The 144,179-nt window shown below is 41.1% G+C and overlaps 4 protein-coding genes across 5 annotated transcripts in view; 3 read left to right on the plus strand and 1 right to left on the minus strand.

The window, feature by feature from the left end:
* The first annotated feature begins 14,441 nt into the window (after positions 1-14,441).
* LOC124144503 (solute carrier organic anion transporter family member 2A1-like) lies at positions 14,442-24,341 on the plus strand. Its single transcript, XM_046513937.2, has 10 exons — positions 14,442-14,507; positions 16,536-17,270; positions 17,796-17,882; positions 18,511-18,687; positions 19,456-19,620; positions 20,517-20,703; positions 21,074-21,200; positions 22,295-22,449; positions 23,424-23,488; positions 23,881-24,341. The coding sequence occupies exons 2-10, from the start codon at positions 16,544-16,546 to the stop codon at positions 24,213-24,215; spliced, it is 2,025 nt and encodes a 674-aa protein (XP_046369893.2). The 5' UTR covers positions 14,442-14,507; positions 16,536-16,543; the 3' UTR covers positions 24,216-24,341.
* Positions 24,342-33,159: 8,818 nt separating this feature from the next.
* LOC124144509 (solute carrier organic anion transporter family member 2A1-like) lies at positions 33,160-45,266 on the plus strand. Its single transcript, XM_046513952.2, has 10 exons — positions 33,160-33,238; positions 35,435-36,166; positions 36,689-36,775; positions 37,401-37,577; positions 38,340-38,504; positions 39,177-39,363; positions 39,738-39,864; positions 41,492-41,646; positions 44,335-44,399; positions 44,808-45,266. Exons 2-10 carry the CDS (start codon positions 35,443-35,445, stop codon positions 45,140-45,142), a joined length of 2,022 nt encoding a protein of 673 aa, XP_046369908.2. The 5' UTR covers positions 33,160-33,238; positions 35,435-35,442; the 3' UTR covers positions 45,143-45,266.
* A 6,990-nt stretch (positions 45,267-52,256) lies between these two features.
* LOC124144514 lies at positions 52,257-100,985 on the minus strand. 2 transcript variants are annotated; one of them, XR_007223288.1, is made up of 5 exons: positions 100,474-100,985; positions 64,353-64,993; positions 56,781-56,823; positions 54,816-56,353; positions 52,257-54,717 (listed from the first exon to the last, which is right to left on the minus strand). XR_007223288.1 is itself a non-coding variant. In XM_046513964.2 (4 exons), the coding sequence occupies exons 1-4, from the start codon at positions 100,585-100,587 to the stop codon at positions 56,141-56,143; spliced, it is 1,011 nt and encodes a 336-aa protein (XP_046369920.1). In that variant the 5' UTR covers positions 100,588-100,985; the 3' UTR covers positions 52,257-56,140. The 2 variants fall into 2 exon arrangements, 1 of the variants encoding a protein (XP_046369920.1); XM_046513964.2 differs by having other exon boundaries at positions 52,257-56,353.
* A 32,594-nt stretch (positions 100,986-133,579) lies between these two features.
* LOC124144527 (elastase-like) overlaps positions 133,580-144,179 on the plus strand; it is a 15,593-nt gene continuing 4,993 nt past the window's right edge. The window contains exon 1 of the mRNA XM_046513972.2: positions 133,580-133,639. Coding sequence (XP_046369928.2) covers positions 133,609-133,639 — 31 coding nt within the window. The 5' untranslated portion in view covers positions 133,580-133,608. The remainder of the gene's footprint in view (positions 133,640-144,179) is intronic.

Below are 144,179 nucleotides of genomic sequence, written 5' to 3' on the forward strand. Positions count from 1 at the left end.
GTCTGGTCTAGACTTGATTATTGCCAGACCTGGCATGTTGCTGAGTGCGGCGTTAAAAACAAACAAACAAACAAACAAACAGAGGCGTGGGGACCCATTCATCCAGGGGGCCGTGATTTACATTCCTTTATGGCTGTCAGAATTCGGTGATAGTAGGTCGATTCATTGGTCAGCACGATACCCATGCTCAAGCGTTTCACCAAAGCTGTACATGTCTAAGATCTGTACCCTAAGCTGAACAGCCGTGGTGTAACTAAAATATTGTACGAAGCGGCGTTAAATCCCAATCACTCAATCGCCCACCATGAGTCATCATCATCATGGACGCCGCAATGCACATGTATTTATTGCTGACATCATGAAAATATCATCATAGTCCTATTCTTGAACATTTTCTTCCAAACCACGCGAGACGAAATACAGAGAAACGACTCTACGAGTATATTAATAGGTATCATGATATTTTTAGCGCAACGTTTAAATATCTTTATGCATGGACATCCTCATATATGTTATTTTATCATAACCACAACTTATCACAAATAGTAGGGTACCAACTAGTTTCGTGTTATCGAAAAATGGCATGTCTTGGTTCACAACTATTCAACAACGATGCAAAACTATTCATAAGTTCGTCATTTTGGAAAAGGTCGAGCTGCCCAATTGAACTTTAAAACCACAATCTTTTTTTCCAGGAACATGTCTGTGTGATCCCAACAAGAGCCATTTCTTTACAATTGGGACCCAAGGAGATCGGGGATGAAGACCTTGAATGTCAATGACGTCACAGATCGTGACAGTTTAACCCTTGGTGCCACACTGCAGGAAATTTGTTTCTGACCTAGGATGGAAATCCGCCTGAAAGCTTCATTTCCAGCAGGCAATTTCCGTTGTCTCACCATTGAAGAAGGGACAAGCAAATTTGCAATTAAAGAATATTCCCATCATGAAATGGCCTTCTGTTTGACTTGGAACTCGCCAGGGCTTTAGACGGTCTGTGATGTTGTGTGCATTTGATCTCTTTGTGGTTAATGAATGTACAGTGAGATGTAAAGTGTCTATATGCCTGTGTGGGGCATGGAGACATGTGGTTATCTTGATCGCTGAGATGACCAAGCCTTTTAATTGGTTTGCATTGCTTGATCGTTGGCTGGAATAATCACGCGAATGAGACCGACTGGTCGTGAGGAATGCGTCATGCATGCCTTATAGCGTTTGAAACATCATTTGATAATATTATCAATCAAGCCAAGCGACGTAAACACCACGACCCTGCTTATTCTGGATCCAATTTGTTATTTTACGTTAAAAGATAAGCATCTTCCACGGTGAAAGGGGAATCATTGGATTCGGCTGATGAGGACCCACAAAAAACTGTTCAAATCATCTCTGAAAAGAGAATATATGACTTATCGATGTTGGCTTATACCGTAGTTTATGGGCCTATTTTGTTGGCGTTGTTAAGCGTAAATAAATCCCGTCTGGAAAAGCCATAAATCGAATATTTGTACTGTAGGAGGTACTTAAGGAAAATGGATTTGCATGTTTTAGACACGTTATTATAACGGTCTGTTTAAGAATATCCTTAAAATGAGACTTCACAGACACATTTCATAGACTCCAACAACGCGAGATCTCGCTGGCACAAAGAGTGGCAGGATGTAACTGTATCACTGACGCTGTGTTCTCAAGGATAAGAATCAATAGAATACGTGTTCGCATGTATGTTTGCATGACATCTCATATTCAGAGTGAGTGTTTGTTTTGTTTGTTTGTTGTTTAATGCCGCACTCAGCAATATTCCAGCTATATGACGGCGGTCTGTAAATAGTCGAGTCTGGACCAGACAATCCAGTGATTGACATCATGAGCATCTTTCCACGCAATTGGGATACGATGACATGCATCAACCAAGTCAGCGAGCCTGACCACCCGATCCCGTTAGTCGCCTCTTACGACAAGCATAGTCGCCTTTAACGGCAAGCTTTGGTTGCTGAAGACCTATTCTATCCCGGATATACATGGGTCAAGAGTGAGTGAGTTGGGTAAAACGGCACTTTAAACAAAACAGTATTTCAAATTACCGATGGAGGACAACTGTGTGAATTGGACACTAGAATTTTACATATAATTATATAGAATAGATAATATACTTAAATTCGTTTTGACCAATCACAAAAGTCCGGTCGCTTAAGACTGTCAGTTCAGGCCTTTCTTTTGAACAATGTTAAAACGCAACACTTATCCATATAGAATCGTTTGTTCATAAGGATATTTCAATCGTTCGCAAATTGGCTAATACTTATTTAACTGGTGCACTTGGGTTCTTCACATAGTGACTTATTACTAGGTCCATTTTACTATCTGTTAGGGAAATTCTAATTGGCAAAAAGGTCTCTGGTTAAAACAGCGTTTAGTATGTTACGTCAATAAAACCATACTTCAGTGGATACCGAATTGGTGAACTAGTGGCTCTTTATCGTGATCGTGATAGTTTCAAAGAAACGGTTGGTGTGCCAAATGTGACATGTGCAGATCAATCTCTATTTATTATGACGCCATAAACTGTGAAGTCATAAGTTTGATGTCAGAGATCTTGCAAAGTCAAGATATTTTAAGACAAGAAGCGCCAAGCTGTCGCGACGGACATGTTTGTCTCCATGTACGGCTGTGCAAAACCCTATTATGAGAACTCATATATGGGATATACAAATCATTACATAGCCTGGAGTATTGATTTGAAGAAACCGGTGTCAAAAATGGCTGCATGAGCGATGGAATAAACTTGAATTATGACACGAATTGTGTACAATCCATGTGATATACGCTCCGACGTTAAAATCTACATACTTTATATAACCATGCATACAACTCAACCAGACACCCTCTCTGTCATGATCTATTAAGAGGCGTCAAATATGCATAAATAATCATAACGGTGTAATAATAAGCAGTGCCCGTGTCACGAAATATGTTTGACCATGTATCAAAATCTTCCCCCTGTGAATATATACCGTTACAAATCATAAATAAAATAGATGTGGTGGAGACTAGGATTGTTTGTTTGTTTGTTGTTTAACGCCGCACTCAGCAATATTCCAACTGTTTGACTGCGGTCTGGTAATAATCGAGTCTGGACCAGACAACCAGTGACTGACATCATGAGCATCGATCCACGCAGTTGAGATACGATGACATGCATGAACCAAGCTAGCGATCCTGACCACCCGATCCCATTAGTCGCCTCTTACGACAAATATAGTCACCTTTTGCGGTAGGTATGGTTTGCTGAAGACCTATTCTACCCCGGATCTTCACGGGTACATTAGGATAGAGAAATAGGTGAACTGATTCTGGTCTGCACCCTCCGAGGTACTGCTTCACAAGGGCTATAGTTTGTCCGGGACAGATATATACAGCGACATCGTCACAGGCGGTCGAGATGACCATAGGCAGCATAGGGATGGTAAGCTACCATCGAAGAGGATCTGTGCCAAAATGCCATAATGCTACATGCTGATTTCATAATTCAATATTCTGCACCAGGTATAACCTATTTGTAAAGAAGAAGGTTGTAGTTTTAAACGTCGGTAAACCCAATATGTAAAATACAATTTTGCATTACGGCATTTTGAATTAGAAACACTTTCCATACATACTTAAACAATCAAATATTTAAAAAATGACTGTATTCCATCTAACCTCAAATACAAAATATTGGTTAAATACTTTCAAACAAATTTCGTATGACTATACAACATAAAAGCGACAGAAGGATTTCCATAATCATCTTACTGACGTATATTTGCAACTATGTAACAGACATGTGTTTATGAATTACTATTAAACAGTAATGATACCAGGTGTTCGCGAAAAGATGAACGTAGTCCTACCCACCGGTGGCGCCCGTCGCCAACATATGCACACGCAAGTCAAATGTCCACCTGAACGAACACGGAAATATATTATATGGTGCAAGTCAAAAGACGGGATTGCATCGGACATTATTTTGGTCACTGATTTGGAATTTTGGAAATGTCTTCCACATGTTTGGAAAAGTTTAATTCTTTTACCTTGTCATACAGTCTTGTCACTCTGAATCTTTATGCATAGATCTAAATATCAAACTGATGAAGCGGTTTCTCTGGTCTCTTCTGTAGTAAATCAGTGAAAAGGAATTGGTTATTCAAACATCATTAAACGTATCAGACCATCGATATACCTGAATTTTAAAGTTAAATGTCTTAGACAAACTCATGAGTTTTGATTTTGCCAATCCGAGCATAAATTCATATGCATAAAAAAACCGTTTTAGTGATCAATAAGGAGGGAAGTTCAATTGCTGCCCATGGATATGACTTCTTTTCGCCCGAATGTCCTAACCTCAAGTTTCACATAGATATTTACCTGTGAGAAAGTTCAGCATTTCTCATATTGTTTTCTCGCTAAACTTCAAGGTGATATTTGCTTTCATTGCAGACAGATGTTCCCGAACGTTTGAAGATGGGCATGTTTCACGTTTTTGTGACAAGTACCCCATGGATCAAGAAAAGAAGTTCCCGAAGTTAGAGATGTGGGATAGTGGTGTACATATATGAAACATCAGATGTTTTGACAGGACTGAATTTGTCTATTTTCTCAGATTGTAGAACACAAGCAAGTTTCTGAGAATCCCCTGATATTAATTCCGCTTATCTCAAATACTCTCTGTGTATATAGGCCTTCCTTGGTTGCATTACTCGAGCGGTACATTTGCTAAACCCTGAACTATATCTCTCGTTGTATGGATTTTTAAGGAGCTTTGGAAATCAGTACAAAAGAGGAATGGGCATGACTTGTCTTCAGATTTTAGAGTCAAGTCAAAAGTTGATAACACTGACTCATGGTTTCAACAGATTTATCCCCAGTTAACATACTGGCTTCATATGTGGCGTTATGTGATATACCAAGTTCTTTGATCAAAAAGACAATGTAGTGATGCTTGTAAATTATGTTGTTGTGTTTTTGTATTTGAGACCTGTTCAGGGGAAACAACTACAGACTTTTCGTGTAATACGGCCAGACATTGGATGACAGCTAGTTTGTACAAAATGTGTTTCTTGCAAATGAATTCTGTTTCCTCTTTTTGCAAAATAAAAGCGACAAAACCCAAGCAGAAGAAATCTTCGCTAGAAGCAACAAGTTCATCTCATTATCTACTGGCCCATTTTTGCCACGCTTGGATAGCGTCCACAATGATTTTAAAGTTTTTATCCCAGTTGAAGCAGGGTGTTGACGATATGTTTGGGCTTCACGCTTTGGTCCCCGGGCATTAATGTGGGTTGCGGCAACTTTTGACATGCTAAATGGAGCTACAAACATAAAGTGTCAAAACCGCCCGCCGCATGCTTACTGAAATAAGACCTTGACTTCAGGAGTAGCGTTACTTCACCACCGTTCTAAAATTCGTGTATATAATTCGCAATAATATGGGATATGTATATGGGAACGTAAACATTTGAAATTAATATGTAATGCACAGCAAGGATAACGCTTTAAATTTCAGATGCAAAACGTCAACAAATCGATCTGGATGGAGCTGATGCCAACGGTGGCCGTTAAGTGGTAGTGGTCAACTCTGATATAGGACTCCATCACATAACATACATATCAACATATATGACAGCTGAAATGTAATTGTTTGGTTGTTTACACCAGCGCGGACGTCACCGTCACTGATATGCTTTACGAGTGACAGCTCGTATTGCGCACACCACATGCATATTCGTGATGCACTGTGGCTTCATCAGCGTACAATGCGATTAATGAAGGGAAAATTTAAAGAGATGGCCTGCTGAACACTTTGGTGATGCCACTTCTAAAATAAAGGGGTGGTGGGGTAGCCTTGTGGTTAAAGCGTGCTTTTGATACCCCATTTCTTTATTGTTTGAATATTGCTAAAAGCGGGGTAAAATCCAACTCACTCACTCTAAAATAAGGACGGTTTTGATAGATGTGTATATTCGTGTTATACACGGGAGTGACGAGTCGGTATTTTGTCGTAGGATTTATTTAATTCCCCACACGGGTAGAATGCGCGATGTGTTAATGCTGAGATATTGCTAAAAGTGGAGCAAAGGCTCATTCACTCACTCACTCTACTACTCACTTACTCAATCAACTACATACTCACTCAAATACTCACTCATGGTATACGTCAAATTTTACTTTGTGCTTAAGAACGTGACGTGACTGCAATCCTTCCAAAGGCGTCGTCTAGGTGGTTAAAGTGTTCGCTCATCACGCCGAAGACCCGGGTTCGATTCCCGACATTAGTACAATGTGTGAAGCCCCTTTTTGGTGTCCCCCGTAGTGATATTGCTGGAATATTGCTAAAAGTGGCTAAAACCATATTCACTCACTCACTCACTCCAAAGGCGTTGACTACTTCAACCCTCGCACTCATTGCAGTGATTCTCTAGCCTTCATATGCTTAGGGACATGTTCCAATTGGTAAAGATAATTTTGGACTGTCGGGGTTGGTTGACATGAGGCGAGAAACGAGTTTGGCGAACCTTGATGACAGATTACTTTATTGACGTTTCTGAACACCAGAGAATCGATGTTCTCAACAGGAAAAGCCTAACCAGACAAACAATATTCACAAGAGTATAGTAGCCTTCGACTGTCAAAACAAATTAAGCCACAATAAAAGTTTGGCAATGCGATATTGGTTTCTTTATTCCTCTTTAGTACCCGTCCTTACCTGTCTCATTTGTGAACACTTATGTAATTCCATCAAGCCGACCACGGAAAGAGGCGAGTAATGACGAACGTATCTATGTAATATAAAACTAAAAGCAAAAACAATAGTATATAAGGCCGTGTGATTACTGCAAAATTGCCTCATTTTTACATTGCGGTGCATCTAAATATAATAGGTTCGGCTACCTTAAGTTATAAACAAATACAAATTTTACCTTTTCAAATATATTTCAGTATTGCATTTAACCTTTCTGGTGAAAATGGCCAATATCATTGTAATCCTGGCGCATCTGTTTTGGTCCGACATTGATGTTCTTCATGCTCTACAGCTGCTTCCAAACTGCATTGTTCAAATACAAATATGCTGTAACTATGACAAACAAAAGGACAAACTATGTACAAAGCTCATATTCTGCCCTAAACGGAGTAAACACGCTACTTCCTGAAACATAATTATATACCAGACTGTTACATGAAGAGCTCCATAATGTGTATTAAACCTAATGTGTACTCGCAAAGGGCTTCCGAATGTGCACTCAAGAAGGACTTCCTAATGTGTACTCAAGAAGGGCTTCCTAATGTGTACTCAAGAAGGGCTTCCTAATGTGTACTCAAGAAGGACTTCCTAATGTGTACTCAAGAAGGACTTCCTAATGTGTACTCAAGAAGGGCTTCCTATGTGTACTAAAAAGGGCTTCCTATGTGTACTCAAGAATGGCTTTTTAATGTATACTCAAAAAGGGCTTCCTAATGTATACTCAAGAAGGACTTTCTAATGTATGCTCAAAAAGGGCTTCCTAATGTATACTCAAGAAGGGCTTCCTATTGTGTATTCAAGAAGGGCTTCCTCGTGTGTACTCAAAAAGGGCTTCCTAACGTGTACTCAAAAAGGGCTTCCTAATCTGTACTCGAGAAGGGCTTCCTAATGTGTACTCAAAAAGGCTTCCTAATCTGTAATCAAGAAGGGCTTCCTAATGTGTACTCCAAAAAGGCTTCCTAATGTGTACTCAAGAAGGGCTTCCTATTGTGTATTCGAGAACGGCTTCTTAATGTGTACTCAAAAAGGGCTTCCTAATGTGTACTCAAGAAGAGCTTCCTATTGTGTACTCCAGAAGGGCTTCCTAATGTGTACTAAAGAAGGGCTTCCTAATGTGCACTCAAGAAGGACTTCCTAATGTGTACTCAAGAAGGGCTTCCTATGTGTACTCAAGAATGGCTTTTTAATGTATACTCAAAAAGGGCCTCCTAATGTATACTTAAGAAGGACTTTCTAATGTATGCTCAAAAAGGGCTTCCTAATGTATACTCAAGAAGGGTTTCCTTTTGTGTATTCAAGAAGGGCTTCCTAATGTGTACTCAAAAAGGGCTTCCTAATCTGTACTGAATAAGGGCTTCCTAATGTGTACTCAAAAAGGGTTTCCTATGTATACTCATGAAGGGCTTCATATTGTGTATTCGAGAAGGGCTTCCTAATATGTACTAAATAAGGGCTTCCTAATGTGTACTCAATAAGGGCTTCCTAATGTGTACTCAATAAGGGCTTCCTAATGTGTACTCAAAAAGGGCTTCCTAATCTGTACTCAAGAAGGGCTTCCTAATGTGTACTCAAAAAGGGCTTCCTAATCTGTACTCAAGAAGGGCTTCCTAATGTGTACTCAAAAAAGGCTTCCTTATGTGTACTCAAGAAGGGCTTTCTAATGTGAACTCAAAAAGGGCTTCCTAATGTGTACTCAAAAAGGGCTTCCTAATGTGTACTCAAGAAGGGCTTCCTATTGTGTATTCGAGAACGGCTTCCTAATGTGTACTCAAGAAGGGCTTCCTAATGTGTACTCAAGAAGGGCTTCCTAAAATAAAGTCAAGAAGGACTCCATAACGTGCACTCCAGAATGGCTCCATAATGTGTACGCAAGAATGGCTGTATAATGTGCACTCATGAAGGGCTTTATAGAGGGGAGGGGCTTCCTAATGTGTACAGGTGATGGGCACCATAATGTGTTATCACGGAAAGATCCAGTGTTTTTTTTATTGTGTGTGCTCATAAAGGGGTTCGAAGGTTCTAAACCGTGTCAGAATCGTTAACGATACAACAATATACCCAACGTGTGTCAGTAAAATGTCAAGCTTACCAAGTAATCGGTGTGTATAAGTGTTTTTTCCCCATCATGAAAATATGTGTGAATAAAGGGACACAAATGAAAATGGATGGTAGAAATAACATAACACCGACACCTCTATAAAGCAATGTAAACGTTTTGATACGCCGACAGGGACAAAGTTCTTACACCTACAATGAAGTAACAAGCTTTCTGAATGACAGAGTTCTACTGAAACATTGATTGCTGGCGACAAGGAATAAGGTCTCATTAGAGTACGTATACATTACTTCCTTGGTGTGTGTAGTCCTAGGACATAGCTAGCTTGGTCTCATTGACCGGAGCTAATTGTTCGACAGAATGTGCAGCTGACTGTCGCCTCGCGGACATCCAAGACTGACCCCGTGAGAGGTGACTTGATTGACTGAGTGTCATCGTAACCGATTATTATTTGGTATATCAATTACTGGTTTGCCTTGCCCATGCGTGATTGTTTACAGGAGGAATGCTGGAAACAACTAGGATAGTTCCGAGAAAAATTCGGAGTGCACATTCGTGTGTTTGAAGCAAACGTATAAGGATTAATAAGTGCAGCAGATATTGAAGTTGGATTCATCATCATGAGTACTGAGTGAGGTATTATATATGTATCTTTTCTCCGCGATACTTCATCACTCAATATATATACACCTTACCGTACTTCGCATCAGCTAAGGAGCAAATTTCAAGTGTGTGAAAATTCCACGAACATTAACTCTACCGATAAGTTGGATGAGGTCTGGCGATTTGACAATGATTGACAAGAGTTGTGTCCCTTTCTTGCCAAATTCCATCTCACTTTTTAGTGGGCTGTTTTAAACTAGAATATACACGCCGGGGTCTCGATTTAGCCAGAATCATGCATATATAAGGTAGAGAATGAGCGAAATATGTCGTACGCCACTTTCAACATTAATCCCGTCAATACTTGGTGTCACAAATTGTGTTCATGTTGAGAATCGAACCTGGGTCTTCGACCGAACAAGCGACCGATTAAGCTGTTATGCCACCACACCTCTTGCGGGTATAACAGGAAACAATTTTTATTGTTCAATAGAAATATACGTTTTACGTATACTTATGAGGTTTTGAAATGGGGTTTGACGTCACATACAAGATCATTGCCCTTGTAAAGCGACGTGACCTCTTGACTTCAAATATTAATAGACTCAAGTCAATATTTGGCATCTGAGATATTTGCTGGACTTGACAAGACACACATTCCTTCGTACAACACCATTGATAATTTAACCTTACAAAAGCATCGTTCGGCCGTAAATGTCAGTACCCTCTTACATGACGGCTTTCTTTCGTCGTTCGTGGGGGGAGTAAGGCGGTTTCGTCTGAAGCAGAATTTCAGTTATATTTCAACGTGTTGGCTCTATAACAGCGGTCTTTAATAATTTCGTATGGACCAGACGAACCCGTGATCTTTATTATGAGCAACGTCCCACGCCGGAAATCAACAGAGTCACAGTCAAGGCCGATCCCCACGGGCGCCTTTTTACGACAAATATAGTTGACATAGATGTAGGTGTTATGGGCTGAAACTTAAAACATGAAGGTGAGTTGAGGTGAAAAGGGATTTATTGCAATTCTTTTTAGCCGTACGTTTGCATGCGTGCGTGCGTGCGTGTGTCTGCTTCTACTAATCCGGAGTTCTTATGGTACACGCCCACTAGAACGCCATGCCGCAGCTTTACATGGACACCCCACTCAGACACAGTTTCGACTAGTTTCACATGACGTGGGCAGGGGGTCGAACCATGGACCTTCCCCATTCCGGGTGCACACTCTACCACTAGGCCGGGGCAGTAGGGTAGCCTAGTGGTTAAAGCGTTCCCACGTCACGCCGAAGACCCAGGTTCGATTCGCCACCCGGGTACAATGTGTGAAGCCCATTTCTGGTGTCCCCCGCCGTCATATTGCTGGAATATTGCTAAAAGCGGCGTAAAACCAAACTCACTCACTCACCACTAGGCCATGGAGGCGGTCTTTAGAATTATGAGAAGTATTGGTGACCAAGTGGCTTAAAAGGTTGCGATTCGCCCAAACCACACTCATGCATAAAATGCCAAACACCTACATGTCCATCACTCCCTCGCACCTTATTTGAATACAAAACAAGGCATCATCTTCAAGCATCAGAATCGTTATACCTGTGGAAACATCTTCTGACTATCGTTAGTTCGGACGGTACCATTCCCAGTATATGCCAGCCATGCGTCCTCAAATAGAATAAATTTAAATCAGTGATAGTTACAGACCGATAATAAGCAATCCCCTTCTGAACATATTACCTCTAATAAAGACCCGTGAAGATCCGGGGTAGAAAAAAATCTTCAACAACCCTTGCTTGCGGTGAGAGACGACTATGCTTGTCATAAGAGGCGACTAACGGGATCGGGTGGTCAGGCTCGCTGACTTGGTTGATGCATCTCATCGTATCCTAAATGCGTGGATCGATGCTCATTATATTAATCACTGTAAACACTATTTTCAATTGTCGATGACCCGCTAAGCGTCAGTATGTTTATTTTCTTACAGAAAGAGTTTATTGGACGATCGCTTTTTAATTGCTGTATCGGTATATGCTGTTCCCCGAGACCAAGACATTCCGCGAAGCGATCTTAGCACTGTGACTATCTTACAGACTTAACGCTAAGTTTGTTTTGTGCATGTGGGCCCTGAAGATAGGCGGTTTGCATTGACATTTACAAACAGTATATACATTATGATTTACTTTTGATTTTTTTAATGACCGTCTACGTGGTGTAGTGGAAGGGCGTCTGCCCAAACAGCGGAAAGTCGTAAGCCAGACTTAGATTAAATGAGATCAGGCTTTCTTTACATGAGGATGACAGTGTGCATGGCTATCACGACCTCTAACGGTACAAGGGGGCACGGGTGGCCCAGTCGTCTAAGGCGCCGCGATTCGCTTTGCAGAGTTGCGTCCCTTGGGCACGCCAGAAACCTATGATTGTGGGTTCGAATCCCGGTTCGCCCCGATTATGTTTCTAGGTTTATCAGCACCAGACCCGTGCTCGTGGGTTTCACCAAAGTAGTAAACGTCTGAGACCTGCATCACTTGGGCTTTCCTCCCACATTAAGCTGACACGCGGGGATATAACTGGAATACTTTTAAAAGCGGCGTTAAACCCAACTCACTCACTCACTCACTAACGGTACATATGTACTTACGAAATAAACGACGCGTGTTAGTTGGCAGCCCCTCATGGTTTATTCTCCATGCAGTCTTTTACCTCACGATAAACAACGACTTCGACTCGTTTCAAGCATCAGAATCGTTATACCTGTGGAAACATCTTCTGACTATCGTTAGTTCTGACGGTACCATTCCCAGTATATGCCAGCCATGCGTCCTCAAATAGAATAAATTAAAATCAGTGATAGTTATAGATCGATAATAAGCAATCCTGTTCTGACAGATTGCCTAATAAAGACCCGGGAAGATCCGGAAAATCTTCAACAACCCTTGCTTGCCGTGAGAGGCGACTATGCTTGTCATAAGAGGCGACTGACGGGATCGGGTGGTCAGGCTCGCTGACTTGGTTGATGCATATCATCGTATCCTAAATGCGTGGCTCGATGCTCATGCTATCAATCAGACCGCCGTCATATAGCTGGAATATTGCTGAGTGCGGCGTTAAACAAGAAAGCAAACAAGCAAACCTCTAAACCTCTAAACAGTTAGTTCGGACGGTACCATTCCAAGTATATGCCAGCCATGCGTCCTCGGATAGAATAAATTTAAAGCAGTGATAATTATAGATCGATAATAAGCAATCCTGTTCTGAACATATTACCTCTTAAAAAGACCCGTGAAGATCCGGGGTAGAAAAAATCTTCAACAACCCCTGCTTGCGGTGAGAGACGACTATGCTTGTCATAAGAGGCGACTAACGGGATCGGGTGGTCAGGCTTGGTTGATGCATGTCATCGTATCCTAAATGCGTGGATCGATGCTCATGATATCAATCACTGTAAACACTATTTTCAATTGTCGATGACCTGCGAAGCGTCAGTATGTTTATTTTCTTACAGAAAGAGTTTATTGGACGATCGCTTTTTAATTGCTGTATCGGTATATGCTGTTGCCCGAGACCAAGACATTCCGCGAAGCGATCTTAGCACTGTGACTATCTTACAGACTTAACGCTAAGTTTGTTTTGTGCATGTGGGCCCTGAAGATAGGTGGCTTTACATTGACATTTACAAACAGTATATACATTATGATTTACTTTTGATTTTTTAATGACCGTCTACGTGGCATAGTGGAAGGGCGTCTGCCCAAACAGCGGAAAGTCGTAAGCCAAAGATTTAGATTAAATGAGATCAGGCATACTTTACATGAGGATGACAGTGTGCATGGCTATCACGACCTCTAACGGTACATATGTACTTACGAAACAAACGACGAGTGTGAGTTGGCAGCCCCCCATGGTCTATTCTCCCTGCAGTCGATAAACAACGACCACGAGTCGTTTATTTCTTGTAAGAAATATCAACATTTTGTACAGCCTCTTTAAGGATGATGATGAAATGTACATACCGTATTTGACGTAATAAGCGCCCCGTTCTAATAAGCGCCCACAGCGAGATTTGAGGATATATTGGCTAGTTAACAATCCCAATTAGTACCCCTTCCGACCCCTATTCGCATATAATACGCACTCGTGTGTTATATGCACCCTTATTATTGGCAATTAAATTCTGGCAACATATATCTGTCGTACATAAACATTTCAGGCTCTCAGCATAAACCACGAAATTTATCTTTCAACTCTGTTTTTTTCACCAAAATATTATTCTAATAACATACCCCCATTTCTAATTTTGAGAGCGCGCTGGGCGCTTATTACGTCGAATACGGTACTTAAAAAATATATGTACCCGTATTCTAATAAAGTTTTTTCACGATCATTTGTTTTCTAACTTTGAACTGAAGTATATATCCGATCCGATTTTTACAGTAGTTACGGTATACGGTTATATAACTATCTAACCGACTTCTCGGACTCCTCTGTGGCCAGGTCTGCACATCAGTAATCATCATTGTTCCTGCTGTGTTGGGGGGCAGTTCAAACTTTCCATGAAGGATAAAAAACCTAATGAAATGAGATATACTTTACATACCCCAAATACGTACGATTTAGAATTATGAACATTTACATTTTCAAGAAATTCTTTTGTCAAGCGAATCCTACTTAGCAATGATTTTTAAAGCTGGTGGGACGGTTATGCTTTCGATTATGACAAGTTGAAAACTTTTGCAATCAACTCGTTTATCCACCTACAATGGAAATGACGTCATTTTCGACGTAAAATTAGAGATGTTATTGATAGCTTGAACTGTAAACCCCTGAAATCTTAACTCAAGTGTTAAGTCCAAACAAATCTAAGTAAGATGTCTAAGGACATTGAACTTTTGAACGGCTCCCTTATCAAGAATAGTCTGTTTGATCAGACTGGTTTCATACCACCGGTGCTATGACACAGCTATAGATAGCTAGAGGTTCCCAGTGCCACCGATCTGCTTGTATAAGAAAGACAAGACTCAGTCTGTACACTGGGCACATCATCTCTGTGGCGAGGAACTGACTGATTAAGGTAACTTCTTGCATTGCAATAATTACAAATACTGAAATATGCATAAATTGAAAGTATAAATTGTAGCATGTTAAGTTTTTCAACAGGAGTTCTTGAAAAGAATTTTAGAATTTATGTGAGACATGTATCCTGAAAGGAAATGACAACTGCATAATAATTTACCTGCAGATACTATTTTACTGTTTTATGAATTTATTCTTGTACCAATGTTTTGCGATGTTTTCGAGGTAGAGAATTCAAGTCGAATGTTTGCACTACAGTTGATAAATCGTCAACTAGAAACCTATCAGCGAACAGTAACCTGAATGAGTGAGTGAGTATGGTTTTACGCCGCTTTTAGCAATATGCCAGCAATATCACGGCGGGGGACACCAGAATGGGCTTCACACATTGTACCCATGTCGGGAATCAAACCCGGGTCTTCGGCGTGACGAGCGAACATTTAAACCACTAGGCTACCCGACCGCCCCAGTAACCTGAATGAAAGTGAATACGAGAGAAATATTTTTATCCATTTTGCAATATTCCATCATTATCACGCTGGAGGCATCAGAACTAGGCTTTTTTTGCATTGTGGCCATATGAGATCGTACCTAGGGCTTTTCTTAACCGACACACCTCAATAAAAATATAAGCTCACTACTGCGGATATGCAGTTAATGTCTGAGACCTTCATATAAGCGACGTTAAACCAAACTCTCTCACTCACTGAATACAAACACATCATCATTAGAGTACTTCATATTCTGGAATAAACTGAAAATTGGATTTGACCTCAAAATTACAAAGGATATCAAAACGTTACTCGGCTGAAAACATTCGCCGAAACGACCCGTGAAGACCTGGCGTAGAATAAGAGGCGACTAACGGGAACGGGTGGTCAGGCTCGCTGACTTGGTTGGTGCATGTCATCGTATCCCACGTGTACTTTCGTTTGCCAGGCAGTTTATACAGCCTGATACTTTTCAACCAAACTCGCTCACTTTATCCCTGAATACAAACTTTTTTCAGCATACACACCATACACCGCGTTAATACGGACGGTACCGTCCCCAGTGCGCCGTCCCGATTAACGGCTTTATGGATAAACGAATCATTGTTAGGGAGAACTGCACCTTTGGATATTTCTAGACGTCCTCTGACACTAAACCCAGAGTACGGCGTCTCTGGACTAACGAGGTTTCAGTGTAATAGTTATCAATGATGGTTGTTTTGTTTATGTGTAATTCGTATAAACGCCACATGCTTTGCGGAAACTGGATTTCAAATGCAGTGTAGGTTTTTCGTTCGTTGGAGCAAGACACACTTCACCTTTCGTTGTCGTAGAACACTATTTGTGGACTTTATAAATGTAAACTAGGTACTTTCCATTTTCGTGGTCGTTATGTAACGCGCATAGTTAAATGATTATCATAAAGAGAATCCCCATCTATTTCACAAGAGAGGCGGGTTGGTGGGGTAGCCTAGTGGTTAAAGCGTTCGCTCGTCACGCCGAAGACCCGGGTTCGATCCTACACATTGGTACAATGTGTGAAGCCCATACCTGGTGTCCCCCGTCGTGATATTGCTGGAACATTGCTAAAACGGCGTAAAACCATATTCACTCGCCCACAAGAGTCACGTTTAGTTCCCCATTATTTATATATGTGGAGTTAGTACAGAGGGTAGACACTTTATCGTCGTCTCCCACTGTGTAACAGATGGATATACATGTAGGCTACATATGTTGATGGTTTGTGTAGAGCCGCACTCAGCAATATTCCAGCTGTATCAAGGCGGTTTGACATTACAAACCAGTAATTGCTATTGTGAGCAACGATGCTCGCCGTCGGGATACGATGACCAAAATCGCCATTTAGTTGCCTCTTAGGCCAGCATAGGTTACTGAAGACTAATTCTGACCAGACATCCACACAGGGTATATGCATTCATAAAATAACTGATTTCACATGGATGCTTCAACCTTACAACTCCAACAAAATTAATTTTCTGAGGGTATCGCCTGTACTAAAAATACCTCTTTTACAGACAGAAAGATGAACAGCGCACAGGATCCGGTCGTCGGCATCCCGAAGACAAACATTTACAAGTTCTTCATGCGCTCTCGTTCAGTTTTCGAAGACAAGGCAGGAGACGAGAAGAACAGCCCAGAGGATGAGGATGAAGAAGAAACTCAGTGTGGCATCGGTTCCTGTAAACCCCAGGCTTGTCGGCCTTGTGGAAACCTCATAGCATTCACGTGTACCTACAGTGTCGTAGGCATCCTTCTGCAGACGCTCACAACATTTCTGTCGTCACAGATCACGACTCTGGAGAAACAATTCAACTTCAGCAGCACCATCAGCGGGATGCTCCTCAGCAGTAACGACATCGGTTACCTCACCGCAGTCCTATTTTTCAGTCATTTTGGCAAACATGGCCACATACCAAGGATCCTTGGCGCAACTGGAATGCTGTTTGGCTTTGCCGGAATGTTTACATGCTTGGCAAATTTCATCCATCCCGCCCATCTTCCGGAAGAGATACTGAATGCGACCAATGATTATGAGATCCAGTTTGTGTGTAGGGAGAGTAATACGACAATTAGCAGTTCAGCTGCTCATGAACAGGCTACGTACGACTCGGGCCGATCGACCTTGGCGTTGTGGGTTATTGGAATTGGTATGGCATTGCAAGGTGTTGCCAAAACCACTCGCACCCCACTAGCTAGTTTCTACCTTGATAACAACGTGGTGAACAGGGCACATACCTCTATTTATATAGGTAAGCGTAGCAACATTTTGAAGGTAATGATCCTGATTATTAAGAGACAATATTTGTTTCATACAGTCTACTAACTACAGTGTCTTTACTTTATAGAATCGAGTGATTTAGTGTTACTGTAAAACCCCGTTAATCCGGACGATTGTTTGGCTCTAAAGTCGTCCAGATGAACACGTGACCTCATGAATCGGGGTTATGGAGTAATGTCACCAGTTAGGGTTCCAGTATTAATCAAGGCAGAGTTTCTGAATAAGTGGGGTCCTGACTAACTAGGTTTCACTTAATACAACTATACTCACCTAAGTAATATCGGAGGTTATAGTTAATGTAAAATTAATATCCAAGCTTCCTCTAAGTAAAATGTGTAGTGACGTGATTACAGAAGTGTCAGTTGATATCATGATAATCAAATGGAACTTTAAGAAATAAATACATTATTATAAAAACGATGATATCTTAATGGATTATCACAATAACCTGTTTGGGTAATAAGCAAATTAATGATAATCCCCTTAACGATTTCAGGAGCGCTGATGACATCCATGTTGTTCGGACCTTCTGTTGCCCTCGTGGTTGGAAGTGCCCTGGCCAAGATTCCAGTTGATCTTCAAGGTATTTACCAACGTCATCTAGATAAATATATGCATCATTGTCGAAATTTATACACAAACAAACATCACATGAAATCATGTTTATTAACATCGGAATAAAAAAAAAGTGAGTTGCTCTGTCCTAAAAATTATATAACTACTTTATATGCCAAATTCGCTTCCGGTTCCGCATACTCGGAAATATTTTCCATTGTACGTTTAAAGGTTTCATATTGTACGCTTGTGAATTTAAATTGGAGTGGTTGGAAAATCGAAATCGAAAATAAGGTTTTAAAATGTATCGAAAACAAGAACTTCGTTTTCTGTCCTTTTTCTGTTCTTTTTCAGTACTACCTATATTTCTCAGACCAATGAAGATCCGGGTTTGAATAGGTCTTCAGCAACCCATGCTTGCCGTAAAAGGTGACTATGCTTGTCGCAAGAGGCAACTAACGGGATCGGTTGGTCAGGCTCGCTGACTTGGTTGATGCATGTCATCGTATCCCAATTGCGTAGATCGATGCTCATTATGTCTATCACTGGATTGTCTGGTCCAGCCTCGATTATTTATAGACCGCCGTCATATAGCTGGAATATTGCTGAGTGTGGCGTTAAACAACAAACAAACAAACCTATATTTCTCATTACAGACACATACCTGACGCCAAGTGACCCTCGCTGGATTGGTGCGTGGTGGCTGGGCTTCATTATCTTCGGGGGAATGGGCCTGCTTGTGTCTATTCCTGTTTTCTTTTTCCCACGGAGAATTGCAGGGGCCCCTAAATACGAGATTCCAGATACGGAAACAGCTCTTGGAAAGATCAAAGGTATATTTAGAAAAGGGATTAGGCTCAACAAATTGGCAATCACAGCAAAGTTAATTCAAGTCCCGCAAACACCATTTTGTTAGCCTGCTACCCCACAATGCATAATGTATATCAATCTATCAGGTAATAGCCCTAATTACACAGAGACAGTGCTCAGTTTCAAACGGTGTACTAACTACTATGTCTAGACTGAAAATAGAATAATTAATCGGTAATTTCGTTGTGAGATGTCTTTCTGTAAAGGATAATATTTTCCTTCCCTTTTTCGTAATTCACGTTTAGTAGTGTTCTGTATTGATACTGACAACAAGGGACTATCTCCTAGCTATGACATAAAAGCGTTTCACTTTGGGTGATGTTAGTGAGAGTCGTTTACGCCACTTTTACCCATATTGCGATTATATCACGGCATATCAGCTTGGTATGGAGGGAAAGCCAGAAGTGATGCAGGTGGTGGGGACCCGTTCCACAAAGCGTTGGTAGATCCACGACTGTCGTAAGTCTGTTAAAGTATGGGACGATCACCATTGCACTACGATCGCTTTGTGAAACGGGGCCCTAGCCTGAGGGTGGTCAGACTCGCTGACTTGCTTGATGCATGTCATCGTATCCCAATTGCGTAGATCGATGCTTATGATGTCAATCACTGTATTGTCTGGTTCAGATTTGATTATTTACAGACCGCCGTCATAGAGCTGGAATATTGCTGAGTGCGGCGTTAAACAACAAACAAACACATATTTCTTAGCGTATGTTTCCGTGTTCTAGATATGCCTCTGTCTGTGCTGCGGGCTCTTTCCAGGCCAGTGTACACAATCTCCATCATCAACAGCTGTCTGTACGGCTTCGCCATCAGCGGCCTCATCTCGTTTGGACCGAAGTACATAGAGTACCAGTTCAATATACCGGCATGGAAGACCAGTCTTATTCTAGGTTGGTATTTAGGTTGGGCCGAAGTACATAGAGTACCAGTTCAACATACCGGCATGGAAGACCAGTCTTATTCTAGGTTGGTATTTAGGTTGGACCGAAGTACATAGAGTACCAGTTCAATATACCGGCATGGAAGACCAGTCTTATTCTAGGTTGGTATTTAAGTAAAGGTGCTTAATATGAAGTTCAATAGAAATAAAATTATTCTGAAATTATGCATCTTTCAAAACATATTCATGAAACATCTCCTCGACTTTAAGGCCGTGATTCACAGTAAATGTGATTTACATTGTAATGCACGGCACACAATTTGAATGTTTGTGTGTTTGTTGGGAGCATGATACTCTAAGACGTGGTTTTATAATGTGAACATCAAACAATGATTGTTTAGTTATTAGGTACTCATAAAAACACTTTGTTTACATAACTTGTTAGTCCTGCACCATGACTGGAATTTATATTTTTTAGGTACTTTTTTTCACTAAAAGCCTAGGCAACTCTGATTAAACTAACCAAGTCTAGTTTGCTTGATTGAAAACGGGGCGGTCGGGTAGCCTAGTGGTTAAAGCGTTCGCTCGTCACGCTGAAGACCCGGGTTCGATTCCCGACATGGGTACAATGTGTGAAGCCTATTTCTGGTGTCCCCCGCCGTGATATTGCTGGAATATTGCTAAAAGCGGCGTAAAACCATACTCACTCACTCACTCACTCACTCATTGATTGAAAACAGAAGAAGAGGAAAGGTTCTTTCGAAGAAAAAAATATTTTAAAGTCATGTTTTCATTTTCTTAGTGTTCGTCTCTGTGTGTGTATGCACTGTGTGTGTATGCACTGTGTGTATACGTTCAAGAATATGTAAATCGTCGCTTATATCAAGAAGGGAATTATGATTGCAGGTATATCTAACCTGGTAACGTCAGCGGCGGGGACGTTCATGGGCGGTGTCCTCACCGGCAGACTCAACCTCTCTCGGCAGGGATGTCTAAAACTGATGATGGTGGTGCATGCAGTATCGTTTGGCCTCAACTGTTGTGGCTTCATACTTGGCTGTGACAATACGCCCATAGAAGGAGTCGACTTCTTGTGAGTTTAATATCCACTGAAAAAAATGTTATTACAAAAAGAGAATCGAAACCCAGTCACGTGTCATTTCACTTTGCACAAGTTTTAGTGGTGTGCTGGATTCCTCTAACCGTGAGTTCGAATCCCAGATTGGCCTGATTTTTTTTTTAGAAATATTATTTTTATATCATAACTCTGCAAGTGGATTCCATCAAAGTGGTAGGAATCTGAGACATTCCTCACTTTCCCCCAACGTCAAGCTGACACGCAGTGATGTAACAGAAACAGTGTTCAAACGGCGTTAAAAAGCATGGGCTCAGTTGGGTTTTACGACATTTTGACACTTTCATGTAAATTATAGACGAGTGACAAAGTTACTTTCTCACAACAGCCGCAATGACAACGAAACTGGCCGGGCATGCTTCTGTAGCGAGACGCCATTTCTGCCCGTATGTGGAGCTGATCACGTGACCTACTCCAACCCCTGCCAAGCAGGATGCTGGAACCATACGGGAGACGTAGGTCAATGACTTCATCTTGTTCTCATTTTGTCTCTCTATATATAACAGGTTAATATTCATTTCCGTACTTTTTGTAACGACTTTTATCGATATATTTATTTCAAATTTCGTACCCGATTTTAAGCAAAATATTATTTTCAAAACTGCGACTGGAAATCGGGTCGAAATAACTGCTCATATATCATAACTGCTCAATAGTGGCCTACACATGTGAACTTGGTGGCGATACGCATGTTAGTTGGGTGGCAATAAACATGAACCTTTGGTGCAATACACTTTGTAGGTCAAATCACGTAGGTTGTCCTCATCAGTTTCCCAGCATCCCAGGCATGTCACGATAGACGAGTGAATGGGAATTTGGTGACACTACTGTGACCGACGACGTGGATACTTTCTCATGTTTTCGACATCTCCATATGATAAAACTGGAATATTACTGACTGCGGCATAAACATCATTCAGGCATTCACTGGAAAGACAAAATCATTCCCCAGTTTCTAAACTGTCACGACAGTGAAAGCATGTTTGCTTGTGTCAACGCTACCGTGAATAGCTGAATAACGTACATGATGCGACCTTATAAGATGTAAATACTCAAACATTCGGGCACGCCGCAATTTGCAATACAGAGTTGCGTCCCTTAGACGTGTAAAACGTCTGACCTGCTGATCGCGTACCTTCCTCATTGTGCCATAACTGAAATAATATTCAAAGCGGCGTTAAACCCATCTCACTCACACATTGCCCCTGCCCCGGGGACGATCCGGGTTTGAATTGGTTTTCAGCAACCTATGTTTGTCGTAAGAGGCGACAAACGGGATTCGTTGAGAAGGCACACTGACTTGGTTGATGCAAGTCACCGTATCTCAGCTCCGTAGATCGATGCTGATGATGTCAATCCCTGTATTGTCTGGTCCAGATCGATTATTAACCTATAGCTGAGTTTGCCATTAAACAACAAACAAACAAAACATGTCCTTGCAACGTTGTGTTTGATAGATTGCTTACTCACCGCAGACCATAGGTGAGAGCCGCCAGGTTGCCGGTCAAGACGCAAAACTGTCCCACTCATTCACTTACAACATTGGCAGGTATACGGTAGCTGCAGTCGTGTCGAAGGGATGACTGCGACACCAGGTATTTGCGACAACGGCTGTAACAACCTCATCCCCTACATTGTGACGTCGGTGTTGATGACCATGGTCGCGACAGTGGCAATAATGCCACACTACATGGTGTACTTGAGGTAACCCGTTTAAAAGTTTCGAAATAAAACTATTTAAGTTTAAGAGAGTTTAAATCTGCACTAAACACTGGACAGAACCTATTTTTGAATTCATTCTAAGAATAAGAATCTCTTAAAACTTAAATTAAAAATATTAGATTATTGTCTAAGGATTCTTCAATTTTCTTCGTTTTCGTAACATAATAACGCCACTTACAGTGATTTACTATGACTTCGACTTCTTTCCTGTCGATTGTGATGAAGATGGAATATTGTTGCCTTCAGCGTTAAGCATCATTTACTATATCATATATTCAAGTTCTTTCAAAACTACTCACAAGCGGTCCAGAATTATAAAATAGGCATCCCCAGCGAGGTTACCTAGCTTTGGTTACGGGTGGCCTATAGCCCGTTTTTTAAAACTGTATACATGATAGTGTTATGCTGAATAGTATGCTGACATATGTTTCATAAATTGTTTTTAAATATAACTCTGTATAAATAAACAAACTGGGTACGTATCAATTTGGTCTCGTCGTTATATGGCTGAAATAATGCCGGTACGACGTTAACTTTTAACTCACCAAGGCGTGGATCGATGCTCATGATATTAATCACTGGATTGTCTGGTCCAGACTCGATTATTTACAGACCGCCGTCATATACCTGGAATATTGCTGAGTGCGGCGTTAAACAACATAAAAACCGATAGTTTTGTTCACAAGAATGGCTCGAGCGAATATATTAGATCACGGACATGCATTCCAAAAGCAGTGTAATGCTTAAGATTAATATAGTCTTCGTGATTAGTTATTTTGTATATATTCAGCAAAGGAATCTCCATTGTTTTCCAAGAAATGTGAAGGCAGTTTGTCAGTGTGAACGACATGAACAAGCTTTTGTAGTCATGTGATCGTCCTCTCGTCCAATAGTAAAACCGCAAATAGTGTGAAACTCACATTAAACTTTTATGTACTCTGCTTTCTTTCTTCCAGGAGCGTTGAAGAACGAGACAAGGCTATGGCGATGGGTATTACCAACTTTCTCGCAACATTACTTGGTATGTGTAATAAATACTTATCTGAAAATATATTGTATTTATTAGAAAATGTAAAAGTGCTAAAATTATTTTTGTCTTCAATAAAAAAAAATTAAATTCTTGAAGATTCGCCCTGATTGATTCATTTTTAGCAGCATAAACATCAAAGAAAGAAACTTGATTCTTGGATTGTCAGCACCATACCCTAGCTTGTGGGTAGTCAGTCATAAACGTATAACACGCCATGACTTAACTGAAATACTATTAACAGCGGCGTTAAATCCAACTCGCCCACTAAGAAGAATATACAAAAAATAAATTCTTTAATCTTATCAGAAACAAAAGCAACTTAATCATTTGAACCTGCATTTCTGGTGAATTTAGAAAAATGAAAAAATAATCTTATCTTCAAGGTTGGTTACCAGCTCCCATTGTGTACGGCAAGGTCATTGACAGCGCCTGTAAAATCCTGCGTGGCGGTTCATCTCATGGCAACGGCGCCTGCTCGCTGTATGACATTGTCGATCTCAGGTACAAGGTGTTTGGTCTAGAAGTGTCAATCAAAGTCGTAGCCTTCATTCTGCTGGTCATATCCTTCATTGTGTGTCGCTGGGAGGACAGGAAGAACGAGAGCAAGGGTCAAGCACACAATAATGTCGTCCTCACAAAAAAGATATCTCAACATGACGGAGAAAAGTCCAGTGGAAACAGCACCAGTGGAACATCAGGAAAATATGACACACATTAGAAATACCTTTGTTGCCAATGTTGTTAAGCAATGTGGTGGGCACTTACTATGAACATGGGGACATGTGTAATGCCTCAGTCGAATCTGGTACTAATAAATTGAAAAATTAAAAAAAAGAAAAATTAATATTACGATATTGAACTCATTGTTTCCTGGTGGGGTAGCCAATAGTGATTAATGCGTTATCTCGTCACGCCAAGGCCCGTGCTCGATCCATACACTCTTACGGGTTATTTTTATGGTAATGTAAAAACTACGTTTTCATTCAACATTGTCATCTCACTACGCCTCCATGGTCTAATGGTAGAGCGTCCGCCCGGAGAGCGGAAGGTCCGGGGTTCGATCCCCAGCCGCGTCACCAAAAGACGTTAAAAGATGGTACTTGTTGTTACCCTGTCTGGCGCTCGGAATTAAGGGGCTAAAACAAGGACTGGTCGGCTCGGAGTCAGTATACTGTATCTGAGTAACTGTGGCATGGTATATCAGTGTGCTAGCACTATAAATCGGCATCAGCCCGGACTAGTACAAGCAGTCACACACACACACACACATACACATGCATGCACGTCGCTATATAAGTGCAATAATCTTGGACGCGACGTTAAACCCCATTTCACCTCACCTATTGTTTACATGTGAGGATAGACACGTGGTCATCCCTGGCCCTCACAATCTGCACGTCATGACTTCGTGTTTCATGTTGCTTCAGACGCTCGATGAACAAATGTTTATCTATTGGTTATACTTGAATTATATTTCACCATGTATGTCGACAGAATAACCTCGTTATTTCATCTACGTACACCAGAAGTACGTTTGCTCCTTCGAAAGGTAATGTGTAAAAGCTTTATTCACTGTTATCACTGCCCATTATAGGTTCGTATATTATATCATCAGTGCTGTTGTTTACTGAAATACAGCCCACAACTAAACTCACTCACTCACTCTCATCGCGAAGGTATATATTTCAGAGCTTGTCAGGGGAGATAATCAGATTGTACTGTTACCCTCAGTTTGAACGGCACATTCGTCGTAGCTATAGGCAACACGAGTTGAAACACAAGCAAGATCGGGTCAGTACATTAGAACCTTCCTAGGTGTGTTGATGTTGGAACACAAATTGACATGTTATACGCTCAATAAATTAATGATAGTCGTTTTTTTATATTTTAAGGGTCGGTGTATGCTTCAAAATTTAAGGAATCAATTTTTTTTAAAACAATTGAGATCATGTTAAAATAGGTTTGAAAAGGCGGGTAAAGTTAGTCATAGTTATGTATAGGATAAAACACGTCCGAGGGTTGTTATGATATTTAAAACCCGCATCCCGAGGGATTTTCCGAGGGAAAGGGTTTTAAATATCACTAACAACCCGAGGGGAAGTGTTTTATCTAATTTATGAACTGAAAAAAGGTACTTAAAACAACATTTATCAACATTTTTATGTTTCGAACATACTTTCAATGAACATTAGGAAACGGGCGTAAAATATCTGTTGCTGGCATACGGATCTTGAAAAGGACATCCTAAGAACACTGTTTTTATCAGCGCCTCTGTAGCCTTGTGGTACACTCCCTGGGCTACAGATACGAAGTTTGCGTGTTCTATCCTCGGGAATATAAAAAAAACTTCAGTCATTTCATTTTACATTTTATTACATGTTACAATCTAAATAAAATACCCAGGACATTATATAAATTCCATCGGATATTATAACACATTATATAGCAAATATGACTTTACAGAGGATATTTGACATTAAATGTTCATTTACGTGTACCACCATATGATTATGGAAAGGTGTTTCATTTCGATTTCTTTCCATTTTATTTGGGATTTGTCACAGTGAAGATACACACAACGTGTTTTCTGTCTGATCCATTAATATACAAATACACCCCGAACTCTCAGGACACATGTATGCATGGAATAAGCCTCCAGGATGCCGTTGTATAAAGCGTTCTTAGCGCTTAGGTGATCGTAACTCCCATACCTTAGCACAGACTTACGACAGTCGTAGCGCTAAGGTTGTTTTGTACAACGTCACCCAGCGCCCCATGTCTGTCGTGCAAGCTGAGGACGAGGATCGGATGGATCGATCTGTGACGTGGTCGATAGTGTTTCTTAGTACACAATTTTCGTGGTCGTGGATCGCAGCTCTTGCACTGGTTTCAAAAACTTATATAAAATTTATTCACAAATCGCCGTGATTTATTATGCTACAAACAAAATAAAACATTCAATTATTTTTTCACAAAATAGTTGCGATACATGTAATACTGTAGGGGGCGGTCGGGTAGCCTAGTGGATAAAGCGTTCGCTCATCACGCCTCAGAACCGGGTTCGATTCCCGACACGAGTACAATGTGTGAAGCACATTTCTGGTGTCCCCCCGCCGTGATATTGCTGGAATATTGCTAAATTCGGCGTAAAATCAAACTCACTCACTCACTCAATGTAATACTGTATTGAGTGAGTGAGAAGGTTTGGTTTTAACGCCGTTTTGAACGGTGTTCCAGTCATATCACGACGTGTCAGCCAAATGAGGGAGGAAAGCCCGAAATGGTTTAGGTCTCAGACGTTTATCACTCCGGCGAAAGCCACGAGCACAGGTATGGTGCTGACAAACCCTAGAAACATAATCAGGGGGAACAGCGTGGCCCCAGGTATTACTGTAGGTCATGAGAGCACACATGTATGTATAGTGTAGAAAACATGTACACAACTGCAGAGGTGGTGTGCATAAGACACGCAAGCTACAGTGCGGTAGGTCGGGTCTTACACACCACGTCAATGCTATAGTCATTCAAATTCTTATCGGGGGCACGGGTGGCCCAGTCGTCTAAGGCGCCGCGATTCGCTGTGCAGAGTTGCGTCCCTTGGGCTCGCCAGAAACCTATGATTGTTAGTTCGAATCCCGGTTCGCCCCGATCATGTTTCTAGGTTTGTCAGCACCATACCCGTGCTCGTGGGTTTCACCGAAGTGGTAAACGTCCAAGACCTGCATCACTTCGGGCTTTCCTCCCACATAAAGCTGACACCCAGTGATATAACTTGAATACTGTTAAAAGCAGCGTTAAACCCAACTCACTCACTCACTCACTCAAATTCTTATCAAGGCCGCATGAAATATGCAAATTCTCATTTGGGTACTAACATGTATTGGGAAATATACGTTTAATACCTCTATACCTCTCATGCAGTAAGTGTTTATCTGCTACAGTAGCTGTTTGTTTAATTGAACGCCGCACTTGGCAATAGTCCTGCTCTGTGACTGCTGTCTGTAAAAATCGATTCTGAGACAGAAATAACAGTGACTGATATAATGAGCATCGCGAGAACACAGGTCCCAAACAGTGTTCTGTTATTAACCACTTTCCATCATGTTAGACTCCATTGATTCAGCAACTGTCGCCACATTAGGTCACACATCAGGAGTTTAGTATCAATGGCGGCGGATAGTACATGGATGGATGACCGTTGTGATTTGAATTCATACTGATCGACACTGCTCATACGCTTTCATCGTGTCCCTCTGTGGACTGAACCCTTCATGTATTGCCTTGTGTTGAAAGTAGTAGTAGGAGTAGGAGGAGTAGTACCAGTAGTCCCCGAAGGGAGACCGGGTTAGATCGAGTGAGTATGATTTTACGTCGCTTTTAGCAGTATTCCAGCGGAACACCGGAAAATGGGCTTCACACATCGTACCCATGTGGGGAATCGAACCCGGGTCTTAGGCTGCCCCATCGTCCTCGGGGTTAGAATAGGTCCCCAGTAACCTTTGCTTGCCGTAAGAGGCGGCTTGATTATTTACTTTTAATATAATTGTTCATACATGTTGGTTTTACCAAAATGTTGAGCGTTTAAAAAATCCTTCACTGAGGGGACCGCCTCCGTACGCGTGGTCTAGTGGAAAAGCGTCCGCCCGGAGAGCGGAAGGTCCGGGGTTCGATACCAAAGACGTTAACAGATGGCACTTGTTGTCACCCTGTCAGGCGCTCTACATTAAACATTAAGGGACTAAAGCAAGGATTGGTCAGCTCAGTTTACTATGTCTGAATGGGGTATTCATGTTAAACTTGCTCCATGGCACTATAAATCGGCATCAGTCCGGATTAGTACAAGCAGCCACACACTCACATACACACACACGTACATGTGCGATAAATCTTGGACGCGACGTTAAACCCAATTTCACCTTCCATGAGGCCCCGTGATAACACTGAAATAAACCGAACTCTCACACGTGACATCAGTTTGCAAAAAAAAAGGGGGGGGGGGGCTGGGGCGGAATTCTTGGCGGTTTGCTTTCACAAGCTGAAGGGGCGGAAATGGGTATTCCACTGGCAACGTCACCCTCAAACAATACCATGACGTAACACCACATTTCACCAGCTGAAGTAACGAAAATGTTTTCCATTTATATTTGTGTACTTAACAATATTCTCTTGCATTACATTCTGTTTGTCTGTTTGTTGTTTAACGCCGCACTCAGCAATATTCCAGCTATATGACGGCGGTCTGTAAATAATCAAGTTTGGACCAGACAATCCAGTGATTGATATCATGAACATCGATCCACGCAATTGGGATACGATGACTGCATTAACCAAGTCGGTCAATCTGGCCACCTGATCCCGTCAGTCGCCTCTTATGATTATGGGTGCGAATCCCGGTTCGCCCTGATTATGTTTCTGGGTTTGTCAGCACCATACCCGTGCTCGTGGGTTTCACCGTTGTGGTAAACGTCTGAGACCTGCAACACTTCGGGCTTTCCTCCCACATTAAGCTGACACGCCGTGATATAACTTGAATAATGTTAAAAGCGGCCTTAAACCAAACTCACTAATTCACTCACTCGAACAAGACGGGCGAATGGTTCTGGCAGAGACCGAGTAACGGAAGCACAACACACATTACAGCTAAGGGACGCAACTCTGTACAACAGATTCGTGTGTCACGTTTTCAGCAGTATTTTGTGGAAAACTCTCGTTATGCTAACATTTGGCAGGAGCAATTAAAAGATTATCCCTTACTGGAGTCCCATGCTTTATGGTTCAATCCAACGAGCTCTATTAGAATATGTGACTGCTTCGGGCAACGATGAGACAATTTGATAAAAAAAAATATCTCTGATAGAACATTGAATAATCAACATTAAAAGTATTGCTTTCAAATAACAATTCTTTTGTTTGATCTGGTTTTTTTATTAAATGGGCATAACGGGTTTTTTTCCGAAACGAACTGGTGTTTGCTTGATGTTTTAATCCATATCGTTAAGCAAATGATATGAGATACACACACGCATCATATATTTATCGCAAAGGTTGCGTGCACATAACGTCTCAAGGATCATGGACGTCGCAATTTCACAGTACAGAGTTTATGTATTGCTCAGCGCAAAAAACAGGAAACAAAAAACACCCCAAAAGGTTTTCATTCTGGTTTTAAATTTGTTTTTTACCAAACACAATTTTTGCAAGGCGTACAGAGTTACGGTGTCGGTCTATTACTTTGTTCAGACAATTTGTTATGGTTGTAATCAATAACAAAATAGAATTTTCCTCAACACTCTTTACAGGGTTAAAAGTGTGGCTGGGCTTTGGGCCCTCAGACACATTTGCGCTCCTTTTGTTCAATAAAAAACGACGAATGTGTTTCATGAGTGATATATTCAATAAACATAGTCTTTCTCTGATAGTTGTTTAGATAAATGATGAATTCGTTTTTGCAATAGGTTAAATGTCTTGATCAGCTATGACCAGCAAATCCGGATTTAATCAGCAGACATCCGCTGCCGGTAAGCCTAGGGTAAGGGATCATCGACCCCCATCTCTCTCCCCCATCTCTGCTTATTCCTTCATCAGTCACCCAGACAACGTTCGATTCTCATGATGTATACTTGGAAACCTCCAAATAGTATCATGCTTTATGCAATAATTAAAAATCCCTCCCTCAACCCCAACCCCCTAAGGGAAATGGGAATGTCAGGATGGAATAGATTTCCAAGAACCTATGCTTGTTGTAAGATGCGACGCAATACATAGGGTGGTCGGGCTCGGTGATTTGGTTGATAGCGTGTCGCCCATAGCCCGGCTGCCTCGATCGTTGTTCGCAACATCAATCACTGAATTGTTTGGTCCAAACTCGATTATTTACAAGCCGTTTGGAATATTGCTTGGTGCGGCATTATACAACAAACAAATAATGAGTGACTTACCAAGTACAACCAATTGAGTAATAACATGTCAACCCATAAAGATCTTGGTTAGAATAGGTCTTCAGCAACCAATGTTTGTCGTTAAAGGCGACTATGCTTGTCGTAAGAGGCGACTAACGGGATCGGGTGGTCAGGCTCGCTGACATTGTTGATGTATGTCATCGTATCCCAATTACGTGGATCGATGCTCATGATGTCAATCAATGGATTGTCTGGTCCAGACTCGATTATTTACAGACCGCCGTCATATAGCTGGAATATTGCTGAGTGTGTCGTTAAACAAGAAAGCAAACAAGCAAACCTCTAAACAGCAAATGCATCGAAATTATCTTACAATTCCAACGAAATGTAAAAAAAACATGTTATAGATCTAAAATAAAACGTAATGTTATTTTCAAGGTTTGTTACCAACTTCCACTGTGTGCTGCAAAGTCTGTAAAATCCCGCGTCACTGTTTATTTCATGTAATATTTTAAGTTTTATCTATGAACCCCCGTAGAGACCATAATATTGTATTCAACGACATATCTTTCAAACCCTATAAGTAACTTTGTGAAGTAAATTTACCTGACGCCAAAGGGACGGGTTCATCCCTGATATTTAAAGCCCGCTATTGGTGTCTCCCGCAGTGAGTGAGTGAGTGATGTTTAATGCTTATTTGAATGGTATTCCAGTATTATCACGGCGTGTCATCTTAATATGGGAGGACAGCCCAAAGTGAGACAGGTCTCAGACGTTTACCACTACGTACATCACGATGCCACGTGTACGACAAAGTATATAACAACTATACTTATGACATTTCAAAATGAAGTGCCCAACTTCTGCTATAGGTATAAGATAAATAATATCATAACTATACTTGACACCTGGGGTACTAGAGGCCTAACCGACCTTCACTTGATATGAACACCACGCGATCGTACGATGTAAATGTTAATCTGCATTGTCATTTCACATACTTACCCTGCCATCCGAGATTGTTGATGCTCTTGACTCGCAAGAATTAATGACCCTGAGTAAACACTATTTTCAATTGTAGGTGACCTGCCAAGCGCCAGTATGTTTATTTTCTTAGAGAAAGTAGTTTATTGGACGATCGCTTTTTAATGGCTGTATCATCTTCAAGCATCAGAATCGTTATACCTGTGATGAAGTGTTGTCATCTGGATCTCTATCGAAACATCTTCTGACTATCGTTAGTTCGGACGGTACTATTCCCAGTATATGCCAGCCCTGCGTCCTCAAATAGAATAAATTTAAATCAGTGATAGTTATAGATCGATAATAAACAATCCTGTTCTGAACATATTACCTCTAAAAAAAGACCCGTGAAGATCCGGGGTATAAGACATCTTCAAAAACCCTTGCTTGCGGTGAGAGACGACTATGCTTGTCATAAGAGGCGACTAACGGGATCGGGTGGTCAGGCTCGCTGACTTGGTTGATGCATGTCATCGTATCCTAAATGCGTGGCTCGATGCTCATGATATCAATCACTGTAAACACTATTTTCAATTGTCGATGACCCGCGAAGCGTCAGTATGTTTATTTTCTTACAGAAAGAGTTTATTGGACGATCGCTTTTGAATTGCTGTATCGGTATATGCTGTTCCCCGAGACCAAGACATTCCGCGAAGCGATCTTAGCACTGTGACTGTCTTACAGACTTAACGCTAATTTTGTTTTGTGCATGTGGGCCCTGAAGATAGACGGCTTTACATTGACATTTACAAACAGTATATACATTATGATTTACTTTTGATTTTTTAATGACCGTCTACGTGGTGTAGTGGAAGGGCGTCTGCCCAAAGAGCGGAAGATCGTAAGCCAAAGACTTATATGAGGCATACTTTACATGAGGATGACAGTGTGCATGGCTATCACGGCCTCTAACGGTACATATGTACTTACGAAATAAACGACGAGTGTGAGTTGGCAGCCCCCCATGGTTTATTCTCCATGCATTCTTTTATCGTACGATAAACAACGACCACGACAAATGGTTTCTTGTATGAGATATCAACATTATGTACAGCCTCTTTAAGGATGATGATGAAATGTACAAACTTTACAAATGTATTTACCCCTATTCTAATATAGTTTTTTCACGATCATTTGTTTTCTAACTTTGAACTGAAGTATATATACACCGATCCGATTTTTTACAGTAGTTACGGTATACGGTTATATAACTATCTAACCGACTTCTCAGACTCCTCTGTGACCAGGTCTGCACATCAGTAATCATCACTGTTCCTGCTGTGTTGGGGGGCAGTTCAAACTTTCCATGAAGGATAAAAAAAACCTAATGAAATGAGATATACTTTACATACCCCAAATACGTACGATTTAGAATTATGAACATTTACATTTTCAAGAAATTCTTTTGTCAAGCGAATCCTACTTAGCAATGATTTATATAGCTGGTGGGACGGTTATGCTTTCGATTATGTCAAGTTGAAAACTTTTGCAATCAACTCGTTTATCCACCTACAATGGAAATGACGTCATTTTCAACGTAAAATTAGAGATGTTATTGATAGCTTGAACTGTAAACCCCTGAAATCTTAACTCAAGTGTTAAGTCCACACAAACCCAAGTAAGATGTCTTTGAACTTTTGAACGGCTCCCTTATCAAGAATAGTCTGTTTTATCAGACTGGTTTCATACCACCGGTGCTATGACCCAGCTATAAGTAGCTAGAGGTTACCAGTGCCACCGATCTGCTTGTATAAGAAAGACAAAACTCAGTCTGTACACTGGGCACATCATCTCTGTGGCGAGGAACTGACTGATTAAGGTAACTTCTTGCATTGCAATAATTACAAATACTGAAATATGCATAAATTGAAAGTATAAATTGTAGTATGTTAAGTTCTTCAACAGGAGTTCTTGAAAAGAATTTTAGAATTTATGTGAGACATGTATCCTGAAAGGAAATGCCAACTGCATCATAATTTACGTGCAGATACTATTTTACTGTTTTATGAATTCAATATCTGGTACCAATGTTTTGCGATGTTTTCGAGGTAGAGAATTCAAGTCGAATGTTTGCACTACAGTTGATAAATCGTCAACTAGAAACCTATCAGCGAACAGTAACCTGAATGAGTGAGTGAGTATGGTTTTACGCCGCTTTTAGCAATATTCCAGCAATATCACACCAGAAATGTCCATGTCGGGAATCAAACCCGGGTCTTCCGCGTGACGAGCGAACGCTTTAACCACTAGGCTACCCGACCGCCCCAGTAACCTGAATGAAAGTGAATACGAGAGAAATATTTTTATCCATTTGGCAATATTCCATCATTATCACGCTGGAGGCATCAGAAGTAGGCTTTTTTTTCATTGTGTCCATGTGAGATCGTTCCTAGGGCTTTTCTTAACCTACACACCTCTATACAAATATAAGCTCGCTCCTGCGGATATGCAGTTAATGTCTGAGACCTTCCTATAAGCGACGTTAAACCAAACTCACTCACTCACTGAATACAAACACATTATCATTAGAGTACTTCATATACTGGAATAAACTGAAAATTGGATTTGACCTCAAAATTACAAAGGATATCAAAACGTTACTCGGCTGAAAACATTCGCCGAAACGACCCGTGAAGACCTGGCGTAGAATAAGAGGCGACTAACGGGAACGGGTGGTCAGGCTCGCTGACTTGGTTGGTGCATGTCATCGCATCCTACGTGTATCTTCGTTTGCCAGGCAGTTTATACAGCGTTATACTTTTCAACCAAACTCGCTCACTTTATCCCTGAATACAAACTTTATTCAGCATACACAGCATACACCGCGTAAATACGGACGGTACCGTCTCCAGTGCGCCGTCCCGATTAACGGCTTTATGGGTAAACGAATCATTGTTAGGGAGAACTGCACCTTTGGATATTTCTAGACGTCCTCTGACACTAACACCCAGAGTACGGGGTCTCCGGACTAACGAGGTTTCAGTGTATTAGTTATCAATGATGGTGTTGCGGGTAGGTAATAAAAACACATTGTTTCTGTTTATGTGTAATTCGGATTAACGCCACATGCTTTGCGGAAACTGGATTTCAAATACAGTGCAGGTTTTTCTTTCGTTGGAACAAGACACACTTTACCTTTCGTTGTAGAACACTATTTGTGGACCGCATAAATGTAAACTGGATACTTTCCTATTTTCGTGGTCATTATGTATGGCGCATAGTTAATTGATTATCTGGAGTGAGTGAGTATGGTTTTACGCCGTTTTTAGCAATATTCCAGAAATGGACTTCAAACATTGTACCCATGTCGGGGATCGAACTCGGCTCTTCGGCGGGACGAGCGAACGCTTTAACCACTAGGCTACACGACCGCCCCTAATTGATTATCATAAAGAGAATCCCGTTTAGTTCCCCATCTATTTCACAAGAGAGGCGGGGTGGTGGGGCAGTCTAGTGGTTAAAGCGTTCGCTCGTCACGCCGAAGACCCGGGTTCGATCCCACTCATTGGTACAATGTGTGAAGCCCATACCTGGTGTCCCCCGTTGTGATATTGCTGGAATAATGCAAAAACGGCGTAAAACCATATTCACTCGCCCACAAGAGTCACGTTTAGTTCCCTATTATTTATATATGTGGAGTTAGTACAGAGGGTAGACACTTTATCGTCGTCTCCCACTGTGTAACAGATGGATATGCATGTATGCTACATATGTTGGTGGTTTGTGTAGAGCCGCACTCAACAATTTTCCAGATGTATCAAGGCGGTTTGACTTTACAAACCATTAATTGCTGTTGTGAGCAACGATGCTCGCCATCGGGATACGATTACCTAAATCGCCATTTAGTTGCCTCTGAGGCCAGCATAGGTTACTGGGGACTAATTCTGACTAGGCATCAACACTGGGTATATGCATTCATAATATAACTGATTTCACATAAAAGCTTCAACCTTACAACTCCAACAAAAATAATTTTCTGAGGGCATCGCCTGTACTAAAAATACCTCTTTTACAGACAGAAAGATGAACAGCGCACAGGATCCGGTCGTCGGCATCCCGAAGACAAACATTTACAAGTTCTTCATGCGCTCCCGTTCAGTTTTCGAAGACAAGGCAAGCGACGAGAAGAACAGCCCAGAGGATGAGGATGAAGAAACTCAGTGTGGCATCGGCTCCTGTAAACCCCAGGCTTGTCGGCCTTGTGGGAACCTCATAGCATTCACGTGTACCTACAGTTTCGTAGGCATCCTTCTGCAGACGCTCACGACATTTCTGTCGTCACAGATAACGACTCTGGAGAAACAATTCAACTTCAGCAGCACCATCAGCGGGATGCTCCTCAGCAGTAACGACATCGGTTACCTCACTGCAGTCCTATTTTTCAGCCATTTTGGCAAACATGGCCACATACCAAGGGTCCTTGGCGCAACGGGGATGTTGTTTGGCTTTGCCGGAATGTTTACAAGCTTGGCAAATTTCATCCATCCCGTCCATCTTCCGGAAGAGGTACTGAATGCGACCAATGATTACGAGACCCAGTTTGTGTGTAGGGAGAGTAATATGACAATTATCAGTTCAGCTGCTCATGAACAGGCTACGTACGACTCGGGCCGATCGACCATAGCGTTGTGGGTTATTGGGATTGGTATGGCATTGCAAGGTGTTGCCAAAACCACTCGCATCCCTCTAGCTAGTTTCTACCTTGATAACAACGTGGTGAACAGGGCACATACCTCTATTTATATAGGTAAACGTAGCAACATTTTGAAGCTAATGATCATGATTATTAAGAGACAATATTTATTTATTTCATACAATATGTCGTTTCTTTCTGGAATCGGGTGTTTTATAAAGTGAGACGCCGTTAATCCGGACGATTATTTGGCTCTTAAGTCGTCCAGATATAAATGTGACCTCATGAATCGTGGTTACGGAGGAATGTCACCTGTTAGGGTTCCAGTATTAAACAAGGTGGAGTTTCTGAATTAATGGGGTCCTGACTAACGAGGTTTCATTTTATACAACTATACTCACCCACGTAATATCGGAGGTTATAGTTAATGTAAAATTAATATCCAAGCTTCCTCTAAGTAAGTCAAAATGTGTAGTGACGTGATGAATATTACAGAAGTGGCAATATTGATATTATGATATTCACATGGAACTGTAAGAAATAAATACACTATTATAAAAACGACGATAGCTTAATGGATTATCACAATACCCTGTTTGGGTAATAAGCAAATGATAATCCTCTTTACGGTTTCAGGAGCGCTGATGACATCCATTTTGTTCGGGCCTTCTATTGCCCTCGTGGTTGGGAGTGCCCTGGCCAAGATTCCAGTTGATCTTCAAGGTATTTACCAACGTCTTCTAGATAAATATATGCATCATTGTTGAAATTGCTACACGTCAAACAAACGTCACATGAAATCATGTTTATCAGCATCGGGGTAGAAAAAGTGAGCTGCTCTATTATATAATTACTTTAAATGCCAAATTCGCTTCCGGTTCCGCATGCTCAGAAATATTTTCCATTGTACGTTCTTAGGTTTCATATTGTACACTTGTGAATTTAAATTGGAGTGGTTGAAAAATCGAAATCGAAAATAAGGTTTTAAAAAGTATCGAAAACACGAATTCGTTTTCTGTCCTTTTTCGGTTCTTTTTTCAGGATTACCTATATTTCTCATACCAATGAAGGTCCGGGTTGAAATAGGTCTTCAGCAACCCATGCTTGCCGTAAAAGGTGACTATGCTTGTCGCAAGAGGCAACTAACGGGATCGGTTGGTCAGGCTCGCTGACTTGGTTGATGCATGTCATCGTTGCGCAGATCCCAAATTGCGTAGACCGATGCTCATTATGTCTATCACTGGATTGTCTGGTCCAGACATTATTTACAGACCGCCGTCTTATAGCAGGAATATTGCTGAGTGTGACGTTAAACAACAAACAAACAAACCTATATTTCTCATTACAGACACATACCTGACGCCAAGTGACCCTCGCTGGATGGGTGCGTGGTGGCTGGGCTTCATTATCTTCGGGGGAATTGGGCTGCTTGTGTCTATTCCTGTTTTCTTTTTCCCACGGAGAATCGCAGGGGCCCCTAAATACGAGATTCCAGATACGGAAACAGCTCTTGGAAAGATCAAAGGTATATTTAGAAAAGGGATTAGGCTCAACAAATTGGCAATCACAGCAAAGTTAATTCAAGTCCCGCAAACACCATTTTGTTAGCCTGCTACCCTACAATGTATAATGTATATCAGTCTATCAGATGATAGCCCTAATTACACAGAGACAGTGCCCCAGTTTAATACGGTGTAACTACTATGTCTAGACTGAAAATAGAATAATTAATGAGTAATTACGTTGAGAGAAGTCTTTCTGTAAAGGATAATATTTTCCTTCCCTTTTTCGTAATTCACGTTAAGTAGTGTTCTGTATTGATACTGACAACAAGGGATCTCTTAGTTATGACATAAAAGCGTTTCATTTTGGGTGATATTAGTGAGGTTCGTTTACGCCACTTTTACCCATATTGCGATTATATCACGGCATATCAGCTTGGGATGGAGAGAAAGCCAGAAGTGATGCAGGTGTTGGGGACCCGTTCCACAAAGCGTTCGTAGATCCACGACTGTCGTAAGTCTGTTAAAGTATGGGACGATCACCATTGCACTACGATCGCTTTGTGAAACGGGACCCTGGCCTGAGGGTGGTCAGACTCGCTGACTTGCTTGATGCATGTCATCGTATCCCAATTGCGTAGATCGATGCTTATGATGTCAATCACTGTATTGTCTGGTTCAGATTTGATTATTTAAAGACCACCGTCATAGAGCTGGAATATTGCTGAGTGCGGCAATATACAAAAAAAGAAAGAAATATTTTTTAGCGTGTTTCCGTGTTCTAGATATGCCTCTGTCTGTGCTGCGAGCTCTGTCCAGGCCAGTGTACACAATCTTCATCGTCAACAGCTGTCTGTACGGCTTCGCCGTCAGCGGCCTCATCTCGTTTGGACCGAAGTACATAGAGTACCAGTTCAATATACCGGCATGGAAGACCAGTCTTATTCTAGGTTGGTATTTAGGTTGGACCGAAGTACATAGCGTACCAGTTCAATATACCGGCATGGAAGACCAGTCTTATTCTAGGTTGGTATTTAGGTTGGACCGAAGTACATAGAGTACCAGTTCAATATACCGGCATGGAAGACCAGTCTTCTAGGTTGGTATTTAAGTAAAGGTGCTTAATATGAAGTTCAATAGAAATAAAATTATTCTGAAATTATGCATCTTTCAAAACATATTCATGAAACATTTCCTCGACTTTAAGGACGTGATTCACAGTTAATGTCGTTTACATGATAATGCACGGCACACAATTTGAATGTTTGTGTGTTTGTTGGTAGCATGATACTCACATACGTGATTTTATAATGTCAACAGCAAACAGTGATTGTTTAGTTATTAGCTGCTCATACAACACTTTGTTTACATAACTTGTTAGTCCTGCACCATGACTTTAATTTATATTTTTAGGTACATTGTTTCACTAAAAGCCTAGATAACGCTAGATTAAACTAACCAAGTCTAGTTTGCTTGATTGAAAACAGAAAAAGAGGAAATATTTTAAAAGGCATGTTTTCATTTACTAAGTGTTCGTCTCTGTGTGTATGCACTGTGTGTATACGTTCAAGAACATGTAAATCGTCGCTTATATCAAGAAGCTAAGGGAATTATGATTGCAGGTATATCTCACCTGGTAACGTCAGCGGCGGGGACGTTCATAGGCGGTGTCCTCACCGGCCGACTCAACCTCTCTCGGCAGGGATGTCTAAAACTGATGATGGTGGTGCATGCAGTATCGTTTGGTCTCAACTGTTGTGGCTTCATACTTGGCTGTGACAATACGCCCATAGAAGGAGTCGATTTCTTGTGAGTTTAATATCCACTGCAAAAAAATGTTATTACTAAAAAAGAATCGAAACCCAGTCACGTGTCATTTCACTTTGCGCAAAGTTTAGTGGTGTGCTGTATTCCTGTAGCCGAGTGTTCGAATCCCAGATTCGCCTGGTATTTTTTTTTTATATCATAACTCTGCTAGTGGATTCCATCAACTGACAATCTGAGACACTCCTCACTTTTCCCCAACGTCAAGCTGACACGCAGTGATGTAACAGAAACAGTGTTCAAACGGCGTTAAAAAGCATTTGCTCACTGAATCACTAATAAGTGAGTTGGGTTTTACGCTAATTTGACATTGTTCATGTAAATTATAGACGAGTGACAAAGTTACTTTCTCACAACAGCCGCAATGACAACGAAACTGGCCGGGCATGCTTCTGTAGTGGGACGCCATTTCTGCCCGTATGTGGAGCTGATCACGTGACCTACTCTAACCCCTGTCAAGCAGGATGCTGGAATCATACGGGTGACGTAGGTCAAGGACTTTATGTTGTTCTCACTTTGCTTCCCTATATGTAACAGGTTATATTCATTTCAGTACTTTTTGTAACACCTTTTATCGATATATTTATTTCAAATTTCGTACCCGATTTTAAGTAAAATATTATTTTAAAAACTGCGACTGGAAATAATGTCGAAATAACTGCTCATATATCATAACTGCTCAGTAGTTCATATTTGATGACCTACACATGTGAACTTGGTGGCCGTACGCTTGTTAGTTGGGTGGCAATAAACATGAGGTGGTGAGGTGAAATGGGGTTTAACGTCGCGTCCAAGATTATTGCACTTATATAGCAACGTGCATGCACGTGTGTGTGTGGCTGCTTGTACTAATCCGGACTGAAGCCGATTTATAGTGCTAGCACACTGAGATACCATGCCGCAGTTTAACATGAATACCCCACTCAGACACAGTATACTGACTCCGAGTCGACCAGTCCTTGTTTTAGCCCTTTAATGCCGAGCGCCACGGGGTAACAACAAGTACCATCTTTTAACGTATTTTGGTATAACGCGGCCGGGGATCGAACCCCGGACCTTCCGCTCTCCGGGCGGACGCTCTACCACTAGGCCGCGGAGGCGGTCGCAATAAACATGTAACTTTGGTGGCAATACACTTTGTAGGTCAAATCCCGTAGGTTGTCCTCATCAGTTTCCCAGCATCCCAGGCATGTCACGATAGACGAGTGAATGGGAATTTGGTGACACTACTGTGAACGACGACTAGGATACTTTTTCATGTTTTCGACATCTACTTCCCATATGATAAAACTGGAATATTACTGACTGCGGCATAAACATCATTCAGGCATTCACTGGAAAGACAAAATCATTCATCATCTCTCCCAGTTTCCCAGTCACAACAGTGAAAGCATGTTTGCTTGTGTCAACGCTACCGCGAATAGCCGTAACGCTAACGTATATACCTGATGCAGCCTTATAAGATGTATTTACTCAAACATTCGGGCACGCCGCAATTTGCAATACAGAGTTGCGTCACTTTGACGTGTAAAACGTCTGACCTGCTGATCGCGTACCTTCCTCATTGTGACAAAACTGAAATAATATTCAAAGTGGCGTTAAACCCACCTCACTCACACATTGCCCCTGCCCCGGGGACGATCCGGGTTAGAATTGGTTTTCAGCAACCTATGTTTGTCGTAAGAGGCGACAAACGGGATTCGTTGAGAAGGCACACTGACTTGGTTGATGCAAGTCACCGTATCTCAGCTCCGTAGATCGATGCTGATGATGTCAATCGGGTTAGAATTAGTTTTCAGCAACCGATGTTTGTAGAGGCGACAAACGAGATTCGATGGTCAGGCACACTGACTTGGTTGATGCAAGTCACCGTATCTCATTTGCGTAGATCGATGCCCATGACGTCAATCCCTGTATTGTCTGATCCAGATCGATTATTAACCTATAGCTGAGTTTGGCATTAAACAACAAATAAACAAAACATGTCCTTGCAACGTTGTGGTCCCAATGTGTTTGATAGATTGCTCACTCACCGCAGACCATGGGTGAGAGCCGCCATGTTGCCGGTCACTCTGTCTCAAGTGTCTCACTCACTCACTTACAACATTGGCAGGTATACGGTAGCTGCAGTCGTGTCGAAGGGATGACTGCGACACCAGGTATTTGCGACAACGGCTGTAACAACCTCATCCCCTACATTGTGACGTCGGTGTTGATGACCATGGTCGCGACAGTGGCAATAATACCACACTACATGGTGTACTTGAGGTAACCCGTTTAAAAGTTTCGAAATAAAACTATTTAAGTTTAAGAGAGTTTTAATCTGCGCCAAACACTGGACAGAACCTATTGAATTCATTCTAAAAATAAGAATCTCTTAAAACTGAAATTAAAAATATTAGATTATTGTCTGAGGATTCTTCAATTTTCTTCGTTTTCGTAACATAATAACGCCACTATCAGTGATTTACTATGACTTCGACTTCTTTCCTGTCGATTGTGATGAAGATGGAATATTGTTGCCTTCAGCGTTAAGCATCATTTACTATATCATATATGTATTCAAGTTCTTTCAAAACTACTCACAAGCGGTCCAGAATTCTAAAAAAGGCATCCCCAGCGAGGTTACCTAGCTTTGGTTACTGGTAGCCTATAGCCCGTGTTTTAAACTGTATACATGATATTGTTATGCACAATATGTTTCATAAATTGTTTTTAAATATAGTATGCTCAAAAATGTCTCGTAAATTGTTTTTAAATATAACTCTGTATAAATGAACAAACTGGGTACGTATCAATTTGGTCTCGTCGTTATATGGCTAAAATGATGCCGATGCCACGTTAACCTTTAACTCACTCACTCACTCACTCACTCACTCACTCACTCACTCACTCACTCACTCACTCACTCACTCACTCACTCACTCACTCACTCACTCACTCACTCACTCACTCACTCACTCACTCACTCACTCACTCACTCACTCACTCACTCACTCACTCACTCACTCACTCACTCACTCACTCACTCACTCACTCACTCACTCACTCACTCACTCACTCACTCACTCACTCACTCACTCACTCACTCACTCACTCACTCACTCACTCACTCACTCACTCACTCACTCACTCACTCACTCACTCACTCACTCACTCACTCACTCACTCACTCACTCACTCACTCACTCACTCACTCACTCACTCACTCACTCACTCACTCACTCACTCACTCACTCACTCACTCACTCACTCCAATAGGCCCTTGGTTTGCCTGTCCTGGACTCGATTAACAGCAGGCTGACTTACTGTAGCTGAAATACGTACTGTATTTACTGTGGCATACTTTTACAGTAACTTGTTTCTCCCCGCGCTGTAGTGATGTAATAATTCTGACGGAAGTGTGTCACCCCTGCCCAACATACAGGCTTAACGCCACCGCAATCCCTCTCATATCTGTATACTATATTGTTGAAGTATGATCTACACTATCACGTTGTTTTGCCATCACTTGTGACATACATTATTCAAGAATTCAAACACCTTAGCCTTGTTACTGTTGTCCTGTGACTATGTACTTACCAGTGTATAAGACATAGCTGCCTGAAACTGACCGTTAATTCAGTGTGGATGGGTGATTTTGGTTTGCTCTCGTTAATGTCTGTTTACCTGGATTACATTTAACAAATGAGTACCTTTATCAGTTTCCTCAACGAGTCTCAGTACAACACACCCATGATAATCACACACAAGAGCAGTGTATTACAAAACTAACAACTAGTATCCGAAATGATTCAAATGAACATATTTTACAGAAAAAACAGATGTTAGATTATAGTTATAAAATATAATAAAAAGGAGCCCAGAGACTTTCTTCATTTTCCTGACACAGCAGTGATCTGGATTTGTCAAGCATTATAGACTTGCATGGGCTGTATTGGATATATTTGTTTCAGGATCTGCATGACAGACTATGTATAACACAAACTCTACAATAATTAGAACTGATTTTCACATAGCGAGAATGGAAGGCTCTCTGACGTGGTTGATGCATGTCATTGATCCCAATTGCTGGGTCGATGCTTATGATATCACTGGATTGTCTGGTCCAGACTCGATTATTTACAGACCACCGTCATATGGCTGAGTGGAATATTGCTGAGTGCGGCGTTAAACAACAAACCAACCAACCATAGGAATTGCTTTCATTCTGAATATGTGTACGCGGAGAGGCATTTAACAGCCAACTGTAATATCGTTATATGCCTCTCCCTGTACACATATGCAGCATGAAAGCAAAAATTAGCGACATACCAGGCTGCAGTATGAACCTTCATGTAGTATGTAAAACTGCTTGAACATCGGAGCTTACCACTCTCGCCATGTGTCAGTTCTTATGTTACCCGTGAAGATACGGGTTAGAATAGGTCTTAAGGTGACTATGCTTGTCGTAAAAGGCGACTAACAAGATCGGGTGGTCAGGCTCGCTGACTTGGTAGATGCATGTCATCAATCCCAATTGCGTGGATCGATGCTCATGATATTAATCACTGGCTTTTCTGTCCAGACTCGATTATTTACAGACCGCCGTCATATAGCAGGAATATTGCTGAGTGCGGCGTTTAACAACAAACCAACCAATCGTTTTGTCCTCCTAATGGCTCGAGCGAATATATCAGATCACGGACATGCATTCCAAAAGCAGTGTATGCCAAAAGTTAGTTCAAGATTAATATTGTCTTCGTGATCAATTATTTTGCATATATTCAGCAAAGGAAGCTCTATTGTGTTCCAAGAAATGTGAAGGCAGTTTGTCAGTGTGAACACCAGTTCGAGAATAGTCTCGTCATGAAAAAGCTTTTGTGGTCATGTGATCGTCCTCTCGTCCAATAGCAAAACCGCATAAGGTGTGAACGTCACATTAAACTTTTATGTACTCTGCTTTCTTTCTTCCAGGAGCGTTGAAGAACGAGACAAGGCTCTGGCGATTGGTATTACCAACTTTCTCTCAACATTACTTGGTATGTGTAATAATGAGTTATCTGAAAATAAAAATGTATTTATCAGGAAATGTAAAAGTGCTAAAATTATTTTTGTCTTCAATTTTTTTTTAAATTCTTTAGAGATTCGACCTGATTCCGTTTTAGCACCATAAACATCAAACAAAGAAACTTGATTCTTGGATTGCCAGCACCATACCCTTGCTTGTGGGTAGTCAGTCATAAACGTATGACACGCCATGATTTAACTGAAATACTATTCACAGCGACGTTAAATCCAACTCGAATACTAAGAAGAATATACACGAAATCAATTCTTTAATCTTATCAGAAACAAAAGTAATCTTATCAGAAACAAAAGCAACTTAATCACTTGAACCTGCATTCCTGGTGAATTTAGAAAAATGAAAACATAATCTTATCTTCAAGGTTGGTTACCAGCCCCAATTGTGTACGGCAAGGTCATTGACAGCGCCTGTAAAATCCTGCGTGGCGGTTCATCTCATGGCAACGGCGCCTGCTCGCTGTATGACATTGTCGATCTCAGGTACAAGGTGTTTGGTCTAGAAGTGTCAATCAAAGTCGTAGCCTTCATTCTGCTGGTCATATCCCTCATTGTGTGTCGCTGGGAGGACAGGAAGAACGAGAGCAAGGGTCAAGCACACAATAATGTCGTCCTCACAAAAAAGATATCTCAACATGACGGAGAAAAGTCCATTGGAAACAGCACCAGTGGAACATCAGGGAAAAACGATAAACATTAGAAAAACCTTTGTTGCTAATGTTGTTAAGCAATGGGGTGGACACTTACGATGAACATGTACGATGATGTGTAATGCTTTAGTTGAATTTGATATGGATAAATTGAAAAATTAAAAAAAGAAATGTTACGACATTGAACTCCTTGTTTCCTGGTTAGGTAGCTTACAGTGGTTAATGCGTTATCTCGTCACACCAAGGCCCGTGTTCGATCCATACACTCTTACAGATTATGTTTATGGTAATGTAAAACTACGTTTTCATTCAACATTGTCATCTCACTACGTAGTGTCGATGTTCTTTATGCAATAATATTAGTGTTATTGTTTACAGACCGCCTTCGTGGTCTAATGGTAGAGCGTCCGCCCGGAGAGCGGAAGGGTTCGATCCCCAGCCGCGTCATTCTGGCGCTCGGCATTAAGTGGCTAAAACAAGGACTGGTCGGCTTTTAATTTTAACATTAAAATTTTAAAAAACTAATGAGATCATGTTAAAATAGGGTTGAAAAGGCAGGTAACGTTAGTCATAGTTATGTATGCACAATCTACCCTTGAACGTGTGAGACAGAGGGTATTTGGCATTACATGTTCATTTACGAGTGCCACCATAAGATAATGTAAAGGTGTTTCATTTCTTTCTATTTTATTTGGGATTTGTCACAGTGAAGACACACACAACGTGTTTTCTGTCTGATCCATGAATATACAAATACACACCGAACACTTAGGACACATGTATGCACGGAATAAGCCTCCAGGATGCCGTTGTATAAAGCGTTGTTTGCGCTTAGGTGATCGTAACTCCCATACCTTAACACAGACTTACGACAGTCGTAGCGCTAAAGTGGTTTTGTACAACGGCACCCAGCGCCCCATGTCTGTCGTTCAAGCTGAGGACGAGGATCGGATGATTGATCTGTGATAGTGTGTCTTAGTACACCATCTTCGTGGTCGTGGATCGCAGCTCTTGTACTGGTTTCAAAAAACTTATATAAAATTAATTCACAAGTCGCCGTGATTTATTATGCAGCAAATAAAATAAAACATTCAATTATTTTTTCACAAAATAGTAGCGATACATGTTATACTTGAGTGAGTGAGTCAGTTTGGTTTTAACGCCGTTTTGAACGGTGTTCCAGTTATATCACGGCGTGTCAGCCAAATGTGGGAGGAAAGCCCGAAGTGGTTTAGGTCTCAGACGTTGACCAGTTCGGCGAAAGCCACGAGCACGGGTATGGTGCTGACAAACCCAAGAAAAATAATCAGGGGGAACAGCGTGCCCCTAGGTATGACTGTAGGTCATGAGAGCACACATGTATGTATAGTGTAGAACAAGCTACAGCGCGGTAGGTCGGGTCTTACACACCAGGTCAATGCTATAGTCATTCAAATACGTATCGGGGGCACGGGTGGCCCAGTCGTCTAGGGCGCCGCGTTTCGCTGTGCAGATTTGCGTCCCTTGGGCTCGCCAGAAACCTATGATTGTGGGTTCGAATCCCGGTTCGCCCCGATTATGTTTCTAGGTTTGTCAGCACCATACCCGTGCTCGTGGGTTTCACCTGAGACCTTCGGGCTTTCCTCCAACATTAAGCTGACACGCCGTGATATAACTGGAATAGTGTGAAAAGCGGCGTTAAACCAAACTCACTCACTCACTCACTCACTCAAATTCTTATTAAGGCCGCATGAAATATGCAAATTCTTATTTGCTTACTAACATGTATTCGGAAATATACGTTTAATACCTCTATACCTCTCATGCAGTAAGTGTTTATCTGCTACAGTAGCTGTTTGTTTAACGCCGCACTTGGCAATAGTCCTGCTGCGTGACTGCGGTCTGTAAAAATCGATTCTGAGACAGAAATAACAGTGACTGATATAATGAGCATCGCGAGAACACAGGTCCCAAACAGTGTTCTATTATTAACCGCTTTCCATCATGTTAGACTCCATTAGTCTTAATTCAGCAACTGTCGCAACGTTAGGTCACACTTCAGGAGTTTAGTATCAATGGCGACGGATAGTACATGGATGGATGACCGAGATGGTCTTACTCCCCAGGAAGCTGAGAATGTGTTTTGAATTCATACTGATGGACACAGTTCATACGCTTTCATCGTGTCCCTCTGTGGACTGAGCCCTTCATGTATTGCCTTGTGTTGAAAGTAGTAGTAGGAGTAGGAGGAGTAGTACCAGTAGTCCCCGAAGGGAGTCCGGGTTAGATCGAGTGAGTATGATTTTACGTCGCTTTTAGCAGTATTCCAGCGGAACACCGGAAAATGGGCTTCACACATCGTACCCATGTGGGGAATCGAACCCGGGTCTTAGGCGTAACGAGCCAACGCTTTAACCACTAGGCTGCCCCTTCGTCCTCGGGGTTAGAATAGGTCCCCGGTAACCTTTGTTAGCCGTAAGAGTTGGCTTGATTATTTACTTTTAATATAATTGTTCATACAGGTTGGTTTTACCAAAGTGTTGAGCGTTTAAAAAATCCTTCACTGAGGGGACCGCCTCCGTAAGCGTGGTCTAGTGGAAGAGCGTCACCCTGTCTGGCGCTCGACATTAAAGGACTAAAGCAAGGATTGGTCGGCTCAGTTTACTGTGTCTGAATAGGGTATTCATTTTAAACTGCGGCATGGCACTATAAATCGGCATCAGTCCGGACTAGTACAAGCACACACACACACACACACACACACACACACACACACACACACACACACACAAGCACACACATACACGCACACACACAAGCGCACACACACACACACGCACACACACACACAGGCCCCGTGATAACACTAAAATAAACTAAACTCTCAAACGTGACATCTGTTAGCAAAAAAAAAAAGGGGGGGGGGGGTTCTTGGCGGTTTGCTTTCACAAGCTGAAGGGGCGGAAATCGGTATTCCACTGGCAACGCCACCCTCAAACAATACCATGACATAACACCACATTTCACCAGCTGAAGTAACGAAAATGTTTTCCATTTATATTTGTGCACTTAACAATATTCTCTTGCATTACATTCTGTTTGTCTGTTTGTTGTTTAACGCCGCACTCAGCAATATTCCAGCTATATGACGGCAGTCTGTAAATAATCAAGTCTGGACCAGACAATCCAGTGATTGATATCATGAACATCGATCCACGCAATTGGGATACGATGACATCATTAACCAAGTCGGTAAATCTGGCCACCCGATCCCGTCACATTCGTGACCAACTCGTGTTATTCCGGGACAAGCCGAACAGCGACTCGTGCCCCTCTCGTGGCCATTTTTGCGACCGGGTTCCGTCTTAGCGCAAACGGGCATAACTAAAACAATTGTCAGTTCGTTGCGTAATGGTTCACATATATTTCCCCATATATTATATATATTTCAGATGCCTTTTAAAGCACATCGGGACGTGCGGAATTATACAATATGATTGAACACATTTAACTGTGTCTTTGGTATATTTTTAGATGCAAGACATATGTAAAATCAAAAATTATTTCTGAGGGATTCTTTGACGAAGTACTTGAAATCATTCGCGCACTCTGATTGGTTTGTCGTATTTTCGCACATAACATTCATCGAGAGGGGGACGAGTCTTCTTGCAGGTTACGGAAAGGGGCGAGTGCTGACGAATGGATCCCGTCAGTCGCCTCTTACAAGCACAGTCGCCTTTTGCGGTAATGGGTTGCTGAAGACCGATCTGAGAACATTCATAGGAAGCGCCAGTAAAATAACAATGTCTGCATATCGCCTGAAACGCTCCATCCAAGGAGAGGGCATGGTTTTCATGTATTTCCGTTTTAAACTCAAGAAATTACTCTGATAGGAACAGAGAGCACTGAATCTGAGAGAGAGTGGATGCTTTATTTGGGGTAATAAACAACACTTCAGCTAAATAATAAGCAATTTGTCAACAGTTTCAGCTTTAGAAAAAACACCAAAGTTGTGTTCATTTTCCAATTTCGTTATGCAAATTTCTCAAATCTGAGGAATGTTTGTAATGGGTGCATCGTAACGGAATTATTGTGGTGCTATGTAATTCCGACTAAAAACGGCATCTTAGCTCAGCCGTAAATTGCTTTATCATCCTGGCGCCTGCTCACTCCCTCGATATAACACGTCATTGTTATAAGGAAGCGTTGGAGGCCAAATGAGCTTGAGTTAAGCCTAACTGTGAATATTCTTTTATATCAATGTGTGTTAACGTGATGAGAGGAAGGACTGTCAAAATGGCGCAGGTTGTTGGCGTTCGAACCAGACGGAGGGGGCACGGGTGGCCCAGTCGTCCAAGGCGCTGCGATTCGCTGTGCAGAGTTGCGTCCCTTGGGCACACCAGAAACCTATGATTGTGGGTGCGAATCCCGGTTCGCCCTGATTATGTTTCTGGGTTTGTCAGCACCATACCCGTGCTCGTGGGTTTCACCGTTGTGGTAAACGTCTGAGACCTGCAACACTTCGGGCTTTCCTCCCACATTAAGCTGAAACGCCGTGATTTAACTGGAATACTGTTAACAGCGGCGTTAAACCCAACTCACTCATTCACTCACTCCAACCAGACGGGCGAATGGTTCTGGCAGAGACCGAGTAACGGAAGCACATCGCACATTACAGCTAAGGGACGCAACTCTGTACAACAGATTCGTGTGTCACATTATCAGTAGTATCTTTGTGGAAAACCCTCGTTATGCTAACATTTGGCAGGAGCTATTAAAAGATTCTCCTTTACTGGAGTACTAGGTCCCATGCTTTATGGGTCAATCCAACGAGCTCTATTAGAATATGTGACTGCTTCGGGCAACGATGAGACAATTTGATTAAAAAATATCTCTGATAGAACATTGAATAATCAACATTAAAAGTATTGCTTTCAAATAACAATTCTTTTGTTTGATCTTCTGCTTTTTTTATTAAATGGGCATAACGTTTTTTTCCGAAACGAACTGGTGTTTGCTTGATGTTTTAATCCATATCGTTAAGCAAAAGATATAAGATATACACATGCTTGATGTTTTAATCCATATCGTTAAGCAAAAGATATGAGATACACACACGCATCATATATATATCGCAAAGGTTGCGTGCACATAACGTCTCAAGGGTCATGGACGTCGCAATTTCACAGTACAGAGTTTATGTATTGCTCAGCGCCAAAAACAGGAAACAAAAAACACCCCAAAGGGTTTTCATTCCGGTTTTTAATTTGTTGTTTACTGAACACAATTTTTGCAAGGCGTACGGACTCTCGGTGTCGGTCTATTACTTTGTTCAGACAGTTTGTTATGGTTGTAATCAATAACAAAATAGAATTTTCCTCAACACTCTTTACAGGGTTAAAAGTGTGGCTGGGCTTTCGGCCCTCAGACACAATTGCGCTCCTTTTGTTCTATAAAAAACGACGAATGTGTTCATGAGTGATATATTCAATAAACATAGTCTTTCTCTGATAGTTGTTTAGATAAATGATGAATTCGTTTTTGCAATAGGTTAAATGTCTTGATCAGCTATGACCAGCAAATCCGGATTTAATCAGCAGACATCCGCTGCCGGTAAGCCTAGGGTAAGGGATCATCGACCCCCATCTCTCTCCCCCATCTCTGCTTATTCCTTCATCAGTCACCCAGACAACGTTCGATTCTCATGATGTATACTTGGAAACCTCCAAATAGTATCATGCTTTATGCAATAATTAAAGATACCTCCCCCCAACCTCCCATGGGAAATGGGAATGTCAGGATGGAATGGATTTCCAAGAACCTATGCTTGTTGTAAGATGCGACGCAATACATAGGGTAGTCGGGCTTGGTGATTTGGTTGATAGCGTGTCGCCCATAGCCCGGCTGCCTGGATCGTTGTTCGCAACATCAATCACTGAATTGTTTGGTCCAGACTCGATTATTTACAAGCCGTTTGGAATATTGCTTGGAGCGGCATTATACAACAAACAAATAATGAGTGACTTACCAAGTACAACCAATTGAGTAATAACATGTCAACCCATAAAGATCTTGGTTAGAATAGGTCTTCAGCAACCAATGTTTGTCGTTAAAGGCGACTATGCTTGTCGTAAGAGGCGACTAACGGGATCGGGTAGTCAGGCTCGCTGACATGGTTGATGTATGTCATCGTATCCCAATTACGTGGATCGATTCTCATGATGTCAATCAATGGATTGTCTGGTCCAGACTCGATTATTTACAGACCGACGTCATATAACGCCGCACTCAGTGATATCGCTATATGACGACCACCGCCTGGATATAATCAGACAAGACAGTGATATTATGGGCAACGACACACGCCGTCACCGAGCTTGACCACCCGACTCCTGGAAGTTACCTCTTACGACCAGCATAGCTAGCTAGGGAGCTTGACCTCCCGGAATGCCCATTAGGCTGTCCTCCCTGTGCGTCTTCATACCCTGGAGTAACCTACTGGGTTGCGGTCAACCGCTGGTTTACCATTCCTAGATTTTGATTATTTGCAGGCTTCCGTGATTGCGAAGCTGTAACATTGCTAACCACGGCATAAAACAACATTCATTCACTCACATTTGTCAAGAAATATTACATTTTTTATATGCAGCTTCTCTGCTGATAACGTTTCGTTCTTCATGTGGTCGACAAATACCACATTCCAAAACAAGAACATGTATCAAAACAATATTAAAAAAACATGGAATGTCTAAGGAGGCAACAATTTGACTTTTGTGGGAGGCGGGAGATTTTGGTCAGAATGTCCTTTCAATGTTGATGAGTTCAATAGTTACTTTCTGCCATTAACAGGTACTCAAACATATCTTTGTAAATGAACTTCTTAAACAAATCAATACAACGGAGACTTGTTTATGTTTTAAGAAACATCTCCCTCCCTCTCAAAATCAAATGGTTGCTTCCTAACCATAGTGCAGTTGCTGCCCAAGGATAATGGAATTGCTTCCTAAGGATAGTGAAGCTGTGCTTTTGAGCAGAAATCTTTCAAATCCATCAGCAAGAACCCGTATTCCTTATGTCTTAACGAGAAATCCTGATCATCGTATATTTGACGCCGGCCAGCATCAATCACGCCAACAATGCTATAAATGTATTTAATTACCTCGAGTGACGACACCAGATACGCAGTTAGTAAAAATATCAATATATTTATTATACTAGACATTCATGTCAATAACAAATTATTACAAAAATGTGGCACTCCTCTCCACATGCCAGTGGTGACAAGTAAATGTCATTTCATTTACTTAACAGATAAAGATAAACAAACATAAATACATAATGAGCGGTGAGAGACAGGTGACACTAATGTGATGCATAATAAGCATTTAAAGCCCAAATTAAGGATGATAATTATTCATCTTGTAGACGTGTTAAAACACATTCAATAACCAACAACACAATTATGGGTTCTACTTTACCAAAACTATGAAAGCAATGTTATCTCTGAATAATAAATTATTGAAAAGCTATTTTTATCGCAAATGCGGAATATCGGTTTTCCGGGTCCATTTTCAATATCAAATTAAAAGTCCAACCCCAGTCCGAGTTTGTATTCCAATTCCAAATGAATAATTTCCATTTCTCCATCCTTAACCCGCTCCTCGATCCTCTACCACATCCTCATTCCCACCCAACACCCAACTCATTCCTCATTTCCCAGTTTCTTAATCTTTAAATAAAATCTCCATAAATCGCTGCCAAATCCAACGTTTCCATTCACATTACGTGATATTCAATTCCAAACATAGAATTTACAGATCGGTGTCATGTCTTTATTCTCACTTCCTCATTTGCAAATCTCAATCCTGAAATAGCGATAGCCACACGACCAAAATACTCGTCCATAAACCACATAACGAACTGCACAAAGTCTACATCAGTCCCGCGGCGTACAGTTAATACGCCCCCATTTGGGAACTCAACACCCAAATCGTTCAATAAACCGTGACATGATATCTCGCAAGAATATCTAGTTTGAAAGAGCTGACATGTAAGAGACGTGTCCCAATTGGTTGTGAGTAACTTCCTCATTATTCCAATCATACAGGTTCCCTATTGCTTCGTTAGCGACAATCGTAAATTGTGGCCATTGTAGCGACAACTTGAAATGGATGGAAGTTGGATTGAGGTTGATAACCAAGCAAATTGTTTAGATTGAACTCTCGTTTCCGCCGGGGCTTCGTGCAAATCTGAACACATTTTCAGAAAGTGAACTCATCACCTATTAATACCAGTAGGTTGTATTCCAAGGTCAAGTCGTACATACAGTCTTTGGGCAAGTAGCAACGACTTTCATATAATTAATTTTTATATATTATTAACATACAACATTATACGTAATGATATTGTACAAAAATACAAAAATCTTGAAAAACTTAATATGCTTGATGATGTCGACCTTTGAGTGCGTACTGATATAGTTTCCGCTTACAAACAATGGGGCAAATAGGCTTGTGTGACATGATGTCAAACGGCAATGTTTGTCTGTTTGTTTGTTGTTTAACGCCAGTCTCTAGTCCAGTTATAAGCCTAAGCTTTTGATGTTTATAAACCGAATGGGTGATATTTCGCAATGATGTTAAATGATAGTGCTGAATGAGAGTATGCATGGTTTTGTTCATTAGTGAAACAAGATTTACATTTAAGCACAACTGATGTCGTTTAGCGTCTTATGTTTAATGTTTCATGGACGTAAATATCAGAATAATGTGAATAATAATGATGATGACAATGATTTGATTTCTTATGTCTAAGAAAAAAAATCCAAAAGCAAATAAAAGTAAATTAACTCGAGAGCTATCGTTTCTATTTGGGTATCAATTTCAGGATGTGGACAAGAAAAAGTGGTTCGGTTGTCTTCGGAAACTCGAGTTCTCACAACAGATAAATCTGTTGTGGGATCAGTTGCTGGCGGGTCGTATTTCCTGGTAAAATCTCTCTTTCGTCGTTTTGTCACATGTGATGTTCTTTGAAAACACATCAGTGTAGATTTACTACTGAAACAAGTGTATTTTACAGTGAGATTGTGTTGAGTGATGCGACTGCAGTTTTGCGCCAGACATCGTTGCACTTTGATTATCTTTGCAGATATGGTATGCACAGAGGAACTGTCTCTGCTCCCCTTAAGTTCTCTGCATCCTTTCTGTCACTGCCGAAATTTGTATTATTAAACACCCCTGTATATATAAACACACCTTTGAAGGTACAGTCGCTGCTCTCCTTAAGTTCTCTGCATTCGTTCTGTCACTGCCGAAATTAGTATTATTAAACACCCCTCTATATATAAACACACCTTTGAAGGTACAGTCGCTGCTCTCCTTAAGTTCTCTGCATTCGTTCTGTCACTGCCGAAATTAGTATTATTAAACACCCCTCTATATATAAACACACCTTTGAAGGTACAGTCGCTGCTCTCCTTAAGTTCTCTGCATCCGTTCTGTCACTGCTGAAATTTGTATTATTAAAAACCCCTGTATATATAAACACACCTTTGAAGGTACTGTCGCTGCTCTCCTTAAGTTCTCTGCATCCTTTCTGTCACTGCCGAAATTTGTATTATTAAACACCCCTCTATATATAAACACACCTTTGAAGGTACAGTCGCTGCTCTCCTTAAGTTCTCTGCATCCTTTCTGTCACTGCCGAAATTTGTATTATTAAACACCCCTCTATATATAAACACACCTCTGAAGGTATTCGTGTAATAGTTATGTGACGTTATCATTTCATGGACATTGACAAGGATATTTGTATATAGGAGGTATGGAGTATGTGTGAAGTGACAGTTGCAAAGTCAAAGTCATACGAGATTAATAATTATTGTTTTCATTGAAATACCGAACGATACATACGTATGCTAGTGCTGCCCGTGCATGTGTGTGTGCGAGCGTGGGAGAGTGTTTCATCGTGTAAGGTGTACCATTTTATTAATTGCAGTCGTATATCGGATATTTTGTTTAAGGCTTGCAATGATTAGCTTTGCTTATTTCTTAGCTTATGAATGTGTTTTCAAAACCGTAGGGTGGTCGGTCGATCGCGAAATGAAAAAAGAATGCCTCACAAATATATTTTAAAAACTGATCTCTTATATATGTGGTCGACAATAATGTGAATTTATGGGAAAAAAATCTTATATTGGAAACACTTGGAGTGTTGCAGTTTCGATAGTCATTTCTCCCTAGAATTCTACCTTGAAATGTCTTTTTACAGATACTGTTGTGAAAGAAGGATTACTCTTAAAATAATAACTTTCTTCCACATTTGGGTCATTTCGGACGGAAGGTCCTCCAAGCAAGTAATAAAACACCCGCTTTCGTAAAAAAAACATGGTACTGATGCTATGATATGGTATGTTACAAATAAAAACACATTATTACTAAACAATACCCAAGAATGGATCATTCTGTTTTGATCATAAATGCTTCGTTGTGTCCACTTCCTTTTACATGACGTCCATTTCGACCTCCCAGTCTTTCTTTGAGTCTAGTGATACATCGTGAGCCACATTGGCTGGGTCAGCATCTCATTCACTCAGACATCACTGTTCTTTAGCACACTTTGGTTAAAAGACGAGCCCGTCTCGTACACAGTCGGAAGAAATCGAGGTAGAACGAATGTGATTTCTATTGAGTTGTTTTCTGCTGGTTGCTCTTCATAGTTCTATAAAATAGTGAATTTCCGTTACAGTGATTAGTTTACGCCACCTGGCCTCAATGAATTAAGAATTATACATATTTAACCCCTATGATTTCTTTTTACAATAAAATTGACATTTGGATATGACTACTCAAAATGCCGAAATTTGGGTAGTGACTACTGACATTGTGCAACGCCATGATCATTACTGACGGTGTAATATTATTTTTATCATCATTTTCCCCGCCCACCATCTGAAGCCATATGGAATAAAATATATGATAATATGCCCCATCATTATCTCCTCAGTCACACATGCGCAATGATACACCCTTCAACTGGTGCATCCAGACACACCCAGTGAATCCCCACCCTCAAAGCTGGGTATTCTCCATCTCCTCCACAGGTAATATTTCTCCTAACAGTCTGGAAGATCCATTCGGAAAATGTACTTGGGTAAACGACGTGTCTCGCACCGCTTGGTGTCTGTATCTTCCATGAATGTGATGCTGCTTCGCTTTCAACCCCATTGTGGGCAACAACGCGCTGTCTGACATTGCACCACATTCGTCAGGCCCGACACATTTCTGAAATAAAAACATGAAATTTGAATGCACCGATTCGCACAATCTGAACTCGAGAATGAATGATGTAAAAACTAGCCCAATTCTAATATTGCCATTTCCCATTTCCAAATCCTGTTTCCTCGTGCTAAAATGTATTTCCGCGATCAAGTGCATCTTGTTAATGTTTCTAAGAAAAGCGCGCTCGGTGACCTGGCAAACCCTTAGCTCTTAAAGTGATTGTTGATTATTCTAGTGAAAAATCTTTACTCTTGTAATTAACATTAATGGTTTCTATTCATCCATCTTACGCAAGACAGGTTCATGTTCCCGCCTGGACACTTGTTTTACTTGAGATGGTATTGCGAGAGTTTGACTTTTTAATGTGTCGGTACATGGTCTCTGGGGTGGCTTTCGGATTGGCTGGAATTCAAAAAGGCAAAAATCTTACGTCTTGGCTGTGGATTTTGTATGAGTTTTCCTCTTGGCGATATCTGGAAAGATAAAATGTGGCATGTTTCAGTTCCTCTGGAAAGATAAAATGTGGCATGTTTCAGTTCCTCGTATCATTATTCTATCCATCATTGAAAGCGGGGAAGGAATGTGGTTTGCTTAATGCTGAACGCCCTTATGGTTCATCTCTTAAAAATGAGAACTAAGTATAACGAAACGAATTATATACGATGGGTTTTTTCAAAACACCCATAGTAAAATCTGTTGATTTAAACATACTTCAGAAATATACTAAAGTAACTGAAAATTGATAAAATAAAGACTGTGCCTCAGTAATCGCTTGTGTATGACGTTAGGTGGAACTGAATATATACTGCCTTCTTTTACTATTACCCACACATGCTGATTTAACTGTCCCTTGCACGCTCGCTTGTTTGTAACTGTAACGAGGGCACCGAACTACTCTATGCACATTGCCATGTCACTGCAGTCCCCATTGGACCCTGGTCACTTTGATGTCACTGAGTGAACTGCTCCACAATATCATTGAAATCAGATCTTTTATTCCAGTACGAATCCACTCTGCGTTACGGTCTGAGGACATCGCCGTTGGAGGTCGCGTCACGTGAACATTCCAATCAACCAATCATCGCCGAGGCTTCTAAATTCTCGGTAGGAGTGAACGGAGCATGCATACAACAATTCTGTATGTTTAAAACGAACTAAAACGACAAGTTTCGAAAGAAGAAAGTAGAGCGACGCCATTATTTTTTTGTGGGTGCTTCATGCCAGCTGTGCGCCGTTGCATCTACACCCAACAGGGAGTCCAATAGAAAGAATACTTGTGTTCTGTCTACGTTTTCATTTTTGTGAAAATCGAAACTTCCAAATTAAAGTTGTAAAAACGATTTTAGCTGAATCGTAAGTTTAGAAAGCTGGCAGCTGATTGGCTCAAGAACCCTTCCAAACATATTTTTGATTGGTCTGTGAAAGTTCGTTCAGGTTTCCTCTGACTCGACCTTTTGTTGAGGTGTCCCAAGATTTCACACAGAGAGGTTTCTGATTATAAAAGATCTGATATTAATCAGCTTCAACGGCTGTAAATCGCAAACTTGGATAGGGGAACTTTGATGAACTGCATCTATGTCCTTTTGTTATGTATTGTTTTGTTATATTTTGTTTGTTTAGCACCATACGTTTAACGTTCGGAAATATTCCATCTGTATGATTGCGGCCTGCAAATAACCGAACATGGACCGGTGAGCAACGATCATATTGAGACTTTATCAGCCATATCACCGAGCCTGACCACTCGTTCCCTTAGGTCGCCGCTTACCACAGGCATAGACTGCTGAGGACCAATTCTAACCCGGTAACGTATAGACGTTAACGTTGTTTAATGTGTCAACAATCAACATGTTTGTCGCACCTCCTCACTACAACCGACATCGTTGTTACTGTTCATGAAGTTTTGGACGATTCAACAAACGAATCCAATTCGTCCGGCTTTGAGAGGGTGTTACATCATGAGGGTTCACTTGTCCTTACATCTACAATACTTGGATCTTATATGTCATTGGCGTTTAGCTGCATTCCCACGCACAATGCTACAGTTGTCTACAAGAGGGAAAAAATATACTCCATACTTCGACATTTTGCCGATCTCTGCAATTCAAGATCCTCACAGCAAACACTGCGTCGCGTAATGTACATTAACACTGACGTAAGATGCGATGCAAAGAGCCTAAACATAGAATCGTTGTTGAATAGAGCTCACCTGTAGCAATATGGCGACAAACACTTCGCGTCTCATATTTTTTTATTTTTTGTGTGGAAAGATACTTTCGTTGTAGGCTTACCTATGCCTTGGATATGCCTTGACGTACCCACCGTGTGCACGTGACCTTATACATAGCGGTAACTTCAACCCTTATTACCCTCTTGATGAGCCTAGAACTAGAGCCTAGAATGTGTATAGATGTATTGAAATTGTTCAGGTACAACACTCACTCTTCATTTGGGACATTTCGAGTGCTTGAACACGGTGTAGAATCGAAAACATTGGGTTTAAGCCGATCTGGCAGTGTCCAAGTTATATCATGGCGAGTCGGAGTAATTTTAGAATGACTAAAGTGTTGCAGGTTGTTTACGTTGTCTACTCCAGTGAAACCTACGAGCACGAGTGCTGACAGAACAACGGTCATATTCGCGGCCCACGACAAACGGATCAGGATAGCTAAAGGATGACTTGTACCGTAACTTACGACATCCTGTACCACTGACCTACCAGATTTTTGTTATTTATCAAAAAGGACAAGGTCAGGTTTGTTGGTTTGGATTTGTCTAAGGCTGCATATGGGACTATTCCAAAGAATTTTAAAATTATCATTTCCATGACATCCTCTACATATTCTGGGTCATACCATGGGTGGACCTCTGAGTGAAAACAACAAGCATGACGAAGTCGCGGTAATAAAACCGTTTACACACAGCCCATATAGCGAATGGGACTTTACCCAGAAAGCGCTGCCTCGTCGAACTCACCAAGAACTTTTCGAAGAATGTGAAGACTCCCTAACACTGCAGCCTTCTGCATTACCCAGGGTGCTAGAAGGGCTGTGTCCCTGGCAGCTATCCCGGATACTCTCCCCATGTTAGTCAACAGATTAGGAGGAACTACCCTAAGGCACCGAGAACAATCTGGAGTCGGGCAACTTGGTATTTGGGATGCAAGCTTGACATTTCGTAAACGAGGTCCGCGTATTTGCCATGTTCTTCCTGATACATTAGTGTCAAAAGGGACACGGAATTCAGTAATATAAATTATTTCTTTGGATTTATCAAAAAGGACAAGATCAGGTAGGTTGTCCTGGATACGCCTGAAGCTGTACACGGGCCTATTGCAAAGAATTTTAAATTTATCATATTCCTTGAAGTTGTGCAATTACTTCTTTATATATTGCACAAAGTCAAAATGTGTTTGTGACCGTGATCGTATTCGTAATTACAGCGTCTGGTGCCGTATTCCTAAAATCGATTGTTCACTATTTCTAGATGTTCTGAGATTTCTTTTGGTCATATTGCTTTCTAATAGTCAAATGCTAATGTTTCATCTATAGCTACTGGATGAGATTTAACACTTTCGTAGTAGTTCACCTAATCCTTCAACACAGGATTTTTTCACGTAACAGACAAAGCTTATATGCAGAGCGATTGTGAATAACTGTACAGCACAAATGACAGCGTCCACATTCTCACACTATAAAACACAATGACACCCACATCACAATACCCACATCCCGTTCGGGTTAGAATTGAAAAAAGACCGAGTGGTCATCGTACCCCGATGGTGTGAACCATTGCTATTATAGTCAACCATCGCTTCGCCTGGCGCTTATTCAAATAGTCATTGGTCGTCGATACACAGTTGGATTATTGCATATTGCAGCGTTAAAGAACAAAGAAACAGACATGATTTTCGGCCGAACTGTCACGCTTGATTAGTGTGTCAAAGAACATTCACTCAACCCAACCATAAACTGCATCCCGTAGGCCATGAGACTCTCTTGCTTGTCAGAAGAGCCGGTGTAAAAAAAAAAATTCTTTTTGTTTGTTTGTTGTTTAACGCCGCACTCAGCAATTTTCGAGCCATATGTCGGCGGTCTGTAAGTAATCGAGTCCGGACCAGACAATCCAGTGATTGACAACATGAGCATCGATCCACGCAACTGGGATCCATGACATGCATCAACCAAGTCAGCGAGCCTGACCACCCAATCCCGTTAGTCGCTCTTACGACAAGCATAGTCGCCTTTTACGGCCAGCATGGGTTACTGAAGACCATTTCTACCTCGGCCACCGGTGTAAAGGAAGGAGTGGTCAGGTTCGGTGATTGTGTGTTGTCGTAGTCATCGGCGCCGTTGCTCATGCTGTCAACCACATGTGTGTTTGGCCCAGATTATTTACACCTGGAATTATATTGACCTCGGCTTCAAAATGACTCATAGAATATTACAGCTTTTCGGTGAGACCGCTTTACCACTAACTAAACAGAAAGAAACTAAAACCCTATTTCTGTCGCAGCACGCCGGGCTACTCTTCTTTCTGATCTAAGACAAAGGAGCCTCTGAAGTTCTCAATCCCTTAACATCACAGAGTCATAAATGAGTTCTTCGGGGCGTCCCTACACAGGATAACACGTCAACATCACACAAATATAAACTAGCCTATTAGCTATACCTGAAGCTGTTGAAAGTAAAGGGCCAAACACCAAGGGGTCCGACATCGAAGTCATATGACTAAGCATGCGAGCCTTGCCTGCTGTATGGACTGGCTTTCTGGACGACGCTCAACGTGTGTCGTGTTCAGCGCCCTGCAGGACCTGACGCGTGATTAGACTGATAACCCCTTGAATGTTTCATGATCCTTCCCCATCATATTACACACTGCGGTAGACACGTTATTTCAGAATAGTAATTAGATCAAATAAAGGCCGCGGTTGCGATGTAGACTTTGTAGAACCATTCAAACCTGCTCATTACTTGAACGCTAAATAACGGCATACATTGATTGATGTTAGGTGTTCAAGGCGTAATACAATGGGAGAAATGGTTATGCTTTTAAAAACTGATGAATTATTTACACAAACTCTGCTATGGGCTATTTTGAGTTATTGTAGGTTGATGTAAGGCCACTTATCTTCATTAAAGCATTCATCCTTGCTACAGCAAACAAACTTCATTTTCGTCGTTTTGCAAAGCGGATGAGCATTCAAGGCAAGGCATATAGAACTATAAAGTTAACCGTGGGTCATTTCTATCCATTTGTAAGAAAAAATTCATCATCTTAAAGTTTTATTTGGACCGGGAGGTGATAAAAAAATGGAAAGTCTTGGCGTAGTTTGGGTGCTTATAAATATTATTAATCAAAAATCTGGCAGCTGCCTTTCATTACCAGTTTCATTGTCAAAGCGATTTTTACCGTCGGCGGAAAAAAACAGACCTTGTCAATCAGATTTCTTTTTCCTCTCTCTGAAATTTCGATTTTGAACGTCGGCGAATCCGTAAACCAAGAAAATCAAACTAAGGCCTCAACAGTCTCCTGTTTCTCAGGAATGGTTCATATCGCTCATTTGCAAAACGAGCCTTGAAACACACCTTCATTAAGAATCACAGTCCGGCATGAAATTTTAATGTTTCTTTTTGTCTTGTGAGGATGTGCTCAGGTTAACAGCGACAGACAATTACTTCATTTCTTGTCAATTATCATTGGTGTCCAAACCCAGACAGGCAGACAAGTAAGCTACAGCCGACCCACCACCTCAGGTAAAATTGCGTAGGATGTTCAATCATGATTTATTAATAATTAAGGAACCTATATCAACGATTAGCTTCGTGGTACTTTGAACGTCGGTAAATGGGGAATGGTTTCTCTACTGAAGATAAATTGGGTCCTTATCTTTATGCGGTTGGTTCGACCTCTGGATCAGTCTGGGAAAACGTTTTAAAAAGTTTTGAATTGAGGACTGTCAAAAGTTTTAGATTAGTTAGACTATGCTCTTTCAAGCACTAATTATGTGTCTGCCAAAGCCCTCTTGGGGGTTTTAGTGACACTCAAGTGTCTTTTATACATCACTCTGTCTGGGACCGAAATGGGCATGCGCGTTTATTTTGATGAAAAATAACACGAGGGAAAGGCACTTTGACAGACATTGAAAAACTTACTTTTGACACGTGTCTTGTGGCATTTCATCTTGAAGTTTGGGGACATTAGATATATCGTGGCATTTGGATGAAATTAGTATGGGTGTTCCAAACATACGTGGACCGGAAACTTTGGCTCCTCCTTGATAATACAATGTCTCAAACACAAATCTCACATATAAGCATATCACAATAAAAACTTAATGACAAGCTAGTGATGAGGTTAGGAAGTCGCGGAAATTGGACGCTGCCATTTCCAGGGGTGAAGGTCATTGTCATGTATATATTTATCTGTAAATCCCCTAAGCCGTGTCTTGGAAATAATTCATCAGTGTTATGTCTTTAAGAATCACTGAAAGTTGAAAAGCCTGTCTGATTTTCAATATATTATTAAAACGGAATGTACGCAATAGCTCTTGATGAAACTTTTAAATAGAATCTCTGGAACAAATATAATGTATTACATTATGACCCAGTGGTCAAAGGCGTCGCTATTCGCCGTACGGACTTGCGTGTTTTTCTCCAACGCTAAGCTGACACGCCATGAAGAAATCCTGATTGGTCAGTTGATGCGATTTTACGTAAGAAATACGGTGTCTATTGCTCATGACGTCAGAAATTGATAAAATTTCGTCATCTAAGCAATAGGTTGACGTCAGTGATGTTTTTGTGTAGGGATAACATTTACTAAGATTTTCTTAACTTTCATTCTTAAAATGACACTGAGTAATGTATTGAATAACCCACTATAAACGAAATTGCAGATTATGTCACTCGTAAATGAACATATTAAGTAAAACTCGGAGCTTGCGCCATTGATTCACTCGGGAGAGATAATCCATAAGTCCTCGTTCAATGTGTCTGTCAAATTTCTCTAAACCTGTTAAAAGGCGTTATCCCACACCGATAATCTCATTCAGAATGTGTTGTTTACAAGTATTAGATTTCGTTTATCTCGGGGGACCGAGGCTGGTCTGAGATATAGCTACATGTATGCATGCCGGACAGTGTGAACGTTACATAATCTAAAGGAGAGGTGCCGCAAGCTATTAAGCTTACTAAATTTATATCATTTACAAACTGTGTACGCAAGAGTACAAACGATAAGTGTACAAGTTGGGTTTCAGATATACTTCGCTTTAAACGCCATTCTTAGAGATGTGACATCGTGAAGTCACAGTCACAGTGTAACTGATGTCATGTGACGGAACAAATTGAGTTATTTGTACAAACCCATGTATTCACTGCTGTCGCTATAACATTGCTATTTTAACTCATCAACAAGACTTGGATTGACGTTGAATTACAAATGTAACAAAGTGTAAAAATTTGAAAGGACGAGATAGGATAATGGACATTTTAAGCCCAGTGGAAATGTCAAATATGGACATTACTGATACTGATATTGATACTTTGCTATACAATTAGTGTTGTTATAAGTCAGTACATGCAAGAACTGAAATGAACTAAGTACTCCGTTGAATACATCTGATAACTTTCATAACGATTTCTAAAAGTTTTCTTCATTTATTGAATTATGCAGATCATATGGCCCAAAACGGCCCTAACCATGCCTTGTCCTTTACCAGTGTTATTGTTAACAAAGCACGCTATTTTGGTTAGTTCAGTGTCTAGGTCAGGATTGTCCTTCTGTCGATTAGAAGCAAGGGCACAATTCTAATCAAACTTAATGACCCGATAGACACACACCTGATGACTACGCTTGGACAGTGTCCTGTTTCATCATCGCGATGAACCTGGTCATAAAGGTCAGAAGGATCGATTTAATCCCGTTAACCCCCCACTAGTAACGACTATTGATAATGAGGTTTGAACATAAAAGAAATAAACTTTAAATGTTACTTTACCTTTTCACTGTGCAGAAAGCTATGAGTCCAAGTATTCCGATTAAAACAAACGCCCCACCAATCAAGAGGATGATGCACAAGACGCCACACGTCCAGCTGTCCGGCACTCGTACGCCTCTCACACTGATGATTTTGATATGGGTGTTATTAGCGTCAGACATATTAAAAAATATTCCATTATATTTAACAAAAGTATCGGAGGAGTTCTTTCCCTTCTTGTTTGAACGATTAGAGTTACCTCCCCTTGGTATCAATATTAGCCCTGATTCCGTATCATTTTCACTAAAATGTTTCTCCTTGGTCTCATCACAGTAAGTTCTACACGTATTGTAGCAGTAGTTGTTATATAAGTCAAACAGACTTTCACACTGGGTGGCGTTTTCCTCCATACAGCGTTCTATGACGTCAAGTGTTGTGTTACATGGAATGTAGGAATCATAATGCTGAAGGCATCGCTTTAGAATAGATGTACTCTCCTCACAACTAATCGTCTTTCTGGAGAAATAGTTGCACGCCAGAGTAAAGTTCCAGATAGGAGGGCAGGGCGCGGTGTAGAGGAATTCCGCCATATTGGATTTTCTTCTGTCGTCATTTGACGTTGAGTTGACGTCGTCTGGCGTATCGACGTCTTCGTCGGAAAACTGAAAGTAAAGGACAACTGTTATCAGTTTGCATAAGATTAATAATGCATTCTATAAGTGTTTTACTAACACCCCGACTAAACAATATATCATGTATTTTTGTTCAGGGGAAGAATAGTACCTCATATCAACCATATAGAAAGTCAACATGAGGTTCGGATGGTTATGGCGTGTGATCCGGCTGGTTATTTCTCATCGTGCCTAAATGGGCTGCATCATCGTTCACGTTATCAACCACTTGTTTGCAAAGCATAGACCGATATTAACATCCGTCTACTTTGTAGGGGATCTGATTACTTTTGACTGACTGATTAAAAGCAGAGCAGGTATCCTCAGGTCATTGGTTCGAATCCAAATTTTGCCGGATTATGATCCTTGGCCTGTCAACGCCATGTCTGTGCTCATGGGTTTTATCATTGTGGTGAACGACTAGGGCCCAGGCCTTTGGGGTTTCTCCCACATAACACTGATAGACATTAATATATGTTGGATATTTAAAAATGAACAGTACACACACACTAATTTTTAGAACTTACACATTTGTGATTTAATCATTATGAGATCAATATGAAGAAAAATACGAATATGTTAAACTCGAACAACTGTTCGCCGCGAAAGTACACTCGTTCCAAACTTAACCGCAAGATTCTAGTCATAAACCCTACTCTGTTACTTTTGTTTAGACTTCGACGAACAAGTTGATTGTAACGGGGATCCGATGCTCACAATGGTCGTCGAGCATATACTGGAATAGGTGACCACCAGGAAAGACCAATAGCTAGTACTGACTTCACAAAGTGTGTTTCCCCGGAAATATACAACAATGGCGTGAAACGCTGCTCCCAATATCGACCACTTGTTTGTATCGCCTAGACACGATTATTTGATATTCTGGAGAGCAGGGGCGGTTCAACAACTTGAAAAAAGAATTATATCAAATATATTATCTTCGGTCTCTTACCTACCGCCGCTATAAAAAGTAATATTACTGTGTTAAACACAGTAACGCTGTCTTGATGTCTGATATTGAACTAATTTTCTTGAAAGGTATCCTCGTTTAGTAGTCTTCACGTTGAGCAATGAAATACTTAGTATGTATTTTACATTCTTACTGTTAGTGCCCGAGGCGCATGTACGCTGTTCATTCCACAGGCGATAAACAGTATTCTGTTAATGGACTTAAGACAAGTGAAAGACATTAAATCCCATCAAACAAACACAAAGGCAATCTACTTTGTTAAGACTATGGATTACACAGATAAAACGTGACAAGTATGGCACCAGCTCTGCGGGAGGCACATTGAACGTTCCTCGCCAACAGAACTGAAGAATGTACGCGTGAATCAATGATAATTCAGACCTATCAACTGTCCGTGTGCACATGTAACACAGCTCTATCAAATGTCCGTGTGCTCATGTAACACGTGCTATATCAACTGTCCGTGTGCACATGTAACACAGCTCTATCAAATGTCCGTGTGCTCATGTAACACGTGCTATATCAACTGTCCGTGTGCACATGTAACACAGCTCTATCAAATGTCCGTGTGCACCTGTAACACGTGCTATATCAACTGTCCGTGTGCACATGTAACACAGCTCTATCAACTGTCCGTGTGCACATGTAACACAGCTCAAGCAACTGTCCGTGTGCACATGTAACACAGCTCTATCAACTGTCCGTGTGCACATGTAACACAGCTCTATCAAATGTCCGTGTGCACCTGTAACACGTGCTATATCAACTGTCCGTGTGCACATGTAACACAGCTCTATCAAATGTCCGTGTGCACCTGTAACACGTGCTATATCAACTGTCCGTGTGCACATGTAACACAGCTCTATCAAATGTCCGTGTGCACCTGTAACACGTGCTATATCAACTGTCCGTGTGCACATGTAACACAGCTCTATCAACTGTCCGTTTGCACATGTAACACAGCTCTGTCAACTGTCCGTGTGCACATGTAACACAGCTCTAGCAACTGTCCGCGTGCACATGTAACATAGCTCTATCAACTGTCCGTGTGCACATGTAACACAGCTCTGTCAACTCTCCGTGTGCACATGTAACACGTGCTATATCAACTGTCCGTGTGCACATGTAACACTGCTCTATCAACTGTTCGTGTGCACATGTAACACAGCTCTATCAACTGTCCATGTGCACATGTAACACAGCTCTATCAACTGTCCGTTTGCACATGTAACACAGCTCTATCAACTGTCCATGTGCACATGTAACACAGCTCTATCAAATGTCCGTGTGCTCATGTAACACGTGCTATATCAACTGTCCGTGTGCACATGTAACACAGCTCTATCAAATGTCCGTGTGCTCATGTAACACGTGCTATATCAACTGTCCGTGTGCACATGTAACACAGCTCTATCAAATGTCCGTGTGCACCTGTAACACGTGCTATATCAACTGTCCGTGTGCACATGTAACACAGCTCTATCAACTGTCCGTGTGCACATGTAACACAGCTCTATCAAATGTCCGTGTGCACCTGTAACACGTGCTATATCAACTGTCCGTGTGCACATGTAACACAGCTCTATCAAATGTCCGTGTGCACCTGTAACACGTGCTATATCAACTGTCCGTGTGCACATGTAACACAGCTCTATCAAATGTCCGTGTGCACCTGTAACACAGCTCTATCAACTGTCCGTGTGCACATGTAACACAGCTCTATCAACTGTCCATGTGCACATGTAACACGTGCTATATCAACTGTCCGTGTGCACATGTAACACAGCTCTATCAACTGTCCGTGTGCACATGTAACACAGCTCTATCAAATGTCCGTGTGCACATGTAACACAGCTCTATCAACTGTCCGTGTGCACATGTAACACAGCTCTATCAAATGTCCGTGTGCACCTGTAACACGTGTTATATCAACTGTCCGTGTGCACATGTAACACAGCTCTGTCATCTGTCCATGTGCACATGTAACACAGCTCTGTCAACTGTCCATGTGCACATGTAACACAGCTCTATCAACTATCCGTGTGCACATGTAACACAGCTCTCTCAACTGTCCTTATACACATGTAACACAGGTCTATCAACTGTCCGTGTGCACATGTAACACTGCTCTCTCAACTGTCCGTGTGCACATGTAACACAGCTCTATCAACTGTCCGTGTGCACATGTAACACAGCTCTGTCAACTGTCCGTTTGCACATGTAACACAGCACTATCAACTGTCCTAGCGCACATGTAACACAGCAATATCGACTGTCCGTGTGCACATGTAACACAGCTCTATCAACTGTCCGTGTGCACATGTAACACAGCTCTATCAACTGTCCGTGTGCACATGTAACACAGCTCTATCAACTGTCCGTGTGCACATGTTACACGTGCTATATCATTGTTACGATTATTTCTATGCCTGAACATTGCTTGTGGATATTACATGTGTTCTTAGTATGTGTGGTACATAAATGTATACATGTACATTTGTCCAAGACAAAGGACACAATGCAAGTGTCTTACATCAAATAGTCATGTCTATAAGAATATTAAATGACAGCGTTATTATAGCAGGAATATTTTACAAACTGATGTTTACATGCATTTATCAAACGTTACATGTACCTGCAACACATTCACAGTGCAGCATCATGGTATACATTGTACATTTATGGAGACTATTGCCATGACCCGCCACGCGTTGACGACGTGATAGTCCGATAAAACTCCTAATTGGTGCCATAAAGCAATATAATAGTTTTCGCAGATATCCGCGGATTATTCGAGAAGTATTTGCAACTTATCCGCAGGAATATCCGCGGATTATTCGAATTTTTATTGCAGAACACGATAACAAACTTTTGCGTTGTAGTGTAAGGAGAATAGACTCCCCAGCAAGCATGGTTCCCGGCATCCTACTGCTGGTTGTGAGAGGTGACATAATTACATTGGGTGGTCAGGCTGTGTGACTGATTGCGGAACTGTACCCCGATGGCTAGGGTCATTGCTCATTCTTTCCATCACTGGTTTGTCTGAACCAGATTCAATTATTCACAAGTCGCCGTGATATAGCAGGAAGACTGTTGACTGTGGCGTTACCGTAAATGAGTGTGTATCGGAGTTGTATCCATTTTCGTATTGTTTGATAAACAAAATGTAATCAATGTGATGCAGTATCAATCCACGAATATCAGTATTTGATAGTCACGTAAGTGTTTAAGATTCTGAGGAAGAAACCCTTATGGATCAGACAGTTATGGATCATCTGTCCCTCGCTTCCCAAGGGGATTACAGAATGAAGTTGATCGTGGCAGATAATCATTTTACAATGTTAGGGTAATAAACGTTATTTTACAATGTGAGGATAGTGTACGTCAATAAATGTCTGTTCAAAAAGGTCCATTTCAGCTAGAATTCCATCAAGTTTTGTCTCTTAAATAATCCTGTAATGTTCTGCACGTCCAACCGGGCTCAACCGTAATTTCCGACCACAATGAATTAAGGGCTGGTCACGTGACCTATTTTGGAAACAAACCACGTGTAATAGATATGTGAAAACCCTTGGAAATGTGCATTCGACAGTATCGTTGAAATAAATCAAAACCAAACTAATGACTTTATAGCCAATTTAAGTTATGAAAACATCAAAATATTCGGTGATTTCTAACAGTTCATAAGTAAGCCTTATATACAAGACCAATGTCGAAATCCTCTGTTGGTATTGTATCTGTGGCAAGAGCAGACCCTGAGCCGTAATATCATACAGATAGTGGGGGTGGGATAGGGTGTGTGGGGGGCGGGGGTTCATTTAATCTGACCGATGAGCGTTTCCCAAAGTTCCAAATACCTTTTTGAGATCCCTTGGGTATTGCCTCTGTGGCTGCATACTTGCAATTGAACGGCATAATTTGACCTTTTTCAAGGGATTCATCTGGGTTCTTCCGATACGACCCTACTTCCAAAAATATTTTGTTATCCCAGTCTGTCCTGAGGATATACGGATCTTGTTGGTAAGCCACCGTCTCGAACATAAAAAAATTAGTAATATTTATGTTTCAAAACCTAAGTCGGAGCATAAAATTAATATGAGAAATTGATTGAGTCATTATAGGAAGCATTATGTCTAGATTATATGAATTAGGCCAGAATGGAATCGCAAAGTCGCAAAGAAAAGCATAATGAGGGTCTTTCGTAACTTTTAAATTTCTGCATAGAAATTGCATTCCTTAGCGATCGCCCGCATAAAACAACGAACATTCGTTTATGTCTGAGAGACCTTTTAAAACGCAAGGCATGAAAAAGTTAATTGAAGTGAAATAATTTTCAAGAGTAAATCCGAATTTCACACTTTCGTTTCTGATTGATTAACTGTTAATGCATGTAATTATTTTTTAGGCGACGCCTCACGGGTCATGTTGCCATTATTAACAAAACAACTTTCTTTTCAAAGGTTTCTTGTGGATTAATTACAAGCTTTCCTACTTCATCATTTTGCCAACGTTTTTAACCCGCGTTCCTGCTATTACTGTAAACGGTTCTGACAAACACCAACCAACTTACGTCAGTTAAATAATTGTGGTTCAGCATATATACTCTTTTCTATACATTCGAGTAAATGAACAAGTAAATGGATCATGAAATGGCAGGTAGAACTTTATGTCAGACATTGGACTCCCGCGATCATAAAAAAATATTTCTGAAATGAACGAGGGAATAGGAGCCCTGTTGAGTAATGTCACATGCACTAAATGTTGTACCACAACCTGTAGGACCTTTGGGATGAGGGTGGCTGAACACATTTCGCATTCGCTTCTGCAAAAATATGATACCACCTGAAAAAAAGATGTTTTATTGTTCGATCGTAGCTCAGACAAAAAAATCTGTTTCTTTCATATTACTAAGTTACTCTTTAACTTCTTTTGAGTAGAATATATTCTGGTTCTGGATCCGCGTGGAGCCGACGAATCAGGAGCGGGTGGTTATATTATGGGACCTGGCTGATTCTGTGTTATAGTACCATGACGACGTCGAGCGTTGATCAAGGAGTGATTGTCGTGATTAAGCTGGAATATTGCTGACAGGGGCATAAAACAACAATCACTCACTAATTACCCAAGAATTTCTTATTTTCACTTGTTCTAGTTGTTCACGTGTTTTTAGGTGAACAATTGACTTGCCTTTGCATGTGTTTGTGACGGATGCCACCGATGAGACAGGGTACGCTCACCTTTTACGCGAACACCTGGTATCATCACTACTTGATTGTTATTCATAAACACAAGCTTATGATATAGTCGGAATTGAGTTTATATTTAGTGAAAAGAATGTTACTTCGAGTAGTGGGAGAAATAGACGCACATGCGTTCGCACAAACAGACAGATGGTCTATAAATAAACAGATAGACAGATACATTGGCAACTAAATCAACGAAGCAATCAACATTGTAAGATTAGCATGAAATCCATTTAGATTTAATAATGAATGTAAAAAGACCCCATACTCTCGACGGTATCCGTTATCAATAGTCATCAAACGTGTAGCGATAACATGCACGAACATCACGGATAGTCAAGTGATCTCATCTCCAGTTTGATCTTAGAATCCACGGTACGTGATTCTCGATGCTCGTTGGCTAACATGACAGTATCAAGTCAGGCAGTCTTAACATTCCAAGCGATTAGATGGCGCCTCTCGTCTCATTCGTAAGAACATTCTGATGATGGCACAGAGGAGAAAACCAATGAAAGAAACTGATTTGACGGAACGGATTGAACCATGTGGCACAAACAGGAGCCATTTAGCCAATTTAGGAGGGTTTCTTTTGGTCATGGACGGTGTCTGAGTCTCTCAGGCTGAAAATGGAGTCAGTCCACCGGGATGTCATTTAGGATCTTGTCTGGATGGGGAAGTTGTACAGATGCAGTTTTTGTTTGAACACATACAACATAAAGGTCAATGATGGGCATGGAACATGTTGTTTGTCTCTCGATAGAGAAATGAAAAAAGTTCGGGTCTCGGCTTATTTTTTATATGTTTTTCTATGGTCCAATGGTTCAATGATCAGTGTAAGTGCATTGGTTTCCAAGTTCAAGTTCCAAGTCCTGACAAATATGGAATGTGTACGTTCAACAGTTAAACCGTTTTCCGCTATTATCAGTTCAGCTTGTGTAAAAGTAATCAGGGCAACAGTAGATCCTTGTCATCTGTAGATAGGGAACCCGGGCAACAGTAGATCCTTGACAGCTGTAGATAGGGAATCAGGGCAACGGTAGATCCCCGTCATTTGTAGATAGGGAATCAGGGCAACAGTAGATCCCTGTCATCTGTAGATAGGGAATCAGGGCAACAGGAGATCCTTGACAGCTGCAGATAGGGAATCAGGGCAACGGTAGATCCCCGTCATTTGTAGATAGGGAATCAGGGCAACATTAGATCCCTGTCATCTGTAGATAGTGAATCAGGGCAACAGTAGATCCCTGCCGTCTGTAGATAGGGAATCAGGGCAACAGTAGATCCCTGTCATCTGCAGATAGGGAATCAGGGCAATATCTACTCGATGTCATCGACAGATAGGGAATCGGGGCAAATGTACATGTAGGTCGATGTCATCTGTAGATAGGGAATCAGGGCAACATTAGATCCCTGTCCATAAGTGGAGCTTTGCCAACATTGTCGAATCGAGGATACGAAAGTTCTGAAATTGCCGAGATGCAGGTGGTACGTGATACTGTTGTTATAGAGTTGTAAAACAGTTATGATACAGTTACGATACAGCTGCAGTACATCCACGATACAGCTCTGATATCACAGTAACGGGGGGCACGGGGGGCTAGGGGGGCCCAGTCGTCTGAGGGGCCGCGATTCGCTGTGCACAGTTGCGTCCCTTGGGCACGGCAGAAACTTATGATTGTGGGTTCGAATCCCGGTTCGCCCCGATTATGTTTCTAGGTTTGTCAGCATCATACCCGTGCTTGTGGGTTTCACCGAAGTGGTAAACGTCTGGGATCTGCATCACTTTGGGCTTTCCTCCCACATTAAGCTGACACGCCGTGATATATCTGGAATACTGTTAAAAGCCAACTCACTCACTCACAGAAACGGGGCTAAAACCGTGTATATTCCATTTATATACTCACTGCTGAAACGTTTTTTTAACGTGTATATTTAATTTTGATACATTCAGTGCTGCATGTGAGTTTGTTTTGAAGTCAAAGGCGATAATTATTTCAGTTACATCTGTCGGTAACATTACATCGTTTTGGTGACACTCATGAGTACGGACATGCTGGGATACCATGGGTATTGATAGGAACAAATTTGAAATTCAAAATAACGAATAACAGATCCTGATGCGACCAAGGGACGCAAACAACTTTTACAACATTCCTTTTATAAGCTCATCACAATAAAATCAAAGCAGAGATCATTATCAGTTTTGACCCTACCATCTACAAGCTACATCTGTGTTAGAGGGGATTCAAGCAAAAGATACTTATTAGGCTTCTACTCAATTCAAGTATACTTAATTAAGATATTGTCAGCTGTGGAGCATCTGAAAGATTTCTGTACAGATTCATCTGGAAGAACATTTCCGTGCACTCGAAGTTTGGATGCCTGTGTCTATTATCCAACATCGGATGTACCATGTTGGATATCAATTGGATTATTCAGAGAAACTACATCACTAATTATACGTTTTGCGATACTCGATAACAAATGCACCAAGTATTTTCACTCTCAAACCTCTCCTTTATGACTCATTACAGATAACCTGAAAACATAAGCATTCTTGCACCGGGGCTCTCTGGAAGCACCGAGTACAATTACGAAGACGTGTTTGGTAATGGGTTTTTATAACAGAGAAGATCCACCGAAACTCAGATATAATTCTGCATCACACTAATAATGGCGTCATGTTAGCCAAGGATTGAAAAGAAGTGTCAGTCGGTATGAGACAAAATGATTAAATTCTTTCTTGACATGGCAATCAACTTTGATTCTGAACTCCATTGCAATTCATACAAAGGAAACCTCTGAAGACTGTCCAGTGTGTTTGCATAGGAGGTCTGTAACTGGTGCTGTAAATAAACATCCTTCATCCAAATTCAACTTCTATAATTACATCAATCCATAGTTAGCTCCATTTTACAGTAACATTACTGTAAACTTGTTTTCCGACTCCAGTTTTTCTGTCGGCGAACATACCGGTCTGGCAAGCGATGGAAAGGATGAACATTACGCCTTCCAGATAAAGTCGTTGTTCGATTAATTTTCCAAAAGAAGTGATAGAACTATTGGTAATCCTATCCAAGCCGTAGTCTTGTTTGTTCAAGCTATCATACGTCCTTTGATATGGTAATAAGTGCTGTCTAATCATCGTTCAGAACAAAGCATATTGCACGCTGGGGAGTCATACGTCATTGGAATCGATACTAATAATGTAAGCGGAGATTAGTTCTATCATTTTCATCATCATTACTAATATATAAAAATATAGCTATCGTCATATCTAAAAACTATTTGTGTTTCTCGCCTTATCCAATGCAATTTCATCAGAACACTGGAGGTACTTTCTAAAGATAGCTGGTGAATTAATGTGATCGTAGTTTTGTAACAAAATACAATTCCTACAGTTTTAAAGATAGTTTATTAGTTGGGCAAATATATTTGCAGCAAGCTGAGCTGTATATGTTTGAAACTTAGTGAATGAATATGAATAGGATGGGTAGATATTAGTGTTATTAGCATGCACTCGTAGATGGATATGGCGGATTACAAATACCCATTAGTAGTAGTGGTGGGAGTAGTAGTAGTAGTAGTAGTAGTAGTAGTAGTAGTAGCAGCGACCCAAAGGATCCGGGGGGAAATAGGTCTTCAGCAACCGATGTTGGCCATAAAAAGCGACTATGCTTGTCGTAAGAGCCGACTTATGGTCAGTAGTAGTAGTAGTATTTGAGGTAATAATGGTTAGGATATATTGTTTGAATTAATTCAATGATATGTATATGAATTCTCGTTGATCCAGCTTTTTAAATTTAATCAACCGGATTAATTAATTTTTGTTTTAACGAATGTATCCATTGCGTTGTGCCCTTTATCGAAAGTTCGCAATAACGAGGTCTAAAATTTTCTCACCTGCATTTACTTTTAAATAAGGTTTATGTAATGCCGAAGTATGAATGTAATTTCGTAAATATTCGACAAAAATGCCAGACGAGTTATACTATATCCCAGTTGTGTGATAAACACTGAACACATATCATGTGAAATATGAACCAAAACGCCATGTAACACATTTCAAGCGTATTCCTCCTTGAATAAACGTACATTTGAATAAAAACGCAATCCTATTATCTTCTCCAACATCCGCGTCTGAAAATCATCAAGATGACGACTCGAACCATCAAATGCATATTACCATCGCGAGGTACCCGATGAGTTCCGATAATAGGGCCTGAATTCCGGGACCCTTCGGCTGTTAAATGATCATCAACGTTGGCAGACCCCACGTTCCGGCAGTGTGTCGTAAACAGACTAATGTACGCCATGGCGGTTAAAACCTCATTAGTTCAACATCCATGAACATAGTATTAATGTGATGAGAATCAGGTACCTAATTTTCCCTGGTATGCTGAGAAGATGGTTTTAGCTGGGAATATCTTCAAAGCGAGACTTACAACTGTTCCCAATGTGACGCTGGTACACGTTATTGGCGTTGACGTTAAACGAGAATTGGAGTCTCATTCCTCAGCGTGATAATACTTTACCTACATCGTATACATAACTGCTACAAAACATCGTAATGGGTTTTAACAGTGCCAGTGAGACTGATGTTGTTTTTTGCTTCATCATTAAATGGATTTTTTTAAAATTGGTATACTTACAACGTCATGTAATGGATTGACTGTTCTTTTTATTTCGTAAAACGACGGATATTATTGACGTCACTACAACGTTGATACACACAACAACGTAAGGTACGGTTAAATCTCATAGATATAGTAAATTACGACTCTTCGAAAATTGAAACAGACAAATTCTTCGTAGTATCACTTTGCAAAACATGAATTGTGAAGTGTCTACTTCGACGGCGGGTTTGTTTTTAATTATTAGGTTTACGGTTACGCCGACCCAAATAAAATGTGGCAGAATCTGTTTGTTTGCTTTTTTATGTTAAAAGGGTTTAAAACTATAGGAAGAGAATTAACGCTATGGCTTTTCATTCAGAAAAACACTTTTTACAAAAAGATAAACATATTTCACATGAAGGACAATTATTCCTAAACTCATTGAAAAACACGATTTGAAAACTTCATTTTATATCAACCAACCACCCTATGGTGTTTAACCAAGACTTTAACCAAGCGATAAGAAAGGAGTCACAGTATGCTTCAATGCTGCATTTTGTAATATTCTTCCAATATCATGGCAGGGGATTACCAGAAATGGGTTCAGCACATGATACGTTATCAGAATGAAGGGTGAAGAAGCACACAGCACGTTGAACATACAGACCGGAGGGCAGTCGAGTGTGGAACGAGCCAAACCTTAAGGTAGCGTTTTAAATTAAAAGTTAGCTAGAATGTTACAAACGCCATTCCGTGGGCACTTTGTTCCCATGATCCTGTTAATTTTAATATACAACAACCAACTTATTATTAAAGTAACTTGCTATACTGTTGGGTGTTAAAGTGACTATGATCGACCTTTTGTGATGATCCGATCCGATGCAGTATTTAAAAATTGATATAAAATCGTCAACGCCAGAAAACAACCAGTCTCGATTATCCCCACAGATTCCATTGGACGTAAAAGGCAAGACAATTATATAAATGGATCATCGAGAGTAAGTAATGACAACTAACAAAACCAATTCCCAATGCTACATATGGCGTGATCTGGCGTTGTCAGGTTTAGAGTGAATTCATATCCTTACACTATTCCTGCCCGAGGAAGTGTGCAGATAACGGTATAAGCCGAGCGGATCCGAGTGGTACTGAGGGTGTGTTCCGGTCTAGAATCACCATGGGGACACCAACAGGAAAGCAAGTTCCATCAATAAGCAGAATGAATAAAACATCTTTTAACTAGACATGTTTGATGTCTTTGAATCCCCGATTGAAAGATTCTGATATCTTTGATTGGAAAGCACAACACAAATATTTATTTCCACATACAACATAAAAGCGTAATTACAAGAGGAAACCTATCTATTTCATTATGCTACGAATAACACTTCAACCCTACGACAAAGTGGGTCCAAATATACATCTGTCGGTCCTATACTTCAACATTATATTATGAGAACTAAAAGCAAAAAGCCATTCCAACATCTGTGATCCCGTTATAAAAGATTGTTCGCGATTGAAAAGAGAAATACCTCAACGTACAAAGACATTTCTTACTTCCCCTCTTTCACCTTCATAACTCGGGAAAATGGTTCGTTAATTAAGATCACAGGCCGATGTTCTTCACCACACAAGAGATCTATCAAGGCAGCTAAACACGTTCTTGTATGAAGGCGAACAAAAAATGTTTGCGTCTGAAGTGTGCATCTGTACCGGTGTCTCTGGGTCCTGTGTTCGTCTGGTTGAGATAGTCCCCGTGGGATTAATTAAACCTTGGTAAAGTCAAAATGAAGATAGCTGTTCGGTGACCGGTGTTATCAAAGCTAGACAGCAGCGTCTTTCATGGGCCCAGTGTAACAGGCCTGTTATTGTAGCAGAACTGCACACGTACAGCCGTTGTAGTTATTGGCTCCAGTGATACGCTGTGAAGGGACTTTATGCTGATCGTTAGTGTTTGTGTAACGGATCTGAACATTAGCTTAAGAGTATAAAGTGCGATGTGACCAGTGGGGAGACGGGAAGAACCTCCTTAAATCTGAAATCATCCTCAACACATCTCTTTTACGACACCAATAAGATGATTTAGGAGGAAATTTCTACTTGTAATTGCTGCATTTCTACATATTTCAACACATTATCCCTGAGACCTTCTCTCGTGTCCTTCCCTTTCTACTCCAATCCACAACCTTGCGTTCCTTATTTAACCCTTGTACTTTACCACTCCCCCCACCCCAACACACACACACGCACTCTTGTTTCTACCTGATTACTTGTTTCATATTTGTTTTTTTGGGATCTATCTTTCTTTCTCTCCACGGCTCCTGTGGAGTTTCGAGGAGGTAGTCGTTAGAGTCGACTAAATTGTGGATCGGGTGGTTACTCGGAGTAGCCTTGTTGATTGATTTGTCAACGAACCCTGACGGTGAAAAACTCAAATGAAATCTCCGACGACAACAGTGTGGGGGACATATGTGACCTGGGGGTCCAAGTGTGTGTTTTCGTCACTCACATACCCAATGTCCTTTCTACCATGACCCCGCCCCTCTCCTACTACCTATACCACAATTTAACCTTCTCCTCTCATTCTACCAACCACAGGCAACATAAATAATATATATGCATTAGCTCTATTCCTACCCCCTAATAGCAACACTTCCCCTCCCATCACACGCGGATCCAAGTGTCCGGATTTGTCATTATTGAATAGTTATCAATTAGGAGGTCTTACATGTGATCGGGCTACTACATGTAAATGTATGACAAAACTGTAACCAGATCACAAACTACTGTTCCACGGCTTATTTGCATTCAACCAGCACTTGTATGTCAACTTGGAATAAAAACACCGCACCCTTCCTTTTCCAAAGCGCTGTATCCGCTCGTCATCTCTCTCGCGCTCTCAAACCCTCTTTTCTTGCATTCCTTCATATTTCTCCGGCTCATATTTCTCCCTTTCCCGTCTCATTATCAATTGACTTCCCCACTAAGCCATTCTTCCTTATGATTGGCTCGCCATGGCAAATTGGCAAAGCAATGCATAAGGTATGCAGTATTATTCACTTAAAAACCTATGTACTTCGTCAGATATTAATGTATTGTTGCCATTTACCAAGTTCTTAATACATCTTTGAAGGACGGTTCCTCCAAATAAGTACTTTTGTTTATTTGAGTCTGTATATCATCATGGGGTGACTCAAATTATGATATAAAAGGTTTTGTACTTTAGGTCACGTGGCCTTTAATGCAAATAAACCTGTCTGACTGTCTGCATAAGGTATGCGTCAATGTATCACTATGAATGTAGCTGTGTGATGACAGCCTAATGATAAATGACGCACTCGATTACGTTCGATATCATTAAGATCACAATGCCATTTCCAGCTTAATGTAGGAATTTCTCTCAGATTAAGAACTGATATTGGAGATGTTATAGCTTCTGATGTGTAAGTATCATGCTGCTTCGGCGGACCAGCTGTCTGTCATGATCTGTAGCGTCTAGTCTGCTGGGCAGGTATTTCAGACCATAAGATGTGCAATCACGCCCCCCGCTGCCATATTGGATAGTGTCAACACCTTGTCTCATCTGGTACATTTCATGTACATTACACTGAGCTGAAGGTACAGACAGCCATGTTAATAATGCTAAAACCCTATAGTCAGTCGGCAGTTTGTGTACAATTGTCTCCCCATGTTACATGCATGTACATTACACTGAGCTGAAGGTACAGACAGCCATGTTAATAATGCTAAAACCCTATAGTCAGTCGGCAGTTTGTGTACAATTGTCTCCCCATGTTATTTGTATGTACCTTACACTGAGCTGAAGATACAGACAGCCATGTTAATAATGCTAAAACCCTATAGTCAGTCGGCAGTTTGTGTACAATTGTCTCCCCATGTTACTTGCATGTACATTACACTGAGCTGAAGGTACAGACAGCCATGTTAATAATGCTAAAACCCTATAGTCAGTCGGCAGTTTGTGTCTCCCAATGTTATTTGCATGTACGTTACACTGAGCTGAAGGTACAGACAGCCATGTTAATTATACTAAAACCCTATAGTCAGTCGGCAGTTTGTGTACAATTGTCTCCCCATGTAACTTGCATGTACATTACACTGAGCTGAAGGTACAGACAGCCATGTTAATAATGCTAAAACCCTATAGTCAGTCGGCAGTTTGTGTCTCCCCGTGTTACTTGCATGTACATTACACTGAGACGAAGAGTGTCTGACACTGAAGAGGACACTGTAGTATGTTGTTGGTATATGCGTGTACCATGTCTCATCTTGTACCTTGCCTGCACATTACACGGAGATAAACTGCACAGGCAGCGACGTGACACAGATGGTGATTCTAGCAGGCAGAATATACGAGAATACCTTCTTTCACGTTGTATATTGCACCTACATTACTCTGAAATGAAGGCGTATACAGCCAAGTCAATCTTAAAAGCATTTAGTTAGTCTGGAGTCGGCGAGTGCTTGTCTCATGTAACACCTGGTGTCATCAGTAATTTTCAGTGATCCATTCAAATACTTTTTACCGCTTTTGTACATGACATCGAGATGGAGCACTGGCAGCCACTATGCACAATAATGTATTATTGCGTAAGTATATCAGTCAGGCAGTTAGAATATGCCCTTTTATCACGGTGTACATTGCACATTGAGATGAAGACCCATATGGCGCTGTTACACCATTATACAGTGTAATAGGACAGTCACGCTGTTCCTTGCTGTACAGAGCACGTACATTGCACGAGAGGCAGGGTTAGACAGCCATAATAAAGGATAGTGAGTTTGGCAGTCAGGAAATACCCTTTTTAGTGAGTGTTATCCATTGCAGGTATATCACATCGACATGAAGGAAGAGACAACTATATCAAATATGCACTGTGGCGTATAGACATGTAGTGAGTCACAACATCAATCATGTTTTGTACCATAAAAAGTTTCTATTTCTTCTGACAAGCATGTGTCAGGTTTAAACTAAAACTGTATAAAATTGATGTGAAAAATAGATCATATGATTGCTTTGTCACTTTGGTGAATTTGTGCATTTATTTACCGTTATTAATGTGTATATTGTTTAAAAGAGTTCTGTTTTTCTACAGAGCATAGTGGATGCATGTATTCCACACAAAAATCAGTGAATTTGAGTCTATACTAACGATATCGAAAAACAATGTCATATACGTATATAATATAGCATCAGATCAGCAGTTTAGTACTGTAGTCTCCATATCTTATGCCGAAACTAAATTGATATCAGTGAGTGAAATAATCGAGTCAAGCCAGTGACCAATGGAGCAACATCCCACGGGGTACGATGAAACGCGATCAACCAAGTCCCGGAGCCAGACAACTAAGTCGGCTGTCATTGGTTACATGTACCTATACCCCAGAGTTCCCATGGGGATAAATGACATCATAAGATACATTCCCATGCTTCCACTAGAAATGTTCGAATGTTAAACATAATTTGATGTTGACATCCTAACGCTTTGAAAACACAGGCTGGTGGCACAGCCTGGTAGATAAAGCCTTCACGCGACTGACACAATGTAAAGTGACGGACACAATGATTGACCCAATACAAAACTGATTGACACCATATGTGAAGCCAAAACTTGATCCACCGCTAAGATAGGGCTTAAATATTACTGCAAACGTGCGTAACTTACTCATACACACTTTGAAAAAGCATTAAACAGTGTCTTCATATCATGTACAAATAATATGGTAAGATGGTATAAAGCAATAATAAAAATAACTGTTCAGATGAACAGCGATAGTTGCTAATACGGAACTGAACGGAATGTCCACGGACTCGTATCTTGAGTTGAATTATGACTGTATGTCCACAGTAAGTTGTCAGGGCTGACAGAAACATATAAACAAAGGGCCTCCTGCCTCTTGATACAACTGATGGCATCAGCTTGACACAGATGCTGGAAAGTTAGACCGTGGTGGGTCGATAACGATATACTTGCATGCACGTCAGGCACTAATCATTACGTGCATTTCCAATTTTAATCTCTAGGCATTTCAAATCATATGACGAACATATTTCTATTTTGTTTATTCTCTCCGACAGACGTGTTTGCAGATATTAATTCTGTGATTACAATTCATTATCTTGTTGGGGCAACACAGTTAATCATCCCCGACCAATTATACGTTCAACGGGTTCCTACCGTGTTTCTACCAACATATAATATACACACCCAAGGTGTCCTGACTCACCGACTGTCCGAACATTAACACCAATGGGTTCATATGAGTTTTTTATTTATTTCTTCCAATCATCTTTGCCTTCCCTATTTCATTTCCACTTACAAAACGGTCCTTGATGTCGAAACAAACGCGCCACATTAGCTGTAAGGTCTTCTCTTCTTTTACGTAATTGCATTTTTCAATTGTTATCATCAATATAATCGTACTTATTCGCATCATTATAAAAAGAAAAAAATATTATTATCTCATTTGCTGTTCAAAACACACAACCTCACATCCATGTACGACGATAAACTGTTCTCACGCACGAGTCGAATTTCATTGATTTTTTTGTCCTTGGGATCTTTAAGGGATTTGGGTTGTCAGCAGGGCCTAAGCAATAAGTCTGTAACACAATTTGTAAATCTTTTCATCTCTAGTATGCTTAAGATCGACTTTTGTAGCCTCCCCATTACTTGTGAGATTTTTAACTTCCGACCCGTGAAACTCGCGTATCCGTTTCCTCCGAGGTTTAAGTGTGTCTTCGGTGTGTGCTGATTAAAACCCATTTGGCAACGTCTTTCGCACCCCATGTGACCTGCTACTATTGATTCCGTGGTAAAAAATATGTAGCTTTCTGTTTCTACAAAAACATCAATGAATTACACAGAACAAACGTGAAATGAATCATACTAATCTAGCCCCTAGGGAATCGAGGTTTCTAATACGAGCTGAATTCAAAGTGAGTGTTTTTAAAAGAAACAAAACTAACACCCTATCCGTATCTTCTGGTATCTTTCAGGTGTTAATTTATGGTTTTATTTTGTTTTATTCATGAATAATTCCGTTTGGAGGAGGCTATCGACATCTGCCTGTTGCCTTAATCAAATTTGCACGTATGGCATATATAGCGGAGAAGCAATAATACACTGTACATAACATCAATTCGCTGTTATAGCCTATTCTATATAATCGGAATCGTACAATGGATTCTGCTTCATGGATTCATTTCTTATGATAATTGGAATCGTTTTGACGCTTTTATTCATGTGAAGTTCCACAGATTATGAGATTTACCAAATCGCGTGTTTGAAGAAAAGATGGAATTATCGAAACGGCTGAAGCGCTAGTGTTTGAAATTGGAAGGATTCTGGCCGAAGTCTGGATGACTTGTGTAATATATTACCCTGACGAGGTGGTTCGGTTTGTTAAAACTTGGGCCAAGAGCTTTTTGTCTCCCTCACTTGATCTGGCCTACGGTGCAGGTATGCATTGGCATTTCTCACAGAGAAATAGACTGGTTTCCAGCTCTCCGGAAAACTGGACAAATTCGGTGATGGTTTCCCGTTCCTGGTTGAAGGTTTTTATGACGTTTCAGGTTTGGAAATACTGATCCACCGGAAATTGAATGGAAACCGGATAAACTCATAAAAGACTGTCCGGAAACCAACAGGAAAGGGATAACTTGAAAGTGTCTTAAATCATTAAACCGTCAGTAAACCAATGTACAAGGAAATGTTGACTTAGCCGAAACGGGTTTCCATATTCCATATTGTCATCTTCAATCTCTCACAATTTATATCATAGAAGCCTTCATAGTTGCAAGAATCACACGTTCCATTCTTAAAGCTACAGATGTATAGTTGCATATGTCAAACGTCAATGTATTAATGTCGTATTCATCCCCGTAACCACGTTAAGTGATACAAGGAACCAAACAGAAGCATCAAATTCCTAAACCCACTCAATAACCTATCCGAGACATGCAACAAGCAATACTGTCACTCCCAACAGCTAAAATACCAGCCTAAGAACCCTGCAAATACAATCTGACCATATCTCTAGCCAACTGTTCCCTGAAAAACAATTTTCACATTATTTCTCGATGGGGCAGGCCAAACGTCATAAAGTACAGCTGGCGTCTGACTATAAACGCAAGTCGGAGAACTTAAAAGCAGCATAAATCAAAGAGGAAAAGCTTGAGCTCAGGTGAGATAAAGATGAACCAGACCGATAACAATATTACATTCCCGAAGAGAGCCAACAGCTGTGTCGTGTCGTTCAGTAATGTAATATACCGACCAGGCACAGTGTGAGATTATGGTATTGTCAAGAAGAGGGCACGCCTTTCATGGACAGCTTTTGATGACTATATCTAGACGCTCAAGCAGCTATTATGTCTGTATTGAGAAGGACCGGAATTTGGTTTTCATTTATAGTCTTTCAAGCCTTTATCCTTATTTAATGACCGCCAACCTGCAACCTGTACGGATGATTTGCGTGACCAAGGATTGATACACAAAGCGTTACTCGGTAGGTACTCAGCGCCCCTTTGGCATCAGAAGATTTCAATTCCGACTTGGAATATCCGATAATATCGTTATTCATTAACAAAGGGTTTCATCAAATGAAAGTCGGGCATGTCGTGCAAATACGAGACACTGTTTGTCTAACATCACCGGTGCATATGTTGCATAATCTCATCTGTGCACATTTTATATAACATCAAATTACATGACTTCACCCGTGTATTTTTATATAATACCGGTGCACATTTTATCACAGGTGCATACATACAACAACATCATCGGTGCATATTTAATAAATGACCGGTATAAAATATCCAATATATTTTGTATATAAACATCACCGGGTGTGAGGAACACAACAGCAACTTGTCAGGACTGTTCCTTCGTTCAAGCAACAAATCACGTAAAGTAAAAGTTTTCGTGTTGAATGCTGCGTCCGTTTTAAACTCAGAATGACTTCTCTGTTCAACTGTTTCCGACATCATTTTATTTGCACGTAAACTGACACTTCCAAGTGGTACGAATGTCTATAGAATGACAATGGAAAACCTAACTTAAATAGAATACGAACCTATAGATCATTCGAAAATAAAATGATCCTAGAAACACATGTTAACCGCCATTGCACCAAGGTAACATGGTAAGGCCTAAGCTAAATGTCATTGCGGTACGCTTCATCTCGTGATGAACGTGGCCTTAAACACACGATCACGCATAGCCTCCAAAAGACAGTATACGTGTTTGTTTGTTTGTTTGTTTAACGCCGCACTCGGCAATATGCCAGCTATATGACGGCGGTCTGTAAATAATCAAGTCTGGACCAGACAATCCAGTGATTGACTTCATGAGCACCCGATCCCGTCAGTCGCCTCTTACGACAAGCATGGGTTGCTGAAAACCTTTTTGGGGCGGTCGGGTAGCCTAGTGGTTAAAGCGGTCGCTCGTCAGGCCGAAGACCCGGGTTTGTCCCGACATCGGTATAATGTGTGGAGCCCATTTCTGGTGTCCCCCGCCGTGATATTGCTGGAATATTGCTAAAAGCGGCGTAAAACCATACTCACTCCACTCCACTCTGGTGTCCCCCGCCGTGACATTGCTGGAATATTGCTAAAAGTGGCGTAAAACCATACTCACTCATTGAAGACCTATTCTACCGCGGATCCTCGCGGGTCCAGTATACGTGTACACGTATGTACATTATGTACTTTTAATGCTTTCAATTGTTTATTGTTTGTTATTTTCAATCTGGGGGCACGGGTGGCCCAGTCGTCTGAGGCGCCGCGATTCGCTGTGCAGAGTTGCGTCCCTTGGACACGCCAGAAACCTATGATTGTGGGTTCGAATCCCGGTTCGCCCCGATTATGTTTCTAGGTCTGTCAGCACCATACCCGCGCTCGTGGGTTTCACCGAAGTGTTAAACGTCCCGAGACCTGCAACACATCGGGCTTTCCTCCCACATTAAGCTGACACGCCGCGATATAACTGGAATACTGTTAAAAGCGGCGTTAAACCTAACTCACTCACTCACACTCACAATTTTCAATCTGATTTTTCTCATGAACTTTTTCATATAATTACTAAGTTGTATGTGTATGCATCATTTGACAACTTGTTTTATTATGTCTCTGTGTTAAATTGCCTTTTCGCTATATCTTGTATGAGTCAAAAACGATACAATGGTTGACTTGACATCCTTGAAGAAATTCTGCTTCCCGGTCCCGAAATTCTGCGTCCAGGAACTTATACATTAATTGATTCTGTTACCTAGCCCGACACCGTTGTACTCATAACGTCAAGTGGTTTAATTTGGAATTGGTAAATATTAATTCATTTGTCAATGCAAGAGAATAGCCAGCCTAGATAGAGTCCACATGGCGTAAAGGGCAGAAAGCTGTGGAAATTATATGAACGGGCCACTCAAAATAAGTGATGACACCCGGTGTTCGCGAAATATCATCTGAAGGCTGCGTTTAATTGAAAACGTCAACGTAGCCTCGATTAACTGCCGAAACAGATTCCGCTGGGGGTAATACCCCCCAAGATCCGGGTTAGAATTGGTCTTCTGCACCCCTTGCTTGTCGTAAGAGGCGACTAATGGGTCTCATGTTTTCAGACTCACTGACTTGATAGATGCATGTCATTATATACCAATTGCTTAGATCGATGCTCATGATGTAAATCACTCGATTGATTGGTCCAGACTGGTTCAGACTATATCTCTGGGATAAAGCATAACCTTATAATGTCATTCGAGTCTTAACTCTACATGTACAACAAACAAACAAATAAACATTGTGTGTTAAAGGCCAAATAGTCAGTGATGACACCAGGGCAAGCGAGTCCTGATCTACCGGTAGCACCCATCATTTTCATTAAAAAGAATGTGTTCGTTTAAGAAATTGTTGCCAAAAGCCACATCCAGCAATTATACGACGGCAGCAAAAAACAAAAAACAATCGAATCTGGACCAGGCAATCCAGTGATTAGTACAACGAATAATGATCAAAATCGTTGTGGTACAACGCCATGAGACCCGTGAAGAGACGGGGTAAAATAGGTCTTCAGCAACCCATGCTTGCCGTAAAAGGCGACAATGCTTGTCGTAAGAGGCGAATAATGGGATCGGGTGGTCAGGCTCGCTGACTTGGTTGAAGCATGTCATCGATCCCAATTGCGTGGATTGATGCTCATGATATCAATCACTGGATTGTCTGGCCCAGACTTGATTATTTACAGACCGCCGTCATATATCTGGAATTTTGCTGAGTGCGGCGTAAAACAAAAACTACAACGCCATGCTTCCAACCAAGTCACGAAGCATAAAGTAAGTGACAGTGAGCATGGCGGTGTGAAAACCCTCTGTAAGGGTCATAAATATGGGCTAGCATCGCACATCATGTTGCCACGCAATGTGTCATATTTAGGACATTCCTCTGAATGTCTTCCATAGCATGCAAGGAACGACGTGCCCAGGATTTTTTAACGTAAAACCTTGGTTTAATAGCTTAGCTGTAAGTAAAATGTATCTTTACATGAAATTTGAATAATATGTACATGCTCTTAAGTGCTGAAGCCACTGGGAAATGTAGATGCCATGAAACGGATGGCATATTGCTCGACATCAAAGGAAAATTCACGATGGGAATATCGAAATTTTACAGTTTGTCATACAGCTTGGTACAAAGGCTGCCATCATTTTGACTTTTATGCATACATGTGTGCATCCAGATAGGACACTGAATACAGTTTCTCAGTTGGTTCTTTGATTTACAACTCTGGTGGTTGATGATGTGGATATACTTATATACCTCGGCATTGTTGAAAAGACACGAGCAGGTCATCTATATATCTAAACCTGTGGTTAAACGCTTTGGGAATATTTCCCTTCTTTGATTTTAAATTAACTAAATTAATCACCCATTTGTTTCAATCAGGATATTAATCCTGCAGTGGCTATCAGCAGCTGATTCAAGCGTATGGGGTTCATTATAACTAATTCCTGTGTCCATTCCCGAGGCAGCTGATTCGATTGCTGTATACCTATTTAATGTGAATAAGACATTAGATGAGCTACACTAGGTGGGAATTAGCAATCCTGTGGCTGATACAAGTGCCGATAGTTTACAAATCAATTGATCTACATGGATCAATTCACATACATGTACGTGTATCTAACGTCTTCGTCTGTCTCACATTCCCTGAACCCTATTATTTCCATTATGCCCAGCCCTTACTGCAATGTCATAGCCCTAAAGAAAGCAAGTCTAGATACTTCCCACGCCTGAATCATCCATCTCACTGGGGCTCCTTTTGAATTTAAATGGAGTTATTTGTTTCTGTAAAAACTATATACGTTCAGAGAGTACGCGTTAGTCTACTGTCGTCTTAGTAAGATCTTAACAGAAGAGGAATTAGATGACCTTTGGGGCAGCTGCAGCGCACTCGCTCATCTCGCATAAGGCCTAGGTTCGATTCCCCATCGAGTACAATTTATACTCTTGGTGACACCCATCGTGATAAGGCTGCGAAACGCCTTAGACAGATGACGCACGAATATATGTGCATTAATTTGTTTACGAGAACAACGAGTAAATATGTTGATTGCCCTTTACGAGATTCATGTCATCATTCTATCAGCTGCATCCATCTGTATGTTTAAGCTAACCAGGAGTGGTCACTGCATATTCAAGACAAGTAGTCTGCCATTTAGGTATAGTTAGGTGTACATTATACAGCTATGATGGAGATGAAAATATGCGTCCATCTTAAGCTGATGATTTGCCTTAATTATCTGACTGTAATTCCGTGAATAAAATGTATGAATAATTCACTTGGTAATTATCACACAGATGGGGATTATGTGTATGTATCCATTCGAAAACAATTGGGAATATTATCACACAAGATTCCCTTATTACATTGTCTATTACCACTCCAATGTGATCATATTTACATAAGGAATGCAAAAACATCCAAATTGGCGAGCTTGAACGACAAGATCAATGTGTTCTTGTTTTCTGTTTTAAGGTTTGATGGTATTTTACCAATTTATCAATCAAACTTTAATATGTTTTTTATAAAGTAATATTCACCATGGCGCCCGAATAAACAACATCAAGGATATAACTTTCTTTTTTGTATATTCAATATGTGCAATCAAAGCAATAAAATAAGTTAAAATTAACAAAGCGTCATATTGATTTATGTGATCGTGCATAAATGTATTTCTTATCGCACATTGCTGAAGAAACTGTTTATGCGCTCTCACGTATCATAATAGCGTGGAATTGGAAGCAAGTATCCGGAAGGAGGATAAGGGGTTCCCAGCTCCTGTCCTGCATGTACAGAAATCTTTATCATTCTTTTGCTGCCATTTGCCATTTTGCTCCTAGGTCTGTCATGCTCATAGGAACCAATTCCATGCGTTGAGAAACCACAAATACCAATATTACGATAATCGAACTACTTTTAATGTACTTTTTCCTTATCTGGATTGACTTGAAAAGCATATGATTGCTTTGGATTCCATAAGATGGCATTTATTGTAAACCCTGGAGTATGTGTTCCTTAGGGTTCTGAGTTATACTGGTAGTAAAAGGCGACTAAATTGGATCGGATGGCTAGGCTTGGATGACAGATGCCATCGGACCCTAAAGGGAAGGGACGTTGTTCACAATATCAATCACTGGTAGCGACACCATTATTTACAGACTGCCATGACATAGCTAGGCCATAGCTGCCATGATATATTCACTGGCGGGTCAGAGGGAGGGGGGTTTCCCTTTTCTTTTTGAAAACCAAATGTAGAATGTTGTAGGCAGTAAAACTGACTGTGGGAGGATGTTGTTTTCCTTGAATAGATCCGCCCTTGATATTGTTGACTGAGGCGTACATCAACAGGCTAACAAAATTGGAGGATCATCTCTGAGACCTTTAAAGGTTTTCTCGAATACATGAAAATATAGTGAAAGCTGATTCACTTGTGCTTCATCAATTCACATACCACTTATATATTAAACTAAGTGAGCATATGTGTTGTCAGACTTATATATTACACTAAGTGAGCATATGTGTTGTCAGACGTGCGGAATCTATCAGATGACTAGTGGCTGGTTCGTCACGCAGAAGACCCAGATAACTGACGATAATATAGCTAGATTAATGTTAACAGTGGTGTAAATCCCAACTGGGTTGGTTGTTCTGTTCAAAGCGTTCTGACCAAAGCGCCCACTCGTCACTTACGACCAGCATAGGTTGCTGGGGACCTATTCTAATCCGGAGGGGCCTTGGGGTAGCTTAGTGGTTAAAGCCCGTTTCTGATGTCCCCCGACGTGATGTATTGTTTTAAGTAATATTGCTAAATGTTACGTAAACCCATACTCACTTCTAAATCCCAACAAACTCATCATCTCATTTGCACGCTGCAGTCACCAATACTACAGCTATATCAAGGTTGTAACACAAAAAAATGTTTGCATCCAACAAACCAGTGGTTGATATCATGAGGCTCACACATCATAACCACCAGATCATTTCAGTCAGCTCCTTCAAGTATGGAGTTCAGGGGACCTATTATGTCTCGAATAACACCTTCAATAATAGTTCCATAATTCGCTAGAGGAACACCTCCGGGTATTACACTGTCATGTCATGTCATGTCATGGCAGATGTTCTGTGGTGGCATTTTAACTGAAGAGAATGATAATTCCCAATAATTGCAAGTACTTCGCGAACATCATTTTTTATTACAAACGTCGAATAGACCATTAATTATCCTTTAATTAATACAATTATCATTGCAAATGTAGATGATTAGTTGTCATCCTGGTTGTGATTACCACATTTATAATTAGCTGTAATCCGTGTACTACTTGATACTCCAGCGCCTTTCTAAACATGTTTTGAGAAATCTAGTTTCTTATTGTCATTTCAGTATCGTATGACACGTGTGTGGGTTGTAGAAATAATCAAATATATTTCCCAGTAAAACTCATCTTTTTATGATTATCATTTTTTGCTGAATGTGACTCCAACGGATTTCTTTAGTCTGTTATTTGTTAAACTCAAACACGTTTTTACAACATAACGTGATTGGGGATTTAAAAAAATGACAATCGAGAAACATGGAATGAAAAATTCTTAATACCAGAAGTCAGATATTGCGGCAATTACATTTTCGCTGCCGAACGTGTGTGTTTTTATTGATGGTAGGCGAAACATGTTACTTTGGGGGGTTTGTGGAAGATGAAATCTGGTCGAAAACGTCTTCAGGAAATCTCTAGAGTTTCTTAATATCCAATCTAATACTGACTTACTTTTCCGCTCCAACTGAAGTGATAATTAAGTTATTATCTCTAATGAAATTACATCGTTTGGAAGTACGGAAAAGGAGATAGTTGAAGAATTATGTCCAGAACGCCAGCGTGGATAGAATATATATTTTAACTTGAAACAAACTTGTCAAACTAGTGAAATTGGATTGGACATTTAACGCACAAGAAATCGAAAGTCTGGCGCTCCGAAGCTACTAACCCGAAGCTCAGCCAGTCGTAAACACGGCTACCACAAGACATTAAGCAGGTTTTCTACATTAAAAGCCTAATTTGGTTACATTATGTTGTGGTCGCTATCTCGAACCTGTGAAGTGTAACACAGATATGTATTTCATGAACAGCGTCACTGTATTGGATGCTTGAAAGAGTCAACACATTGCAAGGAAAAGTATACAATTGCGATTCCGTTAAGTATTGACTTCTAAAAAGCACAAATTAATCACACTCTGACAGTGCACACATCGTGTCCATGGAGACGTCGTGTCAATATGTAATGTTATTTACAACCCGAGCATTCCTAGAATATACGGACAAAGTAAAGTAAACACAATTGGAGCAACATGATTGAAAGGCGAGGCATTTTAATCAAATTATGGAGATAGTTGTGGCTAAAGAGTTTGAATTCTTAAGGAACAAATGATTTCGAGGTAAACAATTGTGACTGCTGTCAGAAAGAGTAAAATGTTTTTGTTCCGAGAGAAGAAGCCATGTGTTATTTGTAAAAGATTTCCTGCAGAGAAATAGAGTAAATCAATGTTCAAAATATTTGAAAGTCTGGCATGATATCAACATCGTTATGTTTTAACTGAATTTAATATTTCTTAGATAAATCTAAATTGGAAGCGTATGGCTAATAGGAGTTTCAATCTGTAAATAGTAAATCCTCGTTAACTGGGAGACCGTTAGTCCAGAAATTTCATGATGATTACTGAGCGTGTGTACGTACGTGCGCGTATGTGCGTGAGCGTGTGTGTGTATGTGTAGGCGTGTTTATGTACGTACTGGTATGAATGGATGCATGCATACATGTATGTTAATTATAATATGACCGTGTTTAGAATACTGATGTATGAAATGAAAGTTATGGGGAGGAATGTTTCCCCCTTCTTCAGATAACATGGTGGAGACAGAAAATTAGCCGTCCATGTACCTCGTGCCATGACATCCTTGGACCAATGTAAAAAAGTGTAAGAAGTTGCAAGAGATATAAGTTGGTATCCCGCTACCACTGAAACCTTCTGGTTGCCAAAGGAATGGCGTCCGGAATGTTTCCCGAAAACGGAAACCTGTCTTTTCATGCTGTGACACCGTGTATGTGACATGGCGGTATAGCTGAGGGCACATACCAAACTGAGACATTCTCTTGAGATAAACACACTGTAACGGAAACAAAGGTAAACTAGCTTCTGAGGACGAATCCCCGGGCGTTAATGTCATTACAACAACTACGTAATGTAAAAACGATGATACGTTCCTGTGGTTGAATGCTTCATCTTCAAATGTTCCAGGAATATGTTTTCTTTCGTCTCCGAAATGTGGTTGTCCATTTAGCTGTATTGTTAAAGCGCATGGCATAATAATTCCCCATGCTCTGATGAGCAGAAACTGCAGATTTTGCCAAACGCTTTCTTGGGTTGTTTATACAGTAATATATTTAGAGAGTTCTTGAAACGTTTCCATTTGCAACATAAGACTCGTAACCTGTCACGTAAAATGTTGAGTTTGTGAGTTAGGCCAAATTTCCGTTAATTATGCATGTTATGTCACAAGATTTTGGAGGAAATACCATTTTGAATGAGTGAGTTAAACTTTAACGTCGTATCGACATTGTTTCGGCCATAACCATGACAAATTGTGGATTAATAATCATGTTATAACTGCATCAAAGGTTTATATAAAAGCAATATGTCAAACACAACACGTATTACCATAGCAATAACCCGTATTGACACAGATTGACGACGTTTATGATTTTGTCGACAAAACGCTAACGAACAAAGGGAGATTCCAGGATCATTGGATCCTGACATTTAAGAGACGCGATTCCACACAACAGCTTGTGAAGAAAATAAAAGCGACAAACCCCTTTTTTCCATAGCCACAAGAAATATGTGCTAAAAGCAGTGTTGATTGTACTATTCCTGTTTCATGAGCATTTGTTTATGAATCATCATCAAATAGTGATGTGATACAGGTGTTCGCGAAAAGGTGCGTGTATCCTGCCCAACCGGTGGCACCTGTCACAAACACATGCAAAGGCACTGATTCAAGGGAACAAGCCTCAGACCACTAAACGACAAACTAAATCAAGTTTTGATCTTAACTAGACAAATATTGAGTCTCTGAAATGAAAATATCCCTTACAACGCTTGTTTATTTGTCTTTAAATGAGGAACACAGAAATAAAGACTCGAGAAAATAATGTAAAGTTTTTATGTAGTAGAGATTATATCGCTAAGACGTTTACATCTTTTTTTATAAACAAACCATCGTGGATATACCCTGACTGACCAGTGGTAATGGATGGGGTGACTCTAGCATCATTGCATCCTGATGGGATCCTGAATCTGAGGGATGCAATTCTGCACGACGATCTATGGAACTCCAGGACAACAATCTCACCCATGCCCCCTTCAAAACGAACCAATATGAACCCATCGAAGCATGGAAGCTTGTAATCGAGGGTTACGTAATTAATCTTACAACTGTCACACATTGCATTGACACGCGGAAGATCTTGAAATCAAGGATCACTTTCTTAATCTTACAACTATCATACGTTGCATTTACACATAACAGAAACCCATTGACTTTCTTCGCAGTAGTTATTTTGGTCGTTTTGAAAGAATTCTTTTCAAGACCATTACTCTTGAAAACAAATAATTTCGTCACAAATTGTTCATGTTTTATTTGTTGGAAGACGTAACTTTTAATGTAGACAATTGTATAGTGATAGCACTGATTAGTTAAATGTCATAGTACATGGTTGATGGAACATTTCTCACATAAACAGACACTAAAATAATGGTTTGAGGCGCGGCGAAGACGTTAAACCTAACTAACCATCGCATCCTTCAAGCTTCTTACACATATTGAAGCTATGAATTAAGAGGTGATATTCTTTCAAAGCAAACTATATAGTAGGTTCCCTCTTTACAGTTGAAGCTTGAGAACGCTTGTTCGGATGTGCTCCATCAAGAACAGTATAAATGATGAACGAAATTTACGAACATTGAGTTTGTTGAGCCAAACATGAATGTGGAACATTGATTTACTCTAAGATAAACATTTAGAAACTTTACAAATTATTTGTTGTGGCAGCCTTCATGACGCTTTTCGTTTGACTGACTCTAAATTGTTCCCACAGAAACATGTTAAAGGAGAAGTTTGAAATGTAATACATTTACTATTAATTATTTTAATAAGATGTGACGACAAGCTGGCATCCTACTGATTATCATTGCTTCTAAATACCAAATATGAAATCCTACCACAACGTGAGACTATACATCGCGAGATCTCATTTCGATCCATATATTCCACAGAGAAATCTGTCTTCCCTTATAACAAACTGAAAACCTAATTTCCATTGATCAAGATAAAAACAAATCATACGGATACACATTAGAGTTTCCTAGTGACTAGTGTGTGCTCAAGATACATATAGTTAACCCCTTAACTCCAATATCGAGTTTAAACATTTCACTATGTCTACTTAAAGCGCTTTGTGATAATGAGAAAGAGTAAAACATAAATTAAATTAAATGATGATGATGATGATGAAAATGATGATGATGATGATGATGATGATGATGATGATGGGCCATTCAATTCACCAAGCGAATGCTGATGGTCAAAGAATCAGTGCATTAGAATTTCATCCTTTGATTCATGGAGATCATACAGTCGAAGCTGCCTTACAGGGCACGAGAAGGTTTTCAATGACAAGATAGCTAATCAATACCAAAATAATTTCCAAATGATAAATGTCATCCTAATTGTCATCTTTTGGTCTCATTTTAATTCACTATCCTCGTTTATTCGAAATGCTTGTTCAGCTGAATATATCGATATACATTTGCCTTGTAGATGTCTGTAGCTGAATGTTTCACGGGACTCGTTGAATATTCTACGCAAAGTGTATGCCGTACCATACGAACCATAAAGATTTAACAAAGCTCATAAAACTTGTAGGTGGCCTAGTCGTCTAAGGCCCCGCAATTCGCTGCCTCCATTGTTCACGCCAAAAAGCTGTGGTCGTGGGTTCAAATACCGGTTATGTTTCTTGGTTTGTAAGCACTATACCCGTTCCTGTGGGTTTGACCAAAGTGATAAACGTCGGAGACCTGCATCACTTCGAGCTTTCGTCCCACATCAAGCCGTGATATAACTGCAATATTGTTCAATGCAGATTTAGACCCATATCACTCACTCACTCTGGGTCTTAATTGGATGTGAAAGTAAAAGTTGTAAATATACATCATTTAAGCTCAGAATTGAAAGCATAAACTGTTAATTTGAAATGGTAGCGTTCATCAAAATGTTTCACATTCATCGAATGCCCAAAATACCTGTAGAGTTAATGCTCGAATCACATTGTAAGATTATGCTATATCCCTGAGATACATGTACTGGTTGATGATGTTGTTACAATTCCAGCCACGACACATGAAAGTTTGTTTGTTTCTTCGTTATTTTAACGCCGCACTCAGCAATATTCCAGCTATATGACGGCGGTCTATAAATAATCCAGTATAGACCAGTGATTGATATCATGAGCATCGATCCAGGCAATTGGTATACGATGACACGCATCAACCAAGTCAGCCCGCCTGACCACCCGATCCCGTTATTCGCCTCTTGCGACAAGCATAGTCGCCTATTACGACAAGCATGGATTGCTGGAGACCTATTCTACCCCGGATCTTCATGGGTTGACATATGTTTTTAGGATCTACCATCTTGAGAATGTGATACGATCTATTGTGCACTTTAAATTACTATTTTGTTGTGATTCGTATTAATTTATTTACTGGTGCATTCGTGTTTTGTAGCATTGTTAGAAGTGGTTGGTATTCGGTATGCGACAAGGTGAGCGACATTACTTCATCGTTGATACAGCTGTATCACGACGACTGTCAGGTTTGATTCGGTAATAGTGTGGATTGTGCCATTGTGTCCATTCAATACTCATTTTAATGTATAACAACATATCTGTGTCACATGGACTTTTCTGTATTGAGCATGCAGATGACATATGCCCATTCATTTATAGTTTACGCGTTGTATTTTCATTAAACGTTTTCTGACAAGCGGCAGCAAATTGATATATATGGAAAAGACCTTAAATTGAAATCAATTTATGTTTTGCATTATAGTTCTACAAACTTGCATCAGCCACATATTGACCCTTTCTAAATTTCATGCATAAAGTAATCAAGACGTTTTATTGTGTTTTAGGTTATGCTTTGCACAAACATGACATGTTCATGACATCGTGGTGACGATACAAATACCATACTTCGCTGACAGCACGATTCGTTTGATGTTATTGATCGTTGCAATAATATAATGACATGTGACGTTCACATCACAGGTGTTGGAAATAGATGTCAACTGTGTTATGCTCAGTATCATTCGTACAAATTACTGCCTGTCATCGACATAAAAAGAGTTCCCGTTTTCAATTAACGTCAGTTTGATGTTACATTTAACTTATGAGAAAATATTATATTTCAGTTTTATGTCACACTTGTCAATATTTGGACAAGGCAATACCTTGCTTCTGGTGTATGACTGCTGCTGTGGTAATTGATCTAAAAGGTCGTTTTGTAATATACACGGATGGAATCATAATTTTATGACAATAAATAATAACTTGTAATAGTTGTTGCAAGTTTCATGATCATATATTTATTTATATGTATATGTTATACATTTAATGTTTCGAAACAGCTGACATTTCACTGTAAATATATATTTAATGAGTACGCATATCAAAAATACTATTGGGCATATACAGACACAAACGTATCATGAATTCAAACGTAACGTTGCACAGTCCTAGCTGAATGATTAGCGCTTTAATAAAACTAATATAATATACACAGTATCATTTGTGTGTTTAATTTTTGGTTTAACGCAGCACTTAACCAATATTCCAGCTGTTATACGGCGGCCTGTAACTATTTGCGTCAGGATCCGACAATCCAGTGATTGATATTATGAACAACGATCCACGCTGTCGGGGTACTATGACACACAATCAAGCAAGTCACCAAGTCTAACCACTCGGACCACTGAGTTAGCCTTTACGACCAGCGTAAGTTACTAGGGACCATTATTCTTACCCTGAATTCCCATGGGGTTCACACAGTATTAATATGTCGTGTTAACTGCAAATCTACAGGTTAACATTTTAGTTATTCATAAAACTAATTTGACACATATCACGACCGATCAGATTAGATTATATAGAAGATATTGATTCCAAATACCAGCAGACCAACTGATTAAAACGTCCGACATTCAAATGTACAGACGGTGGAGAATCTGATAGTTAAAGCTATTCTCTTTAAGTACATCGACCTTTATTTGTTGAAGGAAATGAATACCGGGATCTCACATACCCTTACAGCAACATCAGCTATATGTATACACTGGTGCGGGTGTTTACATTAACCATGCATCATCGGATATCGCATGGCAATACTTACTACAGAACAGTCGAGCCAAACTACATAATTTACAGGCTTGTGTGAACAGTTGTCCCAAGAGAAGGGGTCAGAGCGTGCACCTTGCAGCACGCCTGGATCATGATCTGGCACCATATGCTGGTACCAGGAATACACCTCGACGGATTATCTCTAATAAACAAACCCTCATAACTCTGAGTGAAGGGGCCGATGTAATTTGAAACAGTCCTGTCTGTTCAAGATAAGCAATATCGCATTTCTATAGTTGCGCATAAAATCTCATATCCTTCAGTAAATAAGCGCACGTCTAACATTATGCAAGTAATCAGTGGATCCGTGTGTTTACTATAAAGGACGTGCATCACGCCTGTAGACATGCTGCCCGGTGTGGGATGGTTGGTGTTGCTGATGAATTAGTGTTTATGAATCTGCTTCAGCATCATATGACGTGCTGCCACAAAACGGAACGAGCTTGTGGCTGTTAGTAACAGACATGATGAAGTACTTTCAGATTAGTATCATACTCTGTTCAAATCGACATCTAGCAAACCTTTTTCTGGAATTGTACATGTTCAATCAGAAAATATTTATATTGTTGAATGTTGATATTAATTAAATTGATTTATGGCTTCTTTAACATAACAGAACGGTGTTTTTTAACATGTTCATACATGTATGAATAGTATAAGACATTCTTCTAGGCTCATACACCTTTTGGCTAAAACTCACATCCCCTGTTTGAAAATGTTAAAACAATTTCTGGCACAAATTGATACATTAAGGATGCAGTCTAAATAGTTTCAACAACACATTCTACATATGCTAAACTCACAATTATAAGAATTTGATCACTTTAACAATACAGTGTATGTATGTAAACTATGCTTTCACTCGTTTGGTAATTATCGCCTGGAAAACATACAGGCGTTTCGAGCGTTACTCCAATATATACAAACACAAACCAATAAACATGCTGTGATGCTTATATTTATAACCCGCTACTGCACGCCGTGACTCTTGGGTAATCATTGAACAACTTGGGATCCCGACTGCTCGACATGTTCACTAGGTGTTGAGGCGTGTGGCTTCTTCACCGAAAAGTGTTATGTCTAGTGTCAGAGCATGTTACGTACACCAAGGGTTAGGGGCTGTCCATGGCCAATTTTCCGTATTCTAAATGGTAATGAAGGTGGATGGAAGTTTTCATATAATCTATGAATAAATCATGACAATAAACAATATTGATATGACGGTTGTAGCTATTATGGTTATAATAAATAGTTATTTTATGTCTTTGGGCCCCTTTTGGATTGAGAGATAGAAATGGTCCCCAGTGACCTGTGCTTGTTGTAAAAGGGCACGTAAGACGGATCGAGTGGACAGGCTCTGTGACTTGGTTGAATACCTGTCTTTAATGGACTGTCTGGTCCAGACTCGAATATTAGCCCGCTGCTGTGAAATGGCTGGAATATTGCTGACTGCAGCGCTAAATAATAAACACTAACCTAACATTATGTCCTTGGGTCATAATTTTGTTTCATAACCATCAGATCTTATTTCTCGCTACCGCTAAACAAAGCTGATTTTTATGGGATTGGTTTCATATATATATATATATATATATATATATATATATATATATATATATATATATATATATATCAATTAATTGTCTGCCCTGACTTGAATATATATATATATATATATATAAGTTAATTGTCTGCCCTGACTTGAATATTAGCATACTACACACAAATAGCAATAGACACTCACTATAAATGATGTCTTCTTTAAACAGGGTCATATCAAGGATATTAATATGAAGTATTCAATTCACAATTTTAATATGGTTTTCTTTCTGTAATATCTGTACCTATGCATGTCACTGATAAGCGATATCCACATAATTTATGAGCTGGATGTGATATAGGGAACACCTCATTTCTGTGACCTACCGAGGTCAAAGGTTAGAGTTGAGTTTCACAGCAAGAACCACATGGTATCGAAATGTGATATTCTCTCTGATAACTTGTCAGTGGGGCTAACGGAAATAGGGCTAGATTTACAGTTAAATGATAAGTAGAAAATTAGTCCGGTATTGCATCGGACCAAGTCAAACGTATATAGGTATGTATGTCTCCGCATGCCTATCGCAGAACAAACTGATTCACAGATAAAGGGATGGGTTTCATTTCTAAATGGTAATGTGCCTTATATGTACTCGGCGATAGCCAGTATTGGCGGTATATTTGCACGTATCAACCGTGTATTCCCCTCATTCATAACCAAGAGCAACACTCTATAAACAATTACCATCACACCATCACGCCGTTAATCTACGCGTGTTGTGTTTAATAGACTGACATTGACAAAGCGATTACCGTTCTACATCATGTCAATTAAGTGATTATGGTCATTATGGGGAAATAATAGCTTCGAATAATAGAACAAGTCTGTCGTATTTGGTACTATAGGTTACATCAACATAACAAGCACGTACCTTCACGTCTCTTTTTTAGTTAATACTGTTATCAATCACTACACATCAACATTGTCACAGGTAAAAATGCAATTGACACCACTCACCTGTATGTTGTAGCACTCGTCTTTACATACGAAGTGTTCATATGCCTGGCCCACAACCAGGAGTGACAGTATTAATGGTAAAGCCGACTGGTCATGGAGCAAACTGACCATCATGGGGCTAGTATAGTTTATCCAGTCTCACATCCTTGCTTCATGCAGCAAGGCGAACAGCCAACATCTGTTCCAGGCTATGAACTTCACTTCATCCCGGCATTGCGCTTGGGTGAGAAAAAAAGCAGGAACTATTTTTAGAATCTCCTCCTCTCTTTGTGTGTCTCTGGAAATTATTCAAGACGTTTGTATGCTTTAGTGCATCATGAAATACTAATGCACTCGCACAATCCCTTGCTACTTCGATGCTGTCTCTGACCAACTGGAACAGTTAGTGTTTCAGAAATAAGAAGCTCAATATTGCCTCGCGACGGCCTGTCCACGCGACCTACGCGGATGTTAACGTAATTACATATCCCTTTAAATATGATCAGAGGATGTTCTTGGTGCACAGACCTAATTATTTCACTGAACCCAGTGTCAAGTTTCCGTTAGGCGCGCGAGCGATTATTGAGAATGTTTAAATGTTCGGAAAATCACTGGCGCTATTTGAAGCCGCTTCCACCCAGAGTGGAGAACGATTGAAATTAAAGGTGAGCTTAGGTCTGTCTGTATGCTGTAATTAATTGGCTTTTTAGAGCACGTGACTTGAGGTTAGATCTTCCTCGGCATGGGTGTGATAAAGAAGTTTTTATGTGTCGCCAAAATAGAACGATGGAAGGAGATTTAAGAGGCAAGACAAAGTTCCTGCGACCCGACGTTGGAGTTCTACTCCTAATCAGTAGAGAGGAGTACCGCATCCGACTGTCACGATAGTCCATTTAGTCTTTAGCTCTCTCGGAGCGGCTACTTTCGTTGCTAATATGGTGCATCATGTTGTTAGCACGCGTCACTAATCCAGGCTGCAGTGTTTGGAGTAATTATTTGATTTCATGATTTATTGACGTGTTGATTGCGACCATTCCAACAGTGAACAGGTCGATAAAGCACGGGAATTATAGGGAGTGACTGGTGGGTGCCAGAGATGCTATCTTGAAGTTTGTAAGGTTCAAAGCAGTCCATTATAGATATGAACTCACTGTACAACTACCGCTAAGTCTTTGTCAAATGCTCGGGCATTCTTTGTGTAGATCGCAAAGCAAAGTCAGATTACGTATATCCTTGCCAAAGCTCGGGCACTTCAGACATAAATATCAACACATAGTCATATTACGACTACCGTAAAGCTGCATACAATGATCGGGTACTTTGGATGAAACCCCAAAGCAAAGTCACAGGAAATCATTGCTAAAGCTCGAGCACTTTGGCATTAATCTCAACGAATAGTCATATTACAACTACCGTAAAACCTTTGGGCACGTGTGGCCTTGTCGTCGAAAGCGCCGCCATTCGCTGTGCAGAGTGCGTTCCTTGGGCACGCTAGTAACCTATTATCGTGGGTTCGAATCCCGGTTCGCCCTGATAATGTCTCTAGGGTAGTCACCACCATACCCGTGCTTGTGTGTTTCACCGAAGTTATAAATGTCTGAGACCTGTATCACTTCGGGCTTTCCTCCAACATTGGTGAGTATGGTTTTAAGCCGCTTTTAACAATATTCCAGCGGGGAACACCAGAAATGGGCTTCACACATCGTACACATGTGGGGAATCGGACCCTGGTTCTTCGGCGTGACGAGCGAACGCTTTAACCACGAGGCTACCCCCACCGCCCCTCTCTAACATTAATCAGACTCGCCGTGATATACGTGGAATACTGATCATGGCGTTAAACAAACCCAGTCGCTCACGTTATGAAATGCTCGGACCCGTTGTGTGAACATCGGACGCATAATATATCACCTTACGACTACCGATAATCATTTGCATAAATCGTGCGTATTTCATTATGAAACGGGAAATTGCGTTAATATTTCTCCATTCAATATCAAAAGGATAAATGGATGTATATATAACTGCTTTCTATTCTCCAGTTGAACGGTAATTTAGGCCCGGTTAGAGACCCACACCCACGCCCACACCCACACCCACACCCACACCCACACCCACAGTACAGACGGCCTAACTCACCATTCGTTTCCTCAAAATGACATAGTTATAAACTTTTTCGGTTAATAAACCGGTAACTTAAAGTCAAATTCGAATGTCATTTTTTAACCTTTGTTACAAAAAAGGGTCTGTCATATATTGAACTTGACACGTGTAAAGTTGGAACCTGAAGCACCTCACAATCAAAGGACATTGATCATATATGCGAGAGTTGTTTTATACACCAGTAACCTCGTATTACCCTTTCCCAAAACAGTTTTCTTGAATTATCGTGGAATGCCATACAATTGGGAACACACAATGCTGCAAAGCCTCCACATCAGATAATAAAGCTTGCTCGTCCACGCACTGTCATTGCTATCATGTTCAACACTGGTGACAGGCATGGCATTTATTACACAAACCAATCAGTTTAAAATTCAGCTACTTAATTCTACAAAGACATTTGGCTGAGTATTTTATCTACAGGCACAATGAATTCATTACATTTTATAACATGCTTCGTCCCCTTTCAATATGATGCTCATTCGACAGATGTCCGCACTGTTGTGTGATTTGTCAGTGTAGAGGAATGTGTTCAAGGTTTTGCGTTACGTTATTGTAGAAGGGCAACCAGAGATGTAAGGTTAAGTTCGCCCATGTAATTTCTGAAAGGTTTTACTTACGTAGTTATATTTCAATATTTTTGTTCGCTTGCCTTTTACTATGTCAATCCTTTTTTAATTAGAATGTGTTTTTCTTAAGTACAGAATTGACAACGAACAAGTCTTTGTCTTCATTTTTTTCGTCTTTTGCGCATTGTCCACGCTGTGCGGTGTTCGTCTTTTGCGTTTTGCGATCCAGTACATATGACGCACGGTTTTTTTTGTCTGCTCCTAACCGGATTGAGTTTAAGGCATGACCTTTCATCGTGTTGCTATAGCGACCGTAATAACAATAAAACTCATCGTATTGATGCATTTAGAATTGGGTTACACCTATCAGATATTTCTGAAAGTGTATATCAGATACAAATCTAAAGAGCGTAAATTGGTGCAATGTCTTTATTAACATGATAGCTTCCACATTTTTGTATTCTGGAGTTGGTACATGAAGGACAGGTAAATCCAACGCTGAAACATGAAACATGCGGAGGGAGGGGGGGGGGGGGGGGGGGGGGCAGTCGTTAAGTTACAGCTGCAGTACATCCACGATACAGCCCTGATATCACAGTAACGGATTGAATGATTGGAGAGTATCAAACTAACAGTTATTAGCTTGTGGTCAGCGTGGTCCGGGCACGGTGACACACAGCCACTTCACACCAGCAGATCCCCGTGTTCGCCCATTCCCGGTGTACCCCACCTTGATACGGTTGGAATAGGTCTACAAGCGGATAACACTGTAAATCCCTCTCTCCTTGGGTCAGATCCATACCCCGTGCATGTCGGATGGTTACGTTGTATCATGTGGCTGATTGTTTGTCATCGTAGTCATGCTATCGACCACTAGTTTGGCTGGTCCAGGCTGGATAATTTACAGGCAGTCGTGAACTTGTCAGCTATAAAGAATGCGGCATATGCGACCTTTCGAGCACTCGCTAGTGGACATACGGTATTTTCTCTAAATGACGCCCCGGCGTATATTTGAGACCCGGATACTGTAAAAATACAAATAATGATAATAATAAGTCCTCTAATAAAGCGCATAACTCCAACGCAATGTATGCTAAAAGCGCTGTATTAGTAGTAAGCCGGTCAATGGATCAGTGTGCACTTTAGAGTTCATTCTCAGCTCTCTGGGGAGTATACAACCCAAGCTGCCTTTGAGGCGCTAAAAGGCTAATAGTCAAATTACCATCAAATTATATCTTCACCGTAGGTTACACATGTATGTTTCATTATGTGGTTTCTTAATTTACTTTGTATAAGTTGTCCCGAGGGGGCATGGGTGGCCCAGTCGTCTAAGGCGCCGCGATTCGCTGTGCAGAGTTGCGTCCCCTGGACACGCCCGAAATCTATGATTGTGGGTTCGAATACCGGTTCACTCCGATTATGTTTCTAGGTTTGTCAGCACCATACCCGTGCTCGTGGGTTTCACCGAAGTGGTAAACGTCTAAGACCTCCCACATTAAGCTGACACGCCGCAATATAACTGGAATAATGTTAAAAGCGGCGTTAAACCCAACTCACTCACTCACTAAGTTGACCCGAAGGGTATTAGAAACCAGGCGCGTATAAGTGACCTGTGTATTCTTCCAACTCGTTTTTCACCCGGCGTTCATTTGCAGGTCAAACATCTATTAGAGAACATACAGTAACCTATTCTCAACAAACACCAGACATATAGACTTACGAGACACAAACAAAACTATGCTGTAATAAAACATGTGCAATTAATTCATGATTTAAAATATGATCAATAAAAATAGGTAATATCTGGGTATATATCTCACATGTTGTGAACAGTAAGGGGTTTACAAAATATTTCACATGAACATTTATCAATAGATGATATAAAGCAGGATATTTTAGTTAATATTTTATGCCTGGGTTTCGAGAACAGGATAACCAATAAGTTAATGTGTTTCATTCAACTGATTGTGCTTCAAAGTGTTCACGCTATCTCTCCTCCACTGGGGTTATTGGACCTATTATGGGTTAGTGTTCCGTAACCATGGTGTCATTATCTGATCAAAAACCTGTCAAACCCTTTTCAAATGTTAACATATCAATCCAAGAATGCTAATGGTTTGAGTTGAGAGTGGATGTGGTTGGATGGGAGTTTGAGAGAGAGAGAGAGAGAGGGGGGGAGTTAGGTGGTTTGAATTGTATTTGAGATAATAATATCTCAAATGTTGGCTTCATGTGGAGGAAAGTATCCCCGTAAATATTTCCCAGAACATTTATTTTTTACCATACATTGAATGGAAATCACATAAAAAGGGCCCCCCATGGCTTACATGGAAATCGGGTGGTCAGGCTCTGTGAATTGGTTTGTTGCACGGCATCGCAACCCGAAGTCGTGGTTTATTGTTCGTGCTTTCAGCCTCTGGTTCTCTTGGTCCAGAGTAGATCACAGATTGCCGTGATACAAGGTTTGCTGACTAAAACGTTTACCTGACTCCCCATATGGTTGTGCCTGTGTTCCTTACATATGTGCTTGTGTTCCTGTATGGTTGTGTCCCTGTATGGCTGTATTCCATATGGTTGTGCCTGTGTTTGCCAACCCTCTTGTACTTCATTTATGGATGTGATGCCAAATGTTTCAACGGAATTTGCTCTGAAGATTTGACTTCGTGGTGGTGGAGAAAGTGGTGGGCCACCAAGGTCCTTTCCTGGGTTACAAATCTTATACATCATGTATCAGGATACTGCTGATGACGGATCATGGGGATATGTTCAGTCAGGTCAACTTCGGATCTTGCGGACGACTTGTGGAGTTAGTCAGTTGCGATTAACCGAAAACAGATCCGAATAGTGTCAGTGATGTGATGTGATGAATTGTAACAGGTACAAGGTCACCCAAACTACGAAGGATATATCCTACAGCCTTAAGGTTTTGCACGTATTAAGTACAATACTTCCCATTCTCACAGGCTGCATTTGAACCAAATGCATAACCCGCTCTCCACATGTCTACCATGAAACATTTTGAAAGTTTTACTGAGGCTTTGAACGTTTTAACCCTGATCTAACAACTTTTGTGCAAGAGTTGTGTGAAGCTCTTTGAAGTATTCGCTGAAAGAGAATGTACCAAAGACTTTGTGAAATGTAGACACCAAAAACTGGAGCTCATGGAATAATGTTTGACAATAAAAGTCCGTTGTACAATTCCGACTACATCATGGACATGTGTTTATGATAACTATCAAAAAGTGATGATACCTGGTGTTCGCGGAAACATATAAAGGCAGGTAAATTCTTCACCTAAAATTCACGGGAACATATGGTACAAGTCAAAATAGAGAATTGCATCTGATATTATTTTTAGTCACTGATGCGTCGGGGCGGTCGGGTAGGCTAGTGGTTCAAGCGTTCGCTCGTCAGGCCGAAGACCCGGGTTCGATTCCCGACATGGGTACAATGTGTAAAGCCCCTTTTTTGTGTCACCCGCAATGATATTGCTGGAATATTGCTAAAAGCGGCGTAAAACCATACTCACTCACTCAATGATGCGTCAAATTTACAGTTCCACAACAGAACCTTTTGAAAGCTTTACTAAAGCCTTGAATGTTGTAACCTTGATCAAACAACTTTTGAGCAAGAGTCGTATGACATCATCACTCGTGAGAATGTACGTCCTTTTGAAGCAGACCCAGCTGATTTTTAAGCGATTTGTAACCATGGATGAGTCTTAGTTTCATCACGATAACGCAGAGACTAAACAACAGTCAACACAGTGGAAACATGTAATCTAATGTCTGTTCTATCAGCTGGTTAGGTGATGTTTTCGGTTTCGGGGATTCCAAAGGAGGCCTACTTGTGGACGTACGTCCCTGAATGTCAGACCATGAGTAAAATGCTAATCTTCTCAGGCAACTACATAAGCATATCAAGACTGAGCGTCGTGGAAAACTCACAAAAGTTGTATTGTTCTTCCAGGACAATGCACATGTCCATAATTAAGTCTGATGTCGCCATGGCTGTAATGTATGACTGTGGCTATTAACACATTGAACATCCTCAGTATTCACCAGATTTTGCCGTCAGTCTTACCCAAACCCCATATTTCCTTTGGTGACATGCCGGTACTCGATCACAGCTCTTTCTCACTTTTCTCCATTTTCGCATTTTTCTTATTCCTTTCAAATTCTCCAGTTGACATCTCGAAAACAGGGAATGTTATCAGTTTGAGAGATGGCGTTGTGTCTTAAAAGAGAAGATATTTTTCTTACACGCGTTCAAACCTCACATTACACAAAGACGTATTTATATATGAGGCAGTGATTTTTTCGATTTGCTTGTGTCTGCGTATGCCCGTGCTGGCTTCGTGAATCATTGTGCCTGCCTCAAGTGTGTTTGTGTGTTTGTTTCCCCATATATGCTTGTACAATAAATATACTGAACCGCAAAAGAAACGTCACCATGGATAGATATATGAGGAACCTTATTTGTCCAAACACTGTAAACACACTTTGAGACATATTAAAAAGATGAAACTTGGCAAAACTGATCATAAAGATTGAAATTAAAATGTCAAATGTTAGTAAATTGAAACACAACACTAGTCTCTGAGAAAATGGCATCACAAGTCAGTATCTCGTGTGTCCGCCATGTGCATTGATGACTGCCGTGCAACGTCGATACATTGAATGGATGAGGCGGTTGATGAAGGCCATAGGCATTTGAGCCCACACTCTGAGGAATGCCTGATGCAGTTCAGCTGCAGTTGTCGGCCTTGGTCGGGGGTCATTCAGCCGTCTTTGAATCTCGTCCCACAGGTTGGGACTTTGGGAATTGGGACTGGGGGCAGGCCACTGCATGGTTCTGATGCCATTCTGCTGTAGGAAGTCTCTTGTTGCTCTCGCAGTGGGGGCACGGGCGTTATCATGATGAAACTCATGGTTGCTGGGACGTGCCAAATGAGGTATGGCGTGTGGTCTCAAGACTTGATCAATGTACCGAGCTGATGTGACACCATTGCCTCTCCCTGGACCGAATTTCTGGAAGGCCACAGGGCCGACCCTCTGTTCAAGACCAATTCCACCCCACACCATGATGCTCGGACCACGCCAACAACACAAGCATCCGATTAACGTTCCCCACGGCGTAGCCAGACACTCTCTCTACCATCTGCTGTTGAGATACAGTAAGGGGACTGAGAAGGGGACTCTTCTCCACTGCTGGTGGCGCCAATACTGGTGTTGTGTTGCCCACTGAAGACGGACCCGGCGATAACGTGGTGTCAGAATGGGTCCTCGGTGTGGCCTGTGGCAGTGGATGTGTCTGCTCATCAATCGTCGAGGCTCGGTGTCCGCACCCAAATGTGTCGCCGGTGTGTCCCCATGGTCTGTCAAGCAGTTTCCGCAGCAGTAACAAAGCGATCTTGAAGATGCTGTCGCACAATCTGACGATCCTGACGTCGGGTGGTGACCCTTGGTCTTCATCTACGTGGTCGGTCATCTGTAGTTTGGGTGGTCTGGTACCGTTGCTGGATCCGGTATATGGTCCTTACGTGAAATGCCTTGGCTACTTGCCGGGCGGTTTGTCCTGCTTGCAATGGTCCAAGGGCTTGGTGTCGCTGATTTCTTGTCAATCTTGGCATATGGTAGCAATTCATTAACGAATGACAGTATCCGATCTGGATTTTAATACGGCAAGAAATGGGGGAACGCATGTGCATTTCAATTTGCACGGAACTCGGGTTACCATGGCCGTTGCCATGATGCGTTTTGGCGTTCGGTTTTATTGTCATCTGCTTTGGGTTTTTTATCATCAAATTTCATTTTTCCGGACAAGGTAATGTTAAATTTAGAAACTTTGACAAAACACTACCCAGATATTTAAATGAAAACTTTTCATGCAATGTTACTTGGGGTGACGTTTCTTTTGCGGTTCAGTAAATATATTTGGTTGTCCCACTGTATTATTATCTCGTTTACTACCGAACTTGACCAGTCGGATGATTTTAACAGATAATCTTAAATGTACCCACGGGTATCTATCTGTCTATCTATCTATACGTTCTTGACATCAAATTGACACTTCTCTTGGGACAAAATACATGTGGTACATTTATAATACGGTAAAACGATTAGCACGTTTAAGCAATGTCTCATTCGTCTCAAATGAAAAACGTGCCAAACACCATTCCCCAGACAAATAGCATCCACAAACATAAAAATGCTTTGAAAGAAACAGTGAACATGTTTCTTCAGAGAAAAAACATGAATGACAGGTTTCTTAAGCTTGCCATCATTTTAATTATTTAAGCATATTTAACACGTTGCAAAGCGGCGCCTTTGATCAATATCCCAAAGTGTGGGTGACATGCTGTCAGTCAAAACTGTCACTTCTCGTGAAATTCTTCTCAATTATTTAGACATGTAAAATAACGTTATTATTAAGTTAAGCGTCGTGTTTTTTAAGTATCGACCGGAATGTTTTGTATGGTGCACTAAACGCTGTGTCATTTTCGTGTTGTCAGTGTTTAGGCACACTTCTTTAAGTCAATACAGATTGTGGATTAGAAATATCGATCGTTAGTTTCAACAGTCTCTTCAGAGGAAAAGCACAACGGTCTTTGAATTGCAAGTACAACATGTGTCTTTTTATATTCCCATGCGTTTAAAGATATTACCGTTCTACAAACAATATGAACTTTATGTATTTGTGTCCAAATATTAACGTCTTTCCGAAGAAATCATACTTCAAGTGAAATATAGAAAAACACAAGCTGAATCATTAATTTTCCATTCGCAGACTCGTTGGCGGATACTTTCATTTCAATCTAGACGATTCCTAACATCAAAGAGATTGGAGTGTTGAATACTTTTACGGTTGTCAAAACTAATCTATGGTTGTATATGTTATGTACATGAATAAGTAGGTCGGTAAAGTAATGATATGTTCACGGACGGTTGGTGAGGTGAGGTGAAATGTGGCTACTTGTACTATGCCGATTTTATAGCGCTAGCCCACTGAGATACCATGTCGCAGTTTAACGTGAATACCTCACTCAGACACAATATACTGTCTCCGAGCCGACTAGTCCTTGTTTTAGCTCCTCGTTGCACAGCGTCAGGCAGGGTAACAATAAGTTCCATCTTTTAACGTCTTTTGATATGATGTGGCAAGGGATCGAACCCCGTACCTTCCGCTCTCCGGGCGGACGTTCTACCACTAGACCACGGAGGCGGTCCCTAATGGTTGCGGTTGCTTGTCATCGTCATGCGGAAACCACAGCGGTTAAAGCGTTCCTTTGTCATGCCGAGCAATATGACGTTGGTCTTTCAATAATCAGACTGTCCAGCGGTTCACATCATAAGCATCGTTTTACGTAGTTGGAATACGATAATATGCATCAACGAAGTCAGCGAGCCTGACCACCCGATCCCATGAGTCTTACAAGAATTGACCCGTGGATCTTCACGGGTCGAACAGGGGGCACGGGTGGCCCAGTTGTCTATGGCGCCGCGATTAGCTGTGCAGAGTTGCGTCCCTAGGGCACACCAGACACCTATGATTGTGGGTTCGAATCCTGGTTCGCCCCGATTATGTTTCAAGGTTTGTCAGCACCATACCCGTGCTCGTGGGTTTCACCGGAGTGGTAAACGTCTGAGACCTGCAACACTTCGGGCTTTCCTCCCACATTAAGCTGACATGCCGCGATATAACTGTAATACTGTTAAAAGCAGCGTTAAACCCAACTCACTCACTCACTCACTCACTCACTCACTCACGGGTCGAACACATTTGTTACGAAACCTTGGTCCGACGAAATGTATTAAGGCATAATTTCGAGAGTCCAACGAGGCGCCTTTGGTAAGAAGCGTTTTCCGTTGCCAGTTCACACATTGTTTGTACCCTAGCCTAATCTAAGTCTGCTTATGTGTGTTTATTTGTTGTATTATTTGTCAGCAATATTCTAGCTGTATGTAAATAATCGAGTCTGGAACAGACAATCCAGTGATTGATAACATGAGCATCGAGCCAAGCAATTGGGATACGATGACATGCATCAATTAAGTCAGCGAGCCTGACCACCCGATCCCATTAGTCGCCTCTTACGGCAAGCATGGGTTGCTGAAGACCAATTCTACCCTGGATCTTCACGGGTCAAGTCTGCTTTTAAAACTCGTGTGGTGTCCATGGTGAACTCGGGACCGATGTTGCCCCAAACTTGCATACGGAGGTAAATGACCATGTAACGAAAGCAATGCATCAAAATGCACATCACCCATGCCACAGACGTAAGACAGGAATACTTTTATTCATATGGAAAGTTTTATGTCATATGAATAATTTACAGCGAAAGTTCCATCGAGCATTAAATCCCTAATGCTCCGACATGCATGCTTTATGGGGTAGCTTAAGAAGGTCTGCAGGAAATGTTAAATCTTGTCGAAATCAATAGTTTTTACACATTTGATATATCTACCTAGATTATATATCAGTTTTGTTTGTAACAACATAACTTTGGCTCCAGATGGCTCCAGATGGCTCCACAATGTTTCTTGTCATGTCGGCTTAAAGTAAAGGCGAAGCAACTTAACGCTGAGAACCCTCGCCTTACTTTTTTGTATCCCCCCGAAAGCCCTTAATACAGGAGGTGAAAAAATAAATGTCATTTTACAAAAATAATCAATGTTTTATGCATACCCAAATGTTCTGGAAGTAAAATTAATGGTATTCTTCAACTTCAGCGGAACACAAGGCCCCGTTCCACAAAGTGATCTCAGAGCTGCGATTGTCTTAAATCTACGTTAACGTATTTGCGTTCTGTCGTCTTGAGGGTCAGGGACTATGTCGTGTGAGAACATTCTTGTCTAGATCGTGTTTGAAATTTCGACCCTGTCTTCAATAAATTCGTTCCCCACAATGGTACGATGTGTGTAGCCCATTTTGCGTGTCCCCAATCGTGATATTGCTGAAAAATCGTTGACATGAGTTAAACCATACTCACTTTAATAAACACTTCGATTGAAAACGTGTCGAGCATAACACTAGCATTTGCAGACCAGTCCGAAACGACTAAACATTCAATATCGACGTCTTCATCTATTTTGTGTAACGTGTTTGACGATTGACTGAGTGAACGTTGTTTAAAGACGTCAGCACTATCCCACCAAAATCACGGAGGAATGCAGAAACTGAGTCTGGAATAGACAAACCAGTGACTGAAGCATCACGTCATTGAGGTACGATGACATCACAGGAACTCGATGATAGCGTGTAGAGCATAACACATTCGTAAAGAAACAAATCACACCCCTCTTTACATATAGACAGGGAGTGATACCCGCCATCTTGGACCTTGTTCAAGATTTCGCTCTCGGTTCGAATCACAGCTCGATATCGCATGGAATATGAATGTCACTTATTTCAACCTATTGCCACTTGCTAAACAAACCATTGGCTATACACTTGTGTTCATCTGTGGTTATAGTCTGGAAGTTAATTTAAGGTACCGACGTTTACTACAATATCTGAAAAACTATTGGACCTACTCCAGTCAAAGGTGGTATGAGATTATTAAACAGTCCTACATAACTGGATATTACATTTAAAGACAATCGGTGCATGAATAAAGAATCTGTCTATTTAGCTATCACTATATTTCATCAACAACCAGACCTGTTCGTCACGGGTGGAACGAGCATTCATTGTAACAGCCATCTGCATTATTAACCCCTGCGTCACAGGGCCATATGACACAGTTAAACCAATCAACTCGAAAGGTTGCACGGGAATCACGCACGCATGAATACGGTGTTAGCATTAGATTTCATGATGTCTCAGCGCAAGCATCTTTCCGCTGATGCGAAAGGTTTCGTTGTTAAAATATTTGAATACTTTAAGGCTAAAAGTGAAAGACGTTCGCCCTTCTTTGACATTTCAAAGTACATGAAAAGAACAATTCATGCGTTACAGCTTCCCAAACAAACCGTAGTTAAGATTTTGAACTCTCATAAAAACACATGCTCCCCTGCACATCCCTTAGGGGGCATCTCAAAACAGGATAGAAAATTAAACTTAGATTCCTTTGATAAGAAAGTTGTCAGGGACGTGATTCGGCGGTTAACACGAATTGAATTGAATGAATTTATTTCAACACGAAAACTAACACAAATTCTCCTTACAGAGCATGACCAGATATCATTCGTTTGCGTATCAATTATTTGCGCACTATTAAAAAGAAACGAGAAGAAGGCTATGAGCTTGTCTCTTTGGTCGAAACCTGGGTTAGCGCCTGCCACACAGCGGCTTACCAATGGTCTCACCCAAATACCAGAGAGACACAGCGCAAGATTCCCCCCCCCCCCCCCGTTAAAGGGGAGCGCCTGATTGTCCTCGATGCAGACTCCCTCAGAGGTTTCCTCCCTGGGTGTGTTGGCAGAGACTACCATACCGAGATGAATAGTCAGGTTTTCACTGCGTATGTTGAGGAGCAGCTCCTCTTAGCACTGCCTGATAAATCCTTGGTGGTTATGGACAATGCTCCCTATCACAGTTGTCGAGATCCTGTTAACCGTTGTCCAACCTCAAATTCCACAAAAGGTGAGATATGTCAGTGGTTGGACAACAACCGCATTGCTCAGCCCACGAAAGCCAAAAAAACTTACTACTACCAGCTGGTTCTTCAGAACAAACACCCGCCCTCTTACACGGTCACGAAGTGCTTAGACTTCCTCCTTACCATTGTGACTTGAATCCCATCGAACTAATCTGGGGTGATTTGAAAAATATGGTCGCACGGCAAAATACCTTCAAGCTTGCCGACGTCAAGCAGATTATCTTGAAAGGTATGGGAGAAATTACAGATGTACGTTGGGCAAACTGTGTCCAACATGTTATCAAAGTTGAGGAAGAGTATTGGAAACAAGACTGTATCCGACCAGATACTGTCCAGCCTGTTGTTGTTCATTTAGGTGACAGCACAGATTCCGAATCTGACGACGAGGGCATTTCGTGGGACCAAGAATAGTGCAATACATATACCCCTGTTTTACTACGACATGTAATAGCCCGAATTACCACGGATATGAATTCTTACATATTCGTACATATTCTTAATCATTTCTTAAGAATCTTAAATATATCTTATTTGATTCCCAAACATTCTTGTAGTTCGTGGGAGTCGTGAGAAAAAATTTGTTTATCAAAGAATTTCTAGGAATCGTCTACGAATTTCAGGTTCGTGCTTTGTAATACATGTCGTAATCGGATCTTGTCCACTTTGTGATATTCATGGCTCAGAATTTGATTCTCTTCCAACCGAAACAGCCCCGAAAGTCTCGAATCATCTACGAAAATATTAAAACATTTTCTTCGAAACCATAAAGTTATTTGTCTAAATGAATAATTCATATGATATATTACACCTAATAACATGATGCATGAAATATAATAATGTGGCAAGGAATGATACATTCAAGTCAATAACACTGACCTGAAAAAGAATGCAAAAATAATTGGATAAATATTACTAAATAACTGCTTGGGACGCCCAACGCTAACACCGTTTTCGTGCGTGCGTGCGTGATTCCCGTGGAACCTTTCGAGTTGAGTTGAGTTGATTGGTTTAACTGTGTCATATGGCCCTGTGACGCAGGGGTACAATGAATGTTCGTTCCACCCGTGACGAACAGGTCTGGTAGTTGATTAAATATAGTGATAGCTAAATAGACAATTTTTTTATTCATACACCGATTGTCTTTAAATGTAATTTCCAGTTATGTATGACTGTTCAATAATCTCATACCACCTTTGGCTGGAGTAGGTCCAATAGTTTTTCAGATATTGTAGTAAACGTCGGTACCTTAAATTAACTTCCAGACTATACCTTACTTCGTACGTATATATTTTAACACTACCATCAGATCTCAACCTTAAGCTTCGCCGCCGAGGTAAACAAGAAAAAGGGGGCCGGAAATGACGGTACTACACAGGCTTGAACTCAGTTAACGTTTCTGATTAAATAAGGACCAAGATAGCGGGTGTCATTCTTTGTCTATATGTATAGAAGTGTGTTACTTTTTCTATACGAAAATATTATGCTCTGCAAGCTATCATCGAGTTTCTGTGGATGACCACCTGATCCACTCAGTCTCCTTCCAGCCCAAGATACTTGTCTTAAGGGGCGACTAACGGGATCGGACCCCTAGTTGCGTAGATCGATGCTCATGATGTCAATCACTGGATTGTCTGGTCCAGACTCGATTATTTACAGACCGCCGTCATATGGCATGAGCATTGCTGAGTGCGGCGTTAAACAACAAACAAACCAGCCAGCTGAGGGTTAATGACGGCGAATTCTACTCCGGAATCCCCATTGGAACTTGTTCGACTATTTATTCTGGGTTTTTTATCACATACAAAATTCTTACAACAAGAATGGAGTGTTATTTTAAAGAGTTATCACTTTGAAGCGGAATCCCTTGTGTGAACATTTTTCCGAGAGTAGATACTGCACCTATGTTAAAAATACTACTAAAAATACTCCAGTTTTTTTCACCCATGCTTGTCCTTCAATAGACTACTTCTGAAGAGTTCATTTCTTTCTTCATACCACGAATATCTACATTGATTCCGTCAGTTTCTTTTAAAAAACCGAGAGCCTACTTTCATAAAAAAAAATACATAGTGAAAGGCGAATTTTCATTATATCAATGTCAAAAAAGAATTCTAATAGGACCACTTTCGCTATCAATGCCTCCGACCTCCATGCTGCCACAGCGATGAGATCATTTCATCCGGGACTTCGATTGCCGATAAACGCATTAGTCGACTTCGTGCTGCACGTGCATATTCAACTCTCCAAGCAAAAGGTGTCAGTTTTCAGGATCACCACGAGCTTATGGTGGATGATGCACGTGCAACTTGAACTCTCCGTGCAAATGATGTCAGGAGCTCGTGATTGACAGGTTTGTCTCAATTTGTGGAATATTGAATTTATGTTATGGCTGAGACTTCTTCACAAGTTAGTTCAACCATTAAACTGGTTGCAAATGTGAAAACTTGCCTTTCCCCCTTGTCTTTATTATATTTGTTTTATTTACAACCTGGCCGTTGCAATTGAGCGTTGCTCTTGCTGAAGGCAAATGGCGGTGAGCTTGCCAAGGTGTTTGTATTAAAGCGTTGGCGTGGATTCGGGTTCGCTTTCCAATATCAGCGAGCATGACCACCCGATCCCATTAGTCGCCTCTTACAAGAATGGGCCCGTGGATCTTTACGGGTCGAACACGTTTGTAACGATAACTTGGCCCGCCGAATTGTTTTGAGGCATAATTTTGAGCGTCTTGCGAGGCGCCTTTGGTTGCCAGTTCACACATTGTTTGTACCCTATCCTAATCTACGTCTGCTTAAGTTTGTTTGTTGTTGTTTAAAACCGCACTCAGCAATATTCCAGCTGTATGACGGCGGTCTGTACATAATCCAGTCTTGACCAGACAATCCAGTGATTGATATCATGAGCATCGATCCACGCAACTGGAATCAACCAAGTCAGCGAGCCTGACCACCCGATCCCGTTAGACGCCTCTTACGACAAGCATAGTCACCATTTACAGCAAGCATGGGTTGCTGATGACCTGTTCTACCCCGGATCTTCACTGGTCAAGTGCATAAAGAAACAGATCAGCAAGAAGGGGAGCACAACTTGTGCCACCAGGGATGTCTACCTCTTGTCAAAGACTTTATCAAAGAAGAAGTCCAGCATTTATGTATTCCAAATAACTACAATATGATAAATGATCAAAATTAATGTTGCCTTACGTCGTCACATAGATTTCTCGTGACGTTTCTGAAACAATGTTCGTCGTGTGTCTGAAAACAAGAATGTAAAAAGTTGGGCTTCAAGTACCTAGTTTACATTAAACCGTCAGCGACCATCCCCGTGCCGGCTCCAGTTTAACTGTTCAATGACACGGCATGGTACGTAAGTACATTCATTATGATTCGGGCACTGCTATCGTATCAAATATATATATATATATAAGTGCACATTTCCTATCACAAGCCAGTGTTATTAATACGTCATAACGTCAAGTAGGTACATGTGTCCTTAATTGGCCGTGTTAAGTGTGAAACTTTTAATCTATTAATGGTCTCCTATCGGTTATATCAATACGTGTTACGTGTGAGGTCAAATTCCATTCGAACCGAAATGTCACAGTGACTTAATAACCAAAAAAATATGAATATGTATGCAATTATAACCAGCGTGGGGGTATTATAATATGTCTTAATTACGACGGCGTTGGTCAACTAATTACGTTCTAACATCGTATGTCTACGTTCATCCCCGTGGATTCCGGTTTAGAATTAGTCCCCAGCAACCTACGACGGCCTCAGGCTCGCTGACTTGGTTGATTGCGTGTCATCGTACCCCGACGGCGTGGATCGTTGCTCACAATATCAATCATTGGATTGTCTGTTCCAGCCTCGATTATTTACAGACCCCTGTCATATAGCTATAGATAAAATATTGCTGAGGGATTAGTTCAAATCCAGGGGTCACGGGTGGCCCAGTCGTCTAAGGCGCCGCGATTCGCTGTGCAGAGTTGCGTCCCTTGGACACGCCAGAAACCTATGATTGTGGGTTCGAATCCCGGTTCGCCCCAATTATGTTTCTAGGTTTGTCAGCACCATACCCGTGCTCGTGGGTTTCACCGAAGTTGTAAACGTCTGAGACATGCATCACTTCGGGCTTTCCTCCCACATTAAGCTGATACGCCGTGATATAACTGTAATAATGTAAAAAGCGGCGTTAAACCCAACTCACTCACTCACTCACTCACTCACTCACTCACTCACTTTGACAAAAGGAATCATCGCGTGTGGTAGAATAACAATGATGAAGAAAACTAAATATATTCTCAATCACGATTTCAGGGTAGGGCTAAACATATACAGTTGTAACATATTAAATTAATGAACTTGGTGATATAAGTTAATATATTATCAATGACGTAAACCTTCATGAGATTTTAAAAGTAAGGACACCCGTGCAGATCCGGGGTCGAATTGGTCCTCAGCAACCCATACTTGCCGACAGAGGCGACTAACGGGATCGGGTGGTCAGGCTCGCTGACTTAGTTGATGCATGTCATCGTATCCAAATTGGATCGATGCTCATGACGTCAATCACTGGATTGTCTGGTCCAGACCGCCGCCACTAGAATATTGCTAAGTGCGGCGTTAAACAACAAACAAACCAACCATATATTGTTCACTATACGATACTGACATGAGTATGAAAGACTTTGATAAGGTTTTATCTAAAAAGTATGATTATTCAGGATCAGGTCCGGCATAGCGCTTGTCTTCTTCCTCATAAACTATGCTGTGTCTTGTCAGTGGTGTAAGCTCATGACCTTTGATAGCATGCTTAAACCAGCATGGCAATTTGACGGCCGTCTGTCACGGTCTCTTTACGACCAATTTGGTCCATTTGTACAAGACGAGTCGGCGTTGGCGTTAAGAGGTCATGACAAATCTTATGCTACTTAAAGACATTGTCTGGGAAAAGCCGAGATAGTAAGATGTAAAAGTGAGCAATTGTATACTATTTAGGCTGCAACGGTAAAGCCGTCAGACCTACCTCCGAAATGAGATGTCTGTGTGTTTCTAACTACAGGTTCTGATATCGCAGTCGGTTATTACGAAAACAGCACAGATTTTAACGAGGTAAATAGGCCGCACTCAGCAATATTCCAGCTATATGACGGCGGTCTGACATTGATGGAGTCTGGAACAGACAATCCAGTGATTGACATCATGAGCATCGATCCACGCATTTGGCATACGATGACATACATCAACCAAGTCAGCGAGCACGACCACCCAATCCCGTTAGTCGCCTCTTAGGACAAGCATGGGTTGCTGAAGACCTATTCTAACCCGGATCTTCACGGGTCTCTAATGAAACAAGTGCTGTGATGAAATTACTTACGCAATGAGCTCGGGTAAACGATTGTGACCTATGAGATGAACCCTCTGACAATAAGAAACCACGACCATTGTCAACTTAGGTTACATTTTAATCACGGTACTGTAGCACAACCACCGGTAATGTTTTCATATTAGTTATGGAGCTCCAGTCAGACGCCGCGTCTACTGAATTGACTAAATTGACATGTCTATATTTATTTTATGTCCCTAACAGGATTCCGTACGTTTTACTTCAGTGGAACCTTTCCATGAAAAAATGATGTTTTGTTTTTATTATGCCCTTTTGATAAATATCTATGATGTCTAGTCATACAATGGAATAAGAATAGCCAAAAAGGGACCGAACTTTTCACCATCAGCTCTCTAGTTGGTAAAGGAGGTGTTGTTGTGATGTAGCTGTCTGGAGACGTGTTTGTACATTCCAAGGAAGCTGCAAGCTATAGGAAAATGCCACGTTATTGTTTGAATGCAGTCAGACAGTACTGGTAATATATCTACTGTCAGTGATATATGACTGTTTGGCTTTAAACACATTAAACAATGTTATAAGTAGCTCTCAGATATGTACGTCTCCATGCACATAAAGAATACACAAGTCAATGCACGTTCTCAAATATTATGTTTATTTGTCTCGTAAATTGTGAACTAAATACTGTATTTGTTGCTTTGCATCTCATGTAAAAAATATGAGCTATATTTCACTTGAAGAAGTGTGCTCAAGTGCATGAAATAGGCTTTATTTACAGCATAACTTACCGCATAAATTGCCTAACATTTATTTACACAAGTTCCTTCTTTCCACGAGTGTCATAACCCAGTTATCTACACAGTGAGTGAGAGGTTTAACGCCGTCTTTAGCAATATTCCATCAATGCCACGGATAGGCACCATTCATATTACCCATGACGGGAACGAACCCAGATTTCGGCATGACGTACCAACACCTTCACCACTACCCCACCACCCCTATACTGTGCGATAAAAATTGACGATATTATATCGGTTCCCACATGAAATGATAACAGTATATCATCTCATTTTGGTCTAAGTCCTGGTAAGATGATTGGCTTCTGTGTGGACCCATCTAAAATGAATAATTATTTCCGAAAAAAGTTTAAGAAAAAGTCTAGAACTATTTGATTATAAAAGGATGTAGAGAGTGAGTGAATGTTGATTAAAGTCCAAGTCATCCGATCCGTTCATCATTTGTCTAGGAACTCCAAAAATAATCCTCCAATAACGATGTATTTTGTCTGCAGTCCATGTCGTACCGACCTCCTTGCATGTATGTTTCCTATTGCTGCAGCTACATTGCCCGACGGCTCTATTTTAAAGCCATAGCGGTTCTGATGCTTCTCACCTAACATGCCTTATACGAACTCGTTGCTTTAAGGAGTAGTGGGGTAGCTTAGTGGTTAAAGTGTTCGCTTGTCACGTCGAAGGCCCGGGTTCGATTTCCCACATGGGTGCAATGTCCGCCCCGTCTGCATGGGGGTACATTAATCTTAATTCGAGCGGACCACTGATATATACATATTTCTGATAATACATATTGAAACAGGTTGTGTATTTGCAGTTTAGAAGAAAATGCGTCGAAAGTTATAGAGCTTACTATGATGACTATCTGGAGAAAACTGAGAAACGAACTGTGATTACTTACCTGCATAAAATGGGAATGTCACCAAAGAAAATACCCAAACATGTGAAATGAATGCTTTGGGATGTCTTCCGCGGTTATGGTTGATGGGTGGCTTACAAGTTCTGAGCCTAACTATGATGGACTGCTTTGGTTGAGTTTGATGCTAATAATTGTTCACCATAATCCACTAGGTCCACGCACATCTGCCGACAATGCTGGAGTGCCTGATTCCCACTTGTGTTAAAGGCTTCCTCGTGTTGGTGAAAGAAGTCCTTTTCAGCAGAAATTAAATAATGCTTGCCAGACCGTATTTTCTTCGATTTTGCGAAGGGTGCCAAATCTAGTGAATATGGTGGATGTTCATTGAATTCTTAGCCACAGTCATGCATTGCAGGGCGCACGGGTGGCCCAGTCGTCTAAGTCGCCGCGATTCGCTGTGCAGAGTTCCATCCCTTGGACACGCCAGAAACCTATGATTGTGGGTTCGAATCCCGGTTCGCCCCGATTATGTTTCTAGGTTTGTCAGCACCATACCCATGCTCGTGGGATCACCGAAGTGGTAAACGTCTGAGACCTGCATCACTTCGGGCTTTCCTCCCACATTAAGCTGACACGCCGTGATATAACTGGAATAATGTTAAAATCGGCGTTAAACCCAACTCACTCACTCACTCACTCATGCATTGCAGCCATGGGGACAACACAGTTGTGCACGGGTACATTGTCCTGGTGGAACAACACACTTCAGGATGTCCAAGGCTGCGACTTTTAGCCTTGATATTATCCGGTCGTTGCCAAAGGAGAACAGCATAATATTTGCCACTAATGGTCTGATCTTTCGGGAGGTAATCCGCCAAAGCTACCACCTTGCCAGCTGATGAAACAGACTTAGCCTTCGTCTACGGAGGAGACGTCAAATGTTTCTACTTCAATGACGGTTGTTTAGTCTCTGGCTGATAGTGGTGAATTCAAGACTCATCCATGGTTACAAATCACTCAACAAAATCAGCTGGGTCGGCTCCAAGACCATGTAGATTCTTTAAAGAGATGATGAACGTGGAGCGTATCTGACATGGGACCCACCATAATTATTGAAAAATTAATTTATTAATGCTTCAAGCCTTTGAAAAAAATAGAATTTGCCTGTCACAAAAAATACATTGTTGCAAGATGTTTTTCCTTTAAAAGTCAGGCTCATAGTTTACAATAACAAAATATTTTTTTGGATAAATACCTTATATCGATAAATACCACCCTAAGAATACCAAATGATCGGTCTCTAAGGCGTCAGAAGCCTTGAAACCCAGCATGCTGAAACCTTTATCATGCCCATTTCATTCCTCAGAGTATTCTCATCTCTCGTATGAGAGATGCGTACTGTATATGATATGTGACGCGTGGTGAGTCATAGATCTTCCATAATCATGTCTATCAACATTCACCTTAGAGGTGTTAGTTGAGGACTTCCTGATCTTGGCTCATCTTTGAGCCCCTCTCGGCGCCAGTGGTCACATCTTAGCACTGGCAAAGGAATGTGCACCATCCTCTAAAGTTGACACCATGTCCGCATTGATGGTTGTTGGAATTAGCCCATTCAGGTGGAATTACTTCATGACAGCGCAATTGCTAATTGTGTCTACATAGAATATCTAGTCACTGTCATGCCATGCTGCCTGGCTGTATATGTGGTTCAGATGCAGCATGTAAGCATGGAGTGAGTGAGTTGGGTTTAACGCCGATTTTAACAGTATTCCAGTTATATCCCGGCGTGTCAGCTTAATGTGGGAGGAAAGCCCGAAGTGATGCAGGTCTCAGACGTTTAACACTTCGGTGAAACCGACGAGCACGGGTATGGTGCTGACAAACCTAGAAACATAATCGGGGCGAACCGGGATTCGAACCCACAATCATAGGTTTCTGGCGTGCCCAAGGGACGCAGCTCTGCACAGTGAATCGCGGCGCTTAAGACGACTGGGCCACCCGTGCCCCAGCATGGAACGTACTGTACTTATAACATTAGGGGGCACGGGTGGCCCAGTCGTCTAAGGCGCCGCGATTCGCTGTGCAGTGTTGCGTCCCTTGGGCACGCCAGAAACCTATGATTGTGGGTTCGAATCCCGGTTCGCCCCGATTATGTTTCTAGGTTTGTCAGCACCATACCCGTGCTCGTGGGTTTCACCGAAGTGGTAAACGTCTGAGACCTGCATCACTTCGGGCTTTCCTCCCACTTTAAGCTGACACGCCGTGATATGACTGGAATACTGTTAAAAGCGGCGTTAAACTCAACTCAACTCAACTCAACTCAACTTATAACATTACATAAACTGTAAAGGGTGTACACAGAAACTGTCAAGAAGACTGTATGACAACAGGGATGACATCAACATTCCTGCGCGCAGCTCCTGCCTTTGGTGTTTACACTTCACAATTTTTTAGGTACAATCAACATGTTGTTGCTACGAAGATTTCAAAGAGCGTCATACGCTTCTTTCTCAAAAGTTGTTCTATCAAGGTTACAACAGTCAAGCCCTTAATAAAGATTTCGAAAGGTTTTATGGTGGCCATGTTGATGGCATTTCCAAATTTGACGCATCAGGCACTAAATTGATGTCCGTATGCAAATCTCATATTTTCTCCTGGGTTTTTTTTAGGTGAAAAATGTATTTGCCTCTGCATGTGGAGCCACTGGTGGGGCAGCATATGATCCATAAACACATCTTCATGATATAATCGGAACGGTACAATGGACAGATTTCTGATGATTATGAATCGGGTTTTGTTGCATTTATTTATATACATCCTTCGTAGTGAGACTCAGAACATTTTGCCACACTTCATCACCGATCCTGAATGTGCCTGCCCTTAATGGCAAGAAAGTCAAACCTCAAGCACCTAAACCCACTGGCTTTATTTTGGTTTACTTGTGCACGCGGTAGTTAATGATGTATCATATTATGCACGTAGGTACACTAATTTTATCTGGAACGGAAACAAATGTTGTATTAATTTCTTATTATACAGTTTGCAGTAGATGTTTGTATTATGTTGTAGAAAGATGCTTCTACATTTACTTCTTCAAACCTACAGAAAGAGGTATTTTAATAGTCTATTTGTATTGACTGATCATTTCTTTGAGGGCATATCACCGCAAAAATACAGGGTATATCATTTGAGAAGTGTCAATGTCTCATTTCCGAACATTTTGTTCTCAAGAATTCAAGTGATAAACTATGTTGACAAAACTGTGTTTTTTTATTCATCATTTCCTATGGTGGGTCATTACTGGAAATCAATCGTATCATTCTTATTGTCATAATAACTGTATTAGGAAGGGACTAAAAAAGTGACTTATGTCAAGAAATAGGCTGTACATATACTCTAAGTCATGTACATACCTGCTGCCCTTTTATATTTAGACAGGCGCGCAGATGATGAAAGTAGTATGTTTCCTTCAAATATGACCTCGCTATTGGTTTTGCAGGGGCGGTCAGTAGCCTAGTGGTTAAAGCGTTCGCTCGTCACACCGAAGTTCCCGGGTTCGATTCCCGACAAGGGTACAATGTGTTAAGCCCATTTCAGGTGTCACCCGCCGGGATATTGCTGGAATATTGCTAAAAGTGGCGTAAAACCATACTCACTCACTCACTTAGTTTTACATATACATCTTGTACGATTTGGTACAGAAAATATCGATATTAATGTGTGTCCTGAATATTGTCTTCAATCCCCGTAAGTAGCTACTCAAAGGTGGCTGAATCGGAGCGATGACTCCTGAGCTTGGCAAGTATTTGGATGGTTACCCACAAGGGAAGGCCAACTGTAGTGTATGATCTGGTTGGTAGTTATCCCGACGGCGCGTGTCTGTTGCTCCCACTAGCGAACAAGGGTTTATCTACAGATTTCTACTTACTAAAGACATGGTTTTTCATTTCACCTTTTGTCATTTCCAGACCGAATCAATTTGTTAACCCTAATGGTTACGGAAAGCACATGCACAAAAATAATCCACTTAAACACGTCCTCTGGTTGATCCTCTACTACACTGGTGAGTTTTAGCAGAAACCGCTGTTAGATATATCTTAACTAACTCCGAAAAAGTATCCTGTTTTCCTCTCTCCAAAGTTCGGACATTTCTGCTATTGGCACAAAACAGCGTGCTTTTTCGCATTTAGAACCTCCAGTAATTTTCAGCAATGGGCTCATTACGCATGGATGTCGCCGCTAATGCACAGTTAGGAAGGAACATGCTGTTAGCCAGATAAAAACTGTTTCCTTACGATTGTTATTTTTACACACGTTTCCGAGTAGATTTCACCTAATTGCACCATTGTCGACTCATCTGTAGCGTTATGGTAGTGCACTCACACCTTACAGGACGTCACAGGAAATTCAAGCGTTGGTGTGGTTTAATTCCAAGTGCGTGCCGTGTGCATTACACGCACATCACATTTCTAAGAATTCATTTCTATATTTCTCGACTTAATTGTAGCCAGGTTGTAATGTGGGGATATGTTTAATCAAAAGTAGGGTATGAAACAAGGACAATTTGATTATTAAAGGATGTGGTGAGTGAGTGAAAGGTCTCCGTCAGCAGTATTCCAGTTGTGTTCCGCTTCACTATAACATCTGAAAAAGTATCTTCAAAGTACACTATTAGTCTAGGAATTTCACGAATAATCCTCTAATAGCCAAGTATTTTGCCTGCAGTCCATATCGTGCCTACTCTCTGATATATGCGTTCCCTATTGCTGCAGCTGCATTCCCCGACGGATCCATTCTAAAGCGATAACGGTTCTGATACTTCTCACACAACATGCCTTATACAAACTCTGCGAAACATATAAACATACTCAGTGTGCTTCCTCCCTAACATTCCACGCAACGGCCGTACCAGCACTTTGTTTTGATGCTCACGTTTAACACAGACACAGTATCACATAAATTTCCCAACCCCTGCTGTCATCGAGTAGCGGTGGTGCTGTAGATGTGTGCTTCAAGAACATCATCACTGGTTTCTGTGGCAGATGCATTAGCAGTGTTATGGATACGGGGCCCACCCAATTAGCGCTACCAGCATGTACACGTGTTAAAGGGATACTTGGGGTCAGGGAGGGGGCTAATTGCATGAGAGGCTGATAGTGATAACAACATCGTCAGGTGCCATTTCTGATCCTCAGCAGTAAATGCCTTTATAGATTAGATAGTAAAGTCCTGAGCAGCTAAACTCCCAGACTTCATTTTCGCTGACCTTTGCACATGTGTGAGTGAGTGAGTGAGTTGGGGTTAACGCCGCTTTTAACAGTATTCCAGTCATATCACGGCGTGTCAGCTTAATGTGGGAGGAAAGCCCGAAGTGATGCAGGTCTCACTTTGCACATGTAGTTGTATGATAACATGTATGATGTCATAATATGCGTAGGGGTACATGAATCATAATTGGAGCAGATCACTGTAATTATATATTTTTGATAATACATGTTGAAGCAGATGTGTGTATTTGCAGTTTAGAAGAAAATGTGTCGATTCTTATTTATCTCTTAATTCAGATGAACAGGTATTAGATACATCTATTTTATATTTAGCCAATTCCTACGGGGACAAATCTCCAGAACTAAAGCGGACCTAGACTAACATCTAGTCTCTGAAATGAACATATCGTACATAAAAAAACAGTTGTTCAGTTATCTTAATAAAAATATAATAAAAAGGAGCCCAGTGACTCTCTTCATTTTCAGATACTGCAGTGATCTAGACTTGCCAAACATTATAGACTTGCATGGGCTGTATTTGATATATATTTGTATCAGGGTCTGTAAGACAGACTAAAGCGGACCATATGATCTGCGTTGTGTTGGTGTTTCTCATTTTGAAAATCGTGGCCGGGACAAAAAGGATCATGGTTTTCTGCGGCGCACACTATTCATACTTCAATATTGTGGCCGGGACAAATAGGATCATGGTTTTCTGCGGCGCACACTATTCATACTTCAATATTGTGGCCGGGACAAATAGGATCATGGTTTTCTGCGGCGCACACTATTCATACTTCAATATTGTGGCCGGGACAAATAGGATCATGGTTTTCTGCGGCGCACACTATTCATACTTCAATATTGTGGCCCGGACAAATAGGATCATGGTTTTCTGCGGCGCACACTATTCATACTTCAATATTGTGCCCGGGACAAATAGGATCATGGTTTTCTGCGGCGCACACTATTCATACTTCAATATTGTGGCCGGGACAAATAGGATCATGGTTTTCTGCGGCGCACACTATTCATACTTCAATATTGTGGCCGGGACAAATAGGATCATGGTTTTCTGCGGCGCACACTATTCATACTTCAATATTTCATTTATTTGGTCATTACAGGCCATCAATATCATTCAATTTAATAATATTAGTACTATTCATGCTCGTGGTATGAGACACTGGGGTGAGCAGGGATACAGTGGGTATACGTTGTGTTGGTTCTAGTAGTAGATACAGAATTGCGGAAATATAATTACGTGTACAAGTAGTTATATTAGCGGCTGGAATATAGAAGTAGCAATAGTAGCAGCAAAGTAGAACTATTACAGTAGAATAGTAATAGAATATCGAGTAGTAGTTGCAGTGGTAGTCTTACCTATAGCAGTAGCAGTCGTAGCAATATTAGTACTATCGTGTAAGCATATCGCATTCTGATGTCAAATGATATACACTAATGATATTTTAATAATGCATATTGGCGATAGTTCATCAGTGACCTGTGAAGATCCAGGATAGAATAGATCTTCAGGAACCCATGCTTGCCATAAAAGGCGACTATGCTTGTCGTAAGAGGCGACTAACGGGATCGTGTGGTCAGGCTCGCTGACTTGGTTGATGCATGTCATCGATCCCAGAGGCGTGGATCGATGCTCATAATGTCAATCGCTGGATTCTCTAGTCCAGACTCGATTATTTACAGGCCGCCGTCGTATAGCTGGAATATTGCCGAGTGCGGCGTTAAACAAAAGGGAAACGAACAAACGAAACATCATGTAAGTATGTCGCATACTGATGACAAATGATATACAATTTTATAATGCATAGTGACGATAGTTTATCATGTAAGTGTGTCCAATGCTGATGATAAATGACATCTAATTATGCTGCATGGCGATGATAAATGACATAATCAAGTAACTTTGCCGCCTACTAACGACAAATGCTGTTTAAATCTAGCAACTACTAATGACAATTAATACACGAGCAAACGCACATAAACAGATTGCGCAAGTGGACAGTATAGAACTACAGTGAAACCTCATTAATCTGGACAGAGCCGTTCCCATTGAAATGGTCTCGGTACAAAGTAATGTCTTTGTCAATAAATATACGTTCCCAACATCAAAAAATGTCCGCATAGCAAGGTTTGCAGTCTGACAGGGTTCTCACTAACGAGGTTTCACTGTACAGAAATAAAACCGCACACACTGAATTCTTGCGTGCGATGATTAAAGCGACGGCTGCTCTAGGGTAGGATCCCCGTCTGTTTGCCACGACGTCAATCGTCTGATTGAGTCCCTTTGCGTGGGGTTTACCGGAACAACCACACGATCAGTTTCCGGCTCTCTTTCCCCCATACATAGCCTGCCGGAAGCTAGCGATGTTGCTGAGGGAGGAGAATAAATGGCTGTGACATCCCGAAAGGCTATAAACTAAATAACGTATATATCTGCCGCCGTTTCTTATATAAACAAGTAATCGAGACCCCGACAATAGAAAAAGGAAGAAGACTCCACAGAGACAAATAATGAAACATAATTCTTTGGGATATGACCTCGCTGTTAGCTTTGCATTAATATCACTTGTCAGATTTAGTGGAGAAAATAATGCTATCAATGGGTGTCCCGACATACAATCAATAATTCCATGGCTCAATGGTTCCGTTAGGGGAGACTGAGAGAGACAGAGTGCTCACGACGGTTGGTTGGCTCAGAAGAAAATTGACTACGGTTAACCACTCGGAAATGCATGCTGTCATCTATGATGTTTCTGTTTGAAATTTACCCAGTGGTTACAATATGTGCCCTGTGGATCAGGTGATCAAGATGGCTGCTGGGTATAGAAAGTAATTGGATGGATGACCGTGAGGCGACATCAGTTGTCGCCCATGATCTGACTTCGTTATTGAAGGCGTGGGTTGTTCACGAGGTCATTGCTTTGATCGAAAATGTCTACTACATTACCTTCTTCATTTTAGAAAATAGAGAACGCTTTATCATTTCATCTTTTCTCGCTTCTGACCCTCAGAATGACTCAATTTGTCCCTTTTATTGCCATGGTAATCACATACACAGATGTATGTTGCTTAAAAGAGTGTCTGTACGACAGTGATGAGTTTCTCTCGGGATTGTTAGATATAGTTTAACTAAACCCCTAAAAAAGCATCGAACATTTCTTCTGCAGGCACAAAACCGTGCTTTACCGTATTTAGAACCTCTGGTATATTAGAGACGGCCTCATTACACGTAGATGTTACCGGTAATGCATAGTGAGGAAGGAACCTACTGTTAGCCAGAAAAAAATACGGCTTACAAGTTGTTATTTTTACACACGTTTCCGAGTAGAATTCAACTAATTGCTCCATTGTTGTGACTCATCTGTGGCGTTATGGTAGTGCACTTACATCTTGCAAGAGGTCACAGGAACTTCTAGAATTGGTGCAGTGTATTTTCAAGTGCGCGCCGTGTGCATTACACGTTCACACACGCTCATTTCCATAATATCAGATTAAAGGTATCATTTGTGGTCAGATGCGGTTATACAGACGAAACGGTATATGAATGTAGGTTTGAGAATTACCCTTTGACCTATACATGGTTATTGATAGACATGGTCCATGAACAAGCTAATGCATGGTGTGGCCTATACTGTGGGGGATGCAGCAGCAGCATCAATACTCTTACAGAGGTTCAAGAGAAATCATCCAGGCTGACAAAACACAACGGGTTGTATAGTGCACTGTTAGTAACGACAATCTTCATGCGTATTCCTGGACGTTCCGGGTCTGTTATTTCGTAAAGGGTATATACTTTGGCAGATCGTCATAGGAATCAAATGACAACAATTGGGTCTGAGAAAGGGTAGTCTTGTTTACATGTATGTACTTAAGGATTGGTTTGCTGCCAACTCAACTCATCAGCTGCATATAACCATCTGCTAACTCCATGTTTAGATTGTCCTGTCCATGTCTGACACCTAACTCAACAGTAATTTGGTTAAAATCGTTCCTGGACAACGTCGATGTTTACCTAGATCACACCGTCCTTACTTTTATTGTTTCTTTGTTTGTTGTTTAACGACGCACTCGGCAATATTACAGCTTTATGACGGTGGTCTGTAAATAATTCAATTCTGACTAGACAATCAATTGACTGATATCATGAGCATCGATCCACGCAATTGGGACACGATAAAATGTTTCAACCAAGTCAGCGAGCCTGACCACCCGATAATGAGGTTTTACGCCGCTTTTAGCAAAATTCCACTAATATCACGGCGGGGGACACCAGAAATGGGCTTCACACTGTACCCATGTGGGGAATCGAGCCCGGGTCTTCGGCGTGACGAGCGAACGCTTTAACCACTAGGCTACCCCACCGCCCCCCAACAAAGAAGGGATTTTAGGGATATTTCTGCCTAGAAAGAAGACTCCAGTAGATTTCTTAATTATTAACATTATTATTCTCATTATTAATAGTATTATTATTATTATTATTATATGCAGCAGCAGCCATCCAGGCTGACACAACTGGATTATAAGTGCACTGGTTTTATAGTGCATCTCCAAGCTGTCTTCACATAGCACAAAGGCAAGACATCATCAAGACATACGATGAGAAATAAGTTATCTGGTAAGAGGAGTCAAGTATGTGTGCGGCAATTAGCATTTTAATAGTTATTGCATCGCTGTTGCATACATCCTCCAAGATCCAACTGTTCTTATATAACACAGTGTAGGTTGCAGCCAGATGGGTAACAATAATGTGTTTGTTGTGTGTTACTGATTGTTTTATCGTGACTCATTACTTTACAAGCAGTGTAACGTTAGATAACATTGACGTCAGCTCATGTGCCTTAGGCCATGCATATTGTGAGTGTTCGTCATCTCCATGCTCAGCTTAAGCGGCCGGAGCAAAAACCAAAATAAATGAAATATGGAAACTGCATTTGGTTGAGAATTCAGCTGATAAGTTTTGTATTGTTAGATTGATCGACCTTGCTCTGGTGGATGGAAAAAACAAAGTATTATGCATGGTTGCGTACTTTCTTCGAGTATCCTGACAATGAAAAACAGCGCGGCTATAGTTATTCCTTCCCTGTGCGGGGTTGTCTTTTATCAATCGAGCAATCGGTAGATATACCTTTTTATCCTTCCTGGGTGTGTGTGTGTGTGTGTGGGGGGGGGGGGGGGGGAGAGAGAGAGAGAGAGAGAGAGAGAGAGAGAGAGAGAAAGAGAGAGAGAGGATGAGACAGTTTGTATGTTGTTTAACGCCGTACTCCGCAATATTACAGCTATATGACGGCGGTCTGATAATAATCGAGTCTGGACCAGAAAATTCAGTGATAGACATCATGAGCAACAGTCTACGCAATTGGGATACGATGTCATGCATCAACCAAGTCAGCGAGCCTGATCACCCAATCAGGTGAGTCGCCTCATACGACAAGCATAGTCGCCTGTTACGGCAAGCATTGGTTGCTGAAGACCTATTCTACACCGTATCTTCACGGGTCTGGAGTAAATTAAGCCGTTACTAGCCTCTCGGTGCTGGTCGCATACCTCAATACGTGTATACAAAACATCATTCACGAACCTGTTTGTATCGTGTACTCAGAATGGCAATAAAGATTTGTTATCTTTGTCAGTGTTTACTATACAGTTTAGGGGTACAAAAATGAAATCATACCCACACGAGAATTTATTGACGGGGTTTACCAAATTGTAGGACTGCCACCTAAGTTTGGAGAGAGCGAGTAATTGTTCCCTAAATTGTCAATGCCAGAGAATAACCAGTCTAGATTATCCACTGACGAAGATTCCATTTGGCGTTAAGGGCAAAATAGCTGTGGAAATTATATGGACCACTGAAAATCAATGATGAAACCAAGTGTTTGCGACAGCCCCAGTTCACAATATTCTAGCTACATCCCACCGGCATGTTATAATCGAATCTGGACCATGTAAACCAGTGACTGACAACATGAGCAACGCCCTCGGGTACGACACGCGAGAGTAGTTTAGTCACAATGGTCTTCCCGCATTGCACCCATGTTGAGAATCGAGTGTGAACGTACCACTAGGCTACCCCTTTGCCCCTAGATCACAAATAGGGCCTTCAAAGTGGTCCTTTCTAGTTTCCCCTGAGTGGTACAAATTAAATTACAATAAACCACGGTTATAACGAACTAAAAAACACTTATTTGAGTTCGTTATAACTATAGTTCGTTATACGCATATATACAGCCCATATAGAGCAAATGGATGAGACCAAAAAACAGTTCGTAATATCTGTAAGTACGACATGAGCGTCTTCGTTATAAACGTAGTTTACTGTAGCTTATTTCGTCGGTTATGCGAAGAGCAAATTAAGATTAACACCACAGTGTTGTAAAGGTCAAACAGATATGACAGTTTATTCATGACCATTTGACCTAAATGTTTCTAGCGTCTACTTCTATTTGTCACTCCCTGGTTTGTAGAGAAGTAAAAACAATACCTTTGTTGGTCTGACCACGAACTAGTTCATTAAGCAATTACATCTCGCAATACACATACACTTAAAAGTAGTCATTATAAGCTATTCCAGAAATACAAATGACTGTTGCCCGAATGGCATCATTAATACAAATTACTCTTATCATTCATATTGGTATATATGTTTCCGGTAGGAGAGTTAAAAACAGGTTTCGTATAGCACTAATACTAGTATACAAGTCAATATGAAGTATTGGGTATACATATCATGGTTTGAAATGGTTTAATGTGTGAAGTTTGAAATCTTACTTTCATGTTCAACGGTTGTCGATTGCATCGACCATGAAATGTAAAACAAATATGACAAACTAATATCGACATTGTCTTTTAATATGAAAATAGTGTTAAAAGTAAAAACCTGAATCGGAAAGATACAAAAGAATATGACATTAATTTTGTCTAAATACTAAATACGAAAAGAAACATCAAAACTATACACACTATCCTAGTTCACAAGGGTTTATAATTCACTTAGTGCCCTGAAGTGATATTGAACGCACGAAAAGGGGCACGCCAGAACATAATACACCTGTCGTAATGGGAACCTAACAAAGAATGAGTGAGTGAGTGAGTATTGTTTTACGCCGCTTTTAGCAATATTCCAGCAATATCACGGCGGGGGCCAGCAGAAATGGACTTCCCACATTGTACGCATGTCGGGAATCGAACCCGGCGTGACGAGCGAACGCTTTAACCACTAGGCTACCCGACCGCCCCCCTAACAAAGAAAATTTAAAGGGACGTGTTTACCTATTTAAGCCAACCAGTCAACTTCACTTATTCTTTAAAACATTGAAAATTGTCTACAGTGTACTATGGAATACTACAAGGGACATTATCGCGTTGTCGCATTGCCACATTGTGGCCCTTGCAAGAGCGTACTCTAGTCGGATTGACCCAAGCAAACGACGGACAGTCTTGGGAATTGTATTTCTGAAACAAGTTATAATTCGACACGGTCTGTATATATTGGTAAGGTTGTCGCAACAGGCGTGCATAGCTGCTGACTGCCATGATGGCCTCATCTGTCCTGTGGGTGTCGTGTGAGTAGTACTGCTCTTCCATACTCTACGTTTCCTCAAATCCTAGACTCACAGTTACTGTGACCTGTTTCTGGAATCGGTCCAAAAATGTGTAACAATAGGTTTGTTGTTGTGGCAAGTATGTTGCAGCTGAAGGGACCCTAATAGGCTGATGAATGTATGGGGACTGATGTGTGGTTGTAATTAAGGTTAATTAATTTGTCTCAAGCTGGGACGGATTGTAGAGTTGGTGTGAGTAAGTGATTTAGGTTTAACGCCGCTTTGAACAGAATTCCAGTTACATCACGGCATGTCAGCTTAATGTCAGCCCGAAGTGATGCAGGGCTGGACATTTACAATTTGGTGAAACCCACAAACACGGGTATGGTGCTAACAAACCTAGAAACACAATCAGTGTAAACCGGGATTCGAACCTACGATCATAGGTTTCTGGCGTGCCCAAGGGACGCAACTCTGCAAAGATAATTGCGGTACCTTTAGACGACTGGGCCACCCGTGTCCCCAACGACGAATTAAAAATGCCTTTGGTATTTTCGACGTTGTTATTGCTGCGTGCTTCACAAATAATATGGGTCCTTGTAGAGTGAGTTTTAGGTCTAGTTTTCTGGTGTGGAATTGACTGTTTCGGGTTTATGCCACTGTTTTCTGTTATTCCAATCATATGACGGTGTTAGGATACTAAGAATGGTTCACACGTTGTACCCATGTGGGTAATAGAACCAGGAGCGTCGATATGACGAGTTAACACTTTATCCAATGGGCTAACCCACTTTCCTTGTTTCCCAGAGAAGTGGATTGGATTGAATGTTCGTCCTACACGAAACTGGTATTTCGAAGGATGTAGTCCTGCACGAAAATTAAATTCCAGTACAAACTGTTGTACAGAAACTGGTTTTGGGGAAGTCACGAGTCCAAAGTTTGACACTGCTCCAACGAGTGATAACACTGGCGTTGCCAGCACTACTAGTTTACGTCTCTTTCTCTGTAGGGATGTGCATTGCATGGTCAACATGGCTGATGATTATGGATTGTAGAAGACTTGTCGCCTAACCAGAAAAAATATAAGTCTTCGGCGTCGTTTGGCATTATCGGCCAAAAATGTGCCTTCTCCCCACTTGATGTTAATTGGGCTGATGTTACATAGCGCAATATGAATAACGAATCAATGTAAAATGTTTGCGAGGTTACTTGAATAATACTACTTCCACTTGGTGAGAAGGTGAGGTGGAATGGCGAAGTGGGCGCGCGCGCGCGTGCGTGCGTGTGTGCGTGTGTGTGGCTACGTGTTCTAGTCCAGACCAATGCAGGACCCCACTGAGATACAGTTTGACACGAATACCTTTCAGACACAGTATACTGACTCCGAGCCGACTGGTCCTTTTTTATACCCATTAATGCCGAGAGCTAGACAGGGACAACGACCACTGGGAAATGCGTTAGGCCGAGCTCTCCGAGGTGACATAACAGTGCCGAATGACACGATCACCTGGTCGTTATTTTAAATCTCAGATTAGGACCCTGTCAGCACCATACCCTTGCTGTTGGGTTTCATCGAGGTGATATACAACTACGACCTGCCTCGGTTAATATTTTCTCGTATATTAAACTGCAACACCGTAACATAACTGAACAATTCTTACGAATAAAATTTATTCATATAACGAATAGAGAGTTACAGGGAGGCCATTTGCAGGTTTTCTGTACAAGAACGTCTCATGCCTGAACTGGTTCTGATGACCACACGCGATACATAAACATATCTCGATAACCCACGGCTCGCTTACTCATTGATTCATCCGTCACAAGCAGACAGGATAAGATACTTCCCGAAATCTAATTAATACTGGTCGATAGTGCGTAGCTCACGACCGCCAACTGTTACTATTTGGAATACATGGAGCAGATGTAGATGGTTATTCCCGGCCCTGAGGCAGCGGCTGTATGATGAGTTAAATGAGCCACAAATACAAACTACAAATCATTCGACGTCCACCTTCTAACGAGATGACGCCAGAGGACTGAGTACCTATAAATATTTCTCTAAGAAATCGCCGCTCTTGCTAATTAAACCCGATCAATGAAAGGGGTGGTCGATAACTAGAGGGACAGCATGCGTCGTTCATATTTTACGAGATTTTATCCCGGTGGGAATATCCAAAGTTTCAATGTTGTTCCAGATAGCTTGAGATATGGCTTTCTGTTTTTGTGAATGAAGTAATATGGAGTGAGTGAGTGAGTGAGTGAAGGAGGGGTTGGGGTGTGTGTGTGTGTGTGGGGGGGGGGGGGGGGGGGGGACTAAGTCTGGGGGGGGGGGGGGGGTTTAGGGTGAGTGAGTGGGTGGGAGAGAGAATGAGTCAATTATTACGCTGTTTTTAACAGTGTTTCCATTATATGGCGCCTTGTCATTTTAATGTTCGTGTGTTTTGATTGGTTGTAATAAGTTGTGACGCAACCAACACCAGGTCGTACAGAACACTTGACCATCCGTAACAGCAGAAGCATTGTAAGTTCTTGACTGGACCACAAACACCAGTCGCCAACGGCATGAGTAACGAGCCACGTTGTAGCGATACTGACACATACAACCCTTGAAAATCTGGGGTAGAATAGGTCTTCAGCAACTCATGCTTGCCGAAAAAGGCAACTTTCTTTGTCGTAAGAGGCGACTAACGGGATCGGGTGCTCAGACTCGCTGACTTGGTTGATGTATGTCATCGTATCCCTATTGCGTGGATCGATGCTCATGATGCCAATCGCTGGATTGTCTGGGCCAGACTCGATAATTTACAGAACGCCATCAAGTAGCTGGAATATTGTGCGGTGTTAAACAAACAAACAACAACAACTGACATATAGGCATTCCATTGTGTAGCGTCCCGGCCCAGGTCACAGTGGAGTCATCACAGCCTGTAAGGGCTCAGTCACACATTCAGGATTTTTATTGCCTTCCTTGATAGGGCCAATCTCGATCAAAATTTGTCAAAAGTCTGATCAAGATCCTGTGATTCGTGGCGGGAAATTCACAAACAATTAGATATTGTTGAGGAAGCGTCCCGATTCAGCCGTTGCCAGCCGAATTTGTCCCGGTTCTCCCTTTCTCAATCGGAATCTGATCCCATCTGATCCCCTCTTCCGCATGGTAAAAAACGACCGAATCTGTCACGACATGGTTCCGATTCTCCCGAATGCGATCCGACAGAGATTAGACAGTGACCGGACAGTGAACCGACAAAGACGGTTCGCATTCGACAAGATCTGGACGCAATCTGGACCTTATCGACAAGAAACGGCAATGAACATTTCATGCCCGTTCAACACGACAGCGTCCCGATCCTCAGGACAGAGTCCAGACAACACAGGACATTGTTACGATTTTGATCCGTTACAGCAGAATCTGTCACGACATAGTCACGATTGTAATCCGACTAGACAAAATCGGCTGAGTTTCCCGACCATACTGTTGGGAGTGCTTGGTCGACCTCTCTGGACCTTTCCCGATCCGTAGGACTCTGTTACGAACCTATACGACTGCGTTTGGACAATGATAGGACATTCCAGATCATTGAGGATAGTAATCCGTCTTTTCACTTTTTGTGTCTTAGCGCTCTCTGATCTCAAACGGGAGCCATAATCGGCACTGTGTGAACCTGGCCTAACTGGGTTGGTAATGTTTTTGTATGGACTATCTTGAATGGGATTGAGCTGTGTTGAAATATGCTCACTTAAGATGTATTATTCCCATGAGTACCTTTTCGGAATTAAAAGGCTAAAGTGTGGAAATTAATGAGCGCTAACGCTTGGGTCATCCAGAAAACCACAGAACTTGATGTGTGACATGTTTCAATGTGAGTGTAACGTCGTTAACAGGGGGCACGGGTGGCCAAGTGGGTCCCATAGACGTGCCAGAAACTTTATACCATGGGGTTCAAATCTCACATTCATGTTTCTAGGTTTGTCAGCACCATACACGTGCTCGTGGTTATATCAAAGTAGTTAACGTCTATACTGGATTATCCATTATGTTTTATCTCCATTCTATTATGATAAACACCCAAGCTCCTCACAGCGATAGTACGTTCCCGGAGCTCTCTATACTATCGCTGCCACCAGTCAAAACTCCCCACTGTGAATAGGTGGCCACAACCGTGCTTGGAGTTGAACTCGCAACCGAATGACCGTTATGTTTACAAACAAGTGACGACTGTCATGACGCCAAATACACTTACCCCTGCTAAATTACTTTCTTTGTATGTCAATTTGAATTTCTATTTCATTAAATCTATCATGTCATTGATATGGTAAGAATGTAAGGGAGAAGTTGGTTGATTTTCCGTTAGTCTGCAATCTCGAACCAATCTGATTATCAAAACAACAAAGTAAATTCACCTGGAAAACATGGTCAGTCGTAAACCTTTTCAAATTAAAATATGATGGCATTCTCACAGACATAAACAAAAGTATAAACGTTACTACATATGGGGTTGGAGGGCAAATTTCAAGATTCTTGTAATGGCCGCGCCCACACTGGTGGCAGCGATGTTACCGAGAGTGTAACGAAGGTGTCACGCGCTGGGAAGGAGCTTGGATAAACATCCTGGACCCATTCGCCAACACATTATGTTTTATCTCCATTCTATTATGATAAACACCCAAGCTCCTCACAGCGATAGTACGTTCCCGGAGCTCTCTATACTATCGCTGCCACCAGTCAAAACTCCCCACTGTGAATAGGTGGCCACAACCGTGCTTGGAGTTGAACTCGCAACCGAATGACCGTTATGTTTACAAACAAGTGACGACTGTCATGACGCCAAATACACTTACCCCTGCTAAATTACTTTCTTTGTATGTCAATTTGAATTTCTATTTCATTAAATCTATCATGTCATTGATATGGTAAGAATGTAAGGGAGAAGTTGGTTGATTTTCCGTTTGTCTGCAATCTCGAACCAATCTGATTATCAAAACAACAAAGTAAATTCACCTGGAAAACATGGTCAGTCGTAAACCTTTTCAAATTAAAATATGATGGCATTCTCACAGACATAAACAAAAGTATAAACGTTACTACATATGGGGTTGGAGGGCAAATTTCAAGATTCTTGTAATGGCCGCGCCCACACTGGTGGCAGCGATGTTACCGAGAGTGTAACGAAGGTGTCACGCGCTGGGAAGGAGCTTGGATAAACATCCTGGACCCATTCGCCAACACATTATGTTTTATCTCCATTCTATTATGATAAACACCCAAGCTCCTCACAGCGATAGTACGTTCCCGGAGCTCTCTATACTATCGCTGCCACCAGTCAAAACTCCCCACTGTGAATAGGTGGCCACAACCGTGCTTGGAGTTGAACTCGCAACCGAATGACCGTTATGTTTACAAACAAGTGACGACTGTCATGACGCCAAATACACTTACCCCTGCTAAATTACTTTCTTTGTATGTCAATTTGAATTTCTATTTCATTAAATCTATCATTTCATTGATATGGTAAGAATGTAAGGGAGAAGTTGGTTGATTTTCCGTTAGTCTGCAATCTCGAACCAATCTGATTATCAAAACAACAAAGTAAATTCACCTGGAAAACATGGTCAGTCGTAAACCTTTTCAAATTAAAATATGATGGCATTCTCACAGACATAAACAAAAGTATAAACGTTACTACATATGGGGTTGGAGGGCAAATTTCAAGATTCTTGTAATGGCCGCGCCCACACTGGTGGCAGCGATGTTACCGAGAGTGTAACGAAGGTGTCACGCGCTGGGAAGGAGCTTGGATAAAGCAAAATTCGCAGTGACGTCCCCGCCTCTATCGCTCTTATCTCTTACTTAGCACAGAATTTCTCTCGCTCGTCAGATATGGCTGAAATATTGCCGATGTGACGTTAAAATTTTCACTCACTCACTCACTCACTCACTCACTCATGTTACACTAAGATCGTTTGTACATACTAAATTTCGGAGTCGTTATTTCTTCGGCCTGTTGGTAGCTCCATATTTCACATTCATGTAGTTTGATTGGTAACGTTTTTGTATCGGATATTCTGCAATAGCAGAGGTTTATTACACCCTTGAGCGCCTTTTTATAATTAACAGACAAAAGTGAGCTGAATATATGAGAATGTAAGCTGTGGTAATCCAGTACTTGATATGTGACATGTTTAATAATTTATACATTTTAGGCCGCAGGCCCATCAAATTTATTATTACAAATAACATATTGTCAGGAAAGCCCGAAGTGAAGCAGGAATTTGTACGTTTACCGCGAAACTCACGATCTTGGGTATGGTGCTGACAATACTAGAAACATCATCTGGGCTAATCCGGTATTCGAACCCGCGGTCATAGGTTTCAGGCACGAAGCTCTGCACAGCGCCCCAGCCCGAAACATGGAGCATAACTTTAAATGTTTCTTTACAATACAACTTTTGTTTATTAATCATGTTTGTTCAGGAAATGTTTGATCCAATTCCTTACGCGTCATGGACAGATACGTACATGTAGGAGCAATCGTCGTCTTGTTTTAAACGGCAAAAATCAATAGACGACAGTGTTTGGATTGAAACGTTCACACTGCTATACACGCAGGGGGAGTAGACATAGTACTCAATCAGGGGCCCTGCATTTCGCTTCGCACCACTATGTTCCAGCATATACCCCAACCCTGCTCCACTATTGCTCGGTAACGTGTCAGTTTGCTCCTCTATGCACCCCTAGTCTACACAGTGCTCCACTATACACCAGTATCTAGTGGTCTCGTAGTAGAGCGTCTGCCGAGAGAGCGGTGGGTCGGGGCTTCGATCCACGGCCACGTCGTACCAAAAGACGTTAAAAGATGGTACTTGTTGTGACCCTGCCTTGCGCTAAAATAAAGATCGGTCAGCTTGGAGTCATTATACCGTGTCTGAATGGGGTGTCCACGTTAAACCGTGGCATGGTATCTGTATTGGCTATAACTATAAAGCCGGCATTAGCACACACACTCACTCACACACACACACACACACACACACACACACACACACACACACACACACACACACACACACACACACACACACACACCTCTACAGCGCTCCACTATGTGACTATTCCCTACAGAGCTCCACGTGCTCCAATGTTCACTAATATGTTCCACCACTACCCTATACTCCGCTTAGCACCACTTTCCTCTACTCTTCTCCGCTATGCACCATTAACCTCTACTATGCTCCACTATGCATAGCTATCCTCTACAGTCCTCCACTCTGCAGCTCTATTCACTAAATGCTCCACTATGCGCCACTATGCACCACTATCCTCTACCATGCTCCACTTTACACCCCTAGTCTCTATAATGATCCTGTTCACTCGGTGCACCCTGTGCTCAACTATGTTCCTATATGCTGCAGTTTGCTCAACTATGTTCCCATATGCTCAACTATGTCTCTTCATGTTCAACTATGTTCGTATATGCTCAACTACGAGGGGCGTTCAATAAGTTTTGTAGCTTCAATATTAGACCAAGTCGCAGAATATTTTTTGCACTTTTATTTTTCAATACAATCTCCATTCACCTCAATACACTTATTCCATTTGTCCTCCAAACTTTTAATACCACTTTTATAGAAATCGCAGTTAAATCACCCACCCTACAGCCCAGACTTAGCCCCCAATGACTGTTTCCTGTTCCGGCAAATGAAATCTGCCCTACGTTGAGAGACGCTTCCAGGATGACAGGGATATAAAGGTTGCCACAGAAGCGTGGTTAGTATTGAAGTTACAAAACTTATTGAACGCCCCTCGTATGTTCCTATATGTTCAACTATGTTCCTATATGCCAATCTGTGTTCCTATATGCTCAACTATGTTCCTATGTCCCCAACTGCGTTCCTATATGCTCAACTATGTTCATGTATGCTCTACTATGTTCCTATATGCTCGGCTACATGTATGTTACTATATGCTCAGAGAAGCACATTAACCTAACCTGGAATGCAATCAAATCTGCCTGGAACGATCTTCAGAGGATCTTCACCATAATCACTATACTTAATCTAAAATAAGTTATTTACACATCATAAAAAATATCGTTGCTATATTGGGATTTACAAATCGGTAACGTCATTATTTTTTGGAATATGAGATATAACACGATGCGCCAAACAACCTTTTAAATAACCTCTAAGCCAGCGGCTGTGTTGTGCATACGCGTGAGTCTTTTACGTGTAAGCTATTTGGGAAACCACGGCAGGACATTCGTGGCAGAATAGATCCCCATTACCCGATAAGAGCTAACGTGTGCCGACCCGTAAAGATCCTGGTTAGAATAGGTCTTCAACAACTCATGCTTGTCGTAAGAGGCGACTAACGGGATCGGGTGATCCGGCTCGCTTGACTTGGGTGATGCATGACATCGTATCCCAATTGCTTGGGTCGATGCTCATGATGTCAATCATTGGATTGTCTGATCCAGACTCGAATATTTACAGCTTGAATATTTTTACCTGCGGTGTTAAACAACAAACAAACAATACCCTGGATGAGTGTGTTATCGAACACGAAATCATCATGAATCGTTGCTCTTGATATCAACCACTGGCCCAGACTCGCTATAATTGTGTCACCATGGTTTCCCTGGAATATTGCAACACTCACACATTTACTAGTTCTGAAAACATAGCTGATGCAGCGGTCCCACGATCACGCCGTGATGGAACTGAAATATTGTCCAAAGTGGTGTTCAACCAAACTCACTTGCTCACGCACTCAATCATTCACTGTAAGGGAACTCATATTACGTGGAGTATCTGTGATAAATGAGGGGGAAACATATTGCATGTATTCTAATGTCTAAACACTGGGTCAATAATATGTCCTCCCCTATTTATTGTTTATTCCTGGTAATCGCTGCTTTTTGCCAGGAATCCGTTTCTTTACTAGCTACCTAAAAACTTACACTGCCTAGAATTGTCGTGGACCGAGCAATCTGTCTACTCGGGCCCACCAGAATGATAGAAATACACATTTAATCTAAAATCAATAACATCTAATAAGATACTTTTTTTCCTTTTGATGAGATATTAAGTTGTTCCAATAGAAAATATCGAAATTCCCCAATGTTCAAAAACATTAATGCTATCATTTGTGAAAAGAAAGTCCCTCGTGTCTCCACTTTAGGGTAGACTAGGAATAAAAAAATACTGTTCGGTGTGTGGATCGTTTCAGTGGGACATTGGAACTAACTTATTGAATGTCAGGCGAATCATGTCGGTGTACAATCGATAGTCTCAATGAAGAGTCAAAGTGAAAGCCAGTTTCGCGATTTCGGCGGAAATGCTTTTAAACCAAATCCTATACAAAAGTGCATTGACGAAATAATCTTATGTCTCCAGCCAGAGATTCTCCGTTAATATATACTCCGTTGGTTCGTTAGCTCACAAAACTCAGAACTCAGGGATGTGTAAAAAAAAGGTTGGGTTTTCTTCAATTTTGGAAATACATCTTCTTCATTGACGCAGTCAACAGTATACTTGTATAAGTATTATTAATGTAAGGGATATGTTAACATTAATGTTTCCTACAACGTCGTGAATAAATCCGTCAAATGAATAGTTAATGAAATATCTACTACTTTGACCTTCATATACATGCAATGAACATTTATCCCTCGCTAATGTCATGCATTTAACTTTATTTCATAATACTGATAAATAGTGAAGCATTAACTCTTGTTCATCATAAATATTATGTGATGATGATGCACACGCTGACGCGAAGGACTATTTACACACCCTTCTGCTGAACAGACTCACCACAGCTCAAAACCCTGCATGTTATATGTGTGTGTGTGTGTGTGTGTGTGTGTGTGTGTGTGTGTGTGTCATGCCATCCACGTTCACTGCGCCACACACCACCTCAGTCCCCTGTTCACTGTGATATGGATGCTTTCGTTGGGCACCTTCTGTTCCCAAACGTGCATTCTGTCTCACAGTCCCTGAACCATATTATTCCCCTTCCGCTCAGCCCTTACAGTAATGCAACCATCAAAATGTAGCAAGTCTAGATTTTCCACATATTCAGGTGTCTCCTATCTTATTGGGGATTCTTTTCAGTTTAAATCAAGCTTTTTGTTTGTATCAAAATTACCAGACGAGTGTATAATAGTGTTCACGCCGATTCTGTTTATCTTTACTTGCGAATGCCCATGCAAACAAGGTCTTTTACGCACGTTATGAAACTGGAACGTGTTCCTGTAACGATGCCTCGCGTGACGGTTGTCAAATTAACAATTTCAAAGCCAATCTAGCTTCAAAATTAAAATATCAAGAAATAACACCTGATAGATCTCGTGCACAACGCCTAATTCAAACAGTTCAGGTAACCTGATTCAATTTCAGAACCTCAATTTACAATCTTACTTCATATTTCATACCATTTCCCCCTTTATTGCCTTCACTGTGTATCAATGTAGACGGGTTGTGAAAATTCATTATCGGAGATGTCGTGAATGGGCACTTATTTTATCGATTTTGTCTTCTTAGAGACGGCTTAAGA

The sequence above is a fragment of the Haliotis rufescens genome, unplaced genomic scaffold, assembly GCF_023055435.1.
Source record: "Haliotis rufescens isolate VD_foot unplaced genomic scaffold, xgHalRufe1.0.p SCAF_3, whole genome shotgun sequence".
NCBI classification, from domain to species: Eukaryota; Metazoa; Mollusca; class Gastropoda; order Lepetellida; family Haliotidae; genus Haliotis; species Haliotis rufescens.

Coding starts and splice junctions, on each gene's coding strand:
- LOC124144514 (XM_046513964.2), bottom strand. CDS start 100,587: ATGATGGTCAGTTTGCTCCATGACCAGTCGGCTTTACCATTAATACTG. Junction 64,994..100,473: donor ACGAGTGCTACAACATACAG/GTGAGTGGTGTC, acceptor CTTTACTTTCAG/TTTTCCGACGAAGACGTCGA. Junction 56,354..56,780: donor ACAAAATCCACAGCCAAGAC/GTAAGATTTTTG, acceptor TTTTTATTTCAG/AAATGTGTCGGGCCTGACGA.
- LOC124144503 (XM_046513937.2), top strand. CDS start 16,544: ATGAACAGCGCACAGGATCCGGTCGTCGGCATCCCGAAGACAAACATT. Junction 20,704..21,073: donor ATAGAAGGAGTCGACTTCTT/GTGAGTTTAATA, acceptor TTCTCACAACAG/CCGCAATGACAACGAAACTG. Junction 23,489..23,880: donor CTTTCTCGCAACATTACTTG/GTATGTGTAATA, acceptor CTTATCTTCAAG/GTTGGTTACCAGCTCCCATT.
- LOC124144509 (XM_046513952.2), top strand. CDS start 35,443: ATGAACAGCGCACAGGATCCGGTCGTCGGCATCCCGAAGACAAACATT. Junction 38,505..39,176: donor GAAGACCAGTCTTATTCTAG/GTTGGTATTTAG, acceptor TTATGATTGCAG/GTATATCTCACCTGGTAACG. Junction 39,865..41,491: donor GCTGGAATCATACGGGTGAC/GTAGGTCAAGGA, acceptor CAACATTGGCAG/GTATACGGTAGCTGCAGTCG.